We start from the raw sequence: 111274 nt of genomic DNA, 5'->3' as shown, positions 1-111274 counted from the left end.
CTAATTCAATGACAGCATCAGACTTAAGGCAACTTATAAAAGAAAGCATTAAGTTGGAGGTTTGCTGACAGCTTCAGAGGGTGAGCCCGTGACCATCGTGGCAGAGAGGGCATGGCAGCAGGCAGGCACGGCTCTGGAGCAATAGCTGGGAGCTTACATGTTGAGACAACCACAAAGCAGAGAGAGAAAGAGACAGAGACAGACAATTTGCGGATGCCAAGAAGTGCTTGCTGACAGGAGCCTGATATAGCTGTCTCCTGAGAGGCTCTGCCAGAGCCTGACAAATACAGAGGCAGATGCTCGCAGCCAACCATTGAACTGAGAACGGGGTCCCCAGTGGAGGAGTTAGAGAAAGGACTGAAGGAGCTGAAGGGGTTTGCAATCCCATAGGAAGAACAACAATATCAACCACAGACCCCCCGAGCTCCCAGGGACTAAACCACCATCCCAAAAGTACACAGGGTTGGACCTATGGCTCCAGTCACATATGTAACAGAGGATGGCTTTGTTGAGCATCAATGGAAGGAGAGGTCCTTGGTCCTGTCAAGGCTCGATGATGCCCCAGTGTAGGGGAATGTCAGGGCAGGGAGGTGGGAGAGGGTGGGTGGGTGGGAAGCACCCACGTAGAAGCAGGGGGGAGATAATGGGTTTCTGGAAGAGAAACGGGGAAAGGGAATAACATTTGAAATGTAAATTAAAAATATCCAATAAGGGGCTGGGGACTTAGCTCAGTGGTAGAGCGCTTGCCTAGGAAGCGCAAGGCCCTGGGTTCGGTCCCCAGCTCCGAAAAAAAGAACCAAAAAAAAAAAAAAAAAAAAAAAAGAAAAAAAAGAGAAAGAGACAGAAACACAGACAGAGGAGCTAACTGGGAATGGTGTGGGCTTTTGAAACCTCAATGGCCACCCCAGTGGCACACCTCCCCCAACAAAGCCACACCCCCAATCCTTCCCAAACAGTTCCACCAGCTAAGGAACGCACTCCAATAAGCAAGGCTATGTGAGCTGTTCTCATTCAAACCACCACATAGACTTGCACAGAGACAGAGACCAATGCAGACATATACACACGGACACACATTATTCTAGGTCGCTTTCTATTGCCGTGATAAAACACTGACTTAAAAAAAAACCACACACACACACAGAGAAAAGGGTTTATTTGCCTTACAGATCCCAATCACAGTCCATCGCTGAGGGAGGCGAAAGCAGGGCAGGAGCCTGGAGGCAGGGACTGCAGCAGAGCCCCTGGAAGAATGTTGTTTATGGGCTTTCTCTCCATGGCATTCTGCTAGTTTCTTATATGACTCAGGACTGCCAGCCCTGGGGTGGCACTGCATCCCATATCAAGCATTAATGAAAAAAAAAAATGTCCCACAGACTTGCTTACGGGCAGTGGAATGGGGGCATTCAGGATTCCCTCTTCCAAGTTAACAAAGAAATTAAGCAGCAAACATATATACAGACAGACAGACAGACAGACAGACAGACAGACACATATGCAAACACACACAGGACCCAATACAGGCAGACGTACGAACACTGCTAGCTACAATAAGAACCGGCCTGGCAAGGCGTGCCCACAGTGGCGCAAATGTTCTCTTAGAACAACCAACTGTTTTGCTGTTGGCTTTAAGGCCCACTCCATAAGTTGACAGTCATGCCTGGTGCTGTAAATCTGATCAGGCACCCATGGCTGAGGGCTCATAGGTCCCAGGGGTGAACCTACTATTCGTGTTTTGCAAAATGGGCACAGTATCAACATCTATAGGTAGAGAGAGTTCCTGCCTCTCTCTCTGCCTACAGATTGTGCAGCTCTCGGTTCTTATCAGAGAGGCTCTCTGTACAGCAAACGGTGGGTAATGCAGAAACGTACAACTGGTCCAAGTGCCGAGGATAAGTGTCTGTGGCGTGCTCAGCCACAAAGGGGACGTCTGTGTCTCGCTGCTTTACTCTAAGGTTCAGGAGGGCAGAAAGACTGTATGAGCCAGAGATAGGGGGAGGAGACTGGGACAAAGCGGTCAGTGTCTCTTGGACATTTTGGGAATGATAAAACTTACCCAGAAGTAATAAGAGACATGGGCGAGTGTATCTTATGGTTTATAATGAGTTTATCAAGTGGCCATGATGGTCTAATGCCTCCCACCGATCTTTCACTCGCTGGTTGAACTGAAGTCCCTAGGCCTGCTGGTCAGGCATGAACAGCTCTTGCAGAGTTGCTTACTGTAAAAGTTAGGGCTTCATTACCGTGAAGATACACTACGACTAAGGCAACTCTCATAAAGGAAAATATTTAATTGGCGCTGGCTTACGGTTTCAGAGATTCAGTCCATTATCATCATGGAGGGAAGCACAGTAGCATGCAGCAGACATGGTGCTGGAGACATGGTTCTTCTACATCTTAATCGGAAAGCAGCCAGGAAAGAGACAGTCTTCTCCAGGCAGCCAGGAGGGGACTGATTTCACACTGAGCTGAGCTTGAGGACTAGAAAACCTCAAGCCCACTCCCACAGTGACACACCTCCTCCAACAAGGCCACAACTATTCCAACAAGGCCACACCTCCTAATAGTGGTCCCCATGGTCCAACCATTCAAATACACGAGTCTGGGAGGGGAGAGGGTTTATTCAAACCACCACACAGTCCAACTATATATGATCTTTCCAAGATCTTGGGCAAGATTACATAGAAGGTGGGCAAGGTAGAGACCCCCAGTCTCTGGATAAGAAACCTCTTTGCTGAGCTAGGCAATCTAGAAGCCAGAAAGGCTCTCGCCCAGGGAGCTGGGAGCCAGAGGCAGCTCCACTGTGTCTGTCCTCTGTATCTCCTGAGCCTGATGGCTCCCTTCACACCCCTCTCCCTGGTTTTCTTTAGCACTCAGGAACACATTCTGAGGAAATGGATGTTCTCAGAGTTCCTCTGTGGATGCCGAAGTTGTCAACGGCTTAACTTTTAGTCACATACATACGCTGTTTTATTCAGCTAGGCTGCATAGCCTCAGCTTCTCATTAGAAAAACACCTGCCGCCCCCTTGCCTCCTCTGTTCCAGTATGCGCTCAGTCGTCTCTCCCCGACAGTGCTCCATCACCACCCCAACTAACCAACGGAAGCTCTCCAAACTGACCCTCTACTCCCCAGTGTTAGGCTCCTTCTCATCTGCCCACAGCTGCGACCGCCACCACCTTCTTCCTGGGGATGCCAGGCTTCCCCTTTCGTGGGTTGGGGTGGCCCCAAGAGCTTGCCTTTCAACAGAATCTCGTGGGTGCCGATCATTATCTTCCTCTCCCTCTGAAGGAACAGCTTAACCGAGTGTTATGGGGGCCGCTTAGATCCTACACAGCTCAAGCAGCAGGTTCGCACTGACGGCAAAACCTTATTGTAATCCAGCCACTTCTGCGCCATCAGGGTCACAGTTCAGCTTCTGAGCCTGTTCCGCGGCCCTGGTCGGTGAAGCGGCGTGATTACAATACATTTTTGTCATCTGCGTGGACCTGCTGTTTCAGTTGTGTTGGATCTAAGCAGACCCCGCAACAGGAGGAGGGTTTATTTTTGACTCCTGGTGTTAGAAAATTACAGTTCATCACGGCAGGGAGGTCAGGATGGTGGGTCTGGCGCCGTCCTTGGCAGGGAGACAGCTCCCACCTGGCTGGAGCTGGAAGCTGAGAGCAAGCTCGACAGAGGTGGGCCAGGCTATAACCACCAAGGGCTTATTCCCCAGTGACCCACTCCCACCAGCCAGGCCTGATAACCTCTACAACAAGCATCATAGCCTGGAGCCAACCAGGGACCATGCGTTCAAATACCTGAGGCTATGGGAGCCATTACAAATTCAAACTGTAACAGGTACAAGTGTGAGCAGAAAAGGAGACCTGTCTTCCACACCTACTATGTGCTAAGCCTGACATCCAGTAGGAAATAGCACATGTCAGTCCCTTCGCCTGCCTGTGCCTTCCATGGTCCTTACACACAAAGGTGTCCGACTGAGTTCTCTATCTCCATGGCTGGCTCTGTGCCCAGCTTAGTTCCCCCTGCCACTCTTAGATCCCTGAGATCCAAGAACTTTAGAACACATTGCAGATGAATCCCTCCTCCTCATCCGTGGTTAAGGTTTCTACCTCCAGTCTCTGAGTAAGAAACCTGTCTGCAGAGCCGGGCAGTGTGCAGAAGTCGGAGCAGCCTTTCTGTCTTGCTCAAGAATGTGAGCGCTAGACACAGCTCCGAATAGTGTGCCCCTCTCTGTCTCCTGAGCCTGACTCAGACCTCCAAAACCCAAGTAGCCTCGCATGTGGACATTGTGGTCCGTTTCTTGCCATGCTAAGAGCCTCCCCCTAAGGTAGGGTAAGGGAATGTACAGGAACGAAAGAGTCTTGCAATCCCTTCCCATTCTTTTCTGAAAAGATTCGGAAGGAAGAAAAGGTTCTGTACAACCCTGTTATGCATCTTCTTGTGTGTGTGTGTGTGTGTGTGTGTGTGTGTGTGTGTAACAAGGTTTTGCTTTGTAGCCTAGGCTGCCCTTAAACTCATGATCTCCCAACCCCTCACCTCCTTAGTGTTGGAGTTATAGCTGAGTGCCAATGTGTCCAGCTCCTAGAATTAATCTCTCTCTCTCTCTCTCTCTCTCTCTCTCTCTCTCTCTCTCTCTCCCTCCCTCCCTTCCTCCCTCCCCTCTCCTCCCCTCCCCCTCTCCCTCTGTCTCTGACAGAGGACCTCATGAGTCAGGGAGACATGTTTGGTCACCAAGTTCACATGGTCACAGCTGCCTAAGCACCTCCCTGTCTTCTCCTACTGCCTCTTCTCATATCTGGGTTCCACAGTTCTCTGTTGGTACCTCATTCTGTTTATAGCTGCTGGAAGAACGCTCCTCACTGAGTGAAGGTCGTATTCCTTTGCTTGAACCCAGGCCCTCAGGACCGGGTCAGAAGCCACCTTCCTTCCTGTATCTCTTTTTTTTTTTTTTTTTTTTTTTTGGTTCTTTTTTTTTTTCGAAGCTGGGGACCGAACCCAGGGCCTTGCGCTTCCTAGGTAAGCGCTCTACCACTGAGCTAAATCCCCAGCCCCCCTTCCTGTATCTCTTAGCTTATCCCTTTGGTTGGCGTAAGCTCTAAGCCAGGGAATCATCTGCCTTTCTGCAGAAGTAAAGGTGACTTCCCAACACCTGCCTTTGCTCCTTACGTTCTCTAGAGTGCACACTCCCACCTCTCCATAGCTCATTCCTTTCAGAAATCTCCACTCCTTACCACTCCAACCAGGCAGAGTCTCTTTTCTTGGCTTCTCCTAACTCTCCCTATATTTCTTTTCTTTTCCTTTCTTTTCTTTCCTTCCTTCCTTTCTTTCTCTTTTCTTTTCTTTTCTTTTTTTTTTTTTTTTTTTGGTTCTTTTTTTTTTCGGAGCTGGGGACCGAACCCAGGGCCTTGCGCTTCCTAGGTAAGCGTTCTACCACTGAGCTAAATCCCCAGCCCTTTTTTTTTTTTTTTTTTTTGAGACAGGATCTCATTTATCCTAGGCTGGTCCCAAAATCATGTAGCTAAGGATGGCCCTGAACTCCTGATCCTCCAGGAGTGCTGAGATTAAAGGTGTGTACCACCATTCTTGATTCGTGCGGTGCTAGAGATCAAACCCAGGGTTTTGTAGATATCAGATGCCTTTGTTTCATTTATAAAGATGATCCCCCAGAGGCACCCACACAGGCCAACCTGATGTAGACAAACCCTCTTTGAGGCTCTCTTCCCAAGTGAGCCTAGACGGTCAAGTTGACAATTCGAATGACAACTGACAAAAAGGAGCGACCACCATACCAGACCACCATGCAACTGAACCGTGTCCCCTGCCCTCTTAGGACTCCATTTTCAACTTTCTTCTGACACATCCATTGCTCTGTGTTGACTTGCCTGCTCTGATAGACTGTGATCTTTCAGGATATCAAGGGATCTCTTATTTCTCTCTGTGTCCACCAGGAATACAAAGTACTCTCAGTAGAGGCACATTCCATAGTAAAAGTAAGTCCTACCTTTCAGACATCAGATGCTACAGGGCTTCAGGTTGACTCTGTAACCTGCATGTTGCTACACAAATAGATGACTTGGGAGACAGGGAGCTGGAATTTTGTTTGTTTGTTTGTTTGTTTTTGTTTTGTTTTGTTTTTTGTTTTTTTAATTTTATTATTTTTTTATTAACTTGAATATTTCTTATTTACATTTCGAATGTTATTCCCTTTCCCGGTTTCTGGGCAAACATCCCCCTAATCCCTCCCCCTCCCCTTCTTTATGGGTGTTCCCACCCCCACCCTTCCCCCATTGCCGCCCTCCCCCCAACAATCTAGTTCACTGGGGGTTCAGTCTTAGCAGGACCCAGGGCTTCCCCTTCCACTGGTGCTCTTACTAGGATATTCATTGCTACCTATGAGGTCAGAGTCCAGGGTCAGTCCATGTATAGTCTTTAGGTAGGGCTTAGTCCCTGGAAGCTCTAGTTGCTTGGCATTGTTGTTCATAAGGGGTCTCGAGCCCCTTCAAGCTCTTCCAGTTCTTTCTCTGATTCCTTCAATGGGGGTCCTATTCTCAGTTCAGTGGTTTGCTGCTGGCATTTACCTCTGTATTTGCTGTATTCTGGCTTGTCTCTCAGGAGAGATCTACATTCGGCTCCTGTCGGCCTGCACTTCTTTGCTTCATCCATCTTGTCTAATTGGGTGGCTGTATATGTATGGGCCACATGTGGGGCAGGCTCTGAATGGGTGTTCCTTCTGTCTCTGTTTTAATCTTTGCCTCTCTATTCCCTGCCAAGGGAATTCTTGTTCCCCCTTTTAAAGAAGGAGTGAAGCATTCACATTTTGATCATCCGTCTTGAGTTTCATGTGTTCTATGCATCTAGGGTAATTCAAGCATTTGGGCTAATAGCCACTTATCAATGACTGCATACCATGTGTGTTTTTCTGTGATTGGGTTACCTCACTCAGGATGATATTTTCCAGTTCCAACCATTTGCCTATGAATTTCATAAAGTCATTGTTTTTGATAGCTGAGTAATATTCCATTGTGTAGATGTACCACATTTTCTGTATCCATTCCTCTGTTGAAGGGCATCTGGGTTCTTTCCAGCTTCTGGCTATTATAAATAAGGCTGCTATGAACATAGTGGAGCACGTGTCTTTTTTATATGTTGGGGCATCTTTTGGGTGTATGCCCAAGAGAGGTATAGCTGGATCCTCAGGCAGTTCAATGTCCAATTTTCTGAGGAATCTCCAGACTGATTTCCAGAATGGTTTTACCAGTCTGCAATCCCACCAACAATGGAGGAGTGTTCCTCTTTCTCCACATCCTCGCCAGCATCTGTTGTCACCTGAGTTTTTGATCTTAGGGAGCTAGAATTTTTAAAAATCCACTTATATTTATTTTATGTGTATAGTTGTGCTGCCTGCATGTATGCCTCTGCACACAAGCATGCAGTGCCTCTGAAGGCCAAAAGAGGACATCAGATCTCTGGAACTGGAACTGTTTGGTCTTTCTTATGTTCCCCGGGTTCCCCAAAAATCACACAAATATTTATTTATTAATAAGTGCCTGGATCTTAAGCTAGGCTTGTTTCCCAACTAGTATTAGCTCAATTAACCTGTTTGTACTGTTACGTGTCTCTCTCTCTCTCTCTCTCTCTCTCTCTCTCTCTCTCTCTCTCCCTTCCCCCCTCCCCCAGATGTCCCACCTTCTAATCCTGACTCAACTTATTGGCTGTATTAGTCAGGGTTTCTATTGCTGTGAACAGACACCATGACCAAGGCAACTCTTTTTTTTTTTTTTTTTCCGGAGCTGGGGACCGAACCCAGGGCCTTGCGCTTCCTAGGTAAGCGCTCTACCACTGAGCTAAATCCCCAGCCCCCAAGGCAACTCTTATAAAGACATTTAATTGGAGGCTGGCTTACAGGTTCAGTTCATTATCATCAAGGTGGGAGCAAGGCAACATCCAGGCAGCCATGGCGTAGGAGGAGCTGAGAGTTCTACATCTTCATCTGAAGGCTGCCAGCAGAAGACTGGCTTCTAGGCAGCTAGGATGAGGGTCTTAAACCCCACCCCCAGAGTGACAACATCGTCCAACAAGGCCACACCTCCCAATAGTTCCACTCCTTGGGCCAAGCATATACAAACCATCACATTGGCTTTATATTAACAGGTAATGCTTTTACACGATGCACACAAGATTATACCTATGTGGAACTGGAGTTTCAGACGGTTGTGAATTGACATGTGGTTGCTGGGGATTGAATCCAGGTCCCGTGGAAGAGCAGCCAGTGCTCTGACCTGTTTGATGAACCAGTTCTCCAACACTGCTTGAACTTTGTTTTTAAGCATCCTCTTCTTTGGACTAGGTTGTATGACTGCCACCCATGAGCCAGTAAAGTGAGATTTAGGCTAAAGATTTAAAAGCTGATAACTGCAGTTGACTCTCAAAGCTGAGTCAGACCTGTGGCCAACTAGAGTCAGGGTAAGAGGCAGTACATGGCCAGGGTTGTCTAACTGTGGTTATCAAAGACTGAGCGTGTAAGTGTAAACATCAATATGCTATAGTGTGGAGGAAGGGTGATTTCTGAGTCCACGCCTAACCTGAGGCAACAAACACACAGGACCTGGGAAGCATGTTTAGGCTGGCTCAAAGTGGCTCAGGGCAACCCCTCTATGTTCTTGGAGCCATGTTTCTGGTTGATGGGCCCCTTGTGTTTGAGCCATCCTTCTGGTAGGATAGCCACCCTTCAGCTCAGCCCAGCGTCCTAACTATGGTAAGATTCAGGCTTCCTCTTCCTAGGCTTGAAGAAGCATAGCTGACTTTCTGAGCAGCAGCTGTTCCCTCCCCATTCCTTTTTCACTTGCAAGCCATGTCTATTAACAGTAAGATAGATATGACGTCATAGGCTTCCGGTTCTTCGGAGCATGGGTAAGCTTGGGTTTCCCAGTGGGATCAGATATTACATAGGCTGGACAGAGGGAACTGCGTGTGGAGAGAAGGTGCCTCCAGCCAGCTGGAAGCAAAGGAATGGGATTTCCCTGGTCTTTGTCTGAGCTGGGCAATGGGTTTTGCAATGCCTGTTTATAGGCTTGAGCTTTATGTGGTAACTGGGTCTCCAGGGACCAGAGGGAGTTGTAGCTAGAGAAGGGAGGACTGAGCCAGGTGTGGTAACACACGCCTTTAATTCCAGCACTGGGAACACAAAGGCTGTGAGTATCTGTGTGTGTGTGTATGTGTGAGTTTGAGAACAGCTTAGTCTACAGTCTTTCTGTACAGACAGCCAGGGTACTCTGTCTCAAAACCTCAAAACAAAACAACAACAAAACAAAATAAAACAAACAAAAGGCAGAGGAGAAGTGGGAGAGGGAAACATGGAGAAGCCTAAGGCAGGGAAGTCGTTAATCTCAAACTCTCCTCCACCATGGTCAAATCTGGTTCTAAAATCTGGTCTATGACAGATGCCTAGGCCTGCCTACCCACGTCTGCTGCATGCAGGCAGCTCTGCCTCCTGCGTCCTTCCTGCATGGTGACCAGAGCACAGCCTGCCCACCTGTCTGCTTAGCTATATTTGTGGGTCGTGGGGACCGTTCTTCAGCCCTTGGAGACCTCTACTCTTGTTCTTGGGCATTGCTTTTATAGACGGCTCTTTCCACATGGCCTTCGAAAAGTAGGTCAAGGTAGCTAACCTGCTTTAGGGACAAGTGCCAGGGTTCAAGACATCCAGCCTGGTGTCAGGACTCTTGAATTCTATTTTCAGCCTCACAGATAACAGCTGCACGGCAACCCTTCCAAGTGCATTCTCCCTTCTGGGTCTTTCTGAGCCTCACTTTAGGTCTCAGGATTTTTTTTCTCCCCTGAAGCTGCATCCCCTGAGGCTGTCTTTTCCTTCTCTCTTCCCTTCATCCGGTAGATAGTTCTTTAAAACTGGCCCCTGCTCACTGCTGGTGCCTGGAGCAAGCGCAGGGCTGAGAACTGCAGCGCACAGAGAGATTAAAGGCTTTGGGTGGACAAAGAGGAGTGATGGGGCCTGGTGAAGCGAGCTGTCAGAATGCTAGAGGACAGGCCTTGGGGATATTGCTGATGTCCTAGATGTGAGGGGAGGGAGGTTCCTGGGCTACGCATGATGGCTGTAGCTTGCCTTCTATCTCTATGCCTTCCTTCTGTGGAACACAGAGAAAGCCGGGCTCAGAAAATCTGGCAGAGGGGACTATTGGAGTTGTCACAGCCAAAGACACTGTTTCAGGGAAACCACATGGAGCACGGTGTGTTTTGGCTAAAGAATAATAATCTTGTCTTTGGCCTGAGCAAACCAGTCTTAAGAGCAACTAGCCTCCAGCCAACACTGCAGGGAGCTGGGACTGGCAGTCCTAGGACAGAGTGCAGATGAGAGGACCCACCATGGTCTGTTCAAGCAGATAAGGCAGGGGAGTTGATGCAGGTAAAGGGAGAGGGGTGGGCAGTGTATTCAACCTGCAAGGAACCCCACTTACAGTGCAGTCCTGTTATCGCAGTGAGCGCTGCAAAGCTTCACGCTAGCTGGTAAGGAATCATCTCGGGCAATGTTTTGAGCTTGAACCCCCTTCTCAGCTTCTTGCTGCAAAGCTGTCTAATCTCTCTGCACCTCAATCTTACTATAAGGTAGAAATGATAACAGAACTCCATGCCAACAATGGTGTTCCTGATAAAGTCATCGTAGGAGCTGCAGGGGATGCGACTCCAGCACTTGCTGCACTAGTGTGAGGACTAGCATCTGAGTCCAGGACACCCATGTAAATGCTGGGTGGGAATGTCAGCCTAGCTGTAATTCCAGCTCATGAGAAGAGGAGACAGCAAGCAGGCAGCCTAATGAACAAGCTCTGGGATCAAGGGAGAGACCCTGGCTCAACGAATAAGACAGAGAGCAACAGAAAAAGAAACATGTTATCAGCCTCTGGCCCTCACATGTATTTGCACACATACTTATGCGCGCTCGCATACACATACACACACACACACACACACACACACACACACACACACACCCTGCAAACATGTGCACACCTGTGAAGAAAACATTGTGAGTAGAAAGTTTACTTACTTCTGCCAACCTACATCATAGAATACAGTGCAATATAGGCTACTGCTTGCCTCCCTTAGTGAGCCAAGGGGTTGACAGAGCTGATGGCTCATTCTTGCTGCCCAGTAGCAAGAAAGAATACAGTGCTGTATATCACTAGGCAGAGAAAAGATAAAAATTTCCAAGTCCAGGAGTTGGGGATTTGGCTCAGTGGTAGAGCGCTTGCCTAGCAAGCGCAAGGCCCTGGGTTCGGTCCCCAGCTCCGAAAAAAAGAAAAGAAAAAAAAATTTCCAAGTCCAGTTTCTACTGAAGATGTATTTCTTTGCACAGTGTGAAGACTGGCCATCATAAGCCATGGGCGATCTGTACTGAGATCTATAAGAGCCTGGCGCAGACCCATTGTGGTGGGGCCATTCAGTAAATGCAATTTCTTTCCCCTTATCTTCTGTCCTTACTTGGAATTTCTGCAAGCAAAGAGGAACCTATCTAAGGTAGAAATCCCAACTCTGACTTCCCTCCAACCTAGAGTTTCCCCTAAGGAGCTGATTTTTTGTTCTGTCTCCTAACAGTCACCTGCCTTAGAGGATGGGACTCTTGAATTCAGCCCTTCGGTTTCACACTGTCTCTGTTGTGTTCTTTTTCCTGACAGCTTATGTCTGTTAAACCCAGAGAGAGAGAGGATATCAACAGACCGAAGAAACAATCCCATGCAAGGCTATCTTGATGGACCGAGGAGTTTGTTGGGGTCACATACAGGAGCATGAGGAATTAGGTATTTTTTTTTGCCATTGAAAGGCCCACTCTGCATAGTAAATAACTCTCAATGTTACATTACTGGTGCCCTGGTGCAGTACACCACTCTATATCACTCCAGTGATTGCTTACTGGCCGTGTAACTTTAGGGAAGAATCCTGTCTTAGTTCCTTTTTTATTGCTGGGATAAGACACCATAACCAAGGCAGTTTGTAAAAGGAAGCATTCAGTTTGGGGCTCACAATTCCAGAGGGTAGCAGGGACCACAGCCATCATGGTGGGGAGTGTGGCAGCAAGCAGGCAGGCCTGGCTGCGGATCAGAGCTTACATCTGGTCAGCAAGTGTGAGGCAGAGAGGAGGAGGGCCAACTGGACTAGTGTGGGCTTTTGAAACTTCGAAGGCTGTCTCCACTGACACACCTGTCCCACTAAGAACTTCCTAATCCTCTAAACAGTTCTACCAACTCGGGACCAGCATCCAAATATACAAGCCTTTGGGGACTCATTCATTCCATCCCAACGATGGACTGTGAAGATTAACATGACTAAACCCTTTTCTAGCCAAGTGATTTTTGGTCATTTTGTTTATCACGGCAACAGAAAGCATCAGATCAGGGGAGGTGCAGGTGGGTGGGTGGGTGTGTCTGGGGGAATGAAGCCAAAGGAAAATAGAAAATGCTGGTTTGGGATGCAGTGAGCACGGTCTCCAGATCCAGGGACTGGAATCTCTTTGGTTTGATCTTTGCTTTGAAAAAAAGGAAGGAAAGTAGGAAGGGAGAGAGAGAAAGAAAGAGAAAAACAGCTTGTGGTGCCCACTATTTACTGTAGGTCCCAGGGAATTTCTCAACATGAAGCAAGGCTCAAAGAGGGTAATGTACCGACAGAGAAACCCTGTATCAAAAAAGCAAAACAAAATAAAATAAAATGAAGGTCATTACATTATCTTTCAGTTCCTTCTTTAATTTCTACGGTCGGGAAGAAAACAAAAAGCCTCCACCAAGAGGCAAGAGGAGACATTAAGAAACAAGAGATAGAAAGGCTGGGGAAACAGAAGGCAGAGATCTCCAGGGCTTGGGGGCGTTGGCCTGTGGTTTCTGTCCCTTTGTGTCTCCTTCTCACTCTGTCAGGTCAGGTGAAAGAGACCGAATTCACATCCGCTCTGGGACATCGCTGGAGGGCATGCTGGCTGCAAAGCTTGCGGATTACATGAATAAATCTGGAGAGGAAAAATCTAGCAGACTTCCTGCAGCTTTGGAGGTTGGGAGTGTACTCTATCTCCTGCATACCTGGTCCAGGTAGCAAACACCTAGAGTTTGGGGAATCCACAGAAAGAAGAGGGTTAGGCCTCAATTTCTGCTCTTTAGCGTCCCTGGCTTAGTCTGAGCATCCTGAATGGAGGTGAAGGAGGGGCACACCTGCAGCCTCCAGAGCCCGGCTGACCTGGCGTGGGATGTGTGTGTGTGTGTCATCAGTTTGAAGGACACGTCAGCGACCCACGTAAGGGCTGAGCCAGGAGCTGGAATTCTGAGGGATGATCCACCGAGTGACAGAAGAACCCGGGCTCCCTGGGGGGTCAGGTAAGCATTAGGCTTGCCCCTTACTGGGGACGGGAGAGGGGCTGGGATGGAGGCGGGGCTCTTGAGGCAGCCCGCCAGTGGCCAAGGGGGAGGGGCGTGGCAGAACATAGCTCCGCCCCCCGCGCACCGCCTTGCTTGCAGACCAGAGCAGGAGGCGGCAGCCAACCTTGGCGCTGAATGGGCGGGTGGCGTCCTGCTCTGTCCCGCCCGCCGCCGGCCCCCCATCGCCTGCTCCCGCCGCGCCCGGGTCTCCGCCCGCAGCCGCCTGAGTCCGCTGGGCTGTGAATGAAAGGCAGGCGCGGCCCGGACTAGCTGCCAGCGACGCGGCGACGCCGGCCTCCCGGGAGACGCACTCCCCGCCGAGATGTACGGTAAGGAGGGCTTGGCGCCCCGGCTCGGGCCCGCAAACTTCCAGACGCGGACCTTTGTCCCCCGGAGTGGCCCCCGGCGCAAAAGCGAGAACGCCGACTCAGTGCCAGGCTGGGCTGTTTCAGTCGCCTGTGACCGTGCGTTTGTGCCGAGAGGACAAAGATGCCTCCGGCCGGGGGACTATCTGGTCCCCAGAGGTCCCTCGGGCAGGCGTTAGCAGGAGCTAGGGGCGGTGGTCCGTCGCCTGGTAGGGACTCTGATTGTCGAGATGCACCCGGCTTTGGGAAAAGCGAGTATCTCCGGAGCTGAACCAACGGAGTGTTGGTGGAGGTGATCGTGTGACAGTATTTGCAGAATTAACAAAGAGGCTTGTGCTTGGGAGTTTGATGCGCGAAAGTGGTCCAGGGTAGAGCGGAGCTGCTCACTGGCAGTCTGATGCCGGGCTCCTTGGATGTGGGAGGCGGCGCCGGCAGTGCAGAAGCTGGCGAACCGGCACTGGAGGTTCGTCTCTCAGCTGGGTGGACTTGGCCTCTACCTAACACTGCTGCTAGTGATATGCTAGTGATATGCAGGCTCCCCAACTTCCAGGTTGGCCCTGCGAAGGGCTGACGGGAAGCGATGCTGCTTCGAGGGTCTCTCCCAATTCCGCAGCCACCGCCCCCACGGATGTGTGGCAGCTCCAAGACCCTCACGGTGCACTGCTCTGCTTGCTTATTTACCAAGAATTCCTCTAGTTCTGCAAGGCAGTGTGGATGAGGAAAGCGCTCCTTGGGTCCCACTTTGCAGCTCAAAAGAGTGAACCAGTCTAGGAATGGGTTGCCTTGCAGAGCCTACCAGGGGTACAGTGTACGTGTATTTCTATGGACACAGTTTATGAGAACCCGTGTCTCCGGTAGTTTATTCTGGGGTCACAGAAGAATTGGAGCAGTGCTCTCCCTCCTACTGCAGGGTAGGGGCTCGGATGCACCTGAGGGGTGAGTGATCTAGAAGAGTGTGTTCCCAATTTAACCCATCTCTAAGGCTGCTGGCTGCCTCTGTGAACAGACCATGAGTCACAAAGTTTGTTAGCGCAGAGAGCAGGCAGAAAAGGCTCAGCGGTTGGTGGGCCTCCTATTTAGAAGACAAAGACTTAACTTTTGCCTTGCATCTCCTTCCCAGGCCAGTTGGATTACACAGCCACTATGATTCCTACAGAGGTGTCAGCAGGTCCTCACAGCAAATATTAATTCTCTTGGGTGGAGCAAATGGGGGTAGGGGAGATGTTCTCAGAGGCTGGACCCATAACCAGTGGGGACTTTCGAAGAAGGTGACTGGACTTGTGCTTTGCCTATTGTGAGGTAAAAGAGCCATATACCTTTTTATTCTATCTGTGCTCCCCCCCTCCCTTTTTCTGCAGAGGGAGCAGGCTGAAGCTGCAGATCACTTGACAAAAGCATGTGACTGCAGGGGCACCTGCAGTGGGGAAGGAGTTAGGACGGACTCATCAGTATGGGCCAGAATTAGCAGTCCTGGGTCAGTCACAGTATTACATCTAGTAGATAATGTGATAACTTACTTAGGGTGTCTGAGAATTAGGGGTGGGGGGGTGGGGGTGGTTCCTGGTCTGCTCCTGTTGGAAGAGCTAGCTAGTAGAGGATGTGGAGACAGTGTAACTGTGGGCTATTTTCAGATGCACCACGAAATTCCAATTCTCTTTAATAATGTTTTTATTTCCCCAGATGCAAATGGAGCAGGGCCAATCCTAAATAGAAAAGATTGTGATGAAGAGCTCCTCTGGGTAGTTACCTACAGCATAGGGAAGGCACATTCATGCTGGGTGGGAACCAGCCCCTTGCAGACTGGTCCCTGGAGTTGTCTCTGCCCTCAGGTGGGAGCCTCACTTGCCTGAGGCATTTTAGCGTAAGAGGCTGCAGAGCTGTTAGCATGCTCTCCCTAGACATCAGTGATGAAAAGAAATGCAGGAAGGGGACAGCCTGGGCTACATAGTGAGTTCCAGGTTAGCCAGTGCTGCATAGGAAGAGGCCATCTACCTAGGAAGGGTATCTAAAATAGAGAAAAGATGGCATTATGGACTTCCTACAGATTATTGTTCTTTCGCCTAATTTTCTAAGTGACCTGTCCAGGGTGACAGGTAGAATAAGACAAGGTGACACCGGGCCCCTTGGCTCAGAGCTAGCCCCTGTCTCCCTTCCCCAAATGTCTCAGGAGAATGTTTATCATTAGATGCCAGCAAGCATTTTATGAACTGATAGATAGTAAGGATATATAGAACCAGAAGCTGCCCAAGAGCTGTAGATAAAGGCGATCTTTGACCACCTACCTTGGTGATGCAATCTCTTATAAATGCAGATCCTTGAACTGTGCCCTGTCCTCAGACTGTGTCCTCCCCCCTCGACAGCTCCACATAGATCTTCATTTTTTTCCTCCTGTCAGTCTCTACCTTACCTTTGTCTTTCACGACTCAGTTATCTTGCTTGGCTCAGTCTGTCTCCTTCCTTTGCCCTATAAGAGACCAAATGTCTTTTGTCTTTCCTGAGGGCACAGTGGGATCCTAGACCTGGGGTCATGGGATACCAACCCAAGAGCCCTTCACAGCTTTGTGGCCTTAGACAGGTGGGCTCATGTCTCTGAGATCTATTGCTCTATAAAATGGTGAAGTACCCACCCACCTGCCAGGTCTGTTGTGCCTTTTAGAAGCCAAGCGACAGGGTCAAGAGCTTTATAAGAGGTTCTACACTTGCACAGCAGTGCACAGAAGAGTCTGTCCATTTCGCCCCTCGTGGAGCCTCTTCTTTCCCCTGCCTGTTTGCATCTCTTCTCACCACAGCCTACACAGGCATGTTACTTTGACCTTGCTAACCATGACGCACTAAACCGCTCTCCTCTTCCCGTTCTTCTCTTTTTGAGACAAGGGTCTCTCTATGCATCCCGAGTTAGCCTTGAACTCTTCTTCATACTCCTGCCTTTGCCTCTGGAGTGATGGCTTACACCGGGTGGGGATGGGGGAACCACACCTGAACAGCCTGAGCTGTTCTCTGACCCATCAAAGCTGTTACTATCATCCACTCAGCTATAAACCACAGTCACTTTCTTAAATGGCTCTCCAAAGCGACACAATTTACTTCCTAGACTGTTTGTTTGTTTGTTTGTTTGTTTGTTTGTTTGAGACAGGGCCTTCCTTGTAGCCCTGGCTGTCCTGGAACTCTGTGTAGCCCTGGCTGTTCTGGAACTCTCTGTAGACCAGGCTGACCTTGAACTCAAGAGATCTGCCCGCCTCTGCCTCTCGCTGGGACTAAAGGTGTGTGCCGCCACTTCCCTGCCCTATAATCTTGATTATATCCCTGAATGTGGAGTGACAAGAGTCTTGATGAAAAGTACTTTGTTCTGGAGAGGGACAGTTACCAGATGAGTTTTCTACAGAGGTGGGTCCCACTGTCTTTTGGTTAGGATTATATAATTAAGATTTAACCTATTCCTCTCACCAGGGCGAGAGGCATGAGAGTGTCCCACTTCCCCACTGAAGCCAGATCGAGCTTCCTGAGACAGCTGCCTCCAGAGACTGAGGGCAGCTGGCCAGGAAGCATAAAAAGACCGGAGAGGATTTCCCCACCACACTGTGGTCTGGGCTCGATGGTCCCACTGATGCCAAAGCTGCTCTGCCTAGTTCCTCCGTATCCTCCGGTTGTGCTCCCTCCCTGCTCTGTGATGACAGACAGCAGTGGGGTCCAGCTTTTGAAACTGTGCTCGGTGCATCCAGTATATTCTGCACAAATGTTACAAATGGAGCAGAGGAATTGTAGGGCCAGTATGTCTCTCCTTGAGGTGCAAAGACTCACCTTTGTAGAAATCTGCCTGTTGGCCTGCCTCCCTGTTTTTGTCTGTCTCCCTCTGTGTGTCTCTGTTTTAGTTTCTGTCTCCGTCTGCTTGTCTGTCTGTCTGTCTGTCTCTCTCTCTCTCTCTCTCTCTCACACACACACACACACACACACACACACACACACACACACTCAGTCATAGTGACCTCTCCCTGAAAATCTTGAGCCACCCTACTTGGTACCCACCCTACTTGGCCTCAGTTGCATAGCCTGCCCTTCCCCATCTATCCTCCCATTCTTTATTCTCTTTTGGAAGAGCACCCCCACCCCCTCTGGTTAGAGCCTGTTTTCTGTCTCTTGCTGCTCACAGTTCAGTGATTCAGGCTGTCACTGTGTTGTTCTTTCATACCAATTAAAAACAAGAAGTTAACATCACTTCACAGAAGATCTGGAGAAGAAAGAAGGCGGGCGGGGTGGGGGTGGGGAATCACCCCTTCCCTGCTTCCCATTCACACCCACCTTAGGGCTTGAGATTAGCTCTATGGTAAAGCCAAGACTTGATCTCTGGCACTATAAAACAAAACAAGCAAACAAACAAAACCCTTATCAACAAACTCTAGAGCTGGGCAGTGACCCACACCTTTAATCCCAGCCCAGAACTCAGGAGACAAAAGCAGATGGTTCTCTAAATTTGAGGCCAACCTGGTCTACAGAGTAAATTCCAGGACAACCAGCGCTACACAGAGAAACAATGTCTCAAAAAACAAACAGAAGAACAAGCCACTGGATAAAACCTGTCAAAGCTCCTGCTTTCTGTGTTACAGTTTCCCTGGATACTATGTTTTTGCCACCTGGTCAAATCCTTTGTCCTTTATCTTTTGCTTTCTTTCTGGATCTCTGCTGTTTGTCACTCTTGGCCAGTGACTGTGAAAGAGCACTGAGCACAGAGCACGGAGCACGGAGCATGGAGCACTGACTTGAGCAATGCCCTAGCCCAGTTCTGACCCCAGCTCTTCTCCTCAGGTAACCTTGAAATGGAGCTTTTCTTAACACTGGTGTACACATTCACGTGCTCTGAAAAGAATGCCCACCTCACCATCGAAATTAATTTGAATGAGAGTTGCCCCACTTTTCTCCTATCCTCAATTCTTCTCTGCTTCTTTATTTTGTTTGCGTGTATATGTATGTATGTATTTGTTTACATGTATATGTATATGTGTATGATATATGTGTTTATGGTGCGTATGGTGTGTTGGGGGCACCCACGCATGCCATGGCATGTATGTGGAGGTCAGAAGACAGTCTTTGCCTCCCACCTCACCTTGTTTGCTACAGCACTGTGTGTGCCAGGTCAGCTGGTCTGGGAGCTCTCAGGGTCTATATTATCTCTGACTCCCATCTCGCCCTAAGAATGCTGGGATTAGAGCTCTGTGCTGCCAGAACTGGCTGTATGTAGTAGATCTGGGGGACTTGAACTCAAGTCCTCCCCTTCTGTATGGCACAATACATTTTACCCTCGGAGCCTGGTCCCTCCCCCTTTGCCTCTTGACTTATGAAAAGAGGCAAAAAAAAAAAATCAAATAAACAAAAACCTATGCCTCATAGCTTAAGTACAGTGCTTGTTAATTCAAAGAAAGTTTAATTTTAAAAAATGACCTTTATTTTCCTTTACTGCTGCCAAGAGTAACGATCCTTCTAGAGACTCTGAAAATATAGCTAGCGATAACAAATATTGTCTTTGACACCTGTTCTATGCACTTGTTTACATGGCTGAAATTACTCACTTTACACAAGTCCCTGTCGTTCTTTCCCACATGGCATATGTACATCCTCCCAAACCTCAAGTTAATGAAACGTTACTTAAAATAGATATTTATTGGAGGCTGGGTTGCTGTAGCCCAGTGGTCAAGGATATATATACTTGGCAGGCCTGATGTCCTGCTTCAGTCTGTATGTTAGTTCTCTATTACTACATTAAAAATCAGTAATAAATTAACTCACAAGAGAAAAAATTTGTTGACTCACAAGTTCAGTGGTCTATGCCAGTGAGCCCCATTATTTTGGGGTCTGTAGTGACATGGCACAGTATGGTGGAAGGTGGTAAGGAAGCTGCTAGCTTCCTAGTGGCCAGGAAGCTAAGAGAGGTTAGAAGGCCAGAGCCCCAGTGTCTTCGAGGGAAGTCATGCCCCAGTGACCTGACCCTTCCATCATTTAGCCTCAGGGCTTGCACCATTTCCCAGTAGCACCAAGCTCAGAACCAGGCCTTCAGTTTATGGACCTTTGGAGAACATTCCATATCTAAACTATAGCAGATCCCAGCACTGTATGCCCATGCACACACATGAACATACATATGGGGACTCATGTGATATTTACCTATGTATTCATACATATATATGTGTATTATAGTGATTGAATCAGGCTAAGCCTATCCAGCTGCTCCAACATTTATTGTTCCTCTGTGATGAAAACGTTTAAAATCCTGTTGTCTTGCCAATACATACATACATACAGGGGCTGGAGAGATGGCTCAGAGCTTAAGAGCACTTGCTCTGGGGCTGGGGATTTAGCTCAGTGGTAGAGTGCTTACCTAGGAAGTGCAAGGCCCTGGGTTCGGTCCCCAGCTCCAGGGGGGGGGGGAGCACTTGCTCTACTTCCAGAGTCCTGAGTTCAAACCCCAGCACTCACATCAGGTGGCACACGACTGCCTATAACAGTGATTCTCAACCCGTGGGTCGAGACCCCTTTGGGAGTTGAACGACCTTTTCACAAGGGTAAGCATATCAAACATTTACATTAGGATTCCTAACAGAAGCAAAATAACAGTCATGAGGTAGCAATGGAAATGAGTGGTTGGGGGTCACCACAACATGAGGCACACGTCTGTGAAAGGGTGGCGGCCTTAGGAAGGTTGAGAACCACTGGCCTATTACTCCGGCTTCAGAGGACCCAACACCCTCTTCTGGCACCCTCTTCACAAGTGTGCACATTCATACACATAAGTGAAAATAATAAAAAACAATCCATTGTAATTAGTCCATCGTAATTATCGGTAGTCACTCAACAGCAGACAGCTGCCATTTAAATTGTTTTCGTATATTACTGTTGAGCGTGTGCACATGTGCGTGCTGTGGGGGAGGGGACGCATACCACAGTACACTTGAGAAGGTCTGAGAACAACTTCTGTGCAGTTTGCTTCCCTCCTTCCACCTTTGCACGGCTTCTGGGGATCAAACTCTGGCAGCCCTAGCTTTTTGTTTGTTGGTTTTAGCCCTGGCTGTCCTGGAGTCCATTCACTCTGTGGACCAGGCTGGGTTTGAACTCAGAGATCTGACTGCCTCTGCCTCTGCCTCCTGAGTGCTGGGATTAAAAGTGTGGCCCACCAATGCTCTGCTACCCTAGGCTTTTTTTTAAACAGGAACTCACTAGACTGACCTGGACCTCGGAGATCCTCCTGCTGAGTTTAAAGGCTCCCGCCACCTGGCCCTGCAGTGATTTTTAAAGGCTATGGTACGGTACACTGAATAAAGAAATACCTGGTGTCCAAAGCTTCTTTTGAACTCTGGAATTTTCCCTTAAGCCATAGTCAAGGAATCAATGTAAGTGCCTAAACACATTTTTAGAGTCTTGTTACTATGGTCAGAATTGTAGTTTTTCAGCTTTTGTAAGTAACACCTCTCTGAGCAATTATCAGAATGCCTATCTTCTGGTACCTTCTAAGGCAATACATACTAGGGATTAGTGGTCTGGCTTCAGTTAATCCTGGAGGTGAGGGCTGCAGTTAAGGCTCGGGTATGGTTGACGGAGCCCTTGCTCGGCATTCCCGAGGCCCACTTTCTCGAAAGTCTTTGTTAATCTGGGCAGGGCGTTCCTATCTTTCTAGCTTGCATTCTGGGTGTGCAGTCTGTGGAGGCAGTCGGTATGCACACGTGTGCACGTAGTGTGCAGAAGCCAGAGGTTGACATTGTTCTCCTGTATCACTCTCTGCCTTATTTCTCTCTGCCTTATTTCTGGAGACAAGGTCTCACGGGATCAGAAGTTCTTTGCTTTGGCTAGGCTGCCTGCCACTGACCTTGAAGGATCCCCTCCTGTCTCTGCCTCCCTAGAGATGGGGTTACAGCCATGTTCTACCACACCCAGCTTTTGTGTAGGTTCTGGGAGCCCTAACTCAGGTCTTCATGCTTCTGTAGCAAACACTTCCCCAACCGGACCATCTCCATAACCCCATAACTTGTATTTTATGACTAACACGTCTGTAGTTTTGAGCATTTACATTTCAGTGAATTGTAAGAATATGAGTGTTCTATTTCTTAAGGGTATTAGCCATTTGATTCTCGTTTGCTTGGTTTTATTTTGAATGGAAATAGACAAAACCCGCCAGTTATTTGTGGTATAGCAGCTAGGTATGAAATACCATAGGGCGTCCTGGAAGACACAAAAATATATAAAAGTCTTTTTATCAAGATTGTGACTTAAGGAGCCAATGAGATGGCTTAGTAGGTAAACCTGCATTCCACCATGACTGAAAACATAAATTCAATTCCCAAGACCAACATGGTAGAAGGACAAGACTAACCTCCACTATTTGTCTTCTGACTTCACACATACTAAATAAGTGTAACAAATAGCATCTTATTTTTTTATTTTTTGCATTTTTAAAAAATATTTATTTATTGTATACAAGTACACTGTAGCTGTCCTCAGACACACCAGAAGACGGCATCAGATCCCATTACAGATGGTTGTGAGCCACCATGTGGTTGCTGGGAATTGAACTCAGGACCTCTGGAAGAGCAGTCAGTGTTCTTAAGGGCTGAGCCATCTCTCCAGCCCTGTTTTTGGCAGGTTTTACAAGGATGTGCTCAGTACATGGCACAAAGTTTATTTAACTTCATCCAGCAATATCTTGACGTGGAAGAGACTTGTAAGGTGAGAGACACTATGTGCTACCTGACTTAATGTTGCCTGAATTCTATAAATTGAGGTTATCATTTCTATATTTGAAGTGAGAAAACCGGAGGCCTAGAAAGTCAAATAAACTTGCCCATGGCCATCTATTTTTGGGTAAGGATTTGAACTTGGACTTTCCGACTCCAAATGACATCACACCAAATCCAGACCATTTAAACCTTCCAGAGGATACAGGCCTCACTGCACCACACACCTCCAGACGCGCACGTGGTGAGCTGGGAAGAGCAGGAGAATAAGGTGACAGAGTTTTTGAAAGTGACACACCACTGTTCTATGGCTCCAGGCCACCTTGTGCATGGGGTCTGTTCTTGTCCTACCCTGTTATCCTTGTTTTGCTTTGTCAGAGAGAAAGGCTCCAGGAAGAACCATGAAGGACTAAGTAAGAGTAAGAAAACATGGAGACAGATGTGCAGTGGTGGAGAGAATGGAGATGGCACATGTGTTCCACAGACGGGCAGACGGACAGGCAGGCAGGCAGGCAGGCAGGCAGACAAAGCAGCGGGGCTGGCACCCCCAAGACTGTCATACAGCGTTAGGGTAGCTGTACCCTCAAAGAGGCCACCTATCCTGGGTGGTGCATGTCTGTAATCCCAGTACTCCAGGCAGAGGCAGAAAGATCAAGGAGTTCAAGGTCATCCCAGGCTGCACTGCAAGTTGGAAGTCACCTGGTCTGTGTGATACCCTGCTTTAAAAGACAAAAGTCTTGTGGCCAGTGTTTGGACTAGACAGAGAGCGTCTGGAACAAGAGGTGCTTCCTGTTTCCCTGAGAGTTTGCCTGTTAACGAGACCTTGCCATCCAACCTCAGGTCTAAGCAGACTCAGAGGTGAGTTTGGAGTAGGCTGTATAGAGCAGGCCTGACTCCTACGTGGATCTCATGCATAGACTGCGCGTGCACCCATGTCCTATGTGAGCCTGGCTGGGACCAGGGAAGGGACAACTGAGTATGCTTGTCAAGTCACAGGACTCTGGACACTTAATTCATGCTTCTAAGTTCCTGTTTATATGGTTTTGAGACAGAGTCTTGGGATGTAACCTTGGCTGATCCATTGCCAAACTGACCCTTAGCTTCCTGGGCGCCGAGATTCCAGGCAGGCACCACCATGCGTGGCCCACATTCTTCATTTATAATGTGTGTGAAGGATTATCCCTAAATTACAAGAACGCTTGTACAGACTCCGCCTTAAGATCTCTCAAAATGACATCATGCCTGCCAGCACCTCCTAGCTTCTCACAACCTGTGCATGAAAGAAACTTCTAGAATGGACGCATAGGAGAAGATACTGGGAAAATCCAGAGCTCTACCACAAGTTTCCTTGTGCTTTGGGATGCTTTGTCCTTTATTACTTTGGTTAACTATTCATCCCAGTGAATGCCAGCTATTTCCTTACCTCACAGATCTGTGAGCCTCTTAAGCACAGTCTCTACGGCACACACAGTCTTGATAATCCCTTTCTATTTTTTATGTGCACTGGTATTTTGCTTGCATGTATGTCTGTGTAAAAGAAGTGGACAGACAGCTATGAGCTGTCCCGTGGGTGCTGGGAATCGAACTCTGGTCCTCTAGAAGAGCAGCCAGTGCTCTTAACCACTGAGCCATCTCTCCAGTCCCTGGTGTGCACCGTCTCTTTCTTAGTGGGTGGGTTCTGTTTTCCCAGGTGGAGAACTTCTGCATGCAGTGAGAACTCACAGGTTGGCACTGAACTTGAAAGCCATCACATGTATCATTCATATACACAAATAGGCCAAGCAGCCCATGAGACCATGCTTCCAGGGAATGAATATTGATGGGTTAGGAGTCTCACTGAGGCCTGGAACAAGGCTGAAATGATAGCAGCCGTGTACCGTCGTGCTGATTGTCCCTTCCCACTCTGGTGATAACTCATGTAGGAACAGACTGGTGTATAATCATCTGGCTTCCTCTTCTGGTTTGAGGTTTCAGTCTTGGGAAACAGCCCTGGGTTAGCTGTGAGAGGTGGCCCAGGAGGCCAGACCTTTGCAAGGATTTCCTCCTAGTTGTGTGGAGTGCAACATTAATGCCACAGTCTTCCTTTTCAAAAACAGAAGGTCATCTTGTGGTCTAAGTATGAGCAAATCTTTATTTTGATTTCCATTCCTGTCACTCGTATACCCTATCACAAACAAGATGGAAAGGCCCTTTGAGGCAAAGGCAGAAAATGTGTTTCTTGGCGCTTAGAAGTGCTGGCCCTGATGAGTGTTCCTGACAAACATGAAACCTATGCACCTTCAGTCTGGGAGGTGTGGAGAGTGCACCGTGTCGAATAACTGGGTCTTCTGTTGATATTGAACCCCTGAGAGTGTGTGACCTGGCCAGCAGGCCTGAGTCGACAGCTGGTAAAGACAGGAAACCCATCTGACTGCCGGAAGTTACTCATTAGGACTGCTACTAATGTCTTCTCCAGACAGCACTCTTGGAGAAGGGAGCTGAGTGTTCTGGAAAAGCGTGGGTGGTGCCGGGCATGGGCCACACTGTCCTTCTGCTTCATCAAGGACATTTCTGGAGTGTGTGGGGGGGAGTTGGCCATCAGAACGGATTCGGGCTCTGTTGCTGTGTGAATTTGGGCAGGATTCTCTACCTCCCTCTGCTTTAGTTTTTACCATCTGTAAATAGGAAGAGCTGGACTGGATGGTCTCCAAGGGTTTCCAAGCTCTTCAGCTCCTGAAGTGATTGGCAAGGCTAGTCTATCCCCTGACCCAGGCTTCTGAGCCGGTGGGCAAACAAAGCCAGGGAGGGTGGTGGGAGTGGACGGTGATATGGGGGTTGGGGGTGTGTGAACGAATCATCTTAGTGGAAACCAGTCCGCTCAGGTTCTTTCTATAGCCTGGCTAAGAATTAGCTTTCTCACCAGCAAGTCAGGAATAGGGATAACTATGTTCTGTACTCAGAGTCTGTCCTGGGAGGACCAATGGGATGGTCAGGCTGACAGGTATGCTAGGCCAAGGTACCCGGGGCCACCATTTTTGCTTTACATACATTCAAGTCTCATCCAAAATCCTGCTTGATGGGTGGGCCTTTCTTCATTCCTTCTCCCCGCTCTCAAGGATAATAAGGTCTTAGAAGTTAGAGGTCTTATGCAAAGTCACCCAGCTTACCTTGGTGGCACAGTTAAAAGGTAGCTTTTATCTCCTGTTGACCCATCTTCCGTGGGAATGCTTGAAAACACCATTTCCAACTGGGTTACTTCAAGATTGGAAACATTATGCCTCTGAGGGCATGACTGAGAGTGAGACAGGAGAGAATAACCATAGAAGAAGATACTAGCCGGTGATATATTAGACAAAGGACAAGTTACAGACTTTATAAGGAATGAAGGAAACCCAGCAAACATGGGGGAAAGAAACCCTTCATTTTAAGATGTACAAGAGACTTGACTAGGGAGCGCTGGTACAGGGCTTGCCTAGAATGTATGAGAGCCTGTGTTCAATTCCTTATACTGCAGAACAAACAAACAAACAACAACAAACCCACAAGGCTTCTCTCTCGAGGAGACGGTTAAGCCTTGTTAAGATTTCTGCCACTGCAGGGCAGTGGTGACACACACCATGAATCCCAGGCCTTGGTAGACAGGTAGGCAGATCTCATTCTGTTTCGTGAATGTATGTAGTTCGAGGCTAGCCTGGTCTACAAAGTGAGTTCTAGGAGAGCTAGGGCTACACAGAGAAACCCTGTGTCTCAAAAAAAAAAAAAAAAAAAAAAAAAAAAAAAAAAGAAAGAAAGACAGAAGAAAAGAAAAAGAAAATGGTTGGGGGGGATGTGTCTCAGTGGGTAAAGTGCTTGCCTGACCCTCATGTAAAAAGCAGGGTGATGGGCTAGACCAAGAGATGACTTCTGAAGAATTCCTAGAATGAGGATCTTGCTACTGGAAGAGGGAGATGTTCTTTTATAGCCTCGGAGGGGAAGAGGTTTGGTGTGTCCCGTAAGCCCTGGATGGACAAAGGACTCACTGCTTCCTTGCTGAGTAGTAAGTTTTAAAGCATCAGTTGCCTTTCTTGAGACTGCCTCTTTCTAGACTGCCTCGGGTCATCAGGGGTTCGGCTTCACGTGTTCGTAAGATATCTTAGGTGCTAGGGCCAGGCTCCAAGTGGCCATGGTCTGATTGATAAAGTATGGGGATATTGCTTTTAGTTTTGAACTTTTGCTTCTACAGACAAACGAATGGCTGGTCAAAATGTGGTGTTTACATATAATAGATGTTACTTAGTTCTGAAGAAGAAGGGCTGGGGATAGAGCTCAGGAATAGAGGGGGTATATGCCTGGCATTCATAAGGTCCTAGTTCAATCCCCAGAGTTGCAAAAAAAAAACCAACAATTTTTTTTAAAAAGGGAGGGGCTGGAGAGATGGCTCAGCTCAGAATACTGGCTGATCTTCCAGAGGACCTGGGTTCAATTTTTTTTTAAAAAAGAAGGGAACCCTCACATTCTACATGGATGAACCCAAGGACATTCTACAAAGGGACGGATGTTTTCACTAGTAAATCCTCATCGAAATACTGGAGCTGTTTAATCCATAAAGACAGAAAACAGAATGAATCCAGGGGCTGGGGAGCCAGCTCAGTCATTAAAGCTCTTCCCATGAAAGCGTGAAGGAGTGCCCGAGTTTGGTTCCCAGAGACCACGTACAGAGCTCGGAGCAGTGGTGCACACCGGTAACCGCGGTGCCCCCGGTGCCCCTGGTGCCGAGAAGTGGAGACTGGCGGGTCCCTGCAGCTCCAAAGTGAGAAATCTTGTTTCAAAAACTAGGTGGCCACCATGAGGGAGAGCAGGGAATGTTTCGTGGGTAGCAAGCATGAGAAAGTGTTTCATGCACAAAGGGTGCATTTTTAAATGGAAAGTAACTCAAGATGGCGGGAAAGCAGCACGGATGGATTTAGCACCTCGGACGGACGCTTGAAAAGAATTGAAATGGGACATTTTTGTATTCCCTAACTTAATCTTTTTCACGTGTGTTGGTATTTTGCCTGCAGCACGCATGTCTACGTGCCATGTGTATGCAGGCCTGCAGAGGACATAGGTCTTCTACTGGCATTATGATGACTGAGAGCCATAGTGTGGGTGATGGGAGTTGAACTTGGGTCCTTTGGAAGGGCGCCAGTGCTCTTAACAGTCACTGGGCCATCTCTTCATCCTCCCCCCACCCTCACGCCCCTCTTTTGAGGCAGGGTCATGCTAGTTGCCCAGGTTCATACACTTACAGCAGCAGCTACTTGGGGGTTGGGAGGAGCAGTAACCATTGTACTCAGCTTATATAAATTTTACCATAATTTTACAGAAGTTTTATACATGTATATTTGTATGTTTGTATATACACACATGCACACGTGTGTGCATACACACACACACACACACACACACACACACACACACTCAGATGGCAGCACCTTCAAATCTGCTTTGTACCCTTACTACTGGTCCTGCTGATGACCTCGCAACAACCACCTGTTATTTAGGGACATCTATAAATGGAGGCTCAGAAACAGACACCCTTATATTCTTTGATTTCTGCAAAATCCATCTCTAATTAAGACTGGCATTAAAGGGCCATTTTTTAAATGAAAATTTTACCTAAATCAGACTAATGGCCTGTCTGCTGCTGCTTTTTCTGCAGGTGGCTAGAGGGATGGTTGTTAGATTTAAGGTCTAGGCCACAGATGGGCTGCCTTAAAAGCAGATGCACTCTTCACTGGGGGCCGGCTATTACCCTCAGTGGTGAAGCTGCGATGCTATGAGAGGTCCACACGGCTGCTACTGCGAGGAGATCAGTATAAAGGAGGACCTCAGCTTCAACTGAGCCACAAGGGTTGGTCCTTGAATGATGGGTTGATTTTTGACTGAGCTACCTTGCAAGGGCAACTCTAGAGTGAAGTGAGCAGCAAGCTTGGAGGAGGAGGGAGAGCAGGAGGAGGAAGAAGAGGAGGAGGAGGAGGAGGAGGAAGAGGAGGAGGAGGAGGAGGAGGAGGGAAGAGGAGGAGGAGGGAAAACAGGAGGAGGAGGGAGGAGGGAGAAGGAAGAGCAGGAGGAGGAGGAAGAGGAAGAGGCAAGCAGGAGGAGGGAGAGAAGAGATGGTGAAGCTAATGCCCCACCCAGGAACTGTGGTAAATGCATGCATAGGTCCTATGCTTGACAGAAACACATTGGAGCTTCAGCAATGGCTAAGACGACCATGGATGGTTTTAATTTACTTAAACGCTTTTTTTCACATTTTGTATAATGAGCATTTTAATGTCAGGGCATAAATATAATTAAAAGTAGTTTTCATCACCAGCAGCCTTGTGGGTAGTTATCTAGAGTCTTCTAATTATGGTTAAGAAGTAATTTCACAAGGATTCATGCAAGAACAAATCTATGTTGATAGGATTAAGACCCCAGTTGGATATAGACATTGGCTGGAAAGGTGGACCTTTTAGGGGCTTGGAGAGGTCCTATATGTTGAGTGGTTGGTTACACCGTTGTAAAAATGCTTGTCAAATGCAAGACAAATTATATCACAATGAGCATGTAGGAGCCCCAGGAAGCAGAAAGTAGGCATGTAGACAATCACAAGGCTGTTCTGTGGTCCAGGCTGTGGGTGTGTTAGGAAATAGCCAAGGGTCTGTGCCAGCCTACACCATGACTTTTACCCGTAGCCCAAGATGATCCCTGGCACCCTGGTCAAAGGGCTCATTTAGAGCTGCTGGGCAGAGCCCACAATACAAGGCAACTTCCATGTCGAGCAGCAAGCAGAGGAAGCTGACCCCTGCAAATCCAGTCCACTGGCAGCTGGGAGGCTGATGGTGCCAGCAGGGTAAGTGGGCAGAGGGCCCACAAGCAGAGTCATCTGGGCAGAGGGTCGCCTTGGGAGAACTGAGATTGACACTGCTGCCTCTCAGGGGACCAGAAATGACAAGGCCTGGCTCTAATATGCCTTCAGCAATGTCTCGGCCTAACACAGGCGTGGCTGAGCAGGGCCAGCTTATGAGAAGGATTGATTTTTTCCATTTCGTCCTTGGGGCTTTTGTGATGGGCTCATCGCACAGTAATGTCATTCTAAGACTGCACAGCCGTTAATGGGTTTGCTGTTCGCCCAATGTCTTAATAATGGGCTGGGTGGTGACATCCCTGCACAGAGACCTATGTCTCCATGGTTAAGATGAATTTTTCTCTAATGGCACATTGGAAAGAATAAATGTCACTGTCTCCCTTTCAGACCATAGGATAAGTATAAAGACCCCTGGAGAGACACATAGCTTTGGGATTTAATTCAGCCACCCCTTTAGCACCTGGGTGTCTTTGAAAATGTTATCTGCTTCATGTCTTGTTTTCCTCATCTGTTAAATGGGACAACAAACTCCTCTCGATGGCATTGGGAGGGGTAAAGAAAAAGGTATTGAAACGGCACAACGGTTCCTGACACAAAGTACTTACTGTGATAATGAATGATAGATGGTGCTGATGTTAATAGAGAAGCCACTACACATTTCCCCATCAGCCATTCTGTTATGATGACAATGATGCACCTTGCTTAATGTAGCGCTTTCGAAGGAGAAGGAGCCGTTCTCCCACCTTGTCTGCCCTTCACTACCTGCCTTAGGCAGCATCTGTCGAAGGCTTCGTTCCTCAGCCAGGTGGAACAAAACGCCCATGCGCACCAGAGCCCTGCTTCATTGAAAATGGGTCTTGGTGCCGCCCCGGCCTCTGCTTACATGGCATTTTTAGTAGGACTCAACCTAGCATTTTGCATCCCCCCCCCCCCCGAATTCCCATTCAGTTTTGCATTTTAAACGTATCGCTTCTGAGATTTCCCTTTGGCACCGGGACCACCCTGAGCTCTTAGATTTTATCCTCCCTGGGCACATTGCCTGTTCTATGTTCTGGCAACCCCCACATGATACAACCGACTCTCTGGTTTTTATTTGGACATCTGAATAATTGATCTCAGATTCTTAGTCTGTAAGAGTCCGTGTCTCAAGTCTGTTACCCGTCTGTCTGTAGAATTAAATCACTTAGACTTGCCCCCAATCGACTTGGCGCCGTGACAGTGAGGCTTCCTCAGGTTTCTATATTTATGTGTGTTCATTTGGAAACTGGAGGTGAGTAACCCTGCTTTTTATAGGTCGCCTGTTGACCACAATAGGAAACTGGATGTATTTTAGGAAAGAGGAAAGCAGAAATGTGCTGTGCATTCCAAATCCCGATTTCTGGCTCCTAGCTCCTAACTTTAAACCAAATCACCAGTGACATTACTAGCACACTAGTGTTTGTCTGTGGTAGATTTTTGGTGCTGCGAGCTCTTTAAGAGCAGGAGTTATGGGGTTGGGGATTTATCTCAGTAGTAGAGCGCTTGCCTAGTAAGCGCAAGGCCCTGGGTTCTGTCCCCAGCTCCGAAAAAAAAAGAAAAAAAAAAGGAGCAGGAGTTATTTATTGGTACTTTTAACCTCATGGTTCACGTGAACTGGAAGAAACAAGTAGAGCATTGCTGAGTATCAAGGTATTCGGATGAATGATGCCCCACAAGAAGCTCGGACCCTTCTCACACAGAGCTAGCTAGACACACAAGTGTGGACTTTCTTAAACCTGAGCTCTCGTTTATTGGCATTCCTGGGGCTTAAGAAGCTCACAAAACACTTTCATAGATGTAACTGATAGACTGCCTGTCCTGGTAAATACTGTTTATGGAGTGAGTGCCTATTACCAATGCAATTATGGAGCAAAACGCCAGCTCTTGTGTGGCCATTGGATACACACGGCTGCAAGAGAAGCTTGGGGTCACAACGCTGTAAAAGTTGAAGCCAGAAGGTGTTGAGCCACCTCTCAAGTCCATTCTGCCAGGCAGGCTCCCAGAAGCCTTCATGGTTGCTTCTGCAGGCAACCTGCAGTCCTGGGAATTCACAACTGGCCAGTGAGCAGTGTGCCATGTGGAGACACGTGCCCTCCCTGGTCTGCAAAACTGTCCTTACCTCTGGGATTTGTGTGACATTTTAGGGAGCTCCTCGAACCACCAGTCACTGCAACTAAGATGACACTCTCTTCTCCTTTTCTGGTTGTTCTTTACTTTCTCTCTTTGAACTTCCAATGTCACTCCCTCCTAAGGGCCTCTCAAGGGTAGCCAGTGAGTGTCTGATAGCCAGGCCTTGCAGAGTCTTCTTCCCTATTCCCACTGTCTCTTTCCCAAGATGACTCAGTTAAGAGCAAGGACTGCTCTTCCAGAGGACCAAAGTTCAATTCCCAGCTCTCACATCCAGTGGGTCATGGTGACCTGTAAATTCCAGCTTCGGGGATGGGGGGTGGGGGGTGGGGGTGTTCCAACACCTCTGGTCTCTGCTGGGGCTTACATTCAAGTATGCATACACATGCACAGACATCAACACGTAATCTAAAATAATAGACATAAATATTTAAAGAATGATCTAGCCAGGCAGTGGTGGAGCACGCCTTTACTCCCAACAATCAGGAGGCAGAAGCAGGTGGATCTCTGGATTTGAGGCCAGCCTGGTCTACAGCGAGTTCCAGGGCTACACAGAAAAACCTTGTCTTGAAAAACAAAAAAAGAAAGAGAGAGAAAGAAAAGAAATATATTCACTTCCCCGCCTCACCTGTGTGGTTGTCGGCCTCTGCTTCTGCTTGGTGCAGATCTTCCAGAAGAGACCAGAGCAATGCTCTGAGGGTCTTTCTGCAATTTCCTGCCCTTCTCTGCCCCTAAATGGCTCCCCTGGAAGCCTAGTCCACTCCTCTCCATACAATGCTCCCTTTCCCCCTTTGGCTTGAATGTTACTGACTCGCCCCCACCCCATCTCCATGGGGAATGTCTAAGCTAAAGCCGGCTGCCTTTGGAAGTCCTGGTCTGCTCCCTGACACAATTGGCTCCTGCACGGCCCTTTGCTCCGACAGCTTATGTGCATGTTGTCACTCCAAAGCCACAGAACCCCTCCTCCTGTTTCCTTTCACCTCTTCATATCTGTGTACGCTATGCCTCTCAGGTGGCGTATGCCACCTGTGTACAGGAATAGATGAGATAACTTCTGTGTCACTAATCAGCTTCTTCCAATCAAAATTCCAGTAAGAGCAGAGCTGAGCAACTGCAGAAAAGAGTCTGTGTGTGTGTGTGTGTGTGTGTGTGTGTGTGTATCTGTGTAACTCTAGCAGTCCAAATCTTTGAACAGAATCAGATTTTCAATTTAACTTGAAGAGAAAATGTGAGATACATTAAGCAGCAGCTTCTTCTTCCCCTCCCTCTCTCCTCCCCTTCCCCTTCCTCCCCCTCCTTCTCTCCCCCTCCCTCTTCCTCCTCCTCCTCCTCCTTCTTCTAATTTGGGTGGATAATCTATAGAACATTTCCACTGGGGGAAGAAACACAACCGAAAACTAATGGTCCAAAATCAGAGATGTCTGAGGAAACCTACTAGAAAGACCCAAATGTCACATGTCTTTGCTGTTTAACACAGTAGCCACTGGCTATGGTTATGCATGGCTTTTTTTTTTTTTAGTTCAAAATACCCTTTTTAAATTTATTCTTTAATCAATTCATAAAGGTATGGGGTAGTGCATATAAATGGGGATCCATGTAATGTTTTCGATATAACTACACATAAGCACTGTATAATGTTTAAGTCAGGCTAAGCTAAACTATCAGTTAAAATATGTGTTATCCTTTGTTAAAATGTATGTATATGTGCGTGCCTGTGTCTTCTTGCCTATATGTACACCACAAGCATGCAGTACCCTCAGAAGCCAAAAGAGGGCTCTAGGTGCCCTGGAACTGGAGTTACAGTTGGTTTTAAGCCACTCAGTATGGGTTCTGGGAACCAAACTTGGGACCTGTGCAAGAGCATCAGAGGCTCTTAATCACTGAGCCATCTCTTCAACCCCCAAGTGTTTGTCATTTCTTTATGTAGAAATTAGGAAATGAGACCAAATATAATCTCACTGTATAGCTCTGGTAGCCTGGAACTCACTCTATAGATGAGGCTAGCCTCACAGTCACAGAGATCTGCCTGCCTCTGCTTATCCTCTGGGTCTACGACATACACACGTACATCACTGTTACCGCCTTGCTGCGGTACCACAACACGACCTTTTCCTCTGGTCTAACTGTAGCTTAGTACCAAGCAGTCCTTTCTTGTCTCTGGCTATTGAACAAAATGAAACCTTCGTATCTAAGGGGCAGAGTTTTTTTGTTTGTTTGTTTGTTTGTTTGTTTTTTGTTCTTTTTTTCGCAGCTGGGGACCGAACCCAGGGCCTTGCGCTTGCTAGGCAAGTGCTCTACCACTGAGCTAAATCCCCAACCCCAGGGGCAGAGTTTTTACTTCAGAAGCCACAAAGTCTGACAAGATGCTACTATCTTCCGGTACCACCATCTACTGTGGAATTGAGTCAGAGAGGTTGAAAGTTTGAGACCAGTGTGAGAAGCTTAGCAAGAAAAGTGAATGAATGAATGAATGAATGAATGAATGAATAAATAGTAAAATAAAACTTAAAAACCCAAGAGACTACCACACTGTGTGACCCACTCTAAGAGCCTCTTCTTGTCCCGTCATCAGTTGGCCACCCAGCTCCAGCCGTAGCCAATGTTGCCACTGTGCTTGGGTCCTTATGGGTCTTTCTATATTTGTAGCATATTTTACTCACACGTCTACATACACGCCAGGCTTGTTGCACACACACCAGTGATATCACGTCAAGTGTGTCTCACAGATTTCCTTTGAATTACCAAGACATTTGCAGAGCTGTAAATGGCAGTACCCACAGCTCAATGTCATTTGTCTTGACCGCTGCATGGATGTCCCCAGGTCAGGCAGCCTAGTCCCCTCCTTGGGAGCATTTCGTTGTTTCCAGACAAAGCCACCAAGGCCACTCCTGACCTGCTGCTTTGGCAGGTGAGCAGGGACAGATATGAAGACATGGGATTGCCTAGGTGTCCATACTGTGCCCTGGGTTCTCCCGTCCCGACATCCTGCCCAGGCAGAGTTCCAGAGCCTCGGTGGGGTTAGCCCTGCGTCTGAGACGCCACCACAGAGCCAGCATTGACTTGAAGGTAGGAAGCTGGCAGCCGAACCCTATTCTGATCTCTTGTCACTCCTCATGCTGAGAAGATTCTATCAAATGGAGGGTGACGAGGCCTGAAGACACAGGGACATTAATAACAAACCAAGATGGCGGCACAGACAGCACTGCTGAGGCTGAGCCAAGCGTAGACTCCGGGAAGATCAGAATGCTTATGAGTACCTTGTTTTGTTTTTGAGACTGAGTCTTCTTATGTAGTCCAGGTTGGCTCAAACTCACGGCAGTCCTCCTGCCTCAGCAACATGCATGCTGGGACTGCAGATGTACACACCGCCTTGTGTACTACCTTGCCTGACTGTACAGGGTCTTGTTTTTAAGTTAGATTTCTCAAGTTAACTCACTACACTTATTCTAGGGCACAGGCAAACAAAAAAAAAAAAAATTAGGTTAGAGGCTCGCATAGTGCAAACATTTGGGTGTTGGGTGCTGACCTGTGAATAAAACACAGATTCATCACATATTGTGTTTTAAATTTCCTGTTTTAAAATTCATCATAGTCTGATACTCTAGCAGTCGGCCTACTTCCCCTTTGAACATCCTCTGCCCAGATTCAGTAGTAGCCCAGGCCCTATGGTAGATACAGTTAAGTGTGGTAATGGTTTGGATATGAAGTGTCTCTGTTGCTCTTTTGAGAGGTTCTAGAAACTTAGGAAGTTGGGTCTACTTGGAGGATGTTTCTCATCATCCCAGGCTTTCCTCTCCTCCTCCTCTCCCCTCTCCTCTCCTCCCTCTCTCCTCCTCCTTCCCCCTCCTTCCTGGCTGCTGAGAAGTAAGGAGATCGCTACATTTTTCAGCCACCATAATGTTCTGCTTCATCATAGACCCAGAATCCACAGAGCCCATGGCTACGGTTTGGCCCCTCTGAAACCATAAGCCAAAATAAACCACCCCTTTACTAGGTGTTTTTTGTCAGCTGTTTTACCACAGCAATGAGAAAGTCCAATACTCCTCTTATACCAAGCACCACCCCTACTGGATATCTAAATCTATACATGATACTGGATTTTAAATAGCCTGTGTCTTACTCCTATAATATGTTTAGTTTTATAAAACAATAAGTTTGGTTTACAAATTAGGCACAGTAATTTATAAGCTTGTAAATTTGGTGAGAGATTAACGATGACAGGAAACTAAAACAGCTCAATGGGCTACAAGGGGGGGGTGGTTAAAGCATCTAAGAACCATTGTTACAAACAGGATTTGAAAAAAATTAAAGTTACAATAATCACATCTCGTGTAAGGTGCCAGCGTCACTGCCTTCGCACTATGGGTCCGTTTTCAAATAAAATAAGGTTTATCGGAACGCAAGCACTGAAGTATTGTAGCGGTCAGTCTGATAACCAGGATGTCTACCGTGTGAGTATCTGGATGATAGTGTATACGTCTTGGATACGCTGGGCAAAGAGGACGTTCACATTCTTGCCTGGGTGAACTGAGACTCCATGAGATTTCATTATGCTACTTTGAATCGCATGCAATGTAGAACTTAGGAGTTTTTATTTCTCAAGCTTTCCATTTAATCTCTTTGCACCACGATGGGCCTGGGATACCAAATTTCAGAAGGAGTTTGGTATAGACAGCCAACGACTGTTGTATACGGTCCTTTCTTATTAAACATCCCCATCCCTGGGAATTTCTCCACGGTGTCCCCTTGTCTTCAAAATGATGCCAGTGAAGTTTGCACTTAAATTATTTATTCAAACACATTTCAGCCATCTGGCCAAGTTTCACTGGGAATGCCTTTGTTGGCAGACATCACGGTGAAAGTATGTCATGTGCCTATGTTTAGTGGGAACCTGCAAAATAGATTACCGATGCCGGGAGGCTCTCTCCATTGTTCTCCCTGAAGAGTACTAGGTAGTTTCCAGACTCTGGCCCCAAATCACTTTGTGTCTCATGGCTGTTTCTCAAACCTCACGTGGCACTCTATTGATATGAGAGTATCCATATTGTCTTTCTGGGCTGTCGAGATGGCCGGGTGAGTAAAGGTACCTGCTATGTGTGCAAACCTTGGTGACTTTAGTTCAACTCCTAGGTGGAACATGGTGGAGGGAGAGAACTCACTTCCACGGCTGTTCTCTGACCTCCATGTGTGCCCCTGCTCACATGCACAATAGAAATGGATCTTTTAATACACACACACACACACTCCTCAGGGGTGGGATGAGTTCTAATCCAGCTCTCAAGACCAGTGTGGCTAACTCACCCTTGAAAATGGAGAGTCAACCATTTCTCTCAGTAGCCCCAAGATTTTGTCTTTTCCCTGCCTGTGCTGTCTGCAAAGTTCGGTCCTCTGGGCTTTCTGTCCTCTTCTCACCCAGGCTCTGACTTCTATCTGTAACAGTCTTCCTTCTATTTGCTCTAAACTTCAAATCCAACCACCCAGGTTTCTCCTCTGAGAGCCCACAAGTCACTTCCTTCAGCATCCCTCCAGGTTACCTTCTCCTTCCTTACCCCAGCAAGTGAAGCAGCTCTTGCTCCCACATCCTCTCCTGCTACAGTGGGGACCTGTCCTGCCCCTGAAGACCCAATTCAGACGCTTGAGCCTTATTCCTGCTTCTGCCTGTAGACTCTGAAAATCCAAACTCCGGGAGTGATCTAGAAAAGGGAGAATGACTGTAACATGCAAATGTTCTTCCCAACATTATTTTTTCTCCATTGTGTGGAAATGTAAACAAGGCAAAATGTCAAAGAATTGGGAAAAGATGCAGTAATTCTCGTGGGTCTCCCTGGAGTTTGAAGGACCCATTCAAGATGCTACCTTGACAACAGGAAAAATGTGTATGAGTTGGGATGAAGCCCACGTCTGGGGCTGAATTGTGGGAGTTAGTTTGAGCACCTCCTGCAGACAAGGATGCTAACAGAGGGGTTGAGCGATGCAGCTGACGGCACATAGACCCATCCTAGTTTGGTGAATTCCAGTGCATGTGTTTGCAGTGTGGTGCACTATTCTTAGATGATTATTTTGCCTTTGTTTTAGACAAGGTCTTACTAAGCAGCCTTGGCTGGCCTCAGACTCGGAGATCTGTTTACCTCGGCCTCTGAGATTAGAGATGTGCACAGTTATCTATCTATCCAATTCATATGAGCGTTTCGCCTACATGTGTGTATGTGTGCTATGTGTGTGCCTGATGCCTGCAAAGGCCAGACAAGAGTATGCGATGCCCCGGAACTGGAGTTAGAGGTGATCGTGAACCACGGTGTGGGTGCTAGGAATTAAACCTGGGTCCTCTGCAGGAGCAATTGGAACCCTTAACCTCTGAGTCACCTCTCTAGCCTGTATACCATTCTTCTATCTAGTGAAAAACCTAGAAGAAAGTGTTCTTTCCTTAATTCCCCCCTCCCTCCCTCCCTTCCTCTCCGAAAGACAGGATCCTTCAATGTAACCTATCAGCTTCTCACTATATAGTCTAGAGCAGCCTTGAGTTCAATACCGCCGCTGCCTGTCTCCAGTTTACTGGGACGAAATTGCATCACTATGCCTGGCTTGAAGATAATTCTTTAGAAATGGTCTTCTATGAATATCATTTAAGATTTTCAGACATCTTAGTGAGTGTTCGCTCTACACTGAGACCTTTGGACTGTGAATCTGCAAGGATTCCCAAGCAAGGTTTGTTCCTGCGACACTTGTCCGTGTGATCCTTTGCACAGCAACCTTTCTTGCCTGGATGACCCCTTTCTTTTCATTACTAGATCCATACCCTTCAAGGCTGTGCCTGACTTATGCCTCCCCTGAAAGTCACCCAGCTGGAGCGCTCACGCACTCTGAGGAACCTCTAACATGGGACACTTTCCCAGAGAGCATCAGTACACACCCACCACCATGTTTTATTTCTGATTGGATATAATAGTCACTGGGGGGAGGGAAGGAGGCACAAAGGCCTTTCCTGTGTATTGTTACCGAATCTTACCCCAAGTCACCCCGTCACTGCTGGAACCATGGTGACCTCGGCAAATGGACTTCCTCCCTCCACTAGTGGCTAACCTAGTGCAAGGCTGGTAGTCACTCAGAGGGGACGGCAGGTGTGGTGCCATGTGGGGTTGTGTTCTTGGGCCCCTGTGTGTGCACGAGGCTTCTATCTATATCCAGTCCCCTTGACAGCTCCCATCTCTGCCAGCGGAAACATCTTTGCCTTTATTACGTTAAATTAAAATTACTTAGAAATACAGGTTACTAAGTAGTTGCAAAGAAGCAAAGGAAAGCCCCATGTACCCTCCACACAGTGCCCTCTGATGATGCCATAATGTGACACTATGGTTCAGTATCAATACAAAGGGCATTGGTCCTGTCCACAAAACAGTTTTATCAATTATAGATAACTTGATCACTTATTTTTACTTATTTTTGAGGGGGGGTTTTCAAGACAGGGTTTCTCTATGTAGCCCCAGCTGTCTGGAACTCACTCTGTAGACTGGACTGTTCTCAAACTCACAGAGATCCCTCTGCCTCTGCCTCCCAAATGCTGGGATTAAAGGCGTGTACCACCACACCAGGCTCGGTTTACTTTGTACATTTATCTATTGTGTGTATGGGAGTCCGTGCATGGGTGGAAGCGTGCCACAAAAGGCAGTGTTATCAGAGGACAACTTATGGGAACTGGTTCTCTCCTTCCACTATGTGCGTTGTGGGAATCAAACTCAGGGAAGCGCCTTTACCCACTGAGCCATCTCGCCAGTCTTGGTGGGCAACGTTTTAAAAAACATGCCATCCCAGAATTTGACCTTTTCTACTTAAACACACTTTCTCCATGCTTGCCTGACATACTTTGTCCCTTCAGATTTTATATGAACAGTTGCTCTGAAGTTGTGAGCGATCCATAACCCCGCCCGCCCACGCACGCACGCACGCACGCACGCACGCACGCACGCACGCACGCACGCACGCACGCACGCACGCACGCACGCACCCGATTCCTTGCTTGTGGGATCTTGGGCCAACGAATTAACCCTTCTGGACTTTGGTTTTCTCATTTGAAGAGTGGCAACAGCAACCTCATGGGGTTTTTGATTTTTAATGCAAAATGTTTAAGTTAAGCACATAAAACACTACACACTTAGGGACTGAAAAGAAGGCTTAGTGGTTAAACGTGCATTCTACTCTGTGCATTCTACTCTTGCGGAGGCCCCAAGTTCAGCTCCCAGCACTTACGGTGGGTGGCTCACACAGCCTGTAACTCCAGCTCTGAAAGATCTGAGTCCCTCTTCTGACCTCTGTGAACACTTGTGTTCATGAGCTCCTGCATGCGTGTGGGGACTCGGACACACATGCATATTCAGAATAAAAACATAAGAACATTCAGGAAATGTGGTTTTCTTCTACCCTCTCCTACATCGAATGCTGCCGTTTTCTCACAATACAGTGGATTTCTTCTCTTAAGCAACGTTCAAAATTACTCTACCCTGACACTTTCCCACCCCAGCGCGTCTCCTCAGCAACCCCGTCCATGTGTGCGTATCATTTAATGTGTATGAACCTGACTGTGTGTTTCTTACTCCTTTTGAATATATTCATATTTCTATTTTTTAACCTAGCAACAATATGAGGTATTTTCAGGAGAGTCCTCAAATCTTTCATTTCTACAAGTCAGCACGTTGGAGGAGAGCCATGCTTTGCCACCATCTGGAATATAAAGATAATTTTACCAACCTCAGGAACTATAAAGCTTCACTGAAGGAGAGCAGAGAGCAGAGTGCCCAGCACAGATGAGTTCAGAACTCCCCGGGGGCTGCTGCTGGTCATGGTCACCACCTTCCACTGGTGTTTCCCCACAGACCTCTGCCCTTGGACATCTGAGAGGGGATGGGTGTCTTCTGGGTCTGGGATAGACTTTCGTAACCGCTACGTGAGCTTCACGTGCTGTGCTGGTTGGTTTTATGTCAACTTGACACAGGCTGAAGTAATCTGAGAGAAGGGAACTTCAATTAAGAAAATAGATTGGGTTCTAGGCAAGCCTGTAGGACATTCTCTTAATTAGTGATTGATGGGGGAGGGCCCAGCCCCTTGTGGGTGGTGCCATCCCTGGGTTCTATAAGAAAGCAGGCTGAGCACCAAACTAGATAAGATAGATGGATGAAGCAAAGAAGTGCAGGCTGACAGGAACCGGATGCAGATCTCTCCTGAGAGACACAGCCAGAATATGGCAAACACAGAGGCGAATGCCAGCAGCAAACCACTGAGCTGAGAACGGGACCCCCATTGAAGGAATCAGAGAAAGGACTGAAAGAGCTGAAGGGGCTCGAGACCCCATATGAACAACAATGCCAACCAACCAGAGCTTCCAGGGACTAAGCCACTACCCAAAGACTATACATGGACTGACCCTGGGCTCCAACTGCATAGGTAGCAATGAATAGCCTAGTAAGGGCACCAGTGGAAGGGGAAGCCCTTGGTCCTGCCAAGACTGAACCCCCAGTGAACATGATTGTTGAGGGGAGGGCGGTAATGGGGGGAGGGTGGGGAGGGGAACACCCATATAGAAGGGGAGGGGGAGGGGTTGGGGGATGTTGGCCTGGAAACCAGGAAAGGGAATAACAATTGAAAATGTAAATAAGAAATACCCAAGTTAATAAAGATGGAGAAAAAGAAAAAAAGCAGGCTGAGCAAACCACAGGTAGCAAGCCAGTAAGTAGCACCACTCCACAGTGTCACATCAGCTCCTGCCTCCAGTTCCTGCCCTGGCTTCCTTTAATGATGAACAGTGATATGGAAGATAAACCCTTTCCTTTCCAACTTGCTTTTTGGTCATCACGGTAACCTTAATTAAGACACACCCCAAGCAAAAAATAGAGAGAGGCTAGAGAGATGGCTCAGTAGCTAAGAGCTCTTGTTGCTCTTTCAGAGGACCCAGGTTTGGTTCTCAGCACCCACGTAGTAGCTCACAATGATCCTAAGTTCAGTTTCAAGGGCTCCCATGCCCGCTTCTGACCTCCATAAGCACCAGGCACACCTTTTGTACACATACATACATGTAAACAAAACACTTGTGCACATAGAATAAATACATCATCTTCTTGTTTGAGACAGGGCTTCTCTGTGGGGCTCTGGCTGTCCTACCAGGAGCTCACTCTGTAGACCAGGCTGGCCTCAAACTCCCAGATCCACCTGCCTCTGCCTCCCCGGTGCTGGAATTAAAGGCATGGGCCACTATTTCCGTGGTGAATAAATACAAATTTACAAAGGAAGGAAGGAAGGAAGGAGAGAGAGAGAGAGAGAGAGAGAGAGAGAGAGAGAGAGAGAACTAAAGATAGAAATCTGTATTGGCCAGTTACGTTCTGCTATTTCATTTGCCCTCTATCCCGACATCTTCCAAGCGGGGAAAGAAACTGTGTTCACATGTGTGTGTACGTGCAGGTGGAGGCCAGATGTTGCTACTGGGTTTATTCTGAGATAGGGTCTCAGAACTGGTCCTCTCACTGATCCTGGAGTTCACCAGTGGGCCGTCTTGTCTGGGCAGCATGCTCCAGGGATCTGCCTATTCCTACCCTTTCTGCTCTGGGGTTACAGACATGGGATACAGCTCTCAGCTTTTGAGTTGTTGCAGGGGATCCAGAATCAGCACATGGCAAGCACTCAATTGACTGTGACTTCTCCCCAGTTCTAGAAATGTTAATAATAATTACTTGTGTTGGGCTCTGGGTGGAAGCTGAGAAAACTCACATTGGAGACAGAAGCCTAAAAATGAAAGCTTTATTTTCTTCTTGAACAGGAGGCTGCCAGTTCTGGATCTGAACCTCATCCCTGAAGGGCAATCACACAACATTTTTATAGGACGGGAACACAAAGCAAGGGGGAGCAGGATGGGCTATGGCATTGACCAATCATATTTTGACAGAAGGGGTTAAACAAGGAAGTTAACAATGGTGACTGAACCTTATCCAGGTCATCTGGTTTTGGGGTCCTTGAGTCAGCTTTTGCAGTCAGGTCTGCTCCTGGATTGTACTAGAATTTAGAATGATAACAGGACAAAGGGGTGGACCAGCTGCATGTAGCCAATTAAATCAATACATTTATCATATGTGTGCCTTGGTTTAGATAATGGGGTAACAGCATCTTCCCTTTTTACATCCTTCCCTAGTTAACACACAAACATGAGACATCTGCACGTATCAGGATAGAAGTTGCTTCCGGGGCCTGGGAACATGAACTCAGTTTTGACCCCGTCAGCAAGATGAAGGTTGTTCCTTCAGTGACTGGACTCAGGCAACTGTCCCCTAACACTTGAAGTTGACCGAATGCTTGCCTAGCATGCTTGGAGCCCATTTTATATATCCATGGCCCACTCATTCAGTACTGCATAAACCTTGCCTAGGATGGTGCATGCCTATAATCCAAGCACTTGGAAGGAAGAGGACCAGAAATTCAGAGCCATCCTTAACTACATGGGGAGTTCGAGGCCAGCCTGGGCTAGAGACTCTGCTGCTGATGGCGGTGGTGATGGTGACAGAAAAATGACTCGGTGACTAAGGGCACTTGTACTTACAAAGGGCCCAGTTTCAGTTCCTAGCACCCACTCAGTGGCCTCATAACCTTCTGCAGTTCCAGTTCCTAGGATTTTGGCCTCAGCAAGCACCAGGTACACATGTGTACACACAGGCAGAACACTCGAACACATAAATAAAAATAAATCTAAATAATAATCAGTTGTCACAGTGCCGCCTGGTCAGTGGTGCGGTGGTGGTGGTGGTGCCGGTGATTAAGGCTGTGGTAGACTGAGTGTTTATCTTGTGGCACAAACAATTAAGAACTTTGCTTGTTTTAGGTTAATCTCTGCTAAAGTCCCAAGAAACAGATTTCCTTGGTCCCATTTCACTGCTGCGCAGAAAGGCACACAGGCTTTGATACCTTGCCTCAGTCTGGATACCTTGTCAGAGCCGGGACTGGGGTTCAAAATCCAAGCTATCAGGCCCCTGGATACAGTGAGATAAATATTTCCTACTGTCTGTGGTCCCATGAGTCAGCCAACCGGAAGAGATTCTGTTTGGTTTTATTTGTTATCTGTTTGGACAGTGGTGCTAAAGCCCTCGGGGGAAGCCCACAGTAGTAAAGAATTGAAGTCCTGACACTAAATCAATCAGATGCATTTCTTTTCAACTTCCCATTCTCAATTAAGGTGGCAATCAGATTAGCCGAGAGAGAGGTTGGCTGGAAAGCGGTGAGCATCTTGGCGGCTCTGGAGCATGAAAGGTCAGCCTGCTCCTGCCAGCTCCTGGATCGTCTGCCTCCCTGGAGAGAATTCAGCTGCCACAGAATTCATTTTTCGGTGGGGACCATGTAGAAGCTAGTTCCCAACTCCTTCCCCGGGTCCATTTTCACCTGAATCTTCTCTTATTCTTATCCATCTAGAATCTTCCAGGGTGAGAAACAGATGGTAGCACACCAGCCGTTGTGTGGCCCCCACAACCATACACCTGTCCTGTAGCCACACGATAACATCAATGTCCTTCCAACCAAGCAGACCCAGGTTGTGCCTGTGTGACTCCCTGGCTTTAATTACCCAGGGCAAATGGCTGCCTCACTCTTAGCAATGAGAGATCAGGAACAAAAGGGAATGATTAAATAAATCGGCATCTGGTCCAAAGACTGAATAACATGGCTCATTAGCAGTCATTAAAGTCCAGGGGTTAGGGATATGTAGTGAGAAGGTCACAGCATTTCTGACACAAGAAGAAAGTGAACTTTGACAGTGCCCCGTAGGACCCGGATTTCATGTATGTATCTTAAACATATGTGAAAACATGGAAACAGAACAAACGCCATCACGATGTCCATCATCAAACAATGTGACTACAGTGTTTTACGTTATAAACGTGTCTCTGAGAGCATGGTGTCTTTTTAAAGTAGAAACAAGGGGCAGGGAACTATGGGTAAGGGAACTTGTTGGTTTCTCCTCCCTGCTCAGTACTCGAGTTTCCACTGCTCTGAGGAGCCAGTTTAAGCCTTGCCTCTTTAGTGCTTTCCTGGGTTTATCCAAATCTGATAACTTCAGCTTGGTGGACCCCCTTGGACTCCCTAGGACACGCCAGCAACTGTGGGGGGTGGGGGTTCTTCTCTAGCCCAACTGAAGAACCAGCTCCTTGACGGCCAGCAGCCTGTGTTTTTATTTAACTTCCTTCTCCGGGCCCCACAGCTCAGCCATCATGTAAGCAGTGTCCGTTGAACACCAGCTGGGTCCTCCTGGGAAGTACCACATGGGGGTGACCCGCCTTTCTCTCTGAACTTTGTCCCATTTCCTCCAATTCATCTAAAAGGGCCGTCTGTGCCATTAGCCCTGGGTTAGACTTTATTGTGAATTGTTTTTTTTTGTGTGTGTGTTTTTTTTTAATTCCATTTGCTTTGGTAGGGACAACCAAGTCTAGCCCTTGTTTTTACAGGGAGATTATAGAAGAAAATAAATATGGGCTATTTTGAGTGAAAAGGCTTTGTGTGAGCGTGTGTGTGTGTGTGTGTGTGTGTGTGTGTGTGTGTGTGTGAATGGGGATAATGGAACTGATGTTTTTAAGACAGAAAATGAGAGCGGAGAGGAGAGAACTTCCTTGGGTCTCAAGCTGATCAAAGGCAGACAAAGGCACAGGCACGTCAGTTGCCCCTCCCGGGGCTGCTGTGCTCAGGATACTGTACAGAGGTCAAGGTTGCAGGACACAAGACCCGGGCAACTTACAGTTTCTTTAGAGGAAGAAAAGATGAGTCACTGAAATAACAGCCTGAACTCTGCCTGGGAGACTCTGCAAAGAATGCGCTTGCACGGACAGAGAGGAAGGGATGGCTGCTGGCAGAGGCGTTAGGGATGGAGGTCCAGCCTGTGCCAGGCCCTGAGTCAGGGTGGTCCAGCCTGTGCCAGGCCCTGAGTCAGAGTGCTTATCGCTGCTGGTCACCACCCACACTAACTTGTACCCAAGATTCCCTGTCACCTCATTTGCTGCATGTTCCACCCTCTGTCCCTTTTAGGACTTCCTGTTATAGTAGGACGTCTGCTCTCTGTCATGAGCCCGAGCCTTCTGAGGCAGAGAAGTAAAGAAGTGTCTACGGTGGAGGATGCTGAGGGACAGGGTGACCCCCGCCTTGGATGAGCTTCCCTGGTCAAATGCCAAGTGTAAGCGTTGAGGTTTTCATGCGGAAATGGAGCCCCGCTAACTCATCAACTGGGAAGCAAACCAAACCAGAGTCACCTCAGTGCTCCATCAGAAATGGACATAAAGAAGACAGGACAGAGCCCAGCATCCAGGTTGCAGACCCAGTGTCAAAGGACAATATAGAAGAAGGCTGGGGAGTGGTTGACGATGCATTCCAGCTCTGGTGACGAGAGAATTAGGGAGCTTAATCTCTCAGATCCTGCCTCTCTATCTTACCAGGTCATGACAGGATCCCGGTGAAAGAGATAAAAACACTCGGGTTCAACCCAAAGCAGTCGGTAAGCCCTGGGGTTTGTCGGCTATTAAAGATGAGCCTACGGGAGCCAGAGGCAGCGAGGCAAGATGAGAAATCCAAAGGAGACTGACTGTCTTGTGTGAGGACCTACAGGTCATATGGGCTGGGAAGAAGGTGTCACCAGAGAAGACCTAGATTTTGAAAAGTTTGCGATGTTTAATATTGGGGACATTGTTTTCATCTTCCACTTGTCACTGGCAGCTCTGGCCAAAAGGACAGATTGGTCAAGAACACAGGGTGGGGGCAGGCAGGAGAAAAGGCTGCAGTGGGCAGGAGTTAGCAAGGCTGACAAAGCCAGCAGACCAGATGATGCTGCCAGGAACCCGGGCCGCTCGCCATCAGATCCAGAACAGCCAGAGCTGGGCCTGTGCTCTCACTGCGGCTGCACACCAGACCCTCCTTAATGGGAAAGGGTCATCTGATGAGATAGCTCGGGCCATGCAAAGGCCGGCAAGGCAGGGAGAAGGCCAGGGTATGTGGTGTGGGCCAGCAGGAGAACCCTGGCCTCCTGCTACCCGTCTCCAGAATGTCCACTTCATACCCTTGAGGAATGAGCTCAGTGCTCCCCCAAACCGCACCACACACCATGGGTGGGAAGAACATTCTATCAGGCGGAATCGTCTATGCACATGTCCCGTGAGGAGCCCTCGCATCTGGCCTAATGACTTCTAGGGGAGGAGGAATGAGAGGGGACGAGGGCAGTCTGCATGTTTAGTTTTCTAGTAGTTACTGAAGCCTTTTAACGGGATATTCTGTTAACTTTTTGTTAATTGTTTGGTTTTCGATTACCCAGGGATACTATAACAGGAAGTTGGCCAGGCCACTTTTCCTTAAAATAGGTATAAAACATTGTTAGGTGACTGAAAGTGTAGTGACTGAAGAGCATCTTTTGGAAAGTTACCTCTGGTGAATGGAGGTTGCATCTACCAGATACAGTCTCCAGAGAGTGAGAGATGACCCTGGGGGAGAGCAATTCTCTCCCAGAAATAAAATGCATCAGAATTAACGTTATAGACATGTTGAGAGTTAATCTCCACCTGCTTCTATGTGCAAACATTCAGAATCAGTGCTCTCAGGAGCAAGATTAAAGGAACATAGACAAGCCTATTGAATTCTCGTTCAGATGACTGTTTTCAGCTGCTTCTTAATGCTTTCTTTGGTTTTTCCCTGGCAGGGTTCTGTCTGGTAGAAAACTCAGTGCAATCTTCCTGGCACTTCCTGTAACTGACTGCTTTGGCTTCCAGAGGCCAGGCCTCAGCCCAGAATCCCCAGGTTTTTGCCTTCTCTCTGGATTGCACAGGAAGTATGGAAGCTATATAAGGCTTTCTGCTCTGTGGCTGAGACTCCAGAAAGACATCTCTCTAGTTTATGATTATGGTTGTTTGCTTCTAAAGGGAAGCAGATAATAAGATGCCGACCCATCTGGCCCTGGGCCTCGCATTCTGATGACGCCCCTGTTGGGCTGCACTGAGCTACACAGCTCTATAGTTATCAATACGGTGCACTACTTAAAACGGACAAAACTTTGACTTTTTCCTGAGCTTTTCCTCCCTCCTAAACCAGGTTGTTCATTTCATATCCCGTACCTTATGCTAAACCCTGCACAGGAAACAAACAAAACTCTAGCACCCAACAGAACAGAATGGGTTTCAGACACCTGTGAGCTCGTTTCTTCATGTAAACTCCCTGACGGACACCCAGACGTCTAGAAGGTTCTACAGCATGGGACTATTTCTTGCCTTTCGGTCTTTAAAGCAAAACAAAAACACACACAGTGCAGAAGACCGCTTCCTAGAGACCAACAGCTTTTGAATTGGTTAATTAGATTCTCTCAGATGAGATTTTAGTTTTCAAGGGTTGTTAATGAGACAGACCGGAGACCAGTGTTAGCTTCTGCCAAGGCTCCAGTGTCTGGGTTTGGAGGGCCTGAGGAAAGAGGCCAAGAAATAAGGAAGGAAAGAAAGGTGACACGCTTTATGGAAATCTGGTGAGGTCACAGACCCTGTCCTTTGCTTCTCCCTCCCCACCCCACTCCCACCCCCAGCAGCAGGACCACCTCCTGCAGTGCTGTGGTGCAGCCTCAGTGTCCCCCCCTCCCATGAACTTCAGCCCTAGCCTTTCTGTGTGCAGCCCATTCTAGACGCCACCCACCAGCCACCTCTGTTTTCTCCAGTTCTGTGAGGTACTGCTGCATTTGGGGTATTTGCTTGTATAAGGTAGGAACCCCATAGTCTTACAATATCCTCTTGCTTCTATGAGGTGCCCACGTCTTGCTGGGCCTGTGAGCCCCCCACCCCCATTCTGTCTGGACAAGTCCCTCAGCTCAGACCTTTGTCCCCACAGTCTGGTGTGGCTCACGCACAGCTCCCTGAAGACATCCCTCACGTCACCCTGCATCATTGTGGGTCTTGACTCTCACCCGCTGCTCAGATGACTCTCAAAGCTCCCTGGTAGCCTGTGTACAGCCTCCCTCAGTCAGGCCTTGCCTGGCCTTTGTGTCTTTTCTTCTAGGAGGTTGAAGAAAAAAGATGCAGTGTCTCTTGGGGTCCCCTAAGTGGGAACCATTACCATATGTCTATGAAGAATTGTGGATTTGGTTTAAATTAGTTATTCAAGGTCATACAGTATGAAACCATAAGAGCTGGGCTTCCAACCCAGGTCTCTCTGACTCGAGTCTAAATCACTTATCCACAATGCCCTGCCACTTTGCAGACTCCAAGAGTGGTTAATAACTGGAGCGTCAGTGACGGACAGATAAGCAGCATCTTGGGCTCCACCCCACGCTCACATACACACTCCTAATTGGGATCCCATCTCTTTGTGCCTTCCATTTCCACATGTGCTTTGAGTTTTCCTAGCTTGGTAACTATGTGACCCACCCAGCCCTAATACAGTGGTTAAGCCATGGTCTCTGAAGCTAGATTTTGAGGGACCAAATCCTGGTTGCTTGTATATTATCTCTGTGCATCTCTAGGCAAGTCTTCATGCCTCAGTTTCCTTATCTGTAAGGTGGGAATAAACTTAGTGCCCATTTACCCCATGGAGCTGTTCACCCCATGGAATTCGTTGTTCCAGAGATTTAACGAGTTGGTTTATATCTGTCTGGGACAGACAGATGACAGTGTAGCCCATAGCCTCAAACCCTGGACTTTGAGGGTCAAGAGGGGAAATGTGTCTAGTTGGGAGATATTCAATCATAAATAATCCTGGGTGCCAATAGGGTGCCCTAAATGCTTTCTCACAGAAAGAAGCAGCTTGGAGGAGCCAGGGGAAGCCAGGACAAATCCAGGAAATGTCTGGTGGCCAGAAGAGCCTGTGAGACTCACAGACCAGTCCCCTGGTACCCTGGCTGCCCTGCACTTACTTCTTCGGGTCCACATCTTTTCCCACATACTCAAATCAGCCCTGGAGCCAAACCCATGGCTGTCTCCTCCTCTTGGCTGGGTGCCACCCGACTGCCTGCCCAAGCTCCCTCACTGCTTCTCTGCTGGCCCCATTTAGAGCTCTTTGTGTGGTGAAGGAATTTCCACTAAAGCAATTCATTCTTTTCTCAGTGACCCCCTAATCTTCCCAGCGAACATTTGCATTTCAAGAAGAGGGCGTATACAAACAGAACTCTTCTGTAATTGGCGGATGAAGGGGGCGCTTAGTTTTCTTTTCGGGATGGACTTTCCCCAGGCTGATGGGCTCCTCTGTGAAAGCAACTACCACCCCCACCCCACCCCCGCCCACTTTCTACTCACTCCCCCCCACACCCCCAGCACAAAGGAGCTGGGATGCAGCAGAGGAATGTCCTGCCTGGGGAGAAGGCTAAAGAGGACAGTTTCCAGAAGTTTCTGTTTCCTTGATCCATTAAGTTTCTAATGCTGGACCTGGAGGTTTTGTTGTTTTTTCTTTTCTTTTTTTTTTTAACCAGTTTTATTGTTGACTTCCAAACACTTTCATTTCCTAGCCTCAGAGACCCTGAACAGAGTCATTTGGGGCTTCTTGATGACATAAATGTAGCTTTGTAAAACCCTGCTACATTGTTCTTAGTTTTTCCATTCCCCCACTGACTGACAAAAGCCCTTGGACCAGGAAAGGGCCTGGATGGAGTACTAGCCCAGTTCTCCAGTGCAGCTTCAAATACCACAGACAAGGACCTTAAAGAAGCACTTCCTGTTGATAGTTAATGACCCTGTTCATGTATCACAGCAAGAGGCCATTCTGAAGTGGAGTGGCACAGAAAAAGGAAATGTAGGAGCCAGTGACAGCAGGCAGAGCAGTCACCCTGAATGTGGCCATCATCGTCCCAGGACATTCTAGACCAGCAGTTCTCACCCCGTGGGTCATGACCCCTTAAGGGCCAAATGACCCTCTCATAGCCATCACATATCAGATATCCTACATATCAGAAATTTACATTATGGCTCATAACAGTAGCAAAATTTATGAAGTAGCAATGAAAATAATTTTATGGTTGGCGGTCATCACAACATGAACCGTATTAAAGGGTTACAGCGTCAGGAAGGTTGAGAACCACCGCTCTAGACTCATGGGCTGCAAGAGGAGGTTTTATAGTCCGATCTCTGAAAATCATGGGGTGGGTGTGGATGTAAGTGGTAGCGTGGTGGAAGTGCCTGGTCTCTACACGAGCTCCCCACCCATGAGGCCTGACCCTCCAAGTGTTCTTCTGAGGCCTGGTTTCTTCCCCCGAATGTCCCACTCTGCCCAATCCCTAAACTAGGCCAGTGTCTTGGCACACGGGATCATCTGGAGACCTCTACCCTGGGAAGGACAAGGCCCTGGCCCTTCGGCTGGTTTCTTTCCTCATAGGCCCTGTGTCCCTGGTCTTTGCAGCCTCATAACAAGGCTTTACACCTGGGTTGTTTTTCCCATTCTAGGTGTGTGTGGCTGCTGTGGCGCTCTTCGTCCCAGGTACAAGAGGCTGGTGGACAATATCTTCCCTGAAGATCCTGAGGTGGGTCCCATTAAGGGCTACGTGGGCTGCTGACTGGGGAAGGACTTTGGGCACTGACTCTTCCCGCCCCTGGGAAGGGTGAGAGGCTCTGTTAAGCATTTGGCCCTTCTGACATTTGACCCCTCTGAAGGCTGGATGTATAGGAGACTGTTTAGGGATGTGCCGGGCTGCTGCTATGCCGGTGACACATCTTTCTCACTCCTGCCTCAGCTGCTCGCCCTCCTGACGGAAATGTTTTCCTGACGTTTAGTGAAAACGTGCCCCTGTCTAGCATTTGGCTCTGGCTCTCCCTGGCATCTGGCAGGTGTCTGGCTGCGCATCGCACAGGAGGCCAGGATTCTTGGCTCCCAAGCTGTCACTCTGTGTCACGTTGTGTTATGCATTGAGGTCTGATGGTGTCAGAATTTGACTTAAAGATTTATTTATTTTATGTATATGAGCACGCTGTCTCTGTCTTCAGACACACCAGAAGAGGGCATCAGATCCCATTACGGATTGTTGTGAGCCACCATGTGGTTCCTGGGATTTGAACTCAGGATCTCTGGAAGAGCAGTCAGTGCTCTTAACTGCTGAGCCACTCCAGCCCCCTCTGAATTGCTTTTAATGATGCCTCACCCTTCATCCACACACCCGTGTATGTCTCTACACCCACACATGTATATATGCATGAATGCATATATACACATATATATGCACATGCATAAAACCCTATCTCTGTATGTGGTGTATGTGTGTGCATGCACGTGTGCACTTGCACTTGTCTGTGCATGTGTGTGTGGAGGCCAGAACTTGACTACTTTTGGTACCTTTCTCTATCACATTTTACCATGGTTTTTGAGACAAGTTTTTCAAGGAACCTAGAGTTTGCTGTTGTGTTAAACTAGGGTCAATGAGCCTCATGTGTGTTCAAGTTTTCCTAGCTTGGCAACTCTCTAACGCACCCAGCCCTGGTACAGTGGCTAAACCATGGTCTCCGAAGCTAGATTTTGAGGGACCAGTCGAATTGGTATTGGTTCCAGACTTGAGCTTTCCCATCAGTGATTGGAGTGGAGTCATGGTGATTTTGAGCTCTCTGTCTTCTACAGGATGGTCTGGTGAAAACCAACATGGAGAAACTGACCTTCTATGCCCTCTCGGCTCCAGAAAAGCTGGATCGAATTGGTGCCTACCTCTCAGAGAGGCTCATCCGAGATGTGGGTCGCCATAGATATGGGTAAGTCACATAGGGAAAGGCAAGATGACTTTTCAGAAATCACATTGTATTTTTAGGGTAAGACAGTGTAGTAACATTTCAAGGAAAAGGTATTGGGTATGCTATTCAACTAGACTGAGAAAAGTGAGACTGGGGCCAAACAGAGCAGGGTTCACGAGGTCCTCCTGACCATGGATTGTTCTGTGGAGATTTGGGAAGAGGGCTTGCTGGCCCCAGAGGAGTAGCTGTTTGGCATCCGTGGAGTTGCCGTGTGTCCACATAGAAGAATTTATACAGCCAGTCTGACTCGGAATGTGTGGATATTCTCTCCCCTTCCTGACTGAAAAAGTGAGACGGAGCCATCTGCGTTCTGAGAAGGCAAGGTGGAGTAGTTGGTCCACTAAAAACACACTTCAGAGAGGCTGGGAACTTGGCACAGTTGCTAGAAGAACCCTGGGTTAGATCTCTAAACCTCCACGGTGGGGCAGGCCTGTGATCCTAGCACTAGGAGTTGGAGGCCGGAAGGTCAAAGGTTGGAGGTTGTTCTCCATGATAGCAAGGCTAGGCCAGGAAAGGTGAGGTTCCATCTCAGAACGAGACAAACATTCGCTTTAAGACTTTAAATATCTTGCCATCGAAAGAGAAACCATCAGGATTTTAAAAGTGAACATCAAAGATCATCAACAAACAAGGCAAAGGATTCAAGCTAATTCACACACTAATAATATAGAATAAATGGTCTGGGGGAGTCAGGGGAGGGCAGCTGGGGAAAAGATTACAAAGGTCACCTGTATGGCATTCGCCAGACTTACAGGCCACGCCCAGACCACTGGACCATCCTATCACACTGGCTTGTCTCTAAAAGTAAATATTCAAGTATTAATCAGGAAATGGTGGCAGAAAGGGAGGCATGTTCCTGGAAAAAGAACAGACTGGTTGAAATTTTCCAGGTCAGTCTAGATCTTCAAAACCGCTCTTTGTCCCTTCTGTCCATTGCTTCTCAGGGAACCCCTTAATGCTCTAAATGCTCTACCTTGTCCACAGAGATTTTTTTTTTTGCAGTGTTTTCTGTTTGTTGGTTTGATTTTGCTTTTCTTTTCTTTTTTTTTTTTTTTTTTTTGAGACAGAGTCTCCAGTCACCCTGGCTGCCTTCAAACCTGTGAAGTGGCTGAGGGTAGCCTCGAACTCTCGAACCTCTTGCCCGCACCTCACAGCTACTGGAACACAAATGTGGGGCACCGTGCCCATTGCTGTAGTGAGCGCTTCTTGTAACCATGAAGCACTAGACGTGGCTTAAGCATCTGGCAAGAGAAAAACACAGGAGGTTATGATTTGCCTCATTGGATAAGATGATATTACGCAAGCAAAGTGGTGTTTATAAGGATCCCTATATAATGATACCAAAAATATAAAAACGTAGACTATAATGGCCACATATGAAATATTTAAGGTCAACTTAAAGAAAATAACTACAAATCTCAGTGGTTAGAAATAAAGTCCAATTGCCGATGTGTCCAGAGCATTCTCTCTGGGAGTGGCACGCCTGGAGGTGGGGCGCACTCGTTTGTGGATTTCACTGTGTTTTCTCTGTTCCCTAAATACCCACTGTTGAGCATGTGTTACTTGCACGACGCCAGAGTGGACCCCAGTGCATACTGTGCTTGCTGCTGTCCTCGTGCTGCAACCCGTAGGCTAAATAGCTCCTAACTCTGAGAACCACAGGCAGTGCTGTCACTAGGCAGAGGGCTGAGTACGTGATGGACGGCCACCGCCGCGCCTAATCCTGTGGGTGCTGCTCGATCGATCAGAGATTTCCCACTCTCCTCTGCTCCCTTCATTTCTCCTTCTTTTATTGGGGCTGGTGGTGAGAAGGGAGACAGCATCTCGTGCGTCCAAGGCTGACTCCCAAGTCACCACGCTAAGAATGAGCTTCTAGGCCCTCCCCGTGCTGGGGTGGGGGAGGTGAGAGATGTCCATCATAGCAGGATTTTGTGGTTCTGGAACTACATCCCCAGCTCTGTCCCTGCCTTTTAACTGTTAGATCAGATGACAACAGGGACTTGTCTTCCCACTGTCCTCTGTTTGGTTTTCCCAGGCTAACGCCGCCATTAGCCGTGCTCCTCAACTTAAAGTGTAGATGCTCCTTTAGAGCCACCTCCAGGCTCCTCAACCCCCAGGGCCTCCACACCCTCAACACTTACTGGATAGCCAACACGGGCAGACTGGCTGAACGGTCCTAAGGTTGAGAAATCAAGGACTGTCAGTAATGTTGGGCTGGGGGAGAAGGGTTAGGATGGAATCGAGGCTTTGTAAATACTAGGGATGTGCTCTACCCCGGATCTGGCAACTCATAAACCAGGCTACCCCCGATGTGAAAACAAAATGCAGACTGACACGTTTCCACGATCGCTCTCTGTACAGTAAAATTAGGTTGCCACTCATTAAGAGGAGGAGCACGAACGCTTTACGCACGGTGGTTATATAAAGAACCTTGACGTACTGTAAAGCATGTTCAGGCAAGTAAAAATGGTTTTATCCCTGACTGAACCAAACGCTAATGTGCCAGCGATAGCATTAAACATTTAATACCGATTCTGCCCTCGCTCTCTGCAGTGATGTTTCTTGTGATTAAATATGCCCATAGCCGACAGGGTCCCTTGGAATCCTTCCTCTGGCTGTGGAATGACAACTCAAAACTGGCATCATCCTGTTAAAAATAGCCCCTGCAGCATATAGGTATTTAAAGCCCGAGGGAGAGCTTTGATCATAACCATTTGGAGAAATGTCTGTTAGGATCTTCTTCTCTCCTGGCCCTCCTGTGTCTCCCTGCCCAACATGGCTGGCCTCTTCCTTGTCCTGGATGGAGGCCCTGGAAGAGAAACATTTTCACATCTCACAGTGAGAGGAGCTGTGTTTTCCTAGCATGATACGGGAGTCTCTATGGTTTGATCCTAGTGATGTGAACCATACGTATGGGTCCCCGTGGCAGAGCCACTCTCTCATGGCCACTGCCTTCCTGCATTGTCATAGCCATCTGGGGGTCCTGATTTGTGAGTGTCCGTTCCCACAAGGATGCCAGCCGTGAGCAAGGAGAGGATGGGGATATTTCGAGCATTGGCTAGAATGAGTGGTGAAGTGCCGAGAAGCAGAACCCTAGAATTTCTTATACTTCTCTCCTTCCCTCTCCAGATCAGCCCAACTCCCCTGAGCACTGGGCAGCAGGGGAGGGAATGACAGAGCTGAGACAGGCATCAGTCCACAATGAGCTCCGAGTGTGGGCCACATGTGCAGGATATCATATAAGACAGTATCGGGGTCCCCCATGTTTGAAGTTGCTCCAGCCTGGGATGAGAAGTGAGGACGGAGATGAGGAGGGTGGCCTACTCCAACCTGAGGACTCTGGCCCAGTTAATGCAGCATTGTTTCCTAGAAGGGCCTGAAGCTAGTGGAGAGTAGGTTGACCTTTCAGAAAAGTGAACTACAGACGCCTGCTCTTCCTTAGCTCTGGCCAAACCTTCTCCCTGCTCCTGGGCTCTTAAAAAAACTCAGAAAGTTCAGTTCAGGAATGGGCTGACCAAATATACCCAGAATTCCCAGCATAAGAGGCCCTTTGTCCAGAGTTCTGGCTGCCCTTTGAGGGATGGTCCAAGTCCCTGACTGGAGCTGGGTGGGGCTCCGAGGGAGGCTACTCCTCTCACTCTTCCCCTGACACTGCTGACCTTTCCTGGTTTCCCTGGCTACTTCTGACCTGGAACAAAGTGTCCAAGCAGAGCCAGCCACTTCAGGGACCCCACAGAGGGACTTCTTGCCTGACTCCTTGGAACCAGGAACCTGGGTATTTTGCTCTGTGGTTGTCGTTTGTGTGTGCTGGTCCCTGCGCCTGAGTTCTTCCATTTGTAATCTGCCCAGTGTCCTCGAGTTCTGTCCCCTTCACCTCTGGTATGTTTGGAGCTGATGTTTGCTGCTGCTGCTGCAGGCCGTACTACCCTCTCGGCCCAGCTCCATCCTAACCCACGCTGCTCCAAGCACCCAGGCAGGCCAGTTTGGACTCTCAGACTCACTATTACCTTGGACCCCTTGTAGAACTCAGATCCGATCCCTGATGGTGGTAATCCTGTTGACGGTCAGTATCCCCAGAGTTCCGTGCTCTGTCTAAGAGCGAGGTGTGACAGGCAGGACACATGGGGAAGCTGGTGATGACACAGGACAAATGCTGAGCTCATCACTTGGGTCTGAATTCAAGTTCATAATTAAAACCGTGACTCCTGACACTCCGTGACACTGGCATCAGAAATGGAGCATCAAGAGTACACGCTCAGGGAACTAAGTGTGTTGTAATTCCATTTCTATGTCAGTTCTACTGTAATCTTCACCTTATACCAAAATCTCTAGTCTTTTTTTTTTCCTAGTAGAATAATTTGGGGCTTGTTTGTTTGTTTGTTTGTTTCTTATCAGGATATTCTAGGTTTCTCCTTCTGCTAGAAAGCAAAGGCTGTAGTTTCTGCTCCAGGGTTTGGGAGGCCTTCCAGTCTCTCCTCTTCCCTAGTCCCACCCACTGCTCCCCCTCCTTTATTCCATCCATTTCAACTCTATTAAAAGTAAGATGTCAGTAGACAAGTGGTGGCATGACCCATAGAAAAACTGGAAGTTCTCGTTGCCTATCCTTAATTTATTACCGTGTTTGGTGACTTGACCATGTCCAGGCGTCCCTCCATGGAAGACCTGTCCCCCTTTGGCCTGTCCTCTCTGGCAGGGGTCCCAGTCAGTTTTCTTCTCCAGCTCGGCTGACTTGAACTCTGCGGAATGCAGGGCTGCAGAAGGTGTCCTCGCTCTGCCTCTGCCGGTCTGTGGAGGACAAGGTTATGGAGGGTCAAGCGCGTCTATCCTGTGAAGGAGGGGTGCCACGTCAGGGCTCCCACTCACCACATGAATTCTAAGAGCCAAAGCCACCACGGAGGACTGGGGGTTACTCAATGATACAAGTGTGTGCTAGGCCCGGCTTCCACCCTCGCCCCTCGAGAGAAGAAATAAGGATATTATAGATGAAAGGATGACTATTTTTGAGTATACACTACCACTTCCTTAATAGTCCTCAATAATAATTAAATTTAGTAAAATCCAAGTATTTAATAGTAGCTGTCTCAGCTCAGAGAGATTAAAGAAATAAATTTTATAAAAGTAGAAAAGATTCCAAAGTAGAGAGTTTTTTTTTTTTAAGATTTATTTATTCGTGTATTTTATACAAATGTTCTGTCTTCACACCAGAAGAGGGCATCAGATCCCATCACAGATGGTTATGAACCACCATGCTGTTGCTGGGAATTGAACTCAGGACCTCTGGAAGAGTAGTCAAATGCTTTTAATCTCTGAACCAACTCTCCAGCCTAAGACTTTTTTTAATGCCTGTTTTATACAGAAGTTAATGTCAGGGTGTTGAAGAACTGGTGGCTATGTTTAAGGACAGATTTAGGGGCTGGAGAAATGGCTTAGTAGGTAAAAGCAATGGATGTTCTTCCAAAGAACCCCAGTTTGAGCTCTGTCACCCACAGGGATGGTCACAATCATTTGTAATCGTGGTTCCATGAGGATTCAAAACCCTTGTCTAGCCTTCATAGGCACCAGACACACACATTTCGCACAGACATGCTCGTAGGCAAACACTCATGAATACATAAAATAATCATTAAACATAAATAAATAAATAAATGTATGTATGTATGTATGTATGTAAAAAAAAAAGACACCGAGGATTCTGCTAATTTATGTATGGATGCACAGAGGTATTTTGGGGCTCAAGTGGTTTGACTACAGTTTCTGTAGCTGGACAGCTTCCACAAGAAATATGGTTAGGGCCTATATCGGGCCAGGCAATCTTTTTATTCACCCAAACTTTTTTAAGACCCCAAAAGTGAAGAGTTTATAAATATGTCTTATGTTTAAAAATAGACTTGGTCTGTATTGATAAGGGAGAACCGATCTTTGGGCCCCTCCTTTATTGTGTATGGAGCACATGAACTTGACTGGGGAGCCTTAATATTTTTAAGCCCCCCTTGCAGCTCTATGTCGCCCTGGTTCTCCGTTCTGGGCTGGAGTGAACCCTTGTTAGTGGACACTGAAGGCCCGCAGCCATAGCTCCTTCCCCAGACTCTGCCCCAGCCAGGTAGGATGCCAGGAGAGAGCAAGACCAGGTGAAGCCATGACACCTCTGTCCTCAGGTATGTCTGTATCGCCATGGAGGCGCTGGACCAGCTGCTCATGGCCTGCCACTGCCAGAGCATCAACCTCTTCGTGGAAAGCTTCCTTAAAATGGTGGCCAAGCTGCTGGAGTCGGAGAAGCCGAACCTGCAGATCCTCGGTACCAACTCGGTAAGGGGTGGGCCTGCGGATGCGGACGCGGACGCGGGCGCAGACGCTGGTGCAGACGCGGATGCAGATGCGGACGCGGGCGCAGACGCGGATGCAGATGCGGATGCGGATGCGGGGTGGGATGGGTTAGACCACCTCTGGGTCCGGCCGCTCCATCCTCAGTTGCTGTCTGACTACCCTAACCCATTGGTTCTCAACCTTCCTAATGCTGTGACCTTTTAATACAGTTCCTCCTGTTATGGAAACTCCCAACCATAAAATTATTTTGTTGCTACTTCCTAACTGCAATTTTGCTAATATGAATCATAATGTCAATATTTCATATGCAGGACACCTGATATGCAACCCCTATGAAGGTCAAGACCCACAGGTTGAGAACCGATGCCCTAAGCTCTATACCTCTTGTTTTATTGTCTCTCTTTGTGTGAGCAAAAAGGTGTTTTGTGTTTTGAACTTCAGTAAATACACTATTTATGGAAACATATAAGAAAACATGTCCTAAAAATGAGATTTATCGGAGCTAGAGGAATGGCCCAGGAGTTAAGAGCATGTACTCTCTTACAGAGGATCCGGGTTTGATTCTCAGTACCTGTCTTGGGCTGTTCAGAGACAGCCAGAACTCTCGCTCTTGAGAGATCCGGCCATCTTTGGGTTCCGAGGGCACTCATTTGCACAGAACCACACATATACACACATACTTAAATATGATACAATACGTCTTTTCAAAAATAAAATAAAATCCATGGGCCGGGTGTGGTGGTGCACATCTTTATCCTAGTACTTGGGAGGAAAAGGCAGGCTGACCTCTGTGGGTTCAAGGCCAGCCAAGACTGCATAAGGAAGCCTACATCTACAAACAAATAAATAAATAAGGTTCTGCTCTTTAAACTGGTAACCTCTGATATATATTACCCCTAATGAATTGTCCCTGTAAATAATTTTCATTGAGGGCTGAAGAAATAAAAAAGAGGACAGAACTTGGGTCATTCTGATGAGAGTAGGATTGCCCGGGGCACTTGTGACTCATCTCTCCATGGGGCACCCTTTGAACGCTGGTCTCGGTCACATCCTTCAGAGAAAGACATGAACACACGATCAAGACCACAGAGGAGCGGGAAGACCGCAGGGAAGCAGCGAATGGCCATGGGTTTAGTTCTGTCCTTTCTGGGCTGGGTGATTTTCATGGGCTTTGGTGTTTCTACCAAAAATCTCGAGTGGGTTGAACTTGGACTCTGTGGGTCCCCTGGGCTCTGTTGCTGGTTACAGAATAAGTAGATGGACCGTGGCATGCTATGATTTATGAGAGAAGATATAATAGGGCTTGATGAGAAGTCCCACTATTGTGTTTATCTAAATGTTCACGGATGTTCTGGCTGCTTTCTTTAATCTCTTGCCTTTTGTCTTGGTTCCTCCCCTTAGTGCATACTTTAAGCTTAAATTTATATGCAACTAGTCTATAGCTTTAGTAAGTGTGTGTGTATGTGTGTGTGTGTGTCTGTGTCTGTGCGTGTCTGTGCGTGTCTGTGCGTATCTGTGCGTATGAGTGTGTGTGTGTGCGTGTGTGTGCATGGGCATAGACATTCCACAGTGAACATGTGGAAGTCAGAGGACAACTCACAAAAGTTAGTTCTCTTCTTAAGACCTTGTTGGTCCTGGGGGTTGAACTTGGGTCGTCAAGCTTAGCAGCAAGCCCCTGGACTTACTGAACCATCTTGCTCTAAATTTTTATCACACAGGTCAGGAATTTTCTTTCCTCCTGCTCTACGGAAGAGTTGCTTTAACAGAAGAAAGTCCTCTAAGTTTCCTTTGCAGGACCCAACGCCCTTCCCTTCCTTTTCCCTTTTCACCAGCTGCCTTTGACAAATTACATACACTGTAGCAAAGGGTGAAGCCCTTTGTCATGTTGCCCCGGCAACAGCTTCTCGGACTGCTTTAGTTGTCTTGTTTAAGATAACTACAGTCTGGGAAAGAGCATCTGCATGGAAAATAAACTAGACGCCCTGGATGCGTGGAGGCCGCAACTACAGAGGCAGGCGGTTGGCCGTTCTTGTCTCTCTCAATGCAAATCCTAGCTTAGGACAGGTATTCCTCGGAATTCCCAGTGATTTGTCACCTCTGACCAATGAAATGGTGGCTGTGCTATGACCATGAAGATTAGCAGGGTTGGCCACACTAAGTGAGACAGGTGCAGTGGGCGGGGATTCCTTCAGAGGCAGTCTGAGCACTGTCCTTCATCTGGATGTTCTGACCAGCTGCCAGGACCCTCAGAAGAGCTCTGCTTCACATCAGTTTAGACTGTAGACCATTTCAGACTGGGACCCTGGTGCCCACCTTGCTCTGCCTTGGGGTGGTTGGCCTGGGGGTGTCACGATGATCTTACAGGGATCTGAGGCTTTGTGGGAGCTAAGGAGTCTGGAGGGAGAGAAAGGAGAGGCTTCCAACTCCTTTTAACTATGTGTTTTAGGCACTGAATCGCTTTTAACTTAGTTAAGGTTTTGCTGTCAGGAGAAGAAAAGAGAAAGCAGATATGGTAGGATACGCTGTAGCCACAGCATTCAGTGGGTCATGGCCAGAGGATATTGAGTTTGAGGCCAGCCTAGGCTACATAGTAAAGACCTTATTGCAACAACAGCCATTAAAAAAAAAAAAAAAAAAAAAAAAAAGTAAGGAGAAGCAGACAGTATAAAAGTCAAAACAGCAATGGCTATGAGACCCTTCCTGTCACTTGACTGTCTTAGAGGGGCAGAAGTACTTCTTCCCCCCCCCCGGGGGGGGGTAGAGGCAGTGAAAAGACCTTCAGCCCCAAGGCTGCAAGAGAAGTGAGGTCCTGCCTCTGCCCCAAGTCCATCTACTGCCCTGTTTTTGACCATGGAAAGTTACCGAGGACCAGAGCCATCTGTAGAAGAGGGAAAAGCTGACTCTGCTTGGAGACACTTTGTTGGTGCCAGAGTGTACGCATCCAGGCTTTGTCCGGCCCTGGGAGAGCTGTTTGTGCAGAGTCACTATTTGGAGTAGGCTCCCTCTTTGTTTACCAAGCTCTTAATCACCCCCGGTTTTCTGCACATCTGTGAGAGGCATTGTGAGGGCTGGTGATCCACTCCAGCAAGCTTGGTGCCCTGTGTTACAGAGAAAGAGCTGGAACTTTGAACTTGAAGGGGTGGCCCTAGCGGTGTTCCTGGCCTTTGAAGTGTCCTGTGTTCCGAGCTGTCAGTTTGTTGTCATGGAAACCTTCTTCACCACTGCTTTATCAGAGAGAGAGAGAGAGAGAGAGAGAGAGAGAGAGAGAGAGAGAGAATCTCAGCTTCAACCAATGTCTGGTACCATAAATCTGCTCTAAAACCTATGTCTGGAGAGCGCACAGTCCCCAGGGGCAAACCTACTACTACTGTTTCCCTAACCAGACACAGTATCAAACTGCCCTCTAAATTCCTATCTCTCCACCCATTGTTAGCACAGCTCTCAGTCCTCCGCAGAGAGGCTTCTCTGTATGGTGGATGATGGTTGAGGTGCCCAACCACAAATGGAGATTCCGTATTACCCCCCTTTCCACCAAGGCTCAGGAACCATCTCAGAAGAGGGAGGAGAAAGATTGTAAGGGACATAGATAGGGAGGACCAGAACGAAACAGGACCAAAGGGCTCATCCACTCCCAGCAACTGTCCCTGTCTACTCAAGATCCGTACAAGAGCAAACCAGTCTACAGTCCGGCAGGGAGCGGGGAGAGGCCTAAAGAGCCCCAACCCTCGCTTAGGAACTATTGTTAGTTGGTGGCTTCTGGGAGAGGGAGATTCAGGTTTGGGTGGGGATGAGGGTTTGCTTCTTTCTTTGCTTTTTAATGGTGTGAGCTCTGGTAGGTTGACCATGCTCCAATGGATGGCCCCATACCCATGAGTATAGGAGCAGCACAATTGGAACTCAGTGAAGTTTTAGAAAACAGAGGACATGTTGGGATGCTGTGGGAGGCATGGAAGGCAGAACCGGGAAGAATCAGGGACGGGGGCAGGGCTGAATAAAAATGCTGTTTGCATGTACGAAATTCTCAAAAAATTAATAAAAAATTTAAAACTATAATAAATGAGATTCAAGGATGCTGTTAATTTGCACTTAGGGTAAAGTTAACTTTCAAGTAGTTAAACAGATACAGTTTGGCAATTAATACGAAAGTATATCAACTGGATACTTTGAGAAAAGTGTAAGTTTTGTTTGTTTGTTTGTTTGTGTTTTTTTGGGGGAGGGGACAGGGTTTTTCTGTATGTAGTCCAGGAACTCGCTCAGTAGACCAGGCTGACCTTGAACTCAGAGATCCACCTGCCTGTGCATCCTAAGAATTGGGATTAAAGGCGTGTGCCACCACTGCCTGGCTTCAATATGTATATTTTTTAAACTGTCCAATATTTAGGAAATTGTAAGATGTGCTGTAAATCTAAGCCCTCTTTTTGAGGTGGGATCTTATGCAGTCTCAAACTTGCTCTGTAGACTTCTCATCCTCCTGCCTCCACCTCCTGAGTGCTGGGATGACAGCCTGGGCTGCCACACTCAGTTTATCCGGCTCTGGGGGCGGAGCCCAGGGCTTATGCTGCTAAGTAAGCACTCTGTCCTCTGAGCTCTATCTCCAACCCATTAGTCTAATCTTCTTGTAGAGTTGTTTGGGGGATGCTAGCATTTATGTCATCAAACAAAATAAATTATATTAGGTTTTTTTTTTAGCAGCTTATTTTGTATGTAGCGCTTGCTTCTCTGGGGGGACTTGATTGAAATGGATTCCCTCTTTAGAGCTGGAAGCGTAAGGTGCAGTACAATCCAGCAGCTGAGATGAGATGAGAGCTAAAGCCAGGCACAGAGGCAAACACCTGTAATCCTAGCGACTGGGAGGTAAGGGGAGCAGGATCAAATTCAAGGCCAACATCTGCCACACGAAATCCTGTCTCAAAGAGAAAGAGATGAGGAGGGAGGGAGTCTACCAAAATGTGTTTGAACTCCAAGCACGCCAAACTCCAACTGTAAAATGTGCTTCCAGTTTTCATGTCATATGTTCAGATTTGCTCTCCTGTTCCAGATCTCGGTCAAGGAGGTGCTCTGTGCTTTGACCCAGCTCCCCCTCAAGTCCCCTCATGTGCCAGCTGCTCCCCAGATGTCTGGGTCTGTGGCTTTTTTTTTTTTTTTTTTTTTTTTGGTTCTTTTTTTCGGAGCTGGGGACCGAACCCAGGGCCTTGCGCTTCCTAGGTAAGCGCTCTACCACTGAGCTAAATCCCCAGCCCCCGGTCTGTGGCTTTTTTGTAGCAGGTGCTTGGGACACTCAGAACCACGGGGCAGCATGACTGCCTCTCATGTACCTTCTCTCCCTCTGTCCGGCAGTTTGTGAAGTTCGCCAACATTGAAGAGGACACCCCCTCCTATCATCGAAGCTATGACTTCTTTGTGTCCCGATTCAGTGAAATGTGCCACTCAAGCCACGATGACTTGGAAATCAAGACTAAGTGAGTACTGGGAGTCAAGGGGCCTCTGGAGTACCCAGTAGTCTCACCAAGGGCCTTGAAGGGCTTCAGCCCCAGATGACCAATCTGCCTTCCTTGACTCTCCTTCAGGCCGCTGCTGCCAGAGTGGGTGGCTGTCAATCAGAATTCCCAGCAGATGGGAAGGGGAGGAGACAGAAAACAGGGCAAAATTTAAGATAATGGTCTCCTGAGCTGAACTTGAGGGTCAAAAACAAAACTCACAAGTGTGTATGCACACACAAACCTGCCACTCATGCATTGAACACCTCAGAAGCAACCTGCTTCCCCATATCTACAGCCATCAGTACAGCCCAAGTCCTCATAGTGGTTCTTCCTCACTCCGTCCTCTGGGTCCTCCCACCCACTCTCCTTCAGCCATGCCTCCAAGGACACACGGCCCATTCCAGACCCAGAACTTTCACACAGTCCTTCCTCCGTGGATCTCACACCTCAGTGCTTCCCCTCTGCCATGGCTTTGCTCCCATGGGTGAAGCCTGCTTGGCTGCCCCCACACCCACTCCTTCCTTCTGTGCCCCCACCATCACATACCATGATTTTTCATTCCCCTCTTATGTCTCTGATCCCTGTCTGCCTCCACCCACTAGCTGATAGGCTACACAAGGACAAGGCTCATGTTGTTTATTAATGTATCCCAAACAGCTCAAAACGCACGAGGAGGAGCGAGCCTTCGTGGGCACTCAAGTCTCTAGATCTTGAGCTGAGCTCCTCTCCTGGCTGTAGAGATGCTCAGGGTGTGGACGTGATTCTCCTTACAGAATCCGGATGTCAGGCATCAAAGGCCTGCAGGGGGTAGTGAGGAAGACAGTGAATGATGAGCTGCAGGCCAACATCTGGGACCCACAGCACATGGACAAGATCGTCCCGTCGCTGCTTTTCAATCTGCAGCACGTGGAGGAGGCAGAGAGGTGAGTGGCGGTAGGGTTCGACTCTCCGTGAGGGCACTGCCCTCACACCCAGGCTCCTGGAACACGCCTGGCTTGGGCAGGAAGGTAAAAGGCAGCTACAAGGCCAGGAGTCTTGGCTTTGTGGCTTGTTCCCCCAGTGAGTGCGAGCCTGGGTGCTTGGATGCTTTGGTCTGTCTCCCGCCAGCTTCCGAGCCCCTTCAGTTCTTAAGAAAGCAAGCGCAGTATGGCTCAGGGCTGCCTGAGTGAGTGTACAGGTAAGCTGGTCAGCACACAAGGGGCTGAGAGAGGCTTAAAATGCCTTCTGTGGTTCTAAATGTTAAAGCCGTTCCCTTGGAACTTCCCCATCTTGCTATGTGATGCCAATTCAGATCTTAAAACATGACTGACCAAGTGACAGCCACTCAAGAACTGGAGACACTGGATTTTTAACCTTAGAGCCTCCAAAACTCCAGACTCATCCAGTCCCCCGACCCTTACATATCCTCTCCCTCTCCCCAAGCCCCCCCACCCCCAAGATGGAGAGAAAGGTTTCTGTTGCTGTCCTACCTTGCTTTCCTGCTTAGATGCTCAGTAAAAATGAACCAGCAGAGGAAAGTAAGTGTTGCCCCCTGGTGGCTATTTCTGACATAACAGCTCACTGATCGGCTGCTTTGCTCTCCTAGAAGGGGAGTTCTGTTCAGAGAAGGTTCACTCCGTGATTTGCGTACCATTAAGTCATGCCCTAGCCAATCACCACACCTTTATGCTTCTCTTTCACCCTTATCTGCCTCTCTTTCCTCTTTTCAGTTCTCACCCCTCTCTTTCCGAACCCTTAGATATATCTAGACCCTTGAGGTCTGTAGGGCTCCCAGAGGCAATCCTGGCTCCAAGCTGTGAACCCCATCCATTATATAAACCACATGGCTCTGTACCCACAGCCGGTCTCCCTCGCCCCTCCAAGCACCAGAGAAGGAAAAGGAGAACCCGGCAGAGCTGGCTGAAAGGTGCCTGAGAGAGCTGCTGGGCCGGGCAGCCTTCGGCAATATCAAGAACGCTATCAAGCCTGTCCTTATGTGAGTCCAGTGTTCCTCCCCACCCGGGAAATGCTCTACTCCCTGATGACTGTTTCAAGTCTCTTCTTGCCAATGGCCCCAGTCCCCTCTCTCTGCCATTGTGAGAAGAAAGGAGAGTTGGCCTTGCTGACATGTTATGGCCAAGCCAATCCCTTTTTGCTTCATACAGCTAGGCTATCACAGTGGCCACCTGTATGTAGTTTGTGCTGATTAAGAGGAGGGGTACCAAAAACTGTACAAAGGTGCCAACTTCATTGCTTGTGTCAAGCTATAGAGCCTGTATACTGCAAACCCCTCCTTGATTGGGAACTGCCAGGGGCTCTTGGGAGGTGTCCCTCCAAGTTCATCTCTACTCCCTACCTCACTGGAATTCTCCAGCCACCCATGTTTCCTCCCTCACAGCCACCTGGATAACCATTCTCTTTGGGAGCCCAAGGTGTTTGCCACCCGTTGCTTTAAAATCATCATGTACTCAATTCAGGTATGGTAATTTCCCAGCTCCAGCCATGTTACCCCATACGCAAGGGTATTTCATGGCACTGGACCATGCACAAGGCAGAAAGCCAGGTGGGCTCTGACTTCCCCCAGAGACCCCCTAGCTGCCACAGATCATGATGTATCATCTGGCTGGGAAGGAATTGCAAGGGGCTCTCTGTTTAGTGTTTGTTTAGTACGTCCTAGGCCAGCATTTTTATGAAATGCAAAGGAAAATAATTCCTAGAGAAAATTAACAAACAGCCTGCGTTCCCTGAGCGCCCCGATTACAGCGGGCTTACTTTCCTTCTGGCCTTCCTCTCAGGAGCAGTGTTATCAAGACAGATCTTGAATTGGCACTGGGCTCCCAGCCACACTTTGTTGAACCACGTGGCTTCTCATGAGCCTTGCCAGTAAGATCTGGGGACAGGGAGAAATGAAAGATGATATTTTGAAACGGATTGCTGGCCGCCTTTGAAGTAAAAGGAATCAGGAAAAATGTGCAAACGTAGATTCCCTGGGATTTGGCTCCGTGTTTGTGGGCTGGGCTGGGGGTTGGGGCGGGGCGGGTGCTGCAAGAAAGAGAGCGAGGTCTGAGTGCCACCTGCCATGTCCACTGGCTGTGGTTCACCCTCAGCCTCTGGGTGCCAGCAGAGGGCTACCGGGCCTTTGGGGTGGTTGTTTGGGGACCAGCACGTCTTCCTCCCCCACAGCCGCAGCACTCCCACCTGGTTATCCAGCAGCTCCTGAGCCACCTGGACGCCAACAGCCGCAGCGCGGCGACAGTGCGCGCCGGCATCGTGGAAGTCCTATCGGAAGCTGCAGTTATCGCTGCCACCGGCTCTGTCGGTAAGGGGGGGCCGGAGCAAAAGGCAAGGGGCGTGGGAGCGGGGAGAGGGCGGGGGGCGAGGTGCAGGCGTTGGATTTAGGACCAACTAGCTGCGCGGGGCTGGGCTTGCGGGAGAGTAGGAGGGATTCTTGTCATGATTTATGGGGCCCTCCCCCTTGGCGCTCAGGGCCCACGGTTCTGGAGATGTTCAATACCCTGCTGCGGCAGCTGCGACTCAGCATCGACTACGCGCTAACCGGGAGCTACGACGGCGCTGTGAGCCTGGGCACCAAGATCATCAAGGAGCATGAGGAGCGCATGTTCCAGGAGGCGGTCATCAAAACCATCGGTGGGGAAGCGGGTGGGGTCGGGAGGAACAATTGAGGCTTGGGGGCGGGCTCCAAGAGAGTTGGCAAGGATCTGGAGGCGGGGCTAAGGAAACAGACCCTGTGAACCAAGGCCTAGGATAGGGTGGTGGAGATCTGGGTGAGGCTTGGAAAGGGGCAGGAGTGTGGGGAAGGAGAGGGACCCTGTGAGGCTTGGGAAAGGGAGGGGCTCAGGGGGAGGAGCCTGATGAGACTTCAGAGGAATGAGGCCTTAAGGGAGAGGACCTAGGGCGATGCCTGAGACAGGATGGGCCTATGGGAAAATAAAAGACTAGGGCTGTGCTAAAAGGAGGGACCCCGGCAAAGCTTGGAGAGGGAAGAGCCCTAGGGGAGGAGTTAGACTGGGGTCTAGGAAAAGGAGCTAGAAAAGAAAGGGATCTTGGGAGGGTGGGGTAGGATCAGGACTAGATAGAGATGACCCTTGTGTGAGGACCAGGCCTCCACCATAGCATCTGCTATATGGCTGTCTAGCGTTGTTTTATTTAGGGACACGGGGGAAATGGAGCAGCTTATGACACATATGCCTGACTGGCCCTGAGCAAAGGCATCAGATCAGTCTGGGTTTCTCAGCCAGGCTTCCTACAAAGGCAGTCATGTGTTCTCGTCTTCATTCCGCATGCCTAGTGCATCCACTGTGGTACCACTGGAGGAGGTGGGGATTAAAGGGGAAAAAAGAGGAAAGGAAGAAGGCAATGGAGACTATTTGCTCCCTGGATGTGACGGAAATATGGAACCACAAGTACCAGGGACTCCTCCCTCTCAGAGGTCCATGTGCCTACGCCAAGGACTCATCACCCGAGAGTCAGGAGCGACAAAACCATTGAGCCGCCCTGCCCTGGGCCCTATCCCCCAGTAAAGGAGCCCAGATGACAGTAACAAGAGAAGGGCTGGCATCTGGAAGAGCCCTCTGGAGTCCTTCATGCTCCCTCCCCAGGAGGCGGTGTCACAGCAGCCTGCCAAGGCAGATCTCTCTGGGCCTACACACCCCCGCACCAGGGAGCCTCACTGTATCCATTCAGCTGATATATGCGGAACCTCTCATGATCTGTCCTCTTCCTCTCAGGCTCCTTTGCCAGCACACTGCCGACCTACCAGCGCTCAGAGGTGATCCTCTTCATCATGAGCAAAGTCCCGCTGCCTTCCCTGCATCACCCCGTAGAGACCGGACGGACAGGGTTAGTCCATTGCTTCCTTCCAGCCTACCCTCTCTGGCTCCTGGTTGTCCTCCCTGACTTATGTGGCTTAGCTCTCTTCTCTCTTGGCTCAAAAAAACCCCTTAGCAGAGGGGTCGTAGGTCCCGTGGCAATTTTTCAGGCTCCCTCCTATAAACGCCCCCACATTAGGGTAGTCATGGGTCCCTGGTTAGAAAACTGGTGAGGAAGGTGGGGCGTGGGGGGGAGGGGGGGACTCGCTGGCGAGCACTCTATCTCTATTACCATCGCGCTGAGACCGTGTCTCTGGCCTGCAGGGAGAACAGGAACCGGCTGACCCAGATCATGTTGCTGAAGTCCCTCCTTCAGGTGAGTCCCCACTAACCCGTCCCTGCTCTGCCTCTGTGGGACACAGCTTCTTTCAGGGAACCAAGGCGGTTACTTCCATGCTGCGCAGATATGCCCAGCCGTTGAAGGGGCAAGTGAAAGGCCGAAACCCAACCTGAGCCCCATTCAGTTGTTCAGAGCCAGGTGGAAACTCAATGCTTCTCTTTGTTAATAGTGATTCTGTGTGCCCACTGGTAGCCTTGTCACTAAAAACCTTGTGGGTCTTGAGGTAATTCCTCCCCATCTGCCTCCCTGGTGTCCTTCACCAAGCCCTGTACCTCTGTTTTCCCCATTTCTCCAACCTTCCAGACATCACCACCTCCTTCCTCCATGTTTCCTATATGTCCTAATGCATCTCGGCTTTCGTTGCTGGGGTCTAGTTCTGTTCTTCCCAAACACCATTCCCACGCCCACCTGGTTAAATATGCAGTTTCCCTAGGGGGCGTGAGTGGTCAGCCCCGGTGAGGTTCTGAAGTCTGTATTTGTGTGTATGTGATTTATTTAGGAGACACCCCCCCCCTCACCCCCGCAGCACTGGCTTGGCCTTGGATCTTAAATAGCTTATACTGGCATTGGACTCACGGTCCTCCTTCCTGCCTCAGTTAACCAAGTGCTGGCACTATGGGCATACCTGAACTGCCATGTGCAGCATTGAAATTTGCCTCTGTAACAAGCTCCCTGGCCCAGCCTAGACTTTGGACATCTCACAACTAGGTTATTGTCTTCAATGTTTCTAAGTCCACCTTCAAGGGTCATAAATACCAGAAGAACTTTCTGGGAATGCAGTTTCCTATTTTGCTCCTCATTTCAGAGAAGATCTCAGTTTCTAATATCAACATCTAAAATTCCGACTTTTTAGAGCAAAATTCCCAGGATCTTTCTCTCTATAGACCAGTGGTTCTCAATCTGTGGGTCCCGACCCCCAGAGCCATTAAATAACCCTGTCATGGGGGTTGCCTAAGACCATCTGGAAACACATTTTTACACTATGATTCGTTACAGTAGCAAAATTACAGTTATGAAATAACAACGAAAATAATTTTGTGGTAGGGGGGTACAGCATGAGGGGCTGTACTAAGGGGTCGCAGCATCAGGAAGGTTGAGAGCCGCCAATCTCATTGTTCTGTTTTTTGCACCACCCAGCTCCCAGCTCTGCTCCCAGCATGCCAGGGTATACAGATCCCGCACTCCATGCAGGCCTTCCCTCTCCTCTTCCCCTTCCCTCAGCCTTCTGCTCTGTTTGCTTGTTAGCGGCTTTGCTTTGGGGATTGAAACCAGGTCCTCACTCATAAGTAAATGCCCCACCACTGAGGGTACTCCAGCCCCACTCAGTGTCCGTCCGCAACGTCCTTGTTTTTATACTTCCCCCATCTAGCTGTCTGACCTCTCCATGGTCTCTGATCCTGTAGTCTTGCTGAGTTGGCCCTTGTTAATTTGCACCCCGTGTCGTATGGAGAACACCCATATCTTCCTTCAGAGAACCCTTGATGTTTTAGGGTTGGGCTGGGCTGGCACCATGGAACCTTGAGAGGTACCAGTCTGCAAAAATGGACTTAACAGGAAATACCCCTTGGGACCTGAGCATTTAGTATCATGTGTGATGTATCTGTTTATGCCGACTGATTTGGGTCAGAAGGTCCTATTGTCACAGGGCTGTGTCAGGTATGTAAGTGGAGTCTGCCAGGCAGCTGTGACTTCCTCTGCCCTCTAGTTCTTGGGACTCCAAGTCTTAACAAAGCATTGTACACATTGTGGACGTTCAGTTGTTCCCTGACTCTTTCCCTTCTCCGTTCTCATTCCTTTACTCACTTTTAACACTTACTGCCCCTGCGTGCTGTCCCCATACACCTACATGTCAACTGAACTGTACTAAGCAGACTTCCCAGGTGGCCCCTCAGAGCCCGTGAGAGGACAGGATGGAGGATGAACACTTTACACCAGAATCCTCCTGGCTGCTTCCCCAACTCACCTCTGCACCGAGAGAGACCGTGTTCCTAAGTACACCTTCCCCGGGCTTCCTCACAGGTATCCACGGGTTTCCAGTGCAACAACATGATGTCAGCCCTCCCCAGCAACTTCCTGGACCGCCTTCTCTCCACTGCCCTCATGGAGGATGCAGAAATCCGCCTCTTCGTCCTAGAGATCCTCATCAGTTTCATTGATCGTCATGGCAACCGCCACAAATTCTCTACCATCAGGTGAGCCCGAGTTCTTTCCTTCAGTAGATGTGTGATGGGGGCGTGGGGTGGGGGAGGCAATGAGACCTGTCTTCTTGGCCAGTCACCGCACGCCCAGGTGGAGGACAGTTTGAGTGCAATGAGATCCGCTAGGATGTATCCCTGACTTTGGCCAAGGAGAGGGGGGAGCCATAGTGTGCTTGTGCCTGCCCTGAGGGCTGGAGAGAGTACTGTGGGGATTTGAAGGTGGAATAAGAGGTACTAAGGGATATTGGATATTTCAGGTCTAGGGAAGAGGAGGGTGTAGGTCCATTGGCACTGAGGATTTGGAAGGAGTAAAGGGAAGAAGGGTGTAACCAGTCTTTACCTATGCCCAGTTCCTGAATAGTGACTCTGGGACTTATTTATTAATAAATGTCTAGGCCATAAGCTTGGGCTCATTCCCCGACTGGCTCATAATTATTATTATTTTTTTTTTTTGGTTCTTTTTTTCGGAGCTGGGGACCGAACCCAGGGCCTTGCGCTTCCTAGGCAAGCGCTCTACCACTGAGCTAAATCCCCAACCCCGCTCATAGTTTATATAACTTGTTTATTCCATGCTACGTGTGCCACGTGGCTGGTTACCCTTCCTCAGTCTCGCGTCTGTCTCCTCAGAGTCTGGGAGATGAGTCTCCCCACATTTCTCTCCCAGAGCTCTTGTCTTTCTACTGGAGCTCCCACCTCTTATCTCCCGCCTTTTGCTAACAGGCCACCAGCCCTTTATTGACAGGCGTTGCTTCCGCACAGTACACAGGAGATTCTCTCTACAGGAGAGAACAAACAGCATGAAGTTTGAGGGGGGTGGGGATGTGAGAACTCGGGAGGAAATGGAGAGTCGAGGCTGAGAATGAAGGGCGACCCACAGCCCTGGAGACCAAACTTAGTGACACCGTGAGAACTCAGGCTGGCCTCCCACGGAGGCTAACAGCTCCTCCATCCCTTCCTAGCACCCTTGGTGACATCTCAGTCCTGAAGCTGAAAGTGGACAAGTGCTCCCGGCAGGACACTGTCTTCATGAAGAAGGTGAGTGTCACCACAGAACACACAAGCCCCAGAGGAGGCCGGGCCTACTGCTCCCAACCTTCTAGTCTCTAAGTCACTGCTTGACCACTGGTTCCCGAGCCTGCGTCCTCCCTCCTTCAGTTGGCCCCAGTTGCTGAGAATTGAGATGGGGCTACTACCTCCCCTTCAGTGGGGCCTTCCTCCCCACTCTGCGCCCACCCACTGACCATGGCTGTCCTGTCCCCAGCACTCCCAGCAGCTATACAGACACATCTACCTGAGCTGTAAGGAGGAGACAAACATCCAGAAGCACTATGAGGCCCTCTACGGCTTGCTGGCCCTCATCAGCATTGAGCTGGCCAATGAGGAGGTGGTGGTGGACCTCATCCGACTGGTGCTGGCTGTTCAGGTAGGGCTGGATGTGGGGCTGGATGAGGATCATGGGGAAGGGCCTATAGCCAGGCACAGATAGGAAGACTCTGCAGCCATTACTTGACAGTTTCTTTGGTGTCCTGGGACTCTGGTTGGTTATGAAGACCCCAAACCATGATCTTGTCTGGGAAGCCCCAGAAACTAATTCATGGCTCTTGGTCATCTTTAAGTTCATCTGGAATCATCCCTGAGTCTCTAAAATTTCAAGTCCCTCATGGGGTCTGAATGCTAACCCCAGAAGTTCCTGAGAGAGCATTCAAAAGCCCTGAGCTATCCTGAAACAAATGTGTTCATTAAGAATCCTTTCACTCGGGGCTGGGGATTTAGCTCAGCGGTAGAGCGCTTACCTAGGAAGCGCAAGGCCCTGGGTTCGGTCCCCAGCTCCGAAAAAAAGAACCAAAAAAAAAAAAAAAAAAAAAAAAAAGAATCCTTTCACTCTTGGGCTGGAGAGATGGCTCAGCCATTAAAGGCTAGGCTCACAACCAAAAATATAAGAATCCTTTCACTCTCAGATTTACTTATTCAGAATTGAATTGCCGCTGGTGCTTGCTTAAAATACATATGGTGGCATACACCTTTCGTCCCAGAGACAGGCACATCTCTGAGTTCAAAGCCAAGCCTGGTCTACAGAGCTAGTTCCAGGATAGCCAGGCTCCTCAGAGAGACCCTGTCTTGGAAAACAAAAACAAAAAAAAAAAACAAACTAAAACAAATTGCCCAAACTAGAAAAGCCACACTGTCTCAAGCCTGGGACCCACATCTTTAACAAGTTTGCATTGTGATTCTTGGGCAGCCAGTCTGGTATTCAACAGGACCTGAAACCTTCAAGGTCTGCCCTGGTGGAAGTGCACTGCCTTCGAGGTGGGTCCTTCCAACCTCACAGGTTGCAGGACATCGGGGTCCTGAAGCCAAGTAGGTATCATGTTCTTGAACTTACTGACAGGTGTCTAGGTTATCTTTGTGACCATGCTAAATCCTGCAGGCCAACCTAGATGTTGCAGTTTCCTCTATTCACCCTAAGAGATGGAATTTTCAATTCTCTTGAGTCCCAATCTCCTGATGGTGCCCACAGTTTTTAGCATATGGATCCAGTTTAACAAGCCAAAAACCAACCAGCCCAGCTTCAGCTATGGTATGGTTAATGGTAATGAGTAGGGTTTGACAGTGGTGCTCACTACAGCTGGAACCACAGAGTAGGGAAATGCGACCATCACCTCTATGCTTAGTAGGGATTATTCAGGAGCCTCCAGACCATGAATTATCCCATTAACCATTTTCTCTAGCTTTTTAAGGAGGACCTCTGCCTCCCAAGGATGTGGGACAAAGACAGTCTAGAGAGATGAGGCATCTCTAAGAAGCCTGGGGAGAGGTCAGGTGGGAGCGTGTAGATTTTAAAGTGTCAGGGAAAAGCTCTGTAAGCCTTATCTGCATTACCACAGGATGTGGCCCAGGTCAACGAAGAGAATTTGCCTGCCTATAACCGCTGTGCTCTCTACGCTCTGGGTGCAGCCTACCTGAACCTCATCAGCCAGCTCACAACAGTGCCTGCCTTCTGTCAGCACATCCACGAGGTTGGTGTCATCAGGGGCCCAAGAGCCCAGTGGGCCCTTGAGCGTTGTCTTTGGAAGAAGTGTGGAAGGGCTAAAGATCCTCTGTCCTCGGCCTATGAGCACAGGGGTCTCATCCCTGCTCCCTCTGTCCTCAGGAAAGCATGTGACCTATGCTCCTGCAATCACTCGGAAGAAAGCAATTTCATAGGAGTTCGGGGGAGGAATGGGGATGTGATTCAGATGGTACCCAACTAGCGTTCATAAATCCCTGGGTTCAGTTCCCATCGCCGCATAAAACTGGGTATGGTGACATATGTCTCTAATTCTCAGCCCTCAATAAGTTTCAGTGGTAGAAAAACCTTGGTCTAGCAAGGTTAGGGCCATCCTGGGCTAATAAATAAAGTTTTGGGAAGCTAAGTGTGGTGATAGAGACTTGTAATCCCAGCCATTCAGGAGGCCAATAGTAGAGGATCTCCAGTTCAAGGCCATTCTGGACAACACTGAAACTGTCTCAGGATGAAAGCCCTCGCTTGACCCTGGAACTCATTTAAGAAATCCAAACATATGGGTACAAGCCTAAATCCCAGCATTCCTATAGCAAAATAGGGGTCCAAGACATAAGCTCATGGGCTAGTATATGGTACAGTGGCAAAAGCAAGAGAGACTCGGCCTCACCAATGTGGAAGGCAAGAACCAGCTCCCCAAACCTCCACAGGTAACCCTGACATGTGCATGCCCCTCCTCAGTTGTTGCATAAAGGTCTTTTAAAACTCTCTGAAGAGGGCTGGAGGGATGGCTCAGTGGTTAAGAGCACTGGCTGCTCTCGCAGAGGATCTGGGTTCAGTTCCCAGCACCTATGTAGTAGCTCACACCTGTCTGTAACCCCAGTCCCAGAGGATGTGATGCTCTCTTCTGGCCTTCACAGATACCATACACATGAAAAAATTCTGAATTATTTTGGGTGGAATCATATGATGTCTAGGATTAGGTTTAAAATTCCAGGTCTCTGCTGACCTACACTGGCTGGGGCATGAGGGAAGGTGCTGTGTCAGTGAATCAGAGACTTCCCAAGAGTGTCGGACTTTCCCAGGCTCTGAGCTGATATGGGAGTAAAGGAAGCCCTCTTCACTGGAAATGGTGGGGCTGGTTTCTGGTCACCCTTGCATAGCTGCACGCCATCTTTCCCTAGCTTCTCACTCCCTCAGTAACGTTCACATCTCTTCCCCCCAACACTTGCAAGGGCTCTCGAGGAAATCTCAAGCCATCCTTGTCCATCAGATGCAGACTCACCGCCTGCAATCTCTTTTCACTTGTGTCAATCAAAAGCACAGGCATAAGGCACAGTTGACAGAATCCCAGTCTCTTAGGGACGAGTGCCTTGTTCTTGGAGGACACTCGGCACCTGTGCGTCATCAGTGGCGACAGCCTTAGCAGCCACTTGTCTCCCCAGGCAGCTCTGACGATGGCTGGGGATCTGGATTCTCCCTGGAGAAGCTCTCTGCACTGAATCTCCAAGGAGGCTGAGGGGGAGGGGACTTGCAGCTCTTCCTGTCATCTGCTCTGAGGCACCTCGCCCAGTTGGACCTTCCTCTCATCCTTTGTTTCTTTCCAAACTCCAGGTAATAGAGACCAGGAAGAAAGAGGCACCATACATGCTTCCTGAGGATGTGTTTGTGGAAAAGCCGAGGTAAGGACAGTACCAGGCATGGCGGTATGAGGCCAGACAAAGCCAGGGGTTTAGGCATGTCCTGGGCAGAGTTCAGCTTCATCATTACTGTAGTCCTTCCATGGCTGCCATGCTGTCAAACCTCAAACAGGTCATTATGAGCCAGTTCAGGGTGTCACGCTGCATAGGAAGTAATGCAGCCTCCAGGAGCTTTGGTCCAACCCAGGGGCAGTGCATTCTAGAGGAGCCGTCTCTGACAGGACCCTGCCTTCAGATGGTGACGTGTCAGTGATGTCGGGAAAGATATTTTGGAACAAAAGGTGTCCAACCACAGGACTTAGCCTTCTAAACTGTGGCCTCTCCACACACTAACTGCAGGAGAGCAGTAATGCTGGGGTAGGGGATCTATGCAGTTCAGTGATAGAACACTTGCCTAACGCACATGCATCCTGGGTGGAATCCCACACAGAGCATCACAAAAGAAAAAGATTCAGAAAGTCCGTGATGCTTTGAAAGAATATTTAGTGTGAAGAATGGTTATCAAATAGTGGCAAGATAGATCAGTTGATAACGTGCTTGTTTCATACCATACATATGAAGCTTGATCCCCAGAAACCATGTTGTTACAAAAGAAATAGAAAAAAAAAGGTATGTGTTTGTCATCCAGTTCTGGGGCCGGGGAGACAGTCAGGTATCACTGGCCAGCCAGCCTAGCTTACTTGGTGAACTCAAGGCCAGTGAGAGACCCTGTCTCAAACAAAAAGTGAATGTTGCTTAAGTAGTGCACCCAACGTTGACCTGAGTGTGTACCACACATCTGAGTACACACGTATGCATGTGCACCTGTACACGCATGCACATGCCCAAAGTTAATCCCAGAACTGTATGTTAGGGAAGGGAACGTTCAACTGAAGGAAACTGATAAAGTAACAGTAGGTGTCTCTAGAGAAAGGACTGTTGGAATAGTCTTCTGTTTTGCTGCTGTTTTGTTTGCACACGGAATGTGTTGCAGTTCTGATAACGTCACCCGTCATCCGGAGACTGTTCCAGCTGCCCACAGTTTTACTCTGCCTCCTCTTTGTCTTCAGGCTGGCTCAGAATCTGGACGGTGTGGTGATCGAGTTTCTCTTCCGCCAGAGCAAAATCAGCGAAGTCCTCGGAGGCAGCGGCTACAATGCGGACAGGCTCTGCCTGCCCTACATCCCTCAGCTGACAGGTATGAGTTCTAGACAAGGCTTCCGGTCTGCCTCTGCTTTCCAGGCTTAGGAAGGGCAAGAGCCCTAGGGTAAGGGGGCGTGGCCTCCTGGACCACATTTCCTGCCAGGCGAGAGGCCTAGGGTAAGGGGGCGTGGCCTGCCTCCTGAACCTGTTTGTGGTGGCCTCTTAGATGTTGCGTAAGAGCTGAGCAGAATCTATGCTGAGATCCTGACTCCAGTGCACCTCCTGTTCAGTTTGGGATCTCAGAAAGCAGCTGGCCCATGAGATAACCCGGCTTGTGAAGGAAGGGCCGGTTCATAGTTCTAGAAAGAGCATGCATGGCCTTACAGAACCATTTCAAGATATCTGTGCTACTCCCCCCCCCCCCTCCCCGAGCTGGGGACCGAACCCAGGGCCTTGCGCTCTCTAGGCAAGCGCTCTACCGCTGAGCTAAATCCCCAACCCTGTGCTACTTCCTCTTTAAAAAACACCTTTGGCAAGTCTCTGCAAACCCAGGTTACATGACTACAAAATTTCCTCATTAGAGGGGTTTATGTGGAGGTGTGTGGAGCAGATGCATTTAGGGAACATTGCATGCGTGACCATTACTGCTGCTGTGATTGGATGGAACAAACTTGCTAGTTGAGATATGTTCCGTAAATGGTTGCAAAAAATCCTAGCCCAAAGAAGCAACCTGAGCACCCTATGATGGGTGGAGAAGGCCCACAGCAGCTAGAAGCTTCTGGAAGCTCCAGGGGTAGCCTAAGTGTGTCCTGAGCCATTGAGGGCTGTGGGCCAAAGGCATAGTGGGTAGGACCAGTGGCTTAGCCCTGGCTTTGCAAGGACTAGGAGCCCCAGCTTCTGGGCTCCTCTTTTCCAGATGAAGATCGCTTGTCCAAGAGGAAGAGCATTGGAGAAACCATTTCCCTTCAGGTAGAGGTGGAATCCAGGAACAGCCCAGAGAAAGAGGAGGTAAGTGTTCTTGTCTGTACTCTGGGTGCTAAGTGCTCCCTGCCCTTTACATTGCATTAAAGGATCTGTGGAAATTAGTTTCTCATGTAAATCCATTTCCTTACTGACTCTCATTATGAGGACAGCTTTGATATTTCCAGCTGGAAAATGTATTACCATTCTTCTATCATGAGACTATCATTTTTTTAAAAAAAAAATCACTGTAGAAGGGCTTTCTGGTTTCCATTCCCTAATCGCACAAATTGGGGGACTGACAGGCACAAGCATAGTACAAGGTAGGGAGGGCCCACATCCGGGTGGGACAGGGACACGGTTATTCATGGGGATTATGAGGGCCGCTGTAGAAGGCGCTGAGTCTTTCCCCGGGAGTGATCAGAGCATAGAAAAGTCCCTGAAGGTTGGGACTAAGGATCCCTCTACCTTGGACCAAGTTCTACAGAGCTCATTCAGAACATTCCTATGGAGGTAGGAACCTCTAAGCCTAGCTAATTGAGTAAATAAGGTGAGGAAGCAGAAGGATCCTCAGAGGCCCTTGAGGCTGTGAAAGGCAGGACCCCTCTTGGGTTACAGCCTTGGAGTGAGCGGACTGCTTCCCCACACTGTAGAGGGGATTCTCCTGTCCTGGCTTCGGAAGCCTTCGATAGTTAGGGGAAGCTAAGGAGGAGAAATGCTCACCTAGCCTGTGCCCCTTACTCATGGGACACTCCTGGGACTCCTGGGACACTCATGTTGGTTCTTTCCCTCAGTCAAATTATCCCAGGGGTGTCCTGGTAACTGGTGCAGGGCTCTTCTCTCCTCATCTGTCCTGCTTCACATCTTCAGCCTCTGTTCAGGGTCCTGTGCCAGCCAGCCCCACTGTCTTCTTCGTTATCTGCAGCACCTTTCCTGAGGCCAAGCATCCACGGAAACCACATCTTTGGGTTTTACTATTTCTTGCCTCTTTTCTCTGCAGAAGTTGAGATCCTTTGCCTCTGGTCTTGGGACCAATCAGATCAGCAGAGGGCTCGTTGTTTCTAACCTTCACGGACTTACTGTATTAAAATCCATCACTTGGGGGTGCAATTGAATATCATAAGCCTTCAAAGTGTTATGAAGTTTCTGGAGTTCATATTGGAGATCACATTTCTCAGTTGCCTTCTTTACATCCTATTATTTCTCTGAGTTTTTTTTTTTTTAATTATGTGGTGGTTTCCTCCCATGTTGCTTGATGGGTAGGCTTAGGTAGGGAAAAGGGAATAGAATGCTCTTCCTAGGGAATCTGAGGAATTGGTCTTGTTTGCTTTTCTCCACACCTCTGGGAATGAGGGTGTTTTAGGGCCGTTCCCCTAAGAAGCAATGTTCACCTTTCTGAACGTTTCCGTCCTTTCTCCTTCAGCGAGTTCCTGCAGAAGAGATCACCTATGAGACACTGAAGAAGGCCATTGGTAAGACGGGTCCCCAAGAAACTCTGCTGAAAAGGGGAAGTCGGGGGTGACGTGGACCCGGTGGCAGAGGCTGGTAGCCTTTTGTAAACTCATCAGCCACCAGAGCTGCAGCTGGAAGTCCCCAGGGAGGTGGCTGGAGCTGCATACCAGGCAAGCCCTTTCTTTCCCGCTTACTAATGGCAGCTGCCTCTGAAAGCTGCCCCTTGTGGATTACAGCCAGGTGACTGGTTTGTGCAAATAAATGGAAACTGCTTATGTGTGGAAGATGACACAAAAGGACAAGATGACCAGCGAGAGGCACCGAGAAGAAATCGTATCTGTGTTCATTTAATAAGGGATCTGCAGGACTGGCTCATGAAGTGTTTCTGTGTAGAAGTTGTTTCTAACTGATGACAAATTAAGCCACTAAATGTCCTTTCCACGAAGCCCCTTCAGTATTTTGTTACAAATGTACTCAGTGGGGCAGCAGTGGTGCACACCTTTGATCCCAGAACTTTGGGAGGCAGAGGTAGGGAGATCTCATACCTGCCTGGCTGGAGCCAGCCTGATCTACATAGTGAACTCCAGAATAGCCAGGGCTATCTAGTGAAAGCCTGCCTGAAAAGAAATCAAGAAGTAATGAATGAACACACCACTGACCTGCCTAACCCACTCAAAATGGTCATTATTTGACCTCCAGACCCACTCCCTATTTTATTTGGTGCTAACTGACCTGGGATAGTAAGGGTGTGTAAAGCCTTAAGTGAAATTTTCTTAGACTGCTCTGCTGTAGTGCTTTGCTCTGACTCTCAGGGTCTCTCTGCCCTTTCTATTGTTCAGGTCCTTTTTAAAACTGCCCTGACAGGGGCTGGGGATTTAGCTCAGTGGTAGAGCGCTTACCTAGGAAGCGCAAGGCCCTGGGTTTGGTCCCCAGCTCCGGAAAAAAAGAACAAAAAAAAAAAAAAAAAAAAAAAAAAAACTGCCCTGACAGTACTAAAAGGGGCAGCTGAGATCATTCCTTTGAGAGTCCCAGCAGGGGTGCGGCCGCTTGGATCTTTAAATGCCGAGCTGCAGGCCCATTTAACTGTTTCTCAGAGGATGGAGCCTTGGGCAGAATCAGGGAAAGTCTGTGAGGACACATGAGGTTGCCACATCTTTCATGTCTCCGCCCCTCTCGTGTCCCCGCCCCACTTTCATCCCAAGGGTCCACCCTGTCCATCTTTTCAAGTTCCTTCCTCTATCCCTGGGGACGATCTGAACACTAACCCAGTTCTCTGTGTCACAGTGGACAGTGTGGCAGTTGAGGAACAGGAGCGTGAGCGACGGCGACAGGTGGTAGAGAAATTCCAGAAGGCACCCTTTGAGGAGATTGCAGCCCACTGTGGGGCCCGGGTGAGTGACACACCACAGCATACCTTCCTGACCAATCAGAAACCAGATTTGGGTTGAGGGCAGGACTGAGTTCAAACCTTGGCTCTTTGTACTGCAGAAATTAGGGGTTTTGTTCCAGCAGACAGAATGCTGCTGTTCACCCCAATACCTTCCCCTACATTGCTTTCCCTGAACCCAGTGACTAATCATTTAGCACTCACTGTCTTGGACCTTTAATCCTAGCACTTGGGAGGCAGAACTTACAGAGAGCTACATAGTGAGACCACAAAAGAAGACAGTGACATGTAGGGCCAGCCAGAGCTACATAGTGAGACCACAAAAGAAGACAGTGACATGTAGGGGCAGCATAGGAGGTGCCAGCTGGGTGTGGTGGCTCACACGTTGAATCCAGCACTAAGAAGTCAGAGGCAGTAGATCTCTGTGAGTTCAAGGCCAGGCTAATTTCCACAACTAATCCCAGGCCAACCCTGTCTCAACCAAATGAACAGAAACTTTTACTATTGTATTATAAACTTTGTTATGGTCCTGTGTGTATGATATGGGTGAAGATGCATATGTAAGTCAAAGGACAGCTTTTGGTCTCTCCTCCCGATTTTATGTGGGTTCCAAGGATAGAATCCAGGCCATCCAGCTTCTGTTATATAGGCTTTATCTGCTGAGCCCTCTCACCAGCCTGGTTCTTTTAAATGAGGGTCTTGCTGTCCGTCCTTTTTGAACGGCTTTGAACTCTACATCCCAGGCTTGCATCGGTCTTTCAACCGTCCCGCCTCAGCCTCCTGTAGGCATGTGGCTTATATTTTATATTTATATAAGATCTACATATTTTGTATCTATATAAAAGCCCATAACTTCCATGCCTGTGCTACCTACTGTAAGCTATTCACATCCCACTTTGAGATGTAGACTGCTCATCTCATGCTCTAGGAAGTACTAGACACATGTCAAGAAAGAGTAACGGCAGCTCCTTACCCCACGCCCAACAGACCCTGTTACCCCATATTGAAGAGCAGAAACCTGCCAAAACTTCTCCCTGGTTTTCCTGGCCTCCTCTCAGGTCACCAGCCAGCCTTTGCTGAGTGGTTGTCCCTGAGCTGAAAATTCAAGTCCAAGAGACAGGTGCCAGAGATAAGAACACACCCACTGGGTTACTCTCCTGCAGTTGTGACGATCAGAAACTTCCAGGTGTCCTTTGGACAGGCGGCCAGAGAGGTGGCAGCTGACACTCCTGGAATCCCAGGTTCACTTCCCTTCTGTTTGTGTTTAGGCCTCCTTACTGCAGAGCAAACTCAACCAGATCTTTGAAATCACCATCCGGTAAGTGATGGCATAGGCAGGGGACCCTAACTTTGTGGCCAGCATCAAGGGTCATGGCCATTGTCCTAAGCCCTCTCCTCATACCTGCTTGCTGCCAGCCCTCCCTCCACCCTCAACCTCTAATGCCAGCCCTAGACTCAGCTGGAGAGGGCACAAGACTGGCTTAGTGAGGCTTCGAAACAGCCAGGAATCTTAGCATCCTGGGCAAGTACTTAATCTTTAAAGTACCTGTGACATCAGAGAGCTGTGGTTCTCAACCTGTGGGCTGCAACTCCCTTTGGGGTTGCCCATCAGATGTTTACATTATGATTCATAACGGATGAAAATTACAGTTATGAAGAAGCAACAAAAATAGTTTTATGGTTGGGGGGGGGTCACCGCAATATAGGGAACTGTATGAAAGGGTGGCAGCGTTAGAAAGGTTGAGAACCACTGCCATGGAGCCTGCGGGGAATCTGGACTGAGCTGAGGATTATAGAACATCTTGAAAACCTGGGAACTCGCAGAGTGGCATGCATTTTAAAAAGAAGCCAAAACTGACTGCTGTGTTGAGGTGTACAAGGGTAGGACCCGACCCCCAGTTACTGCTTCATACCTCTCTCCTTCGTGTGTCCCCAGCCCCCCTCCAAGCCCTTCGGGAACCATCAGTGCAGCGTACGGCCAGCCGCAGAACCACTCCATCCCCGTCTATGAGATGAAGTTTCCCGACCTATGCGTATACTGAATTCCAAGAGACAGAACTCCTTAGAGGACACAGTCTGCAGGAGGACCGCCCTCCTGCTCACTCTCACCGTGTGGAAATCTAGCTGGGATAGCTAAGAACTCAACACCCTGGAAAATGAGCAAAGGTGGAGCCTCTGGTCCTCTGTGGCCCTCCTGCCTCCTCCTCGTCTTCTGTGAGGAGGATCCAGCCACCTGCCCTCTGGGCTAGCAAGCATCTCACCTGTTTTCTCTTGTATCAGCCAGGGACAGAGAAACACAAGGGTGTCTCCTGAGAAGCAGGAGACCTCCTGCTTCTGGGAAGCCTCCATTGGGGATGTGTCTTTGAGGGAGTGTCAGCCACTCCCAAAGAAAGGAGCCTGATATCAGCATGGTTGATCTGAGGAAAGCGTAGATGGCACTTGGGGAAACTGAGGCAATCCTCCCATCCCCCACTCCCCACATGAAGAAGTGACGGTGTGAGGGAGAGAGCTCGGAGGGGATGTCTGCTCTCACCTCTTAAGTCTTTAGGGGGTCTTACCCAGCATCCCATTTCCTCTCTAGTGTCTGTGTTTCCTTTTCTACTATTAATGAGTGCTGAGAGCTCACTTCGGGAGCTGGGGCCAGAGACCCTGGAGGCAGCATGGCTACCAGAAGAGCAACAGGCTGGGGATGTTGAGGGGCTGGGTCTCCCAGACAGGGTGGCAACATCAGCAAAGCACAAGTGTGGCAAGTCTGTCCTGGCTGCATAGCATCTCCTCACACTCTCTGTCTGAGGAAGCCTGTGGTGGATCTTCTCTGGTTCTCTATCTACTGGATGTTTCCTGGGTGGTTAAGTTTGGTCCCTGATGTCTTTGTTTCCACAGCCTCTGGGATGAGTGAAAGCTGAGCAAACTAGCTGGTTCTAGACGGCTGAAGAGAGGGAGGAAGCACCAGGGTCCTGCGGCCTGTCCACGTCACTTCCCACGGAAGATGCTGTCAGCGGTAGTTAGGGGTTGGGAGAGAGGCAGTTAAGCAAGTGGCACTTTAGAAAGATTTAACAGCTAGGATTGAAACAATATTTTCCCCTCTCTGGGCAAAGTCTGAGACACTGGGGACAATTAGCCTTGCTTGTAGCTGAGGTAGAGGTGGTAGGAATCACTTCGTCTTCCATTTTCTCTGTGGGCCACGTACCTGTCCCCATGTGACTCGTGTGTGCTGGGCGCAGCTGACCCAGGACTGTGCGGGTACAAAAATGTCTATTTGCTGTCCCCTTGGTTTGACCGTTTCCTGATGCCCCTCTTGGTGCCCCTCTGCCTCCCAGAATGCCTAGCAGTGGGAGTACTCCATGGTCCAGGATAGTCCTTTCTTTCCCTTCAAACTTCCCCAAAGTGTTCTGAGCTGCTTTTCTCTCAGGACCAACACTGCTCCAGAGATTTAACTTCTTAGAAAAGGCGGGGGGGGGGGGGGGTGTGCTTCTGTTGACCTGCAGGAGCCATTTCCAGGGTATGGTTTTAGGTAGTGTGGCCTAGGGTCATAAAGGAGCTATTTCTGCTCAGGAGAGTTAGGCTTCTCAGGACCCTGCAGGGTGAGAGCCTGCTTGCTAGGACAGAGGGAACATTTTCCAGAATTAGGAGAACTGGAGTACGTGTACTTTCCGTTGCTTGTGTGGTAAATATCACAGACGGGGCCTGCCTGAGCCTTTCCCATGGTCCCTGCACTGAGCTATGGGTGCATGGCCTGCATGGACCACACCCCAACACCACCCACATGGCTTTGGGGCTGTGTGGCTGCTGCTCAACCCAACTTTATAAGCAAGGCCTTGGGTTTTTCCCTAATACCTTTTCACTAAGAAGGCAACTTAGACACGAAGGCAAGTTATCTTTTAGAGACTAAAGGAATCTAAGCCTTGCGCTTAAAAACTGTCTTTCTTCTCTTGCTGGCCACATCTTTTATCCCATGCTTGGCTTGAATAGGAGTCCGTTAGTTTCTTTATTGCTCCCCACTGACATCATCGCTGACCACCCCTGAGGTACCTTAATCCTAGTTGTGGATTGGGAGACACTTCCTTGGAGTCTTTTGAGAGCCAGCATCAGAACCAGATGCCGCTTGGATACGTCTGTCTCTCTCCCTGGGGACAGAAGAAAAAGCCAGAGTTCAATTCTGCAGACTCAATGGCTGCTCAGTCTTCTCTGCCTTTCTTTTTCCTCATACCATGGCTGTGTGGCAGGGACATGCTGCTTTTAGAGAGCCTGCCGCTTGTGTGCCCTCTTCTTGGTAGAATTGATTTAAATTTACATCCAGTAGGATAGTGGTTTGCCTGTTAACAGGAAATGGAATCTGATCTTGCCTCAGAGGCGGGAAGTTTAGATGGTGATTGCAGGAGAGTCTGTCCTTCCATCACAAGGCTGGGGAGAGAGGCAAAAGCACAGTGGGTGGGAGCTAGGGGAGGAGCCTAGTGTCCATTCTTGCCTTCTGAGCCTCTGGTGTCTGATAGCACTGTCTTAGCCTTGTTCTGTTCTCCTTCCCTGTTGTAAACCAGGATCAAAAGGAGCCAACAAACCTATTAAGGCCAACCAGTCCCCACCCCCACCATCAAAGCACCCAGGGCTCCAGCTTCATAGGCATGAGGGTGACACCCTGCTGACAGAATCCAGTAGGCAGGAATGTGTTTGTGGTTTAGAAGTTAACACATTGATCATAAAGAGTATAAAAAATGGATTAACAGAAAATACCTGATCCAGTAGCAGCTGCTGTTTACCCCGTGCCGAGCCTGTTTCTTGTTTTCTCCTTACCTCGAAGACTAAAATAAATGGTTTAAATGTCCTCATCGAAAAACCTAGACATGTCCCCTGTCTGGCTCCCACCTGCACACAAAGCCAGACAACATGGGCCTGGGACCAAGGACCCTGGTCAGAGCAGCCATAGCCTGTAGGCTGCCTGTGCACAGGCTGTTCCTGGTCCACACGATGCAGTTCCACTGGATTGGGATCTGAAAAAGCCCTAAGACTCTTGACTTCTTGAAAAGAAGCCCCAGACTTCTTGAGGGCCCCTGGGTCGCGGTGCCTGCCAGGTGTCCTTTGGCTGTCATAGGCCTGTTAACCCATTATAGAGAAAGCTTCAAAGCCCTGTGTGGCTTAGCTATGTTTGGGGCCTGGGGGAAAGGGAAGGCCTGAGCTGTGGGTCTTAACTTAGTGTTCAAAAGCAGACTCGGAGGTCAGGCAGGGGCATATTAGTCAGGCTGTACCTGCTTTCTTTGACCTTCTCTGGCAAGCAGACTGCATCAAAGCGAGGGTTCTGGCCTCTGAATCTGGAGTAAAGGTCAGGGAAAACGGTCAGGCTTCTATGACCCTATAACCCAAGCTGGGTCTAATCTAAAGACTGCAGAAGAGGAATCATGGGAGGCCCTGTTCTTGATTCTGGCTACTCGGAGAGTGATAAGGAAAAGTCGTGGGTAGCAGGAAAGACATCATGGCCCTGTTGACCGCCCTTTGGCACCAGCCTGGTTTCTTCAGAGAGCATGGGAATCTCGTGAGCCTAACACTTGCCCATTTTGAACTCTTACTGATTGGAGTCTGGCACATAGAGTATGGAAGTGCACAGCCATAGATGCTGCAGCCCACCTATCTCAGCGTGTCTGGGATTTTTTTAGACCTTCATGACCTGGCTGAGTGTGTGTGTGAGTGTGCGTGTGTGTCTATGTCCATGCATGTGTGTAATGTAGTTGTAGTTGCCAACACTGTGTATATAATGACTGATGTATTTATATGTGAGTACAGAATTGGCACCTGTGGCAGTTTTCTGTATTTTGAACTTGTTGGATCCAATTAGTTTTCCTTCCAGGGTATTGGAGGGACTATTCCAAAGTCATTCTTTAGAACTGACTTTTAGTGGATGATGCCCTTTTCAAATAAATGTTAATGTTGTCACCATATGGCTGTCTATTTGAATTCTTAAAAGAAAATAGCTTTTTTTTTTTCTTTTTTGGATAAAAACAGAAACTGAAAAATAGCAGTGGTGTACCATTGGCATTTCGACACCCCCCCCCCCACACCCTTGCTTTATACCCAACTCTAATGAAGAAGGGAGGGGGAGGACATTACAGATGTGGAAACCTGAAGGGAGGATTCCCAGCAAGGGATCATCCCCAGGAGGGCCCAGGCCATTCCTCCTTCCAGCTCATTTCCCACAACCCACATTAGTGAGAACTTAATCGGGTTTCTGACTCCCTTTCACAGCAGGACTTCCAGGGCTCACCGCGTCCTTGTAAACGCCTCTCAGATATAAGGGCTTTTGTATAAATACACAAGTACCAGGCTTTGCTGTGTGTGGCCCATGGATGTCTAATCAAAGGGTGTGTGTGCCTCCCCTGTAAACCTGACTGCAGAAGTGTGACACACACACACACACACACACCTCAGCACTGTGAAAACTCCACAAGGAGACAGAAGCAACACAACACAGGCCTGCAGAGCTTGGAGTTTCTCTTAGGTGAGGGGACAAAACAGACACACAGCAAATCACTTGTCCTCCTGGCCAGTGATGCCTTCCAGCACAGAGGGAGCGGACTACAGGAGCCCTGTGTATAAACAGGGCCACAGGTCGAGAGCATGACTGGCCTGGTAGAGGTGGTCTTGAACCTAGGTTTGCATTGAAAAAAAAAACAGCAAAGATTCTGAAGGTGACATTGGGGGTGGGGTCCAGGTATGAAGAACTGAAGAGTAGCAGTGAAACCAAGAGACATGAAGCAGGACCTTAATCCCAGGAAACATGAGCTAAAGGCCTGGTAGGAGAATGGACATGATTGACATGTTCATCTCTATATGTACATGTGTGTAGATTTACATATATAGTTTTCTATTCATGTTCATGCTCAATATACTTTGCCCCAAAAGCTTGCAACTGATGGGAAATTGGGATGTAGAGAAAACTGTTGTCGGGTGGGCCAAGGACCAAGGAACTAACAAGCTCTTTTTAAATACATGCAACAGTGAATAATTTGCATGGGCAGGAAATCAACTGGAGGCCAGTTGGTTAATGCACTGGAGTAGTGAGAATGAAGCACTGGGAGAGAGCTGGGAAGACACAGCAAGGTGGGAAACCAATGCCCTCAAGGTTTGGGCCTGAGGGACAGTGCGTTTATCTCTATGGTGGGTAAGAGCGTGTGTGTGGAGAGAATATATGAATAACCAAATCGGAACAGCTACTGACTCTCAGTTCTCACGTTTTCCTGATAAAATAATGGAATCTCTGTTTTCCTTTTATCCTCCAGGGAGCCCTTACACCAAGAATGAAGAGACAGATAACTAAATCATGGGAGGGTTCAGGGACCTGCCTGAGATTGGAGCAAAGACTCAACATAGCTAGGAGTGTCCCTGTGTCCTGGAACTTCCTGAGTGACTTCCCAGATATATTCCCAGTGTGGAATAGGCCCCAATAGTGCCACCTGGCTTCTAGTGCCTAGGGTCAGTCACTCTTGTAGGACTTGGCTTAAGGGCCAAGCTAAGCAGACATCCTAGAAGTGTTGGACAGAGAACCACCCTGAGCCATCCAAACTATCTAGTCCCCCACCAAGAGTATTTGCTGGGGGAAGGGGGTTGAGATGTTTTCTTGACACTCTTATCTGGTCACATGGCAGTGTAATTGGACGGTTGTGTATTTTGACTTTATTCACGCAGTTATATTGAAGATCAGAGCCGGCTGTGAAGTCTGAAAGGTTTTATTTCCTAACTACAGGTAACTCTAAGAGGCTGGAGGTCAGGTGCTCTCGCCCATGCAGGGAGGGGGCCTTGGAGTGAGAAGACCCCTGCACCCTCACTGGCCCTTCTTGTGCGCGTTCTTGATGATGGCGTTCTTGAAGAGCGTCACCAGGGGCGTCTGGCTCTTCTCGGAGGTCATGAAGCCGCCGTAGCGCTTGTCCTTGGGCGGGTTGCCCCAGCGGAAGTGCTCCACCCGATAGGGCCCGTCGGCCTTCTCGGTATCCGGCTCCAGGACGTGCTCCAAGCCATCAGGCTGCTCGCCTTCCAGCTCCCTCTTGAACTCTAGGGGAAAGGCCTCGGCCGACTCGTTCTCGGCGACATTGGGGTACACCTTCACAGGGCGCCGCTTCTTGCCCACCGGCTTGCCCCAGCGGAAGTGCTCCATGGAGTAGGAGCGCTTGCCCTCCCGTGGACTTGGCTCCGGACGGCCATCTCCCCCCGCCGTCTCTTCCTCCGCACGCCTCTGCGCTGAGCCGCCAGCACTGCTGCTGTTTCTGGGGCCGAAGCGGTCCCAGCGGAAGTGACCCATGACGTACTTCCGGGGATTTTCAGTCAAGGGCTGTTCATCTCCGTTGCCTGGAAACACGGGCGTCTCCGCCGAGAGGTCGAGTCTGCAGGCCCGGATGCAAGCCTGTAGGGAGGCCCAATGTGTGAGCCAAGCCAGCTCCTGTGGCCACCATCCCTGCCCTCTAGTGGTGCCAGTTTATGCCTCGAGGCCATCAGGCCCAGCAATGTGGACCCCCGAGGTCCTGCCAACATCCTGCACCAAGCTGCTATTGCATCCCAATCTACTTGCTTAGCTCTTACTAGCAAGGCCTTGCTGTCATATGCACCAAAAGGAGTGTTGTCAATGGGGTCAAGGAGTAGTTCTATTAAAGTCCAGGAGGGGCATGGGTCTGGGATTTGGGATAGGGACCTAGTAATAGGTTTCTGGCTTCTAGGAGCCTGGACTTTAACAATGATTCAATTTTACACCAGTAATGTACAAAGTTATGTGCCTACTCCAGCCCTCTACCCCTAGGTCTCTTGCCTCAAAACTTCCCAGCACCCACTAGGTCTTTTACTGTGTATCTTCTTGTATCATCTCAAGCAGAATTTTGAGACAAACTAGTTCATTTCCCTGCCACCTCATTCTAACTGGGAGAAAGGGTGAAAGGCAAGGGATAAATCCATCGTGAGTGGTCTGCTGGTGCGTCTACACCTTGAAGACTCACAACTGCGGTTGTGGTTATTTTTACATAAGCTGCAACCTTAAGGTTTTTTTTTTTTTGTTTTGTTTTGTTTTTTTTTTTTTTTTAGAACCTTGGAAATTGAGGAGGAGAAAATAGAAGGACCCCACCCACTCATCCGTTGAAGGTTTTTCTACAATTATAATGCTACCGAATGTTAACAGTGGGTGATAAAAGCAAAGTTATTTAAACGTAATGTAAATGAAATAGGGGACTCAGTGGTGTCAGAAGTGTGAGGTGTCACCCGAGGACTCTGACCTTGTTTATCTCCTACACCAACCCCTTTCCTGGTGAGATCTCAGGAGAGGCTATGCAAATCAACAGCCTTGGCAGTTTCTGAACTGGATCACCCAGGGTTCCTTGGGCCTTCTGAGTCTAAAGTACATGAACCTTGTTCTTATGTCTTGAGAAGGTCTCTTCCATCACCTAGCCTCAGCTGTCCGTTGATACATCGAACAGGATGTAGTAGCAGGCACCCGACACTTGTGTGCATGCATGTGCATGCACATGGTGATGTGTAAGGGGCCCTAGCCTGCCCCTGACAGCTTTACACGCTTCTGCAGGAAAGACTGGAAAAGAACTTGGCTGGAATCCTGCCTTCTAGAAGCAGTGTGAGATATTTGGCATCAGTTTTTTGGGTTTTTTTTCTTTGGGGGGGGGGACTTTGGTCTTTCCTTCTCCCTCTGGAGGTGTTATATGGAAATACCCGACTAGTAACTGGCTTTGTAACTGAGAGAAAATAAAGAGGGAAGAAATATGAAGTGCACTTGCAGGTTTCCACTATTTAAAGGGAGGTTGATTTGGGAGCCAAAGGGTTGAAATACGGGACCAACTAAAGGAGCACTCCTGGCTAATATGGCATTGTGTATACTCAGTTTCTGTGAGGATTCCTCACCAGAAACAGAATGAGTGGGTGAGAATAATGGAGCAGAAATTATGAACCAGACCCCTTTCTCTGAAGCCACCTCCTTCTCACCTTTGCCTAATTCCAACCTTACAGAAAGAGTTCTGTTGCTGCTCCGAGTCACTCCAATTAACGGAGATGAATTTCCCTGTCACCCCTTCCCACAGCCCTCTTCCTTTCCATCTGTTCTAATCCCGGTGCCATCTTCCACCCAAGCCACAGTGGTGTCCGTGGCCCACATACCAGCAGGTTGCTTTCCGTGGTGAGGTCCTGGCACTGGCTGCTCTCCAGGCACCAGCTCCACACGTCTATGGAGGTCTGAAGCAGGAGGGCCAGCAGCAGGGCCCCTGAGCGACTGTAGCAGAATCTCGGCATCTTCCAGGTGGCTGAGGCTCTGCAGAGGCAAACAAGATTGGAGGGACCCCTGCAAGGAGCAGAACAATGCTGGCCAGTGACCAGGAAAGGACTCTGAGCCAACACTAACAGCTCTCACCTTTACAGTCCAAGGCTTTCTGAGGACAGGAGCAGGGCTCAGAAGATGGGAGATGCGTGTGGCTGTCATAGGAGGGGTAGGAAAAGAGGGCTCAACACAAACTACAGGCAGTTTCCCTCTCTGTTTCCTGTTAAAATCAGACTTTTAAAAAAAATCAGAGGTGAGGCTATCTAGGATATCACTTGGTCCGGCCCCTCATTTGGGAGGTGGGAAAGCTGATGACCCCAAAAGATCATTTCTTTTGTGCTCATGATGCAGTAAAAGTAAGCTTCCCTGTATTCCCAGATGGCTTCTAAATTCACTGCCTGGAAAAAGCTGCAGTTAACACTCCATATCCAAAGGGTGGGAATAACTAAAGACAAAGGATTGAGAAAGTCCTGCCTTGGTTCCTCTCACCTAAAATTTGATCACTTCCGATGAAAGGTAGGTTTCAATACAGGCAAATAAAACCCTTCCACTTAATCAATATTTGATATTGTATACACAAATCTCCTGGTGATTGTTATTTCCCAGATCCTAGTAACTTTGGGAAGATTTCTTTCTAAGGCAGATTCCACTTCCTTTAAAACTTCCCTGTTTTCTAAACATACAGACCACACATGTAAGTCTTGTCTGAAATACATGACCTTGAAGAGGATGTCAATACTGAGGGCAGAGAGACGGGCAGAAGACCAGAAAGGAAGCTGCCTCCACAGTGAAGAAGCTGCCCCTGAAGTGAAGAGCCACTAAGATACTGTCAAGAAATGCAAAGCATCTCTGGGCAGATGTGGCACCAACAGGCAGAAGAGAGCAACCACGGTGCCTTGGCTCCCTGGCGTCCAGCATTTCCCTAGCACTGCTAGCTTCTTAGCTTGTTACACCTGTTCCCCATCACCCAAGGATCCCTAAAGTCACCATAGTCTGTAATCAGCTCCCCACCAACTCTACACTCATTCTGGGTTTCAGATTACCAGCCATTAGGAAGACCTTTAATTAGAAAAGTTAGTCAGAGTGAAATGTAAATACCCAGGCAGTGGTGGCTCATACCTTTAATCCCAGCACCCAGGAGGCAGAAGCGGGAGGATCTCTGAGTTCAAAGCCAGCCTGGCCTACAGAGAAAATTCCAGAACAGCTAAGTTTACACAGAAATACCCTGTCTTGAAAAAAAACAAAAAAACAAAAAAAATTTAAGAATTAAAAATATGTAAATGGCTTAATTGTCTGGTGAACATTTGCATTTTAAGAAGAATATGGCAGAAAATAAATCTCATTTAGAGAGACAGGAGAAAAGCCTTTATTTTTGAAAGGGAGGATTTGGAAATGAAAGCTTTCAAGAATCTCCCCTCTCTGCTCCACCCTGTGCCAGTCTTCAAGAGCTGGTTTTTCCTGCAAGCTTTGAGTGGTTTTTGTTTTTTGGTTTTTTTGTTTTGTTTTGTTTTGATTTGATTTGTTTTGTTTTGTTTTTCAGAACTACCATTAGTAGACGCTAGCAGTCATTTGAGCTGTGTGGGCCACACCTCAGACCAGAAGCAAACTTGTTGCCCTTGCTGGGGCTCAGGTTCAGACAAGCAGCCAATTAGCTCAAAATGCTGAGATCACAAAGTCCCCCCAGATAGGAAGGTGGGAAAAAATGGTAAATAGCATGAAAAACGTATTAGTAAAGAAAAATAAGATCATGCAAGTCTGATAGACTTCTCAACTAAGTTTCCATTGTCTTGAAAGCTGGGTACCATGGAATGAGGTCTATCTTTGAAGAAGAGACAGTCACGATTTCAGGCCCTCAAAATCGTGCCCTCTCTTCCTAGTCCACCTATTGTGTGCTGAAATTCTCATCCCCACTCCCAGAGCTCCCCAGCTTTTTATTTGTATGTCCCCCTTTTTTCCACAATGAAACAAACGCCTTATTTGTGTCAATTTTTTTTTTGAAAAATCAAAAGTATTGGGGGAAATGTCAAATGCTGTGCTTTTTATAGGTTAGAGAGTGCCGGGTTCCAGTCATTAACAGCTCTGGAAGACAGAAGATTACGATTTATTCATTTCGATAGAACTACACTTATTAGGGCCCCAGAAAATTCTCTGAACTCAGAAGAGCCTTATATTTTCTGCTCTCAAAGTGACTCCGATAACCTGTCTATAAAGCTCAGAGGCACAAAGATGCGATTTCATCCATACACGGTGCGTATGCTTCAATTTCCACAATACCACAGGAAACAAGGCGTTAGTCTGTGCATATTTCATAAACTGACAAACTTTTCTTCGTTTCACTCGACTCCTTCCAGCCATCCTGTGAGAGCTTCCCCTGGTTTACGCACGGAGAACTTGGGGGATCTTTCTCTCCATTTGAAATGTCCTCTGCCTGAGTCTGGGTCCTTACAACTTGCTGCACCGCCCCCACGGTTTTTTAAAGGTTTTCGAAACTAGATGGAGTGGTTCAGGACCTTGGACAGTTCCCGCCCCACACCCTGTTTTTAATCTGAGCTGGATTTTGGAAAGAAGAGCCCACTTACTTACCGTCCTTTCCTATAACCCACACAATTATCGCAACGCAACCACATCAGGTCTGCTAAGGTGCGCAGGGAGGCGAGGGTTTTGATCTCTACAGCAATAACAAGTGAACTCCACTATTAGGAGTTTATTGTGGCTCGCCCTTCTTTCCCGCTATCTTTCCAACGTGTGCTCAGTATATATGGTCTCTTGCCTTAAAGAAGATATATAAAAGTCCAAACAATAGGGAGGAGAAACCTAAGGGGGAACTCTCCCAAGATCTCCCCAGGGGCCAGTCGGAGTCTAAGACAATCCTAAGCCTCCCAGTGCTTCATTCCTCCATGCGGACCCTGGGACCCCGACGCTGGCGGTCTTTGGAATTGCCACAGACCTGCTCTCTGGAGCAATGCAGTCTGCCAACCCATCGTCCGGGCTCAGCTCTCTCACGTCTCAGAAAGTTTGCGAAGAGGTCAGGTCCGCTACAAGCCAGAACGCCAGTCTGCATTACCGCCTGCTGGGGATCCCAGGGTCCGGGGACAGAGCTCAGCGTAGGAGAGCCGTCAGGAGCCGAGACACCCTTACCTGTCGCGGAAAGGCAGCTCTCTGAGGACGAAGATGTTCAGTGGCCTCTCTTAGTCACTGCTCCTTAACCTCTTTTCTCCTCCGTCGCCTCCCGTTTGGTCCCTGTCACTCTTCTCTCTTCTTTTATACCTGCAGGGTTGGGTGGGTGAGCCTTGGACGTGACCTTCCTGGCAGCGCTTCTGCAACGCAACAAGCGAATCCCCGGCCACGCGAAGGGGGGCGGCGGGCCGCGGGAGGGGGGGCTTCCCGGTCGGGGCTGCGCGCACAGCAGATGTGCCTGGAAAGTGCGGAGGCTGGCGTTAGCACAGACCCGCTGAAGCGCACACCTGGCCCCGGTGGTCAGGAGGAACTTAATTAAGGATGCTGTTGGATCTCCACTCAGGACTGGACAGAGGCTTAGCATCCTGGTGTGAGGCAGGCCTAGTTCTGAGGTCTTACAGAATGGAGTGGAATTACCTGTGTGCGTCCATCTGCCTTCCTGGCATTTGGAGGTAAATATCACTAATGAGGAGGGGGTCTGTTACGCATCAGATTTCCCCAGTGTTGGGAAAGTATGGAGTCTTGTGAAATCAAGATCTCTGTTTCGTTTCGAGAAGGGAGACAACAGAGGCTGTCAAGAATCATGGCAGCCCAAGGCAGGCTACCTTTGGGAGTGTGTGCAAGTGAGTTTGTACAGTCTGTCTCCATCCCCAATACTTATTCCAAGACAGGTGCCCTTTGATGCCCAAACTCCAAGGGAAAGGTCCTGCCAGCCTCAGACTATTAACCAGGAGGTGCAGCACTCTGTGGAGGGAAGTGGAAGCCATTCTGGGGCTGAGTTGGCAGAATGGCCTGGGGATTGTCTGACAGCCTTCACCGTGTGGCCAGGCCCAGGCGTTCTGGCTTGGCTGGGAACTCACAGGGCAAAACAGAAGAAAGAACAGGCCTGTGTGCCAAAGAGCAAAGCCTGTGAAGAGAGCTGTGACTGGCAGGGGGACTAGGATTGGATCAGACCAGTCCCGGTGCCTGTTTAATCTACCAGTTGAAGGAACTTCACTCCCCAGTTAGACACTGTCTGTTTGTCTATTTGCTTTGTTTTGTTTGGGGGACTCCAGGGGGTCCCTTGAGAGTTCAGCTTTTCTGATTGGCAGTATCGACTTTGCTTCCAAAAATCTTTTCCTTTTGTGGCACCAGAGAATGCACCAAGCTCCCTAATGGTGAATAAGGATTGTGTCACATGGCTCTGACCTCTTTCTGGGATGATTACCTGCTGTCCAACTCATATCCTGGACGTCAGCTAACCCCAATGCTCATATTCCGTGAGTGCTTCTTTCTGCCTCTACCTCCCTGAGTGTTCCCTGGAAGCTGAGCACCCTGTGTCCCTCCGATGAGGTAACTCAGATCCCTATGACGGTCTAGCTCTCCAGTATCACCTGGCTCTTACTAAGCCACTTTGGGTTATTTCTACCAGGAGCCTTAGAAACGATCTCCTTTCTTCAGAGAACCCCTTTCCTGTCTCATCTGTACAGTAGCTTATTATACGTGAACTGATTCACTTCTGTCTCTGACCTCCCATCCACCTCTGCCCTAACCAGCACCAGGCTTGGCAGTGCTCTTTGTCTTGTCCATTGCTTTATGGATGTGACTTTAGGAGGCTGCTTGCATTGGAGTCAAACCAAGGTAGGTTTGGGTTGGCCTAACTATCATCTGGACTCCTAATTATACATAGGAGAACTTGCTTTGCCCAATATGAACTGAAAAGTTTGAAAAGCTGTTAAACCACATTAGGAAACACTGGTTGGGCTATAGGACATAAAGGTGGGGGAGGGCAGGAGACAAGGGTGGCTGGACCCATGGCCAAACTCAGTAAAGGAGAAAAGAAAACCAAGGCTTAGAGAGAGAGGGTTCAGTGGTTAAGAGCACTGGCTGTTCTTCCAAAGGTCCTGGGTTCAATTCTCAACACCTACATGGCAACTCATACCTGTCTAAACTCCAGATCCAAGGATTCGACATTCCCATACATTCACACATGTAGGCAAAACACCAATGGGCATAAAATAAAAATAAATATTTTTTAAAAAAATAAATAAAAGATTTTAAAAAGAAAAGAAAACCAGAGCAGAACCAGGGTCAAAAAGACACAGGAGATACTGTCACCACACAGGCATTGAACATGGGTGTCACCAGGAAAAGGTCTCCATTGCCTTTGTATCAACATCTTTGATAACCTGGAGTAGGTGCCTCTGAAAGCCTCAAACAATACAGTTTTCCTCATTTAGTGTAATACTGTAGCGAGTTCTTAGGACACTGCTGATTGCTTTCCCAACGTTTAACATACTGTGCTTTCAAAGAAGCACAATTTAACGATGATGAGTGTCTCTTATATAACTAGCATTTTAATTAAGACTTTTGCCTCTACTTTCATGAGTGTGGCCTCTAATTTTCCTTTTTATTTTTAAGCTCTTGTCAAATCTGGTATCAAATTTGCACTGTTCTCACAAGACAAACTGAAATCTCTCTCCTTGTTTTAACTCAGCCAAGGACAGTGCTATAATGTCTTCCTTGAATGTTAAAAGTGCTTCGCACATGAAGGCTTCCAGGCTTCTAAGATGTCTGCTTTGTTTATTGGAAAGATGTTTTTGGGAGGAAGGGGTGTTCTGAGACAGGGTTTCTCTGTGTAGCCCTGGTTGTTCTGAAACTCATTCTGTTGAGTAGGCTGTCCTTGAACTCACAGAGATCCACCTGCCTCTGACTCCAAAGTACTGAGATTAAAGGTATTTGCCTCCACCACCTGGCTTGCTGAACAGTTTTTATTTAGCAATTGAAGATTCAATTGCTTCCTTAATATTATTCCCGTTGTCTATTTCTTCTTGTTCCAATTTGAATAAGGTGTTTTTTTTTTCCAGGAATTTATTCACTTCACAAAAATTCTTTAAGTTTTTGGCTTAAAAAATGGCATGTTTCGGTCCCCAGCTCCGGAAAAAAAAAAATTGGCATGTTATAGCTTCCATTTCTGTTGTGTTTGTTTGGGGGAGTCTTTTGTTTTTTGTGGAACTAGGGGTTGAACCCAGGGCTTCACACATTTGAGATATATCCCTAGTCTAATTATAGCTTCTTATCAGGTCCTTAGCATCTGAAGACTCTGGTTGTGCGCCTCTTTCTTGTCTGGTATTAGTAATTTATATTCTCCTTTTCTTGGATGTTGTGATGGTTTGCATATGCTTGGCCCAGGGAGTGGCGCTATTAGAAGGTGTGGCCTTGTTGGAGGAAGTGTGTCACTGTGGGGGTGGGCTTGGAGACTCTCCTCCTAGCTGCCTGAGGATGCTCAGTCTGTTCCTGGCTTCCTTTGGGAGAAGATGTAGAACTCAGCTCCTCCTGCACCATGCTTATCTAGATGCTGCCATGTTCCCGCCTTGATGATAATGGACTGAACCTCTGAACCTGTAAGCCACCCCCAATTAAATGTTGTCCTTTATAAAACTTACATTGGTCATGGTGTCTGGTCACAGCAATAAGACCCTAACTAAGACAGATGTATATCAATTTTATAAGTTTATTTTTACAATAGTCATCTTTGGTATTGTTAATTCTGTCTACTGCATGTGTGTTGTTCAGAAGTATTTTTGAAATTTCTACTAATTGTTACTTCCTTCTACTTTCTACATGCTTGGTTAGCTAATCTTTCTCTACTCAAGTCGGACAGGAAGCAATTGTTTTTACTTATATCATTGACATTGAACCTCTATTTTTTTGCATATGTAGATATGGCCATAAATGTCTTTCTAAGAAGGTTCTTCTTAATTGCATCTTGCAATTCTTAGTATTTAAGTTTTAAAATTACCATTTAGTTCGAAATACCTTATTTTCAGCTAGGCAGTGGTGATGTGTGCCTTTAATCCCAGCACTCAGAAGCAGAGGCAGGCAGATCTCTAAGAGTTCAAGGCCAACCTGGCCTACAGAGTGCATTCCAGGACAGATAGGGCTACACGGGGAAACCCCATCTCAAAATATATATCTTATTTTCATCTTTGACCTGTGAACTGAGAACTGTTCTGTTATCTTCCCAGCCTTGGGGATTTTCTGATTCTGTTTTAGAAACCGTTTTTTAGCTTAATTTCCTTGTTGTCAGAGAGTGTGCTCTGTTTGATTTCAGTCCTAAGGAAATGTTTAAGACTTAATGGGTGAACATGTACCCCATTTTGAACAGCATTTCATGTTTGTTCCAAAAGAACACACCCTGTGGTTGCTCAGACACTCAATACTCTATTATCTGGATCTGTTCCGGTTATTTGGTATCCTGTTAGATTATCGAGAGAAGTGTGTCCGTTAAATGTCTCCTTTTGTAGACTTATCAGTTCCTCCCCTTTGATCCTAGCATAAAAACAAAGCAATTCTAGAAATCTAATGGCGAATGGAATTCATTAAGGGATTGAAGCTGAGAGACTAAACCTCCTCCATCTTGGGATGAGCCTCCTTTGTAAAGAAAAGAAAAGAAGCCTGAGAATCTGACTTGCAGCCAAACCAAGCTGCACCCACGTACCAGGAAGGAACCACGCACGGCTTGTCCTCGGCCAGAGTTACTCCTCGCTACTTCCTAGCAACAGTTATCGAAGATTAGTCTGTTTCAAAGGAATTTTCAGACCAGTCGTGATTGCATATGGTCTTGCTTCAGAGCACCCACCTATCGGCTCACAATAGATATTCCTTTAGATTCTTGCTAGGCTAGACCCCCCACCCCCTTCATTTACTTCTGCTTCCTATAAAACCTTGTCCTGCTGAGGGTTCTGGGCTACTCCACTTCCCCTTCCAGTCCTGCTGTGTCAAGGTTGGGTTGGAAGAGAGTCCAACCCAAGGTTGTAATAAAGAGACCCTAAGGTCATTACATCAGAAAGGACTCCTTGGTGGTCTATTGGGATTCACAAACCCTTCCAGCTCAATAAAGGTAACGCAGAATTGAGGATAATGACATTCATTGACAGTGGTGCATACCTGTAATCCCAGCGCCTAGGAAGCTGAGGCAGGGGAATCAAGAGTCCCAGGCCAGCCTGGAAAATATATAAAACCCCTTCTCAAAACGAAAGATAACAGAGGTCAGAACATACTGTTGCGGGAGACCCGGGAGTGAGTCAAAACTTATTGCTGCCAATGAGAAAAACAAAAAGTCTTTGTTTGGTTGTTTTTTTTTAAAAGGTTTCTCTGTGTGACAGCCCTAACTGTTCTGGAACTTGCTTTGTAGACCAGCCCGGCTTACAAACTCACAGAGATCCACCTGCCTCTGCCTCCCACCCCAAGCGCTGGGATTAAAGGCATGCGCCACCATGTCCAGCCAAATGCTCTAAGTCTTAAGCAGACCAGAGATGGGATCCAAAACTGAAGCTGATCCTTGAACTCAGCTGCAGTGGGGTGGAGAACTTCTGCTATAACAGGATGTGGGCCAAGCGGGAAGAAGAGGAGAAGATATGAGATTTAAATAGGCTAAACCAGAGGAGGCTGAATGGGTTTTCTCTATATCAAGTCTCCCAAGAAAGCTATCTAGCAATAAATTTTCTTCAAGACTTCATATATCTGTTATAGCGACAGTAAGATAAAGTCAACGCCAAGATACAGTTATGAGAATTATAGTGAAGTCATACAGTGAAATATTCTGTGACTGTTTATAACAACAGTAGGAACTGGAAAGATGGTCCTGTAGACAAGAGCACGTGCTGTTCTTGCTGGGACCGGAGTTAGACAGCACCATGTCAGGCAGTTCCCTTTAGCTCCACCTCCAAGGTATCCAAAGCTTCTGGTCTCCATAGACACCTGCACTCATGCGCACACACTCATACACACACACACACACACACACACACACACACACACACACTCAGATACACATACAATCAACATTATAAGAATAAATCTTAAGCTGGGGATTTAGCTCAGTGGTAGAGCACTTGCCTAGCAAGCGCAAGGCCCTGGGTTCGGTCCTCAGCTCCAGAAAAAAAAAAAAGAAAAAAGAAAAAAAATCTTAAAAAGATAATGTGGCCATTTATTCTCCAACATAAGCAGCCATTGTGTATTGTTAAGCAGGGAACATAAAAGATGTAAGTAGGGGGCTGGAGAGATGACTCAGCGGTTAAGAGCACTGACTGCTCTTCCAGAGGTCCTGAGTTAAAATCCCAGCAACCACATGGTGGCTCACAACCATCTGTAATGAGATCTGATGCCCTCTTCTGGTGTGTCTGAAGACAGCTACAGTGGACTCATAATAAATAAAGGTGGGGATAGAAACAGGAACAAAGATGAAAGTGTACCCAAGTGTTAAATGGTGGTTGCTCTGGTCATCTAGGTGAGTCACAGCCCGTTGTTAAGTGGTTTGTAGCAACAATGTATCTGCACTGTGAAGAAGGGTCAGGCATCGGGTCCCTGCTCTACCACCGGCAGCCTGAGGTCTGTAGCTCCTGAAGCTATTTCTTCACAGTTGTGGATTCTGGGCTGAGAATGCTCGAATTGTGAGAGACCGTGGCTGTGAGGGTACTTGGGATCCCCTCTTTCCATCTCTGTGGAACATTGGCGGGGATTCTTAGTATGTACTTCTGAAACTAAAGAACTATAACACTGAAGAGACAGTTTCCCTTCACCCAACACCCCGCACACATGAGGGATAAACAGAGACCAGCCTCCTCAGAAAGGGGGTTCAGCAGAGCTTCCAGGGACTAAGCCACTACCTAAAGACTATACATGGACTGACCCTGGACTCTGACCCCATAGGTAGCAATGAATATCCTAGTAAGAGCACCAGTGGAAGGGGAAGCCCTGGGTCCTGCTAAGACTGAACCCCCAGTGAACTAGACTGTGGGGGGGAGGACGGCAATGGGGGGAGGGTTGGGAGGGGAACACCCATAAGGAAGGGGAGGGGGGAGGGGGATGTTTGCCCGGAAACCGGGAAAGGGAATAACACTCGAAATGTATATAAGAAATACTCAAGTTAATAAAAAAAATAAATAAATAAATAAAAATAAAAAAAAGAAAGGGGGTTCAGGAACTACACGGGAGTTCCAGTCAGAGGAAATGCTGGGGTACGGCTTGGCCTGGGTTCCAGAACCATTGGTGCATTCTGGGGACTCCCAGCCTTTTCTGTATTAGCTTTCATTTCCCTAAACAACCTGGAGGACAGTCGACCCCTTTCCTTGCTTGCTCCTCCATGTGGTGTTTTGGAGGTTCACAAAGTTCTTTACCAGTTTGGTTCCACCGCTGCCTGCCACGTGAGAACTCAAAAAGTTCTCAGAGCAGGGCCTGGAACCAAGTGGGAAGCTCTGTTCCCGAGGTCACCGAAATGCAGACAGGAGGGCAGAGGGTGGAAGGAAGAAAGGAGAGATGGAGGGAGGAAGGGGAGGGGGAGAGGGAGAGATGGCCCAGAGGGGCTTCTGACTGACTCTTGTGACGCCTGCATGGTAAAGCCAGAGTTCTGCACCTGGCTGCAGTCATGCCAGGTGGCTGCGGGCACAGGGCTGGGGCTGCTCCCGTCAGTCCGGCTTTTCACCTGGGAGGGTTTAATTGGAAAAGAGATGTCACCAAGGTGTGAGTACGTTACAAAGGCAGGTGGAGAGATGACCTCCTTATGAGAGAAAAGGGCTAGCGGGGGTGGGGAGGGGGAATGGAAGGAAGACCAGATGGCAGAGAGCCCAACACCGGACACCCAACACCCCAGTACTAGGGGTCACCTCACCGGGAGAAAAGTCATTGGGATGAGACTGTAGCCCAACTCCGTTTGGGAGACCGGGCTCTCTGAGCCCTGAGGGTGAGAGCAAGCAAGTTCAGCTTGGCCCTGACCCCTGGTCTCCACGGAAATGTAGGAATAGCTGCCCTGAGGTAGAAGAAGCACATTGTGCCCTCCCAGGGCCCCTTGACAGAATAACAGCTTTCCATTGCTGTTTGAGGAAAGGCCCTCCAAAGGTTGGACTGGTGCCACTGTTGGCAAGGACACAGCAAGGGGCAATTTTTTTGTGAGAGAAGAAAGAGGAGACTAAGGGACCAGGAGTCCCCTTTTGCCTTCCCCTGGTAAGATCCTTTCTAGGCTGCTCTTGAGGACCAAAGAGCCTGGAGCAGAAGATGACTTTTCCCACCTCCTTCAGGTCCATCTGGGAGTTAACCCAGCACCTGTGCCTTCGTGTGTTGAGTTGTGATGCACTGGTGTTGGAGAGGAGAAGAGGAAAGCCCACGAGTAAGCATGGATGTGAGGTATAGAGTGTGTATCATGGGAAAGCAGGATGTGTACTGCCAAGCAGTCCCAGGGCCAGGGGTACACTCTGGGGCTCTGGATAAGAAAGGTCAGGAAAGGGCCTAAACTAGACGTTAGAATAAGCTGGATTCTGGGTGTGGGGGGGAGGATCTGGTCAGCTTCTAAGGGCAGAATTAGGACAGCAGGTGTGGTGGCACACACCTTAATCCCAGTACCTGGAAGGCAGAGGCAGATCTGTGGGTTGGAGGCTAGCCTGGTCTATGTGTCGAGTTCCAGGCCAACCTGAGTTACCCGAGATCCTGTTTGTTTTTTTTTTTTAAAGTTGAAGATGTTACACATGAGCTGGAGTCAAAGCCATTATTCTGAGAACTTCTTAGTCCCTGGATATGAAATATACTTATCTAGAGGTGATGGGGCCTGGGAGAATGGAGCCAATAAAACAAGGAGCACGAAAGTCTCGAGTAATGGCCAGCTTTAGTCAGAGAAGCAGCCGGTTCATACTCTGAGGGCTAAGAAGAGTCACATGAGGAACGTGCCCAATCACAAAGGCGAACGGGGCGAACGGCACATGGCAGGCACGCTGCATGCAGAGGGCAGGCACCAGGCGGTGGGCAAACTGCACTTGGAGGCCAAGCTGCGCATGGCAAACCATTTTTCCAAGGAGACATATCGCACCGATAATAATCAGTTAGAGTGAATAATCTGAAGTAAACTCACTCTTATCCAATACCCCTGAGAGGGGCCCACAAACACATTCTAAGAACAATTTTGTGTTTTGAAGAAAACTGAAACCACAAGAATCTTATCTTTTTCTCTTGGGGTTCTCTCACAAAAATTCTCTCTCTCTCTCTCTCTCTCTCTCTCTCTCTCTCTCTCTCTCTCTTTCTCACTAATGTTGGGAATCAAACCCAGGGTCTCACACACTAACCAGGTAGTCTGCCACTGAACCACACCCCAGACATGCTGGGTCCAAGCCAAAGACAAGATCCAGAAGGCATCCATGCGTGGCGCCTCTGGCCATTTTTGCAGAGCCACTCGAAGACTAAAGGTTCTGAAATTTCTCAGGATGCCCAGCAGCTGGCTGCACCACACTGGGATGTGGGAAAGGCTGAGGGGTGAAAGCATGAACCCAGTGAGCATGAGCAGTTACTTAACCTCTCTGAGCTTCTCAAAGGCCCACATCACCTCACTGGTGAGGGGTCAAGCAGATTGCAGAAGTTCCAATCGCTGTTAAGACTTCGCACGCACGCACACCTTTGATCCCAGCACTCCTGAGGCAGAGGCGGGTGAGTCTCTGAATTCTGTAGTGCAAATTCTAGAACAGCCAGGGCTACACAAAAAGATTACCAGTGCAAACACTGGGTCCACTTGCTATGCACAGTTCACGTCTGCCATCCCAGCACCCAGGATGCTGAGGCAAGGACCTCTCAAGGTTGAGGTTAGGCTGGGCAACTTAGTAAAAGGGCATTGGGCCTCCTTTGAGGACAGCCTGGTGGACTGAGGGAAGAATCCACAGATGGGTTCTGAAGCCATGAGCATGCTGAAGGAGAGTGTCCCTGGTGCCCCAGATGCTCTAGGGAAAGGGGAGGATCCACTGACCCTCGTCCCTGCCGAAACCCCAGGGGAAGCAATTTTTCAGGCTGTCCCATCCAGCTACAGCTGGGCCCCTTTATGGCATTCAGTGTGACCTCAAGGGCACAGAGGAATCAATTTGTGTGGAGAAGTGGAATGAAAGAGATTTCAATTGACCTTCGAATGGGGTTTTAATTTGCTTTATTACAGCCAAAGGGCCACGGTGAAGAGCCCCTTGAGACAGCTTTCATCCACTAATGCATGTATTAGCACAGCAGCCCACCACAGCCTACAAGGACTGCATGCCCTACAGAACAGAAGGGTCCAGGCTAGAGGCCCAAAGCTAGGGCATGGCCTCTCCCTGGGACAGGCTTTCAGTACCCTGAGGCCCAAGTAAAGTCAGAGTGTGGGAGGGAGAAGTGCGCGCAAGCAGGGTTCCATGCGTGGCTTTGATCCTTCCAGGCATTACATTCTATGGATTAAAATCAGCTCTAAAATGTGACTCTGAAGAAATGATGGTGGCTGAATGTGGTGGCTTCTGCCCGTAACGCCAACCCTTGAGAGAGGCTTGGGTAGGAGGACTGCTGTGAGTTCAAGGCTAATCTGAGCTACATAGCAAGACCTTACAGAAAAGGGGTGGAGGGGAGGGAGGGGGTGGGGGAAAAGGAGAGGGGGAAAGAGATGAGAAGAAACTGGGAGCATGGTCCAGTTGGCGTTTTTTACCTAGTACACAGAACTCTAGGTTCAGTCCTCAGCACTGCATGGAGCCAGGTGAGGTGGTCCACCTCTGAAACTCTAGGACTCTTGTAGTGATAATTCTGGAATTTTAGTTTCTTTTTAAAAAAGCACAGAAACATTATAGAAAAATGTTTTCATTTTAATCCCACATATGGAGATACAAGGACGTTTCGGATTGTTTGAAACAACTCACTAAGATTTGCCTCTTGCTCCAGCAGAGGTGTGGTTTTGCCAGCTACGATAGTTTCTGCCATTGTGTGACATTGAGAATTATGGGAACTTTTCAGAGGGTATGTAAGTGCTAGGGCCCCAAGAGAGAGGTGAGGTTGGTGGTTGTTTATGGAATTGGTTGTGGTTTGTTAGTAGCCGTGCTCAAAGAAGAAACAAAAGGGGTTGGGGATTTAGCTCAGTGGTAGAGCGTTTGCCTAGCAAGCGCAAGGCCCTAAGTTTGATCCTCAGCTCCGGAAAAAAAAAGAAGAAGAAACAAAAGGAAAGAAATTAGGTGGGGGATCTCATCCCCCCCCCATCCTTCTTTCTCTTCTATCTAGTGATAGGGGGTGAAACCTGGCAGGGAGGGAATTAAAGGTGGGAAAAAGAATCTACAAAGTTGGGCTGGAGAGATAGCTCAGGGGTTAAGAGCACTGACTGTTCTTCCAGAGTTCCTGAGTTCAAATCCCAGCAACCGGGGGTTGGGGATTTAGTTCAGTGGTAGAGGGTTTGCCTAGCAAGCGCAAGGCCCTGGGTTCGGTCCCCAGCTCCGAAAAAAAGAAAAAAGAAAAAGAAACAAACAAACAAACAAAAAAAAAATCCCAGCAACCACATGGTGGCTCACAACCATCTGTAATAAGATCAGATGACCTCTTCTGGTGTGTCCGAAGACAGCTACAGTGCACTTATATATAACAAATGAATAAATCTTTTTTAGAAAAAAAAAAAAGAACCCACAAAGTAGCAAAGACCAGCTTCAGGCTCTTGAAATGGGTACCGGAAGAGTGAAGAGTTCACAAATGTCTTCAACTATATAGTGACTTCAAGGTCATCTTGGCCTTGGCCTACATGAGATAGGAGGGAAGACAAAATATGGTCAATGGACACAACAAAGCTGTCTGAGCTCTGAGCCAAGGAGTTAGACATTTGTCCATCTGTCTCTGTTTTCCTTTGTATCTGCTAAAGTCTCCTCAAATGGGCTGGCCAACGATCTTTCTGCTTAATCCCAGAGAAAACTAGAACCAAGACAGACCTCTTGTTAAGTACCAAAACTTCTGGCAAAAGAATTTGGTGGATGGCCGGCCAGCCTGGGTCACAACCTCTGTCTGCATCACTCCTACACGCAGCGCCCATTGCATCATGATGGAATGGTGTGGTGCAAGGCCGTGTGACGCAGGGCCCTGCGTTAGAACATCACGCTCTTGTTCCCTGGCTCAAGGCGTAGGCGTGTTCTTCTGCAGAGCCTCTTGTGCCCTTTCCCAAGCTTGCCTTAGCTCAAACGCTCTTTTCAAAATGAGGGTTTGTTTCTGGGCAGTCAGAATGGACTTCCTGGAGGTGCAGTCTTTGCTGAAGATGTCCTGGATATTAGAGTCACACCAGACTCTCGCGGATGACGTCCCTGCAACCACTTACTCCAGACTGAGCTCGGGTGCCAGCAGTCACCAGTCTGACTCAGTGAGGACCACAATGGGCCCTTTGTGAGGCCCTCAGGCACTGACTGCTGCTCTTCCTCAGGAATGCAGAGTTCTCCAGCAGGGTCTAAGGAAAAGAGAGCAATGGAGGAAGGACACTGTTAATGCACATCCATTAGCGCAATGCATCATGGGAAGAGGCATTCAAAGCTCAGACTTGCCCACCTGCTGCTGGCCCCACAATGGGGCTTGAAGTGGCCTTTTTACAGGCACTCAGCTCAGTCCCTGTCTCTGTCCCAGCTGCCTAGGGTCCTCTGCTATTCTCATGCCTGCTGCTCAAAGGTACGGTGCAGCCTGGACTTCAAATCAAGCAGCCCAAACTGAGGTTCAGAGCTGCCTCCCTCCTGCTGTCCGGGGTGAATGACACTGGGCCCCAGCTGAGGCAGCTCAGTGTGACCTGCTCCACAACAGAACCAAGAGCCCAATGCTCTCTGCATGTACCAAAATCTTGAGAATTGATAGCATCTAGTCTGTAAGCCAGCTCCCGGGGGCAGCTGTTCTTGGTCCTTTAGCCCCTTATTTGAAAAAGCCAGTTGACTCCAAAGGTTTTGTTTGTTTGTTTGGCAAAGTATCAGTTATTCTTTTATTTTATAAATCAGCCCTGCAGGATTGCTTCTATCAGTATAGACACGATGCATTTCATTCCAACATAGCCAATAGATCAATAGTCAAGGATGGGGGCTGGGGATTTAGCTCAGTGGTAGAGCGCTTACCTAGGAAGCGCAAGGCCCTGGGTTCGGTCCCCAGCTCTGAAAAAAAGAACCAAAAAAAAAAAAAAATAGTCAAGGATGGGCATGGGGGCAAATAACTCTTGTCCCAGGTTGGACAACTGAAGTAGCCAGACTGGAACTCCAGTTGCAAAGGGCCTGATGCTCTCTTCTGGCCTCCACAGGAACCTATCCACACAGAGCATACATTCAATCAACACACAAATACAATCGCGTGTGTGTGTGTGTGTGTGTGTGTGTGTGCGCTCGCGCACACACACACACACACACACACACACACACACACACACACACACTCAAACAAATAAATAAAAATAAGAGATTGTCAGAGAAAGAACTGGAAGAGCTTGAAGGGGCTCGAGACCCCATATGTACAACAATGCTAAGCAACCAGAGCTTCCAGGGACTAAACCACTACCTAAAGACTATACATGGACTGACCCTGGACTCTGACCTCATAGGTAGCAATGAATATCCTAGTAAGAGCACCAGTGGAGGGGCTGAGGATTTAGCTCAGTGGTAGAGTGCTTACCTAGGAAGCGCAAGGCCCTGGGTTCGGTCCCCAGCTCCGAAAAAAAAAGAACCAAAAAAAAAAAAAAAAGAGCACCAGTGGAAGGGGAAGCCCTGGGTCCTGCTAAGACTGAACCCCCAGTGAACTAGACTGTTGGGGGGAGGGCGGCAATGGGGGGAGGGTTGGGAGGGGAACACCCATAAGGAAGGGGAGGGGGGAGGGGGATGTTTGCCCGGATACCGGGAAAGGGAATAACACTCGAAATGTATATAAGAAATACTCAAGTTAATAAAAAAGAAAAAAAAAAGAAAAAAAAAGACTATAAAAAAATAAGAGATTGTTTGTTTGTTTGTTTGTTTGTTTGTTTGTTGAGACAGGGTTTCTCTTATAACAACCCTGGCTGTCCTAGAACTCACTTTGTAGACCAGGTCAATAGAGGACATCTTAATCATACACAATAGTAATAAATATTTTTAAAGGGCCAGCAGGATAACTTATGTGCTTAAGAGCACTTTTCCCTGGGGTTGGGGATTTAGCTCAGTGGTAGAGCACTTGTCTAGCAAGTGCAAGGCCCTGGGTTCGGTCCCCAGCTCCAAAAAAAAAAAAAAAAGAGCACTTTTCCCACAAGTCCAATGACCTCAATTCAATCCCTAGAACCTAAGGGAAGATTGGAGAGTACCAATTTGTTCTGGTTTTTTTGTTTTGTTTAAGATTTATTTATTTTATGTATGTAAATATATTGTAGCTGTCTTCAGACACACCAGATGAGGGCAACAGATACCATTACAGATAGTTGTGAGCCACCATGTTGCTGGGAATTGAACTCAGGACCTCTGGAAGCGCAGTCAGTGCTCCCAACCACTGGGTCATCTCTCCAGCCCCCTATAAAATTGGGTTTTGACCTCCACACATACACTGTGGTACATACTCAGGCTTGTGTGCACAGACTATAACAATAACTTTTAACTTTTTTTTTTTCAGCTGGAAAACATTTTATTTTCTACTTCATATAACATTGTTCAAGACCATATGACTTCAAAAGTCTCTTTCCTGTAACTTTTATGATTTAAAGGTACCACTTAAAAATATTTACTGATGCTATAAATATTATTTTTCCTATATATTAATGATTTTAATGAATGCCATACCCATTATATCTCTTGCTCCTTTGGTCAAAAAGAGAAACAGAAAACTTTAAAATAAAATGTCTAGACGTTCCAAACTGGTTTTTAAGAGAACATACACACAAACCGAATCTACACCAGCAACTATTAGTTAAAAAATTACACACAATTTACAAAGCAAATTTTAAGTTTTAAACAAAAAACAATGACCAAATTAAAGAAAATTTAAGCATCAGATTTAGTATCTTAAATTTTAGGCTATCCAGAAATATAGTTTGTGAATAAGAATTACTTCATAAGGGGTTGGGGATTTGGCTCAGTGGTAGAGCGCTTGCCTAGCAACCGCAAGGCCCTGGGTTCGGTCCCCAGCTCCGAAAAAAAAAAAAAAAGAAAAAAAAAAGAATTACTTCATAAATATATATGTATAAATATAAATAGGTATCTACAGGATATCTGTGGTGCCAGAGAAAATCCTTTAAAGAAAAAAATTGCACTTTTAGATTTTCAGGATGTTGTCAGATTTATCTTCAAGTGAAACACAGTTACCCATGCAGGTGCTTTTGGCACAAGTGTTCAGGTGAATATTGACACAATCTGAAAACACAACGCTTTTTATTTATTCGCGGAATATGAAGAACCAAACAGAATTCAGAATTCTGACCAAAAAAAAATCCCAGATAACTGCAATTACTTAAATACAAAAAAATATTGTTTAAAAAGACTTTAAGCCTGCCTCTCTATCTGGAATGTATAAAATTTTACTAGTAATTTTTTTTCCAATCCCTTCAGCAAGAATTCCCAGCTTAATACAAATGTAACACCATCTTTTTGATTCATGTACAACTTGGATCACACCCCAGTATATAAGGACAAAAAATAAATGTACAGTAAAAAGATCGGATAAATGAGCAGAGGCTTTTTGGTCTTGAATTCTTCACCTACGAGTAATGAAGCAGCACTGTAGGCAGCCCAAAACACGCCAAATAGTTTTATAAGTGTAGACACCATTTCAAAAGATCCAACCACTAAAAGTATAGGGGCTATTACAATGAGAGGAAGTAATGAATATCCTATAACTCCAAGAACTTGGCCATATGCAACTTCTCCACCAAGAACCCTAGCCAGTAAGAAAATTGTCAGTGAACCAAATATCCAAATGGTTATAATCCATGAGACCACCCTAAACTGTCCATATAATGATATCATGGAGAAGAACAGAACAACAGCCAGTGGACCCCAAAAGTCAGGATTGTCTCTCACCACTTGTCTATTAAAACCAAGCGATGGCATTGGCATCAAAACACAGCGGATTTTGTAGTAAATATCCTTTAGGTCAATGTCCAATTCTTCCAAAAGTGGCTTATTATCTTCAGGATCCTCATCTTCGACTTCCAAAAGCCAGCCGTAGCCTCTCTGTCTCAGAAATGTTGTTGCTGTAGATTCTTTGATGAAATCTCCACTTACACCGAGGTCTAATTTGACATCTGGAGCTGCTATAGAACCACTGAGATCTTCTGCGTCCCCCGAAGAGACAAAGGTGAAGTCCCCGTTGGCAGGCGCATAGGCCGGGGGCGGGCCCGGAGGCTGCATTCCGCTGGCCTGGGAGCCCGCGAAGGTGCTGGGGAGCGGCTGGGCCCGGGCCTCGGGGACGACCTGCTAAGGGGCGGCCTGCGAGCCAGGAGGCGCAGGCTGGGGCGAGGGTGGAGACGCGCGAGCCAGTCCACCCTGCAGCTCCTAACGAGGTCGCACCAGAGCCCAGCCGGTGGCGAGCACCCAAGCACCACCAACTTTTAACATTTTTAAGTAGAAATGTTCTTAAGGTAATACACAATGATGAAAAATGCTGAAAACTATTTTGTAATTCCTACAAAAATTATAAACTGTCAGGGCAGTGCATATCCGTAATCACAGCCCTGGTGGGGAGGGCTGAAAAGCTCTGAAGCTCATAGGCCGACAGCCTGCCTAACCAAGGGACTTCAGGTGCAGGGAAAGACTGTCTCGAAAAAATAAAGGAGAACAGTTGAAGAAAGCAATTGTCTCAACCTCTAGACACACACACACACACACACACACACACACACACACATACACACACACACACATTAGACAAAGTTATTGTATGACCCAATAATTCCATTCTTTTTTTTTTCTTTTCTTTTTTTTTTTTTTTTGGAGCTGGGGACCGAACCCAGGGCCTTGAGCTTGCTAGGCAAGCTCTCTACCACTGAGCTAAATCCCCAACCC

General features: G+C 48.2%; 3 protein-coding genes and 1 long non-coding RNA gene across 7 annotated transcripts; 1 reads left to right on the top strand and 3 right to left on the bottom strand.

Moving 5' to 3' along the window:
- The first annotated feature begins 13506 nt into the window (after positions 1–13506).
- On the top strand, positions 13507–89331 carry Efr3b (EFR3 homolog B). Of its 2 annotated transcripts, NM_001427261.1 has the most exon segments (23): positions 13507–13740; positions 50889–50965; positions 52051–52178; positions 58373–58523; positions 63879–64000; positions 64795–64944; positions 65862–65996; positions 66399–66477; positions 67184–67319; positions 67487–67648; positions 68749–68860; positions 69154–69205; positions 71249–71421; positions 72387–72462; positions 72689–72850; positions 74313–74444; positions 76043–76110; positions 77178–77305; positions 78167–78258; positions 79634–79682; positions 80947–81053; positions 82318–82367; positions 82986–86979. In NM_001427261.1, coding segments are annotated over 23 exon segments (2454 nt in total). In that variant the 5' UTR covers positions 13507–13733; the 3' UTR covers positions 83092–86979.
- On the bottom strand, positions 53248–57338 carry LOC120103495 (uncharacterized). The gene is made up of 2 exons (XR_005505738.2): positions 56834–57338; positions 53248–53458 (listed from the first exon to the last, which is right to left on the bottom strand). It is a non-coding gene; the product is annotated as an uncharacterized LOC120103495 (long non-coding RNA).
- On the bottom strand, positions 88749–94787 carry Pomc (proopiomelanocortin). Of its 3 annotated transcripts, none has more exons than XM_017594033.3 (3): positions 94476–94787; positions 91181–91361; positions 88749–89435 (listed from the first exon to the last, which is right to left on the bottom strand). In XM_017594033.3, the coding sequence occupies exons 2-3, from the start codon at positions 91310–91312 to the stop codon at positions 88860–88862; spliced, it is 708 nt and encodes a 235-aa protein (XP_017449522.1). In that variant the 5' UTR covers positions 91313–91361; positions 94476–94787; the 3' UTR covers positions 88749–88859. The 3 variants fall into 3 exon arrangements, with proteins under 3 accessions (XP_017449522.1, XP_063117621.1, NP_647542.1); XM_063261551.1 differs by having other exon boundaries at positions 91181–91492; positions 94476–94658; NM_139326.3 differs by having other exon boundaries at positions 88751–89435; positions 91181–91331; positions 94476–94571.
- A 14838-nt stretch (positions 94788–109625) lies between these two features.
- On the bottom strand, positions 109626–110808 carry Yipf4l1 (Yip1 domain family, member 4 like 1). The gene has a single exon (XM_039113095.2). It carries the CDS (start codon positions 110618–110620, stop codon positions 109880–109882), a length of 741 nt encoding a protein of 246 aa, XP_038969023.1. The 5' UTR covers positions 110621–110808; the 3' UTR covers positions 109626–109879.
- Positions 110809–111274: the final 466 nt, after the last annotated feature.

The sequence above is a fragment of the Rattus norvegicus genome, chromosome 6 (assembly GCF_036323735.1).
Source record: "Rattus norvegicus strain BN/NHsdMcwi chromosome 6, GRCr8, whole genome shotgun sequence".
NCBI lineage: Eukaryota > Metazoa > Chordata > Mammalia > Rodentia > Muridae > Rattus > Rattus norvegicus.
Note: the sequence above shows the minus strand (reverse complement) of the source record. Positions and strands in the feature narration are given on the sequence as shown.

What these genes read in the sequence shown, in the direction of transcription:
- Efr3b (XM_039113097.2), top strand. Translation starts at nt 52,072, where the DNA reads ATGGAGAAACTGACCTTCTATGCCCTCTCGGCTCCAGAAAAGCTGGAT. An exon ending in GCTATCAAGCCTGTCCTTAT is followed by an intron (nt 65,997 to 66,398) that starts GTGAGTCCAGTG and finishes CCTCCCTCACAG; the next exon opens with CCACCTGGATAACCATTCTC. An exon ending in TGCTGAAGTCCCTCCTTCAG is followed by an intron (nt 69,206 to 71,248) that starts GTGAGTCCCCAC and finishes GCTTCCTCACAG; the next exon opens with GTATCCACGGGTTTCCAGTG.
- Pomc (XM_017594033.3), bottom strand. Translation starts at nt 91,312, where the DNA reads ATGCCGAGATTCTGCTACAGTCGCTCAGGGGCCCTGCTGCTGGCCCTC. An exon ending in CCACGGAAAGCAACCTGCTG is followed by an intron (nt 89,436 to 91,180) that starts GTATGTGGGCCA and finishes GCCTCCCTACAG; the next exon opens with GCTTGCATCCGGGCCTGCAG.
- Yipf4l1 (XM_039113095.2), bottom strand. Translation starts at nt 110,620, where the DNA reads ATGCAGCCTCCGGGCCCGCCCCCGGCCTATGCGCCTGCCAACGGGGAC.